Here is a 144,179-nt window from a genome sequence, read left to right on the forward strand (position 1 = left end):
TCTGACTCCTGTTAATATATATAATGTGGCCCAAACTCGTATGAAAATTATTTTTAAATCGCATTTTTCAACATGGAAAATCGGACTGTTGTTTTAACATTGTTATGATTTGGAAGGATTATTTGTATAGGTGTTATTCTTATTAACCGATCTCAGTTTGTGGTGAAAGTTTATAAGCCAGTTAACAACTACGTTGCATGAGCAATTGCTTTTGTATCATGGTCATGTTACTGGACTGCGAACCACAAGGTTCCAGGTTCTACCCTCACTCATACCAATCCGCCACATTGGTGACCCGGACGTGATTTCAACAGACTGCGAACCACAAGGTCCCAGGTTCTCATACTAATCCGTCACTCATACCAATCCGCCACAAGTTAAAAAAGCACCCCTCGTATCTACTTTCTTTGCTTTCACATCCCGAATTAATTTCATAACTGAGCTATTTATAAGATTAGCATATGCAATCGCAAACTACGAGGCAAGGTTAAAATATTAAATTAGGCTCAATCGGTCTGATATATTATTTTGATATTTATTCACATCTGAAAATTCAATGAATTTTATGTAAAGTTGAAAGATGATTAGTAATTAAGTGATACAAAGATAAACTCCCTTATTTTAATAAGAAATATAGCAAATTCTTGTTATACAAAATTCTATTGCGTAGTCAAGAAAAAAAAAATTCAGCTATTAATCCCGAATTTCCTTTCTTTCTTTATTTTTTTGTCTAGCATATGAATTTGATCTGAACTAAAATGTTGTGTTTTTATTAAATTTTAATAATTATTAGATTGCATTATATTTCCTAATTAAGTTTAAAATATCGTGAACTTGAAAACGATTTTTTATCAAACACAAAAATTCTTCATAAAATGAAATGCAGAAAGATATTTTGGCCACGTTTTTGAAAACAAATTTCGCCAAACCGACGAGAATGTAGCTCAGAAGTTTGTTCTACATTCAAATAGGTGATAAACATTTAATTTGATTAAAAAAACATTTATGCAAAAAAACCAGACGGATATTAGAAAATATTCTTTGAAAACATCACTCGTTCCCGATTGGATAATATGTGATGCAGATTTCATTATGCTTTATCATCTTTGAAAACCATTTGCTGAATTTGAGAGAAGTTTCTGGAAACTATGACGTCAAAATTCTGATTAACATATTGTCTGCGCATTACACTTTGCTTTCGCATTTTTAATCATTTTGTTATGTTGTGGTGGTGGGAGAAATGTCGCAGATATTCTGTTCGTTTCGTGTATTCCGATTCAATTTCAAATTTGGAAATGCTATGCAATTTTTTTCTGTTCAAGTTTTTTTGATCTCCCAAGGAATGCAAGAAATAGGTCTTTAATTATCAATTGAAACAATCAAGAGACATCAAGATTAATTTAATCTTCTGTGGATTTGCTAAAATATTGGACAAAGAAAAGAAAAAATGGCATCTTCGAACTTCTAAATTACCGGCCATCTTGACGTTCTCTTGCATGCGTATTTGGTAAGTTTTAACATTTTTCTTGTCTTAGTTCTTTGATGGTTGCTATAACGCTTCTTAATTTTGCGATTTTTTTAATAAGTATCGGATACAGAAGTGTTTGATGTATTGATTATTTAATAATTTTTATAACTGAATGCAATTTTTATTGCTAGATGTAATTTAAGACTAAAAATGTGTAATTAATAGGTATTGGAGAAAATTGAAGTTATTCTTGCATGGACAGTAAAGAACGACTGTACGTCTTTCAAGGAAAGACATTAAGTTTATTGTGTTTAAAACCCATGTTTGATTACTTTGATTATTAAAAATTAAATGTAACAAAATTAATTTAAATGTAGTAATTTTATAATCATTGGAAATAATCGGAATTTGAAATGAAATGTTTATCGTTAGGGAAGAAAATTATCCAATTTTATTCATGCATTTATTTTATTGTATTTATATGCATGACATTAGTAATTAATTTTAAAATCTTGACATGATGTGCTGATTATTTGCGATTTATATAAAATTAATGTACCAAGAATCGTGTTAAGCTCTTTTAAAATTTCTCACTTATGTTTTGAAAAATAAAAATATGGAATTTTTTTTAAATGGTACTCTTTGAATCTTCAAAGATAGTGAAATGTATTGTCATTTATTTTTCATTAAATTGTCACATAATTTTCAGTTAATTTATCAATTGTGAAAAATCCTGAAGTCGTGATGTGTGGTTTTACTTTGTCACCTTTTCTGATACGCATTATACTTTCATATTCGAGAGCATGCTATGATTAAAACGGATTGCTCTTGTTATTGACGATAATCATTAAATTTCATTTAATGCAAATTTTCGTATCCGAGTACATCAGATGAAAAATAAAACGAGTACAATTCAATAATGAGTGAATGGCTGTTTTTATCAATTATTTTCAGATGTGATTTCTTGGTTATCGTTTTTCTTATTTTATAAAAATGAGTTAAATTTTTTGCTGTTTAGTTTTTAAAAAAAAATATATGCCATCGGGATACAATTACACTTTTAAGGTTTGTGTAATTTGTCCTACGAAATTAAAATAACCTGAAAATTGTGCGTCAGACTATTGTTATTTTTTTGGAAAAAAAAAGCACTCGGATGATTCGCATTGGAGTTTCTCTTACGGCAAATATTAGTGCATTTAATATTTATACTCGTATATTAGTGTGTTAAATGATAAAATATGATATATTTTATTAAAAATTAAATTTTGGCGTTGTGAAATGCATTTTGGTCTCTGACGGCACATTTGAATGGAATTCGCGAATTTCTTTTTCGTAATGTTTTTTTTCTTTTATATAATAATTCAAAATATTTTGTTTATCATTCGTTTTATTGTTCAATTAGTCATACTTATTTTATTTCTTAGTATTTGTTGCCAGATCTCAATATCCTATGATTTTTTTTTTTAGTTTTTGCCTGTGTAATGTCAGTGTATAAAAATATACAGACCAATTAATCTGTATATGTATTTGAACTTGATGAATTATACATTTTCTTTTTCTGTCCCCCCCCGCCCTTATTGTATTTTGGAATGGAATTGAAATTGAGTTTTATAGCACCTTTAGAATACCAAAAACATATTTGTTTAGATTGTTATGTAAGTATATTGAATTGAAAAATTTGCAGTGAGATGGAATACCAAAAAGTAGTAGGTAGGCTAAGTAGTTTAATTTAGAACATTATGAAATTATTCACTAAAGATTTGTAATTCATTAGAATTTCTCAAAATACATTTCTGTAGATTTCAGTACAATCGGCTGGATGAATCATTTTTCTGTTGGTTAATAAAAATGAATAATTAAAGTGTAATGATATGAAAGATAATCAGTATGTCTAAAGCAATCGCTTGCATATATATATGTGCAAATGTAGCATATAATTATATGTCAATTACAATTCAAAGGTTTCTAAGAATTTCCACCAAAAAAGATAACATATTCGTGATGAATAAACTATATATTTGCATAACAAACTTTACTCGTGTCATCGGTATACAGCTAAAATAATTGTAGAAGGGAAAAGGCCATCTCTATTACAGTATAAAATGTTCTTGTAAATTTGTAACATTTTTTGCATGCCGACAATTTATTGATATTTGCTGTTTTACCTTATACAGATATTTTATGACAAGAACATCTCATTTTTCTTCTCTGTTAATGGGATCACTTTTAGTCAAATATCTGTAGGTCGCAAAATTGAAAAATATTAAGGGTTAGAATACCATTTTTCGTGGCTATATAAACCAACGACCATTAACTGCAAAATCTATTGCATACAACGTCTCTTACGAAAAATTATTTTATTGGATAGTGATGTAAATTTTACAACTTAAGTAGATAGTCGTTTTAGTAATTTACTTTTATTTCGATTTACAAGTTACAAAAATGACTTGAAACTTACTTAGCTTTTAGAATCAACTTCTACTATTGATTGATATGAATGAATCAAATGCATGTTTATACTTGACCTCTTTAAATGACCAGATTTTTAAAACAATCTGTAATGAAATGATTCATATGAAACTGAATGACTTTATTTTAAAGTTTTTATTCAGAATCTTAAAAGGATGTTGTACGCGAGTTTTACGTTGTCACTAGAAATGATATTTGAACCTTTAATATTCTTGCAATTTTGCGACATGGGATGTAGTGAAGAATAGTGTGCCCCTGAGTTTGTCGCCCATATGACAACCCATTGGAAAGCTCTTCTCGCAACCCTAATGCTGTTTTTATTACTTTTTGCAATGGTTGAGTTGTACATGAACTACAACTATATTTTGAAAAATGTCAAATTAAAAATATTAAAGAAATATCGATTAACGATTTTAATTTTGTTTTTTATTATAATTAAAAGTTTATTAAAGTTAAGCTTATAATTAAGTTATATTCTTTTATTATTGTGAATACGAATAGAAAATATTTATTCTTTTGCAATTTTTAATTGTCAGTATGCGCTTTAAAAAATCGTCTGAATTCCTATTTTATGAAATCGTCTGCATTCTCACTTTAAAAGACAGCTGCAATGGAATACTTCGCAATTCTAGTAATTCTTTTGGTGTTCTAACGGTTGGTTCCCTTCATAATTTATGATGGCAATTGTGCAAGAATGGATGTCAAGTAAATGGGATGGAAGACAGTATTTCGAACCTGCAGAATGCATGAAGGGGAGCGATATATATATATAATTAAGATTTGATGAAGTTCGGAAAGGATGCTTGTTTGAAATTTTATATGGAGAATGGTTTGATATCGAACAGGCAGAATGGATGAAGGGTGAGTGGAATATATTTTTACGAGTTGATGAAGTTGGGAAAAGGATGTTTGTTTGAAATTTTGTAAGGAGAATGTTCCGATTGCTTTTTTCTCCATTCTTTTCTTTTGGTTATGTACTGTTCCTGTTATCCTCACAGTCCTTATGTTCAATGGGCTAGTGAAGCTTACTAGGTTCCCGATCCCGCTGCTAGCGGAAGCCGTAGGATGTTTTTTAAGTTAAAATTTTGCCCGATGCCTTCTACAGATCTGTGGAAGGCACCGGGCAGTCTGGAAAAGATACTTATCAGTAAAAAGTCCTAATTATATGGCGGGAAATGGTAACCATAACTGTTCCGCGGAAGTATTTGTTTATTTTGTTCGCCATATTTATTGGCGACTTGGTATTGTTGGGGCAGCAAGGGACACACTAAAATTCACTTTTACAGCGACTTGTTTTCTGGAGCAAATTATTCAAATTTTTTTTACAATATTTGTTTTTGAAAGTAATTTCTCAGTGGACTTCTAAAAAGCTTCGTTTTAGTGGAGTAGTGCATCGAAATATGTCAAGTAGAATTTAGATGTAGATGAAATGAGACATGTAAACAGCCCCACGAATTTGATTAAATAAAGGCATTTGTTGTATAAGCAGATTTTATTAATTCATAAATATTATAGGTAAAATTACTTCGTTTCGAATTAAAATTTAAAAATAAAAGCTCAATAACTTGATTTTATTTATTGCATTACAACTTTCTTTTTGTCCTACATTTGAATATTACCCCTTATTCGCATACATTATAAGTAAGCAATTTATTGAAATGTCGCATTTAAAGCATTAAGTTTAATGAATTCCCTTTCTCAATTTTCATTATACACAGAGTATGATTGCCTATTTACCAATGCAATTGAGATTAAATACTTCAGTAAATAACTGCGTTTTTTTAACCCTTAAATGGGGAAGTGCGGTCTGTGAGACCGCTAGCGATGGATTTTCTGTCACCCCTATTCTATTTTTAGCTCAGTTGAATGTATTGACCCTGTAGCTTCCTGTTTTATGACCTTGAATACACGTACACTTTTTGAACCGATTTCAGCAGATGCTTTTTAAAATAATTCAGTTATTTATTTCTTCGAGCGTGGTCTCTAAGACCGCATCTCCCTGTTAGTGTCCCAGTGATAAACAAGGCTTAGCAGTTGGCGCTAAAACTTGGGCCCCGAAATATCATCCAGTTTACTGATCTTATTATGAAGCAGTACTCCAGACACTTTTAAATGAAGAATAAAGTGATTTTAGTGATAAGGATAATTGTACAGAAGAGTTTTTCGATAAAAGTTTGCATTGAACTGATTTTGATATGTATGTTCAAACATAATTAAATTTTCTAGTGGTAATGTATTTTCAAAATTTATAAAATATACCAAGAGATATATATACAGAATTTATAGGTTGATTTTTATACTAGTTCTTAACCTGTATATTTAAAATGCCCTAGAAAACCGTGTTATGAAAGTCATACAAGCCGATAAAAAAAAGGGCCAATTTTACCCATTGTCATTTTTATTTTTCATATAATTGTTGAATTTTGCATTATATTGTCTTCTTCCATATACTGTAAAAATAAATATAATTTAAAAAGTGAAAAGTTATATGCTTTTTCAAGAATATTATTTATTGTAACATGTAATTTGAGAAGAAAATGTATGTTCCAACGCATTTGCTGTTTTTGATAATATATTTCGGAAAATTTCTAAAATATGTCTTTATATCAAGAAAAATATCTGCAAAATATATTGGCAGTTTTTCATACTAATACATTCATTAAAAAATTTAATTTTAGTGTAAATGAAATGCGGTCTCATAGACCGCACCTCCCCAGTTAAGTCCTAAAATTTCACCTCCCCAGTTAAGGGTTGAAATCAAATTTCGATTCATTCGGTAAATTTTTTTAATCATTACTATCAGCTGAAATATTCTGTTTGTACATTTTCTTAAAAACTTTGAAGATTTCCAAAATAGATGTTTAATGTAAAAGACCAAATGGTTGAAATTATTTAGAATAATAGTCTGCAGTTGCCTCATTTATTTAGTCTTTTCTGTAATCTCTTCCAGCAGCTGCATTGGCAAAAGTAATACCAACGCCTACTAATCGTAACATTTCTTGACGGGAAGTTTGGCTTGAATCTCATGAATAATAATAGGCAAAACTTCTGCAAATGGAACCCCTTTTTTTTTCATCTGCACCTGTCGAATTGTTTTTAAAAGAAGTCGGCCTGAGATAAATAGCGATGGGATCTGCCGATTATTAGTTTCATAAAATTATATTTACTTTATACAAACCTCTCTCAGATGAATCAAAATAGGGGACGATTAAGTCATAAAAATACAAACGAAACTATGTATTAAAAAGAGTATTTATGCATTACTTTTGCCCAATCCAGAATTCTGTATTCTGTAAGTATACGGGATGTTATGACTAGATATTGCTTAGGGGCGTCATACAGAAGTCAAGGTTGAACTTTACCCTGATAATTTTTCAGTCTAGCTAGGAATTGTTTTGCCTTTCATATGTTATGCAATTTCATTGGAGTGGCTGGCACTTGAAGCTTGCTGACTGCCTGCTATGTTCTTCCACTTTTTTTTATTCGGAACAGCAGATTTTAATCTTTATCTGAAGAGCAGTGTGAAATCTTTGACGTTTATTTCGCTTTCAAGTCGCGAGCGTTCATATTCGTACTTAAAATGGATACATTCGTATAAAATTCTCCGATATTGTGTTTTATTCGTCTTAGCATGTATTGTCACAGTATGTAACAATTGATGTGCATTATTTTAGACCAGATTTCTGTAAGTATATGGATAATTCTTGGATCAAGTAACGTTATTCAGAGATGAGGTTTGGGCTAAATCCGAAAAATAATTTTTAAAAAATTCTCCGAAATCCTCTGTGCAAAGAGAAGACTGAAATTTTATCGAAAATAGAAAATCGCCTGTAAGCGATTGCATTAGGTAATTTATTCTTTTAAAAATTAATTATATTTTTCAATATTTTGTTTAATTTTTGTCAATATTTTGTTTAACTTAATTTTTTTTAAAACAGAAGGACGTTTTTGGAAAGTTTTTAAGTATTTATGGAAGTATTTATATAAAATGTTAAAAAAAATCACAATACATCTGTGTCAATTTAAATAACCTACATTTTTGAAAATAAAAATCTGTTATTTGAAAAAAAACTACTTTTAAGTATAGAAAAAAAACAAAATTAGATGCATCATTAAACGCATAATATATATAGTTTTTGATTTTTTTTTTTTGTAACGCGCTGTTAACCACTTTTGATTTTATGTTAGCGTGAAATTTATCATTTTTAAAAACTTAGACATGCAGCTAACCTGTACCCTGTTTGTCATGCTTTACTTTATTTCTTTTATAGGTTGACATTTTTTTGTTCTTTTTCAGTTATTTTATAATAACTACCAAACTTTCTTTTTTTTTAATTCCGGTTTATGGTAAAGGAATTTGATAAAATATCACACTGAAATTTACCATCGTTTTAAATGTTACATTAAAGTAAATGCAAAAGGTAAGAAAAGGACTGCAATTGAAACTTAATGAAAATAGAATAGTTTTGTAAAAGTAGATTAATCAATTTATGGATGATTTTTAAGTATGTGACTGGAAGACTGCAGGTTCGAAATGCTATTCCAACCAATATCCACTATTTAGTGGTAGAATTCCGGATTAGGCAGCAATCTAGGCCGGTGGACTGAGATGAGATTTAGCCCCTTGGCGTACGAATTTATTTAACTAATTAGATGAGGCATATCCTTCTTCGGACAGTAATTATTTTAATTCCTATAATAATATAAGAAACTTTGCATAAGCATTTTTAGGCGATTTTTGTATTTTAAATCTATGGATTTAAAATTCAGTAATTCGACGCGAAAATAAGATGCGTCATTGAAGGGGTTTATTAAAACGATTTTATTTGCCTAGCTGCTAAATTAGTTAAATATTACGAATTCTTTAGAACATAAATGACAATTATTAATTCCTTCACAAATAGAATTGCTGTGTTTTCTATTTGCTTCATTGTGCTCAATTTGTTTTTCTAATATTCGAAAAGAACTGGGCATCTGCTTGAATAACGTTTATTTGCAAATGTTTTCATAATTAAAATAAACATAAAATTATATTTTCATAGAATGTGAAGCAAAAATAAGTGTTAAAATGTTAAACTAAATTGATCATTTGTTTTTGTCTAAAACTATGAAACGAGAAGCCTAAATATGCCCACTGCATGTTGTTAAAAATGTCTTAATCCATAGCAATTTGTATCCATTTTTCTTCGTTATTTTTTCTTCAGTATTGTATTGAAAGTAGCTGCCACTTCTTAAATGTCTTTAGTTTTATTAATGTGTTTTATTTTTATTTTTATAAATGTTTTTTTAATACTTATACCCAGTCACTGCATTTGTGTTTTTTATTAATAAAATTTATTCTTTCAGGCAAGTGGTATCATTTTGACTCGTCATTTTGTCGACTCATCATTTCATCCATTCATCTCTTCATCAATGTAAGTTTCATTCAAATTTCAATTTTTTTTTGTGAAGGATTGGCCAAATATATAAGTGCACTTGACTAATAAAAAAAAAATTATTTCAAGTAGTTACTATATAAAAAAACATTTACTAGTATCTACAGAAATGAGAAGGTGGTATCGGTTTTGTTTTTGGGGAATTTTCTTACGCAAGAGTCTGCTGAAATTGTTGTCTAATTGCACTAAAAAGCTTTGGATAGGAGGATAACATGTTGGAGGTCCAATTCCGACAGAAAGTTATTTGTAAATTTAGAAATATGGCCTTATAAAAGGCCTTATATGGTGTATTCTATTATTAAATATAAAATTGTCTTGTTTATGTAGCGTGCAAAATTTTTAATTGATTTTCTAGGGTCATAATTATGTGGTCCAATTGCAATAATCATCGGATGATTTAACAATGAATTAAGAATGCAATAGATTAATTGGCTTATGTGCTTGAAATTTTCACATATTCTGTAATATGTGGCGGTGATTTCTCTCCTTAAACCGCATTAATACTAGACCTTGGGACAGGTTAGAAATGCCATGTGTGTTTAATGTCTTTATTCCCAGGATTCGTTTAAGGGCGTTTTATGCTTCGTCGTAAAATGAAGAAACCCGAGTATGCATTTTAGATGGCTTTTATTTAAATTTTTTAAACTAAACTTTGACACAGAATTACAAGGTCATATACCAAATTTAATTTATATAGATTGCGTTTTTGAGTTCTTGCGTGAGAATGAATGTACCAAAAGACGGTCAAGCATTCAACAGGGTTCAGTCGAAATCCAGTACGGATCTGCACTGTAAGGGCGCCAATCATGTATCAGATTCGATACATGGAACTCTCTAAATTCTATAATTGTTTCTTTGTACTCAAACTTCCGTTAACGGATTTTGAATAGAAATTGATGTAAATTAATAAACTTGATTTACAAACTTCACGCGATTTTTTTTTTTTTTTTTTTTTTTTTTTTCATCTGGCTCTAAGTATTTTTGAGTTATACGAGTTCAAAAAGGATTTCATCGGACTAGAAGGATGAAATGTGGGGGATTCGTCAGAATTTCGAGCATGAACTTTTTAATGATTGCAATAAATTCTCTTTGCTTACTTCTTATTCAAGAATGTAAAAAAATGATTGGTACGATTTTTGTTGCTGTTAACTACATAATATTTTTAAAATTCGATAATTTGTGGAATTTTTTAAATCAATTTGATATTTGGTTCCAATTTATAAGCATTTAGTGATTACTTGGCTTGAAACCATTTCTACTATTTATGAAAGTCGTTGTCAGACAATATCAAAGTATCTGACTCCGAAACGGAGAATAACATTATTTTGGATTACAATAGATTAAACTGACACATGGAAAAATTGACGGATTTTGTTAGAACCTAAAGACGAAATAAAAGCATAAGCAAAAATATATACGCATATTTTTAAATTTTGCTTCCTGGTAAAACTTGTAACAATTTTCCTCTTGTTTAATGCAAATCATTGTGTCCCATTTTTCAAAATTCTTTCTGAATTTATTATTAAATGGAATTTCGGAGAATATGAAATAAATGGCGGATGATCCATCTAAATATTCAAAACATTGTTACTTCTGTTTTAATTATGAAAATTTTATTGTTTTTTTACATTATCATATAAATATTAAATATAATTTATATTTGCTTATTTAATAGTTTTAATTCTTTTCCTATTGTTTCTATATTTATTTTAGCCAAGATTCTTAGATGATATTTTACTGAAAACAATAGGTTTTTGTTTATTAGTGTACTTTGTAATTTTGTATTTCTAAAATTTTTGATTAGACGATTCAAAAATGTCATTAGATCACTAGTTTCAAATGATAATATTTATTCTAGACTGTTCTCTATCACTTTCTGTAATTATGCGTTATTTTAAGATAGAATAATCAATTTAAATCTAATCTTCGACAAATTTATTTTCAAAAGTTTAAGGAGACATAATGACGCAACATAGTTTTTTACATAACTTGATCGTTTCTTAGTATGATTTTAGTCTCGCAAAATTTCGGTACTAGTTATAATGTACCAATTATTTTCAATTGTCCTGTTGTAAATATGCTTTTATTTGACAGTGAATTTTAATCATGAAGTGTGAATAATTACAAAATTTTATGTAAAAGAACATTGATGAAGGTAAGTAGTTGCATACTGTGTAAGCTTCCTAGACTGTATGAAAGCAGTTTATACCGTCATGTGAGTATTTTGAATTACAGCTTTAATTGTGGATATATGCCTTTTGCATTTCTATGGCCATTGTGATAAATAAGCGTCCTTCAGATTAGAATTCCCTTAGTTTAAAAAAAAATACTATCTACTAAAGTAAAAATACTATCTACCAAACCCAGTCCTCTAAAATACATTATATTTATTATTTTTCTTTATATTGTTGAATTCTCGGATTGCCTTTCATCTGGCGCATTTTTTTCCCCTTAACCGTCATTGGTGATAAAGCAAATTCATGCTATTTAAGCATTTATATTCTTTACCAAGACATTCATAGATTTCACACATATTTTCTTTTGTGAAGTCGGGTATTTCTCGGTATTCTGTTTAATTTCGGTTCGAATTGATTAAGTTTCCTTCGAGTCTCGGTCTTTTGATATTGGGTTGAATAATAGTGCATTATTAAAATTGGTATATTTTGGAATAATTTATTTCTATTTTTTGAATAGAGGTTAAACTATTGCATTAGACTGTAAGCTGATCAATTAGAAACGTTCTTTTTTTTTTTTACGAATTTGATAGAAATTCCATGAACTATTAAAATATATTGATAGTGTATCAAATACAAATAGTCAATTCTTATCCGTTTCCTTACGTTCACATAAATCTTGGATAAATTTACTAAAACTGAGCCTCCGCTTAAATAATACAAACGTCAAGACCGCGCAGTCGTGGTTTACTATAAATAATTAAAAATAAGGATACCTTCACAAAGCTGCTAAAATAAAAATGTAAGCTAAAATAAAGCATTAATATTCTAAGCTAAAAATATGAGATAAAGGTAATTTATTGAGTTAGAACGCCCATGCGTAGGGATACAAAAGCTTAAATTCGTCACTGGAATAATGAGTCATATTAAAAAGTTTCAGATATTAAATTTTAAAATTAATTTATATGTGAAGATCATATATAAAGGACATCGTTAAAATCACATTTTCTAAACACTAATGAATGAGTGAATTTGCTGTTTGAGGAATCTCCTGTTAATAATAAAAAGATCACATAAAAATAAACTAGTTTCTACTTAAAAATAAGATGCATTTTGCGTAAAATTTTTTTAATATTCATTTACAGTGATTATTAAACTGGAGAAACTTGAAAAGAGGATTTTCTAAATTAACTTTAAAAAAAACAATTACGCCTGGTCATTTTTGGATAATGAGCACTATTTTATAATAAAAGGACAATTCAGGGTTCTTATTAAATATAGGAACAAATAATAGATGCATATACAATCTTGAGATAGAATTCAGGACAATCATAGGCGTCTTCTCTCTAAATTGTCCCAATTTATATTTTTCAAAAATATCTTTCGAGCAATAAACAACTCGGTTATCGGCAATAGGTACGAATTCTGTTTTTCGGTCATTTCTTTGAGGACTTTTTTAATTGCTGTGATTGAATTGCTGCTTACTTTTTTTTCTATTTAAATAACCTAGAAAGTCCATTAAGGAACTATTTTATCATTGAAGGTTCAAGAGTTTTAGTTGGTAATAATTTTGCTGTTGAGCTTACCAAGATCCCAAGCGTTTTTCCTAGTTTTTGTTTAGCCTCTTTCGTGAAAATTGAGCTAATTTGATCAGAAATGTAATAGAATGAAGTCGTACATTTTTATCGATATTTAATTGCTCTATGCCATCAGCAAAGATGAAACATCCAAAAATTTCTTTAAACGCATATATACTTGTATCAATATAAACCATTCACTTGAGTACTTTTTCAGTTGTATTTAACGATGAATTGCTGCTGAATGTTAGCTGGAAAAAATATTTTGCCGTTTGAATTGTTTTATGTTTGTTTAAAATGACCAATGGAATACTAAAATGAAAACTGTTTATCCTATCGTATTCTTCAATATTTTTTTTCAAAAAGAGTTATATACAATATTTTTAATTGTTATTAATCCTATTCAGTTATTGTCTCTTTCCTTTGCATATGCAGGAAAAATTTAGTCCTCAATTCGTAAATGAGTATTCATTATTGTCAAATTCATAGTTACACTCAGTTATATTCATTGATTTTTCATAAAAGTTGGCTTTATTAAAATAATTACAAGGTGATATGTATCAATCTACAAAGATAGTAAAATCATTAATTTAAAGCACTTTCTAGGCTGTATGTTTAGCCGAAGTTTCAAGATCAAAACGTTTACCATACTTTCGCATCAGGAATAGATAGTTGCGGTTTAAAAGACTGCGTATACGGATTTGATGCTTTTCAAAATATTTAGCTCTTAAATTAGGTGAAAACTACAATGTTACCTCGTTTAAGGAAAAAATTCTTTTGGATGATAGTTTGGATCAAATTTGCTTTGTTTTGCAATAATTGCATCTAAATTGTGCAATAACTAATATTTTCAAATATTTTTCATATTTAGAAAATTAAGATTAAGAACTTTTAAAAAAATAGTCCTTTTTAGAAAAATTTCCGTTAATATTTAATTTTGCTGTACATTTTTTTAAAATTCTTATAAAATCTTTATTAAAATTAGATTTGATTTTGGAAGCCGAGAATTTATTTTTTTTGTAAAATTTCAATCGGTCAAAATTCGAATGCTCCATTTTTATTCTTAAAACTTTTTACTGCTACGATTTTTGACATTTTAGTGGAGACGATTTCGAAAAATTGAAATTGAGAACTTTAAAGGTTTAAACACAAATTTTATAAAACCGGTTTATATAAAATGTTTTTCTCTATAATAAACAAGCATGTTTAAATCGGAAAGTAGCAATTTAATAATTGTTACTATATCAATATAATTAGTAATTGTTAAGCAAAAATTAAAAACTTTTTATTTGATAACATTTTTCTAGTCGACGAATTTACAAAGTCATTCTCCTTTATATTAAATTTATTCTTTTAAAAGCAGTGAAATAATTGTAAGCTATTAAAAAAAATAACGAAAGTCTTGAAACAGGTCGGCTGTTTTCAGAAAGACATGGAATAAAAAAAAACACTGCAAAAATTTTAATCGCAATATTTTTTGCTTTAAACAGTGCTGTAATGTAAAGAGCTATTCCAAATATTGACTTTGAAATTTTTAGTTGTATCCGCAGTGTCTTTAATTTTGGTTTAAATTAACGAATTTGACTCTCAGATTTTGAAATCTCTTATAAATTGATTTATTTGAAACATCCGATTTATCGTCTTTGTCTTGACATTTCACATAAAATTTTTTCATTGAAAATCTTTTAATTGATATTTCATTAATTAAAAGAACATTTTCAAACCTTTTCGAAATTTAAGTAATAAAGGAATTGTGTTGATACCTTAAAAATGCTAGCTGTTTTTGTTTTGTAAAATTATCCCAAATAAGGAGCGACGATAACACCTACCAAAACAATTGCATCACTGACTAAATATTTTTTCGAATTTTTCGAAGACTTAATCAAAAGTTTAGAAATGGTTTGAAAATTTTCATTCCAACGGTTTTTAGGATATCAAGTTCCATACAGATGACCTTAACAATTTAAAAATTTTAATCTGTAAATAATATTTTGAATTATAAATATATCAGCGCTTGCTTTTAATTTTTGGACCCTGTTTTCTTCAAAAAACGAACGAATGAATGTATCTTAATCTGCGTTGCCTTTTAAATGACTGAATCCTTTCTCTTTTGTTAAAATGAAAAAAGAAATTTAAATGTAAAAATTTCATGTTTAAATCTCTATTACTGAAAATAATAGTCGAGTTTGAGAACTGTTTAAAATTCTTTTCAACATATTCTTTTTGAAAAATGTAGATCCGTTTTGCATAAGCTTTAAGAAATCTCTTATTTTCCTTGTTTGTAAAATTTTGCAAGTTTCAAAAGTTATCCTTTTGATAGGAGTGCAGGCTAAGAAAATGCCATGCATTAGTTATTTCAAAGAAGTTGCGAGTTTTTTTAGTAAACCGAATTAAAACAGTAGAATTAATCATTTTCTCAAGTGCCACTTGTGCCTGAATGATATTTTGAGCTTATAAAATAAAATTTATAAACAGCAAATAAATCATTTGTAGATGTTAAACTTCGTTAAAAAATATTCAAATTTTCCAAGGCTTACTCACTTAAACTAAAATTTTTAACTCTGTAATCTAAATAGAATACTAAGAAATCTCAACTATTATCATCTAATGTAAACGGTATATAATTTTTTGCTGGCAATTTTATCGTTAAATTATTTGTATAAGCTATGAAAGGGGGGAAATAAACATGATTTAAAGAAATGACTGAGATGTCTCTCTATACGTAGAAGGAAAATATCACAATAATATGTTAATAAATATGGGAAAATTCGCAAAAATAAAGAACTTGATTCGCTAGTGAAGAAATAATTTGATTTCAAAAATGTTTTGCATGGCTTAATCGAATGAATCCTTAAATGAATGAAGAACGGTTAATTAACCCTCTTATCAAAACGACTCTTATTGTAGGATTTTGTTACGACAGTAAAGTCAGAAATTAATTAATGTAAATCTGAAGTTATATTTTTGTGCATGATGAAAATCCTACTCAGAATTATCAGCTAACATTTAGGGAATGTAGCTTCAAAATAAGCAGTAATTCAGCAGAAAATAACAAAAATGCACAAATGAGGGGAAAAAAACCTATCGTAAATTTACACACACTCAAAAACAACAAAGTCTACCCAAATTAATTGAATAATTATTATACTACATTTGTATAATTAGTAATTGTACAAGCAGACCTAAAGTTTTTCGATTTAAGACTAGTTGATCAGAAACAGGGAAAAGATTGTAAATGTCTATCCACGGGAAATGATTGTATAAAAAAATTTCCGAAAATGATTTGCTCCATTTCTGTAGCTTTAGTATTCGCATTTTTTCCCAGTGGCCATCGGAATGCAAAAGGTTTATTTTGTAATAGTGTCAATACATTTATTTGTAGTGGAATCTCATTTAAAAAGATATGTAATGCAGTTTGTATTTTTAACGCAGTTATTTAACTACGCATGAGTAAGTAAAAGGAAATTCTTTCTCTAATCGGTGTGACGCTCCTACCCGTGTCGCTCTGTTGTTGTTCTCGTTCCGTTGGAGCGATTCATTCGACGCGACAGTCCTCGAGAAGGAACAAATCGATTTCTAAGTGTTGGTCAAGCATGAACTTCTGTTTCTGCAACGCGTTTTATCTAGTGGGAAGGGCTGAAAATTTGAGATGACACAAAGGTAGAACGAATTTGAATCTCGTATTTTTACAAGACGTTGGGCTACAGTCTTGGATCAGAATTTGGAACCATTTTTAACTCATTCACTGCTAGATATGTTAAGAATGTTTTTCTAATGTCCAGTCACCTGAGAATTATCGAAAATAATGCATTCTGCGGAACCCTCACTTGACTTGAATTTCGCCTTGGTTGAATTGAAAATGTGAACTTTTCTCATTTAATTTCATTGGGAGGATAAATTTGCTTTCTATTGGGGGGAAAAATTAGCCTGTAAAGTGTTGATCCTTTAATGAATTTCATGTTATAGTTACGCTGCATGTAAATTTTTTGATCGTTTAAAATATTTATATTAAAAAAAATTGATATTTAAAATATTTTTAAATTATTTTGTATTGAAAAATGAATACGATGCCTTATTAACAAATAGCCGTGAATTTAACTCGCGGTTTAGGATCAAACGTCTTCTCTCCAACACTCAAAATTTAGGAAGGAATCGAATGAATATAACAGCTTAATGTAATTATTTTTCTTATACAATTGATACATAATACTCTATTTTATTTTGAATTTTATAATATTAATGTATATATGCAATACGCAAAGTAGCATCTCTTAAAGTAACTTTAGAGTTGCTTAGGAAGAGACGTGTTATTCTTTCTGCAACTGTTTATAGAGATCTTGTTTCTTATATCACCAGCGTATTTTTTTCTTCTTTTCCTATTCAGTTTAAAAATAAAGCAAATCTAACTGAACAGAACTCGGGTTTGAACAATTGAACATGGCAGGGATTTGAATTTAAAAACAGATATATATATATGTTAATTTTTCTCTGCTGTTTTTTTGTCTACGACGTTTAGCAGCGGTATTGGTAGTTCTAGTAATAAATTTATCTGAATTCATGTAATTAAAGGAATAACTATTTGAAAAAGTATTCGAATATCTTAATTAAAAACTGAGAATTCAAAAGCACAATTTGAAGAAATTTATGGGAATTATTATTGGAAAAAATTAACTCTAGAGAGGAAACTCTCTCTCGAACTCACAAGAAAGGTTTGCGATGGTTTTGAGAAACCCACAAAAGCTGACGAATTTTCGATTCTTATGATCCCAGTGTTATTCATGTATATATTTAGTACTTAAATAATATTGACTATTTCAAAATAAAAAAAAAAATACCATACAGTCGCAGGAAGATCTAAAAGTGTTATGTAAACAAAATTACCTTGCAACACTATTATCATAGGATGCAACGTCTTTGGTAAATGTATCAATCGTAAAAAGGTTTCACTTCATAAATTTTTTATTGTGCATTCATTCTCATGCTCGACACCCACTTTTAAATCATGTGATTAATGTAAACAAAAAATAATACAATGGGAATAAACTCAACGGAAGCCACAGCGATGTGGCAATTTGCGTGAAGATGTCTAATTTGAAGACGCATTTCTTGCATAGCAACCATGATCGACTGGAAAGGTAATGTTAAGGAGGCACATCGGTCCTTAAAGAAAAGGAAGAAAACAACGCAATTTTGTTTCTGGTAATTTTCTGGATGAAAAAATATTGAAATACAAATATTTATTGCATCTGAGAAAACGAAATATAGACTGAAATAATGGTTCGTTCAATGCATTCCTTCTGCTTTATATACATGAGAAACTAAAGACACGTTGAAACTGAAGTTTGACGAGTACAATTATGAAGCATAAAACAGCAAAACCTTTTACCTATCCTTTTTTCGGAAGATCTTATTTTCCCATTTAGGAAAACACATTGCTCAATCATTCTGAAGTTTGGTTCAGTACATCGTTTGGTTCAGTTATAAAAATAAAAAGAATAATTAAGATTATTTTTTTTCGACACTCTATGAACCTTTTGTATGTGTACTTTTGGTTCGTGAAAAGCAGAAGTAAAAACTTTGCTAAATCCAACAGTAGCAGTGAATGAGTTAAAATTGGAATTTCTTTTACAGTTTCATGCGAGTTGTTCATTCCTAAGAAACATCTGGTATTTGAAAATTTTACCTCAATTCTTACCCCAGCTCTCTGTAGCATCCAAAAAATTATTCCAAAGCTGATGAATTCTTTCTTTGAATGACGTACATTTCTTACATAAGAATTGAAAAAATGTAATCTTTCCATTACATCAGTTCATTGCAACTGATGTCATCAGTTCATTCACTGATGTTTAAACATTCAGATACAAGATTTTGAAGATGTATTACATCGCTTAGAATAAATTTACATCTAAAAATCAAAAGTTAGCACATTTAATAATTAAGTTAATAGTTTCTTATTAAAATAGTTAACAAGATCCAATTATTGAAGCCAAGAGAAATGATGGATTTATTTGGCGAAAATAGGCAGTTGTGTGGTGCAAATTTTTTAAATGTATATCGAATTATAAATCTGTCCAGTTTAAATCTTAGATGAGTTCCGTACAGGCAGCAACTGACATGAGATGAAGTTCTTAAGAATATTTGGATCTAAAAGAATATGTCGTAAACCGTAAAAAATTGTGATGAAGAGAAATTATGGCTATAGTACAATAAAATTCTGTCTGAACATTCACTATGTAATATTATGCTGAATATTGTCACAGTGAAGGCCTGTTTACGAATTCAAACTGAAAGAAAACCAAATTTAGAACTAATTTTAAAGACCAAAACGAAACAAAATCATAAATAACCAATCTGCTAATAAAAAAAATCAATGATTTTGAAAGAAAATTTGAAAAATACCTGGCAAGTTAAAAATGTAAATACAAAAAAATCGAACACTGAATCGTAAGTCTTTGATGTTCTTTGCAAAAGCAAAAAAAAGTAGCAAAACTTTTTTCAAAAATTCCGATTATGTCGTCCCTGTAGCGTTTTAAAAGCCTAAAGACTCGTTTGATTCAGGGATGATAGGTGTATTCTGATCAAGACTGTAGTTCATACACACTGTTTGCTTTAGTGACTGTACAACTGACATTTGATTTCTGTTTTTTGTACTGAAAAATTTCTGGCCAGCTCTGGTAGTTTTTCATTTAATCAAGTATTTTGGGGAATAATTTTACTAAAACCAATGATTGATGCCGATGCATGCGCTCTTCTGGAAATGCTAATTCAAACAATGGAGTTCATTCGGACTCTTTATGAAACCGAATTCCCAAGTATTCTTCTATCTTGGTTTGAATTATTTTGCTTAAATAGAAAATACATTATTAATCCAGTTGGTTAGTTTTTATTCGAAGAATTTCGATTAATATTTTTGTTGCAAATCCCTAAAGTTGCTTTTTCCGAATTTGAAGGTAGCGTATGTTTTTCGACAAAATATTAAGTCTCGCCATTGGCTTCTGTAGATGATATAGAAGTTTACAATAGATGGCATATTCATTTCCTTTATTTAATATTAGAATTGTACACGCTGCCTGCAATATTTAAGTTTTGTCCTTGAAGATGAAATTTTTCATAAAATGTGAGTTTAAGACTCGAAAGACTTTGAAGACTACATAAAAGTTTGGTTTTGTTTCTCTTTCTGGTTCAAAAAGAAATTTGAATAAGATAATACTAATATTATGTAGTTTCCATATTTCTAACTTCGGGGAAGTATTTCAGATGACCTTTAAAAGTATAGAAAGTCATAATAAGCGATTTTAAAGTACCATTGACAGCTTATAAGAATTTCATCATTTTTTGAATTTCATTCTTATCGGGAATGCTGAATATTTCTTCTCTTTCAACATACATCATTTGGACTTCAAACGAAATGTAGTGGGTCTCATTTAACCCTAAAATTATGACAAATAATGGAATATATATAATTAAATACTGAAATCTATACAATTAACATTGTAGAGAATAGTTGGAAATTATACTTTACTTAATTATAAAGTAAATCAGGATTTTTCAGCTCGCATATTGGAAGTAAATACAGTGACAGGTATTAATATTTTTAAATCGTATTGATATTAAAACATTGAAACATTTTAAAGAAAATAAATTTGTCCTAAATATTTGCTTGCCATCACATATCAACAAGCTTTAAGCAAGTTTGGTATCGTGAAGAAAAGTTCAGTAGAAATAAAAGAAACTTGAAATATTTTAAATTCATGATGAAATGGAGTATATGCACAACGGGTGAATGGTTGAAAAGTAGAGACACGCATATGTTTCTGATTATTTAAATAAGTAGTAAAATGTAGTAAAACCTCTTCCCTGCGATTTTTTTAAATGAAGTAAAAATTTATTCGAAGTTCTTCAACGGAAGTTTTTCTTATAAGGTAAAAAGAAACTCGTTTCTTGTGATGCGGTTATTTTCGGATTCTTTACATGCTCGCTTGCTAACACGGGAGATGTTAGCAAACAATCCTTCGTGATGTTTCAATATAATCCACTAGTTTACTTTCAATTGGATGGATTTGAGACACTATTTAAGCAGTTCTCATTTTCAATATAAAAATACTAAATTATTTGTTGAGTGTTCATAAATTGAACAGATTGAGCTAATGAATCCAAACATTGTCAAATAATCAGTTAAGCATCGATCGATATTTTTAGGTGCTTTGTTTTAAATTGTGGCATATTTTGTACTGTATTTCTTATCGAAAATTTTTATTTTTGCCATGTTATCCAGCCTCTTGATTAATTGGCAACTTGCATGTTTCAGTAATTATGAATTTCAAAGGAAAGTAACTTCGTAAGATTTTTCAATATTATGAATTATCGCTGTAATTTATAATATTTTAAACATAGATAATTTGATAGAAATTTTCTTATTCGACTTGTTGTCATCTCCTTTCTACAATATAGTCTTGAGCTCAAAAGTAGGTTTCTGGTTATGCCTTTATGGGCCACGGTGGCCTTGTGATAAGGTGTCAACTTCGGAACCGGATGGTTTCAGGTTCAAGACCCGATTCCATCGAAGAACAGTCGTGTAAGCGGGTCTGGCGCACGTTAAATCCGTCCTCCAGCTGTTGAGGTTTGGAGAGAGAGGGGGAGGGGGTGCCACCTCAGGTTCGGCCTCGTCATCTGACCGTAATTCAAAATTACCAGAACCGTAACAAAATAGCCCTAAAGTTGCTTTTAAACATAACGTTAATGTAACTAAAATTGTTTATGCTTTTCTTAGAAGAGGAAGATAGATTTTGGTTGTTTAGAGGGATATTTTTTAAATGGGTTGAAAATATTGATTTTTTTTTATTTTTAATGTAATACTCTTTGCGTGTTAGGAGAAAAGTGTATCTTTGGGGGGGGGATGGAAATCGAGCTATTCATAGGAAAGCTTTTTTTTGTCTTCATTGGCTATAAATAGTTTAATTTTTACAGAAAAATATTTCTAGTCTTGCATAATATAGCTTTTCTTTTGGAAAAAAAGACTAAGGAGAAACCTGAAATTCAGTTTACCCCTGTATTTAAGTTGAGGATGAGACGCTTTGTTTCTGTAAAGTTCATCTAATAAACGTACCGTTTCAACATTCCTCTTATCTATAGAGATTTAATGTAGGTATATTTTATTATATAAAAATTTAAGAAGATAAAAAATGTCTGAACGTTAAAAGTTTTTATAGCCTTTGGCATGTATCTTCTCGACAAGTGGAATATATTCTTTGAAATAATTTCAAACTTACCGAATGAACAATTTGATTCATAGGAATGCATGAATACATATCGATTTACGCCCGAATCAAACGATTTATTGCTTTATCTTCAAATCTTGATAGTGGTTAAGAGTGTTGCATACAAATATTACTAAAAATAGTGGAGTGTCTTTAGCAAAATTTGAGATCACATTTTCCCTCTTATTTCTCAAGTTTAACTAGAAAGTGCTGTTTGCGATTTAGATTTTCTTTCGATATCTGTACTTGGAAAAAATTCTCACTAATTAACTCAAAGAATGTTTCTTTAACAAATTCGAAATACTGTCTAAAAAATTTGAAAAATTAAATTAAAATGAATTTGAAACATTTTTTTTTTTATTTAACAACAACAAAAAAAAAAATGGAAATTTGTTATATTTACAAATAGCGTTTAAAATTAAAAACAACTTCTTGAAATAATTAAAGGCCTGCCGAGAGAACAAAATATTTCATACAAAAATGTAAAAGATGCAACTTAAAAAAAAAATCCTTAGCGTATTCGTCATTTATCCAAAGAAAATTCGTTTAGAATTTCTAGATATCTTAAATGTACTAAAAAGTGAATATTAAATTATTGATAAATAATTTGTATTAAATATTGGTTTGCTGGTATTCTTTTAAGATGATTTTAAACGATGTTTCATTTCCAAATCTGTAAATTGTCATTCGGTATAAATTAACAAGACAAAAAATAATCTAATCCATGTATTATTTTTAAAAATTAATGTTGTAAAAGAATCGGCTTAAAAAGTTGATTCAAGTTTGATTTCTCTTCAAGAATTTAAAAATCAGTGCCTGAAAATTAGACGAATTATTTTGAAAGCCTATTTCGTTATTCTTTTTATTATATCATTAACAATCTCTTCTTTAGTATTTAAATAGTTACTTAATTTTAATTTACGATGATAAAGGAAGTGCATTCGATAGTGACAATTGAAATGTAATTTTCTCCATGTTAAGGATTGTTACATTTTCATGTTTAATAAATGCGAAGACTTTTACTCTATTCAAGATGTACTTGCAATTCATGTATAGTTTCCTATAATGTATTTCTAAATAAAATTCGACAAAAACATTTAAAAAATAATTTGGAAATATAAAGTAATATTTTGAGGGGAAAACATCGATTAAAAAGCTGAATAGATTTTCTAGAAAAGAATACCAAAATGCTTGCATATGCCTATCCAATAAATAAAAATTATGGGAAAATAGTGCCTTTCAAATGAAACAATCTTCTCCAGCTGAAAACAAAACGATTTCAAACGCTTATTACGACAGGAAAAACCCTTAACAAAATCCAGTTTTGAGATAGGTTTTCAGAAAAGAACACTGAAATAATAAGACATTTTTAGTGTAATGAAAAAGAAATTCGTGTAAGAATTATTTCAGATTCCAACAATTTAGACACTTAACTGAATATCTTTATTCTTTATATTCCATGTCGGAAACTTTTTAGATTTTAACCTGTAGCATAAATGTTCTATATTTCGTGTTTCCGAACTTTCTTGAAAGCAGTCAATGCATTTGATAAAATGTGTAGTTTTATTAGCACGATTTTACTTCAAAGAAGGCTGGTGAACTGATTGGGATAGGTTGTGGTTCGGTTGATAGTTAGACATGCAACTCCACTTGACTACAAATGCTTTCATAAATTTTTTATTAATTTCGAACCGGCAATTTTTGTCGGTCAAGAGTGAATCATCTGCCTACGAATCATAATTATATAAGAAACAATTCACTTTTCACTTCAATTCACTTTTGAATATTATTTTTAATTTTCATCGAGTTTCAGAAAGTCTTCTGATGAATGTGTTTATCAACAGTATCCCGAAGGGGCAAATATGTGTTCATATTTTATTTGACTATTGAAACTTATCAAATCTTTTTAAATGCAGGTGTATCACATTGGCTTTTGGATATTTACTTTGATTATTTGAAAAGGTCTCAGTCTTTATTATCACAAAATATAATGTTATCGCTCCGCATAAAAATTTTTGAAAAGTAAATAAAAATTTAAATAAGTCTTCTTTGCATAAATTCTTCCAATCTTGTAAAGACTGAAATAGTTACTTTCAACGTTTTCTAGAAATTAGTTCCCTTGTATTGTATAAAAATTCCTTTGGATTTCTTGTGAAGATTTTTTAAATCTCTTTATTAACATCTTTGTTTTCATTATTTTTCGTAAGATTTTCAATATGCATGTTTTCTTAGTGATCATTGATTATAGTAATCGCTGTATCTTCATCAATATGAAGAAAATCGGACAGTTCTGTATCATCTTAACAGATGCCCTGCTTTTCAATTGCTACTAATTAATAATGCAATCTATTTATTTTGTTTAAAACAATAGTAGGTAAAAAGTTTCAAAACCTTATATAAGTAAATACAAATTAGATACTCAAGAAAATAAAATACATTAATTTATATTAAATATTTAATTATAAATTATGTAAATTAGAAATTTTATTGGACTCGATCGTTACTGATGGAGTTTCCAAATGGCAATGTATTATTCTCACTTTCCTCCAAAAATAAGTGGTATGAGATGAATTTATAGGGTACCTTTTAGCAAATACATATCTGCTAAAATTCTATTTAATATACTGCATTCTTGTTTTCTGCTTTGCGCAAGTTGTATTTTAAATCTTGATGCTGTTTTGCATCATAACTTGAGACGTACCTAAATAAAAAAGAACACTTTTTGTGTTTGATTTATTGAATTTGTTGTGAATGAATATCCAATGTCATTAAAGAGAGGTGAATCAGTCTATATTTCTTTTTCGAAATTTGTTACTGAATCTGATTTTACTCATTTTTGTGCAACATTTTATTCGGGAAGAACTAGTATTTTAAAGCTAAGATAGATCATTGACTTCGTTAATTGTTTAAAGAATTTTTTCTCATGCTTAAATAAACTCCTGTATTCCGCTTGTAGTCGTAAAGCAAAATTTATAACTTCGTGTTCTGCAGATTATCTTACTATTTCGTCGAACTTATTTCTTGAAAATAGATGCATAAGTTTAAATTATTTTTAGTTCACCGTACTTTAAACAGTTTTGTAGTGAACTGTATCTTGAATTTAATTTTCTCAAGATCAAGGCGTTTGAATAATTCGGTCACTACCGTTTTCACACTCTCAGAGAGTTGCAAGTTACTCAGTCTTATGTTCCATTTTTAATTTGTTTCCAAAGGAAAATATTTGTCATTAATACTAGCCAGCAAGAAATTTAAAAATGTTTTCTATGCAAGATGAAATACTTTAGCTGCAAATAAATGCCTGCTTTCAAATTTTAAGACCAGAAAGGCTAATAATTATGGCAAAATATGCTATATAGCGATCCTGAATTTTGAAATATGAATGTGGCTTTGCAACATAAAGCAATGAAAAATATTCTAGTGAAAATTCCCACCCCCTATCAATTAATAAGCATCCAATAAGAATACACTAAAAGGATTTCTTATTTGTCATTGGACGGATAATTTCTCATACAATAAACTGGTAACTGAATAAAGATTGCCAAAAAAATATAATTTTAGCAAGGAATCCTTATATTTTTAAATATAATTAGTATTATTTGTTTTTAAAATTTACGTTCTTTATAAAATAGACGGTTGCTCATTTATATAAAATATATTCAACTGTTGTTCTTTTAACTCCGCAGCTGATTTAACAGTGGGAGTAAAAAAATGGCATTTAATTCAAATAAAATTGGATCAGTTTGCAAAAGTTCGGTTAAAATCTTCCAACCTTCTGATAAATTGAAGATAATGTGAAGGATATTTTTAAAATTATTAATATCTCTCCTATCAACGTGTACATTTTTGTCATTTAATTATTTACCATAATCTTTTAAAAGCAAACATATAACTTTATTTTCAGTAAAAAAATGCGATGAAACGCATTTTGCATCTTTATCATTCTCATTTAAAATTGAGTTAAAAATTGCTAGTTAAATTGCATTTAAAAAAAAATCTTTTTAAAACAAAAATCACCTAATTGTATAGCATGATTCCAAAATTTTAAGTTATGTGTGTATATAATATGTATGTATATGTACGTATGTTTATAATATATATATTAATGATATATCAAGTATCGCAACATTTTTCTCGAATTTTACTGAAGAGTATTGATATTATGTCTGTATGATTATTTTTTGAAAAAACTGAGACTTCAAATTGTAATATTTTAGATTCTGAAAATGTCTAATTTTTGCGCCAGTGCATAGATAGAAAATTTTATTATTTTATCTTTTGCATGAGCGAACTGAGACTATCTATGAAATTTAAAAAAAAAATTAATTAATGAAAAATTTCGTATAAAGTTCAATTTTAAATGATTTTTATAAATTTTTAAATAATTTGAATTAGAGATCGCTCCCTGTTTAAAAACAGAGTGCTCACATGAAGTTAAAAACGAGCGCTTGAAAATAATAATAATAAAATAATAATAAAGCGCGCGCTTGAAATTAAAAAAAATAATAATAAAGCGCGCGCTTGAAATTAAAAAAAATAATAATAAAGCGCGCGCTTGAAATTAAAAAAAATAATAATAAAGCGCGCGCTTGAAATTAAAAAAAATAATAATAAAGCGCGCGCTTGAAATTAAAAAAAAAGAATAAAAAATAAAGCGCGCGCTTGAAATTTAAAAAATAAATAAATAATAAAGCGCGCGCTTGAAATTTAAAAAATAATAAAGCGCGCGCTTGAAATTTAAAAAATAATAAATAATAAAGCGCGCGCTTGAAATTAAAAAAAAAATAATAATAAATAATAAAGCGCGCGCTTGAAATTAAAAAAAAAAAAATCGCTTGAAATTTTAAAAGGGCAAGATGTACTATGTAATGTTATGTAAGTTACATGTATTCAAAGTTCGCTATAAATCCGAAAATATTCTTTTAATTTATTTCAAATACTGAATTTTGTATATATTTTATATTTATTCTGTGTTAAAACTACGCTAGTAATTTGGTCAGATGTAAATATAAAGCTATTTTTCCATTAATTAACACAGCATTTGGTAGAACACTTGCCTTAACTTTAAAAATTTGATAATGAAATATATACTGTTTTTCGAAAACTGCAACATCATTTTAAAATGTTCAAATGACTCATGAAGTTCTGTGTGCCTATACAGTCACTGGTAGTTCTATGTACCTGTGCCAAGACATTTTCAAACTTTCATTGATGCTAGATCTGTTTGCAACTTGTGAATAACAATCGCTCATCTGCATAACATCGTATGTACTCTCACGTGAAAGCTTATGTTGGAACCTATGCATCGAGACTTACTATTTTCCACAAGAAAATTAAAACGACTCCCTTTCAAGGACCTGGATAACCTCATCAACCTATATATAAACTTAATGCTATAGTAATAAGTCTCGCTAGATGACACAACATTTCCAATCGGTCCAAGATTCTTGTTCCAGTGCTAAAAAAAAAAAAAAAAATGGTGCAGTTACTGTTTAGGTGTGTTCATCCTTAGGAAAATCTGCAGTCAAAAGCAAGACAAATTTTTATGGACTAGCTTCTTAGCGCTAATTACGAGGATTCCTGTAAAATTGAAGTTTCGGAAGTCGTGGAGGCCTTTGCATGATACGGGATACCTTTTGGTTAAATGAATCTACTTGCGTAATTATCAAATTACAACCATTTTATAGACAATCTCCCGTGTCCACCAAAAACCATAAGCTGGCAACTTCAAAAATTTTCCAAGAAAAAGTTCTTGGATTCAGAAAGGCAAAGAGATGCAGTTAATCTCATATTTGAGAAAAGGCGTCCGGTAAGCTGTACTGAATCATTCCGTGACTTCGATGAAACATGTCTTTGCTGACCAAGTCGAAGCATATAGTCTGTCTTCAAATGATAATCTGCTAACGATGAGGTCAAAATGTGCAAACCAAATACTTTTGACTAATAAAATACACTGATGGCAGCTCTGAGACTCTGGGAATAGTTGGACCTAAGCACCTGGCACATCCGCTGATATAGAATGGACTTCACACTTTGGCTGACTGTTATACCATATCCGATGACCTTCTCCGCTTGACCCAAGATCCGCTTCCTCCACCATTCTGATACATATGGGGTTAAAGAGAGCGAGCATAGAATGACTGGAAAGATCGAGGTGCGAGACTATTCAAAATCATATGCCCTAAGATACTACGTAATCTACAGCAAAAAATATCTCCTAAATCAACTCTGGGAATTTCTGAAAAACTTTGTTACCTTCAATAAAAAAAAAAAAAAAAAAAAAAAAAGTCGAGTAGAAAATTGAACAAATATCATTCTCTTGCATTCTGTGTATTCGTTGCTATGCCGTTTGAAAAGAAAATTTAAAAGTTCGATTATCTACTGAACGTCTCTCATGCAATCTAAAAACTTGGTACAAACGAACTTTTCTCGGAACTTTAAAATTGGACGAATGGATTTCCCACAAGATGAACAGCTTCTCTTGAACACGTGGTAACCTTTCTCTTCTGCAATATCCAGCAGTTGTCATTGAAGACTGTAATGTGATCAGAAGATGCAGAACTGATTAATATGAAATTTCCAAACAGTGAATGAAAATGACTTGTTATTCAGTATCTATTGTACAATTTCTCTATGGTGATGCAGTTTTCAAAGAGGCAGTTTTTCCACAAAATAAATGGCGTATATTAAATATAATGTTTATAAGAAGAATTAAATTCAAAAAGTATTCATGAAAAGAAATTACCTAAATGGATTTAAAATTTATTCACTTTCTTGGTAAACTTCGATATCTTAAAATATTCAGTCTCTCTAAGTATTGGCGCAAAATTTATTTAACAAGCTATCTAAAGCAATCCCGATATTTTACCAGGTAAATTTCAGTGTACTCTTCTTAATAGCTCTGATTCTTAAATGTATAGAAATGCTGTAATTTTATTTAAACTTCCTTGGCTGTCGGAGAATGTACATCATATTGTTTTAGAAATAGAAAGAAAAAAAAATCCGACTCTATATATAAAAAAAATCCGTCTTAAGATTCTTATTAGTCTAAACTATTTACAAATTGTTTAAACGAATTGTGATTGCATTTTGATGTCTCAGTCCATAATTCATATATAGTAATGCATAAACCTATTGCTTATAATTTTATTTAATTTATTGAAATGAACTGCAAGAGTTTTTCCGGAAAATGGATTATGGGTCATTTTCTGAGCTAATTGCCACAGTAAAATTTCGGAAACTTCTCGTACATTTCCTTCAAAAAATACCACTGTGTCTGGATTTATAAAATGCTTTATTTCTATCATAGTCCTGTTTCCATATTTGTATTTTTTTAAATTATTAAAGTATTTACAAGAAAATATCAATTTTGTATGTCAATTGGAAAAACGAATCCCATTTTGGGACTCGTAACATTTCAAATGGTTGTAAATGGAACTGTAAGATTTATAACTGCTCTGCGTTTAAAAATGAAAGATGAAAAAAAATAACTACTAGTATTTAGCCAAATTAATGTAACTAGGACAGTTTAATTTTTTTACTGGACTAAATAAATTTTGTTTCAATTATTTTATTCAGATATTTATTTTTATTGCTGAAGATTTTAAAAAATGGAAATAAGGAGTGGCGAGAACAGAAAAAAAAATCTCCCTTTCCGAATAAAAGGAAAAAAAACAATGATAAATACAGAGCATTTCTTTAAGTTTCATTAACTTTTAATAAAAATTATTTTGATGGCTTTTTACATTTTTGAATATATGAACTGTATTTGGAATACTGCAAAATTATGAATATGTTAATATATATTTTCCATATATAAATTGTAAATTTGTAACTTTTTAAAAACTTTGACTGCCACAAATTTTCATTACATCCCAAAAGATTGCACGTTACAAATTGAAGTAATAGTGCTTATTAGCAAATAATAATAATAATAATGAAAACTGAAGTTTATTTTGTAAATAACCAACTATAATAATGTTAGAAGTTGAAGGTTTCAGTCATAGTTAAGTGTAGCCTTTCTGTGCATTATGTTTAAATATATAATTGAAATTATTCATACCAATAATATTTCTTGGTTATAAATTCTTGTATTAATAATAGTTTTAATATATGGTATGTACTTCCAATAATATAATTATGAGAATTAAATGTACTACTTCAGTGTATTGTCTCGAATTCCAGTGTAATGGCAGTCAATTTTTACATTGTGTAAAAAATTTTGGAATCCCACTAGTGATTATTTTCAAAATATATATATAATGGAATAAATATTATTATATTAATGAGGCTATTTGTATTCGATTTTAAGTAATTTCTTCTAAACATGATAAAAGATAAATTTTCATAGTTGCTTAATATTCCTTATATTCTTGAAAATCCAAAAATTTATGGAGATGAGCAATGAAAAGATGCACAAATCTGAGTCAAAAGTAAATTGGGTTGAAAAGTATTTCCGATAAATTTTAAAATTAAATCGAATTTTAGAAATTTTAAAGCTAATGAATAACTTAATAAAGTACTTAATTTTTACGGAATTTCCATTGTAGAGATACGACTACCTATTTGAGCAACCTGAAATTTTTGTATGCTAAATTTTAACTTTCGTATGCACCACTAACGTATATACGAAAGTTTTACTTTATTCTATAATACAAGTTATGCTGAACTAGATTACAAATATTCCCTATTGTAACGTATTTCGTATATTAACCACTAACTGTAAATAAGATGCAGGTCTTGCATCACGAGTGCTGAAATATTCTGATGATTAGGTATATGCCAAATGTGGCATTACACCTGTAAAAAGCTCATAATTAGAATAAATAAATCGAATTTAAATAGCTATCAAAGCTGAAATATAAAAAAATCACTTTTCTGCAGCAATTTCGTCTTGTATTGGTTAGTCACCTTGTGAGATTTATCTGGAATTACTTTATGGTCACAACTGAGGAACTTTTTTCGTTGGTAAAAACGCTTATTGTTGATTTGGGATTGGTTGAAATTTATTTATAGCAACTTCTTTTATTCATAAGATCATCAAATATCTTACGAATGCATGTATACATTGCAGATGTTTGATAATTTAATATTCATTTCCATTTAAGACCCTTCACTTCCTTTGATTACAAATTCTATACAGTAAGATGAGCGAATGCATTTCGCCGAAATATGCTGAATTAAAATGAAGTGATTTGCTGTTACAAATCTTGTTAAAATGAACGGAATTGTTACGAAATAAACTTTTATTTTTCAAAATATAATAATATATAATAATTGTATTTAAACCTACTTTCTATAAAATTGACTTATTTACGTTTACAGCATATACAACGGTTATACTATTAGTATGTTACATTATGAATATTATTTTGACGAAGACTCATTTGATTAAATAAATGCATAATTATGGTTCCTCACTTAATTTCCTAAATCATTTGACGGCGTGTGTAAAGAAAATGGTACTCATTTGCTTAAAATATATGCTGTTGAATAATTCAGTTAAAATCTTTGTTAAATTTTAAATAAAGATTTTTTTTGTCAATGTCTGGTTCTTTTAATATTAAGAATTGCTGACATTAAACTGTTGATAATATCTTTTAACAGCAGATTTTAATTTTTTTTAAATTAAAAAAAATGCATGTGCTTTCTTAAAGATTACCATTTAGAAATTTAATTAGAAAGTTGCAAAGTAAACAGGTTTTTAAAAACTATTTAAAACCTAAATGTCTCTACGAAGAAAATGATTCCAAAGTTTTTGTTAAGCTTATTAATATTGAATGTTGTAATATTTATATAGGCATCTGGAATGTCACTAAAGAATTCATTGATATTATGTCTGTATAAATATTCTGAAGAAACTGAGATGTCAAAATGCAGTACGTTAGATTTTGAGAATAGAACTTTTTGCGTTAGTGCCTAGGTTGCAAATTTGGAAATTGGTTTCTTTATCATTTATGTCAATGAATTGAGCGTTTCTGTGAAGTTTTGAATATATATATTATATAATTTGCTTGTTAAACTCGAAGTAATCTGTAAAGGCGTAAACTGGAAAATCGATTTCGATCGATTTTCGGTATCTTGAAATTTTTTAATTTCAAGATACCGAAAAACTTTTAATCGGTATCTTGAAATTAAAAAAGATACTTAAATTCAAATAAAAGTTTAAAAATCGAGTAAAACTGTATGCAAACTTAAAAAAAAACTCAGCTGGAAATAAAAAAAAAACTCAGCTGGAAATAAATAAAAAACTCAGCTGGAAATAAATAAAAAACTCAGCTGGAAATAAAAAAAAAAATCAGCTGGAAACTAAAAAAAAAAAAAATCAGCTGGAAATTAAAAAAAAAAATCAGCTGGAAATTAAAAAAAAAAATCAGCTGGAAATTAAAAAAAAAAAAATCAGCTGGAAATAAAAAAAAAAAAAAAAAAATCAGCTGGAAATAAAAAAAAAAAAAAACAGCCGGAAATTAAAATGGCTGTTAATTGAAATAAAGCTGGATGAAAAATTAAAATTATATATAATTTAAAGTTAAAAAATAGCTCGAAATTAAAAGAAAAGGCTTGAAACTGAATAGTTTAAAATCGAATGAAACTTGGAAGCCTTAAAATAGCCTGTTTTGAAATTTTAAAGTGCGAATTTAAAAAGAAAGCAAAGTAATATTACTTCAGAAAATGTTGCTGAGCTGTTTCATAATTTTTTTCTTAACTTTATCTTAAAATACCTCACAGAAACGCTCATTTTGGTTGCTTGTATACATGCATTTATTTTATTCTGAAATGCAAATAGAAAATAATTAATATATATATTTGTATGCTTTAATATATATTTGCAGTGCCTTTGAGTCATAAAAATATCGTATGCAATATTGTATTGTACGTATTAAAAATTCTAAATAGAATATATATATATCACTATTTTTAAAGTGTTATACGTATCGTTAGATATTCAGCTATGAATGCAGAAACCATATCTGTAAATATTTCGTTTCATATTTGAAGTACTGTCGTTAATATGTTAAAAAGTGTTTTGAATTATATTTGTAAACCTTTAAATAATATTTTGAGTTCTGTATTTAAAAATAACATGAGTTATTTATGAGATGCATGTATAAAAAGCATTTCTTTATTGACTTTGTTAGAATGTCTTCCAAAATTTTAAACTTGCATATAGTTAGTTATGTATGAAATGTACTGTTTTTCAAAAACTGTAGCCTCATAAATTATTTGAGCATTTCAAAAGTATGAAATTTACAGCACTGTTACTGCTGATGGATATTATTTACTTTGCCAAAATGCCTTTTCATTGCAATTTATTAGATATTTGTAGCTTGTGAACAGTATTAGATTTACATTGTATGCACTGTCACTTGAAAACAACATCTGGAACTTTGCATCCTTTGAACTTGTTTGTCATCAAACTCCCAATGCTGGGATCTTTATTGGATAGCCTTATATATGTGTAACTGATCAAAAATAACTTTCAAAGTTTTAAGCAGTCAGTCCAATGTTCGTGTTCCAAGTACAAAAAAAAAAAGTGTTTACAAAACTGCCATTTTTCTGATAACGCCATATCTGTTGGTATCCAGCAGTGTCCTTACTTTCGAATCTGCAGAAATATGTAGGAAACTTCTGTGGTGCAGAAGTCTTTTTAATCGCTTAAGCTCATGGCAAGTACTGGACATCTTTTGGATAAATGAATTCAGCCATGCAAGCTCAAGGAATTACTAATCTGCATAGACAAACTTGCCATCCAGGACCATATTCCAGCCTGCTTATCAGTCTTGCTTGTTCTTCATCGAGTACAATTTATATGGGCTCCACACAGGGATATGTCATTTTCATATTAAGGATCCAACATTGTCTGCATTAAATGTATCAAATAGTTTCCACTGAGGAAGTCCGATAAAACTGTCTATTTGCCAACCCACTAAAGTAAATAATTTGTCTTCAAACCATTCTGACAGTGATATGGTCAGTATGTGCAGACAAAGATTTCCATCTACAGTTTTTGGCAATTATAGTTCGGGATATCAGTGGTGTCGACTTCATTGGATCAGAAGTCTTCTCCATTCAAAGAAATGGACGAAATAGCCTATTTGCCAGCCAAATTAAAGCGAACAGTCTGTCTTCAAATGATTGACTGCCAATGATATGATCTGTGTGTGCAAACTAAACATTTGATCTACAGCGTGTGCCTACCTACTAAGCCAGTGCCCGCCTTGAGAATAGTTAAACTTAAAGCCTGATATTCCAGCTGGGCAAAGAATGGCCTTCACTCTTGAATTGACTATACTGGATTTGCCCAATGTACTTCGTCGCCAATAATTACCTTTCCTCATCATAATGGTGCCTGCGAACTTAAGGGAAGAGCGCTGCATAACTGGCTTGATCGAAGTGCGAGACTGTTCTAATGCGTATGTTCTATGAAACAATATTCAATAGCAGGAAAAGTTGGACACATAAACACTGCTAACATTTAAAAAAAAACCGAATTGAAGACTATCTTCCTGCATTCAGTATATTCATCTGCCATGTGTTTTGAAGGTGATTTCGAAAATTTATCAAGCACCTTTGAAACCAATTAAAAACTAATACGAATGAACTTTAATTAGAACTCTTATGTGGAAATCGATTCATTCAATTTGATAAACAGCCAGCTCAAAAAAAAAAAACTTTTGGTTTTGTGTTGGTATTTATAAATTGATGCTGCAGATGGAAATGTGTTTAGAAGATGGTGATGAATAAAATAATTGAAATGTATAACAAATCATGTTGTATGTTTATATGATGCTGCAGTTTTCAAAAATAGTATTTTTCACAAATGAATGTCAAAGTATTGAATACAATATTTATAATCTAATTAGTTGGAAAAAAAACTTTATAATTGTTTATTCGAAAAGAGTAAACTCACTAAATAAGATTAAATTATATATTTGTTCAACAATGCAATACTAATGCTCACATACTTTTTAAATATGCAATACTAAGTACTGGCGCAAAATTTAATAGTATTTATACTTTCATATTTGGTAAATGAAATATCGTAAATAAATCTGTGAATGTTACCTAATAATTTTGATCTTTCAATTTTTTTTATTAACGGATAAAATAAAGTTCCAATTTTATTTCAATTTACATAAAATGGAGGTCAGTAAATAAAAAAAACTGCATTCGAGGATTGCTGCATTAATTAAAATTTGTCTATACAAATTAAAAATTCGATTTCACTAAATATTCTCTTCTGTATTGCTCACAAGTTGTGTAATGATGGCGTTTTGACATCTCAGTTTGCTATATTTTGTTTTATTCCATAAATTTAGTGAAATTTGAATATAATTCATTGAAATAGATTGCACGGGCCGATCTGTCCAGAACGTAGCTCTTCCAAGCAATTTTCTGGGCAAGCTCGGATACCATTGAAATTTCGAAAACCTTTTATGAATATCAGTTATGAAATCCTCTGTATAACCTGAAATTTATAGAATGCCTCCTTTCTGTCGTGGCTCCTATAATGTCCAAGTTTGTATTTTGTTAAACTCTTAAGAAATATTAAAAAAAAAATGTTTTAATATCCGGTGTGAAATTTCTCAAATCGTGCATATACCAAATCTAAAACTGGATCCCATTCAGAGATTGGTAATGTTTTAAATGGTTGCTTTTAGAGCTGTTTGATCTATACTTCTCCTAAGCCTTTAAAATGAAAAATATCTATTATTTTTATGCAATTAATGAATATTGTATATTTCACTGCTGTTCTTGTCTCTTGAAATAAAAAAAACCAGAAGGAAGGAGGGAAAAGAAGAAGAAAAAAAAATCCCTGCTCTCCAAAGAGACACTTGAAAATAATGTAGAAATTTTTATGAAATCTCATTACAAATGCTTTTGTGCAAATGATATGTATGTACTTAATTGTGAAATTTTTAAATTTAAAATTTGAATTTTCAACATGTATGAAATTATAAATGTGTAAATGTGCGTTTTGCATATTGAAATTTTACTTTTATAATTTAAAAATCTGATTAAAAGAAGAATTTTTTAAGATTCAGAGAAAACACGTAGTGTAACAAAGTGCCTGTTAAAATCATTTTTTACCAATGAATTGGAAGAAATTTTAAGAAATTGAATTCTTAACACTTGTTAGAACTTCAGAAATGTTTCTTGCTATAATTAAGATGTCATAATCTGTACTTTGTGCTTAAAAATTGAAATCAAATTACATTTACCAACATTATTTCATGGTAATAATTCATTATAATAATTTATCATGAATAATTTATAATTGATTATGCGTATTGTATTTCATTCTCTTGTATATTATATACAAGGAATATTCTAATATTGCTTTGTTTGAATTTTAGTGCATTTTTATTGGAAAAAATTTTGGAATCGTATGTCAGTGGTTCTTTAAAAATAATCCTTAAACAATTAGGCGGATAGAGATAAGCAAATTTGACATTATGCTCTATTTGAGTACATTTAAATTGTATTTAAAATTTTCTAAGAAGCTTGATAAAAAGCACATTTTAAACTGTTTTATATTATGCATTTAAGAGATTCATTCGCACTTCTATGAAGATAAGTAGATAGTTAGTTTTTGTGAGTTGAAAAATGCATATATTAAAGATTGAATTGAGAAATACTTTTTATCAATTTTTATTTAAATACCAATGTTTTTTGTTACAATATTAAACTTTTTAAAGTAGTTAGTCTTCGTAACTTTAGTCTGTCATTACGACAGAGCATTTGAGCAACCTGTACTCTTTCTATACTAAAGTATGATTTTTGTTTTAATGTAGTATTATAAGGCATACTAAATAAATTATTTATTTAGTATATAGACTTGTAAAGGCATCTGTTTGTATTTTCTCTGAAATGCTGTAAACGTAAATTAATATTTCACAAACTTCATCTTATATTGAGGTTTTGCCGTGTGTGATGACGATACAGTAATTCCGTATATAACTAAGAAAGCCTTTTTGTCCGAAGAAATGTTTCTAATTTTTTGATATTGTTTTCAGTTATTTCTGAGATTTTTTTCCCTTCCTAAGAGCATGAAATATCCTGTGAATACAGGAATATGAACTGATCGTGCATCCACAAAATTTAAATTCCTCTTAAGACTTTCCGTTTCCATTTATTGCTTATTCAGTTCACTACAAGACTGGGCAAATATATTTAACTGAAATTTGCAAAAAATAAGGTCACTTCGAATTAAAGTTTTTATAAAAGTTTGTAAAAGAAAGATTAATAACCATTTAATACCGCCTTACGCCCCTTGATTTTACTAATGCTTCGTGTTATGTTTCTCAGTGCATTAAAGGTGCCCCCAAACCCTTCATTTAAAATTGCCCCCAAACCCTTCATTTAAAATTGCCTTGTTTAAAACTAGTTTCATTTGTCTAAAGCTACGAATTTTGTTCAGTCCATTAGAAACCGAAGTAAAGTTAGTTTTTCATGGGAAGTTGTAGAACATTGAAAATAATTTTGAATTTTGAGGGAAGTGAGAATAATCCATCAATTAAAATTATGCATAGTTCTGAATCATCAACAAAAATATTCTTAAAAAAAATTTGATTCATTTTCTACAAAAGTTTATCAAAATGAAATGCTGGCCTTTCGTTTGATAGGTCACGAATTCGACATTTAGCTTGATATATAACACTAAAATAAAGCCCTTTATTATGGTCTCTTCTTTATTTAAGTGTTATAATAGATTATTAATACATGGTCAATAAATAATACTGTTCTGAATTTTTTTTATTTTCAAATTAGAAATTTAATATATGCTTCTATTTTTATAAGATTCTGATTCTTTGCAATATGTCTGTATCATATTAATAATGTCGGGCATTTTTTTAATATTTAATTTCTGGTGGAAATATCTCATTCACTTTAATAAATTTTTAGACTTCTGGTGAAAAGAAACCTGAAAACTTTAACCAGTTTCTTTATTTTGTGAAAGACAGCGACGTTCTAGTGGTAGGATTTCGCCATCGGAGCGGGAACGTTTCAATTTCGAGATTGGATTCAACCGAAGAGCCGTAGTATTAGTTGGTCTAGTACTCGCTAAATCTTTAGTTTCTCCCATTGGCGCTGGCAGAGATTCCAGCTCGCGTCTCATCCTTTTCATCTGACTGCAGTTCACAATTTCTATATCTTCTTAATGGGAAATTAAACTAAATTTCATTCTCTAAAGAAGTAATTAAAAATAGAAATTATTACCACAATGTGAAAAAAAAAATGATCGACTGGTTAGTGATTCATAGGCAGATGATTAGCATTACATTTTGATTAGACCACATCACGTTACTTGGATAATTATTTTTATTTGAACTTGAGAAAATTTTCTTCTTTAGTTGAATTATCCATTGATCTTACCTTAAATATTTTTATACAATGAATGAAATTTCATACGGTTTTTTTTGAATCTGCGCATGTTGAAATGCGGTTAAATCGAAACATCAGAAATGGAATATGAAGATTGAAAATTTAATTTTCTCAAATACTTATCTTTTTGGCTGAACGATAATTTTAAAATGACAAGTTCTTTTTTCCTTTCGTAAATATCATATGCAGCATTTGCAATCATAAAACAAAACACTATTTCTAAATATTTCATGGTTTTTTACTGTATGCTAAGAAAGAATTTAGATTTCAACTCTTTTAGAGTTCTGAACTATCTCAGCAGTTATCTTCTGAACAGTCGGGATTACTGTTCAGAAATTTTTTTAGTTCATTTAAAATTTAATCCAATAATTAATTTACAGTTAGATTCGCGAAATTAAATCTACTGGGGAAAATATTTTCTGCATAATTTCCCTCTAACTCGGGAGGTTAAACATCACTAAGAGTTTCGGAGCAGTTATGAATAAAACTCGCTTTTTTCATATGAAAGTGAAATGAATAGTTTCATAGCAAGTGAATAATATGCATGCAACTCTTTCCTAAACGATAATATTTTGTATACCATGCACATCTCAAACTCTATTTTAATTTTTCTTTTTATGATATAGTTTTTCGGAAAAGTAATACCCCTTATACTATTTTTATCACATTTCGGTGAAGCTATATTTTTTAAGATTTTTACATCCTGATCAGCAGCAACGCAGAATGCTTATTCTGGTAATGGTAGCCAAACGTACAGATATGAGCAACGCGGTGCAATAATGTAATCATTAATATATACCCCATGATTTTATCATTATGTTACATAGTATATACTTTCTGATATGGAGTTATAATAGAAGTGTCGCGCATTTATTTCGTGTTGAAATAAAGAAAATACTTGTATTTAATTTTGAAAGGATTTTAACGTCAAGAGTTAAAAATTTAGATGTCTGTGTTTCAGATCTGCGCCACAAAGCTATAAACCCCAGAGGGTAGAAAAGGCAACATTCCATTTTTTTAGAGTACTATAAGTACTATTTTTGATACTATTAAAACAGAATTTATTTGCCATATCGATATTTTTAATTTTATCGATGCAGTAATTACATAATAACTCGAAAGAAGAATAAATTATCTAATAAACAATAAATGTATCCCGCCACATAACTCGCCGATTAACATGTTGATCTTGAAATTAAAATGAATTTTTAAAAAAATCATTTGATTGTAATATTTACTATTCAATATTGCACAATCAAAACTGCTAAGAAATCAAATTATTTTAAATTGGAGATATTGAAATGATTCTTTGTCTCATTTCAATGCATTGAATTCTTTCCTAATCATATTTTGTTTGGCTTATTGTTCATAGAAAAATGTAATAATTAATGTCTAGAAAGTCGTAAAAACGCTGATAAATATATAATATATGAAGAAGTAACGTCTTTTTTTTCTTAGAAAATATTAGCAGTGAGAGAAGAGATTATAGCAATGTCCCTTTACAATGTTGTGAGTTCGGCGCGCAGATAGGTATTAAAGGCGTGTAGAAGGAATGGTTACTATCCTTGACGAAGTGCTTCAAGAAGAGCTAATCATATACAAAAGAATTTTGAAGTTTCTCTTATATGAGAATAGATGGAACTTTTCACTAGACAGTTCTGAACCAAATTGACCCAAATGACAATATTCTGTTAATAAATATGAGAATCTTTCGAAAAGAAACGCCACTGTTCGAAAAGAAACTATTCCTTTGCACACTAAAAACGGCGAATCAAATTGCATTGAAGCTTGATATTTTGATATGGATGTTCGCTTTTATTCAAATTACCTGCACGTTTAATGTCAAGTTTCTTCAAGGTTATAAATCTTTTACTCCTTCCTTGTCTGTTAAAATGGCACTTCGAATAATTTATCAAAACAGAAATGCAGGCCATGCAACTCAATAGTGTCAATTCTGAAGAGCTCCTTGAAAATAAGCAAAGCTCATTCGATTTTAATTTTACAAATACAATTCGATTTCGACGTATTCTACAAAAGTTATCCTCTTTATTAATTATTGACTTTATATATTACTAAAAAGAATAAGAAAAATATATCTTTACGTTAATTTATAAAGAAATCTGAATTGAATGAGCTGTACTAATTTTATATTTCCTTTTTATAAAGTGAAGCATATTTATCTAGTCAAGCAATTAGTCTTAAGTTAGATGCGGAATTACATAAAAATTTCATTATATTTCGGTGATCGTACCATGTTTAGACAAAAAGTTTGAGTATATCTCTATTTTTATTTGTTCTAAGATATTCTTCATTGCAAGATCATCAGTTGCAGTGCGGCTTGACACAAAATAATAATAAAAAAGAAGTTTTGAAAGTTCTAAGCGTTTAAGAACATTGAAATTATATTAAAAACTAATTTTACAAGTATTCTAAGGCATTTTAAAATATTTAGGATTACGAATATCAATGTCAAGAAAATTTTGTGAAATTCAAGATTTAGAGAGTCAATGCAATAAAATGAACACAAATTTAAGCGAGCCACTGTCTCTGAATTTAAGTTCGGTAGAAAAGTAAATAAGCGACTGTAAATTGTCATTGCATTCTTTCGCTCTTGTAGTAAATTACGAAGAAAGATTCCTAGGCTTCCTTTTTATAATGTTGCTGTCTGGGATTTCTGTTCAAGCAGTGTAAAGAATAATATGAAATTAGATTCGATTTAGATCTTCAGTAATTATTCTTTATAACTGTTCTTTATCCTGGATGACATGTATTAATAACGTCCGGTTTCCAATTCGCTATACAGGAATTAAATTAAAGGAATTTAAAAAAAAAAAAAATCAGTCTTAGTTGCGCAATTTTTAGCGTTTAGCGCGTATCCTTAATTATGGAAAAAATTTTAATCGTACTTTGTACTATGTTAAGAATAATGCTAATATTCTCTTTCGAAATTGAGACGCTGGCATTTATTTTTTAAATAAATACTTCGTTACAATTTTCATAACTCACTGTAGTATCGTTATACTTCGTAACATTTCGCAGTCTGTCTTAGCATCGAAGAGGAGTTTGCAATCAGTGTAAAGAAAATAATGAGAGTTATTGCGTATTAGAAAATGCCGTTATTTTTACAGCAGTCGGTTTGTTTGGTTCTATTAGGAATTGACAAATGAAAAATCGCCAAATATTGGAATAAAAATGAGTCGAGCTGAACTTCGTTGAATAGAGAATATCTTTCACAAAGGCGAGTTTAAATAACACGCAAATGCCGTTTGAAGTCGGAGTCCTGTAGAAAATTTCATTAAATGGAAGCGGGTTGTATATAGACTCTAATAAAGTACTTTTGAGCTCAAGATTTATGGTTTCTGCATTTTTCCTTAAAAAAAAATCAACTTCTTTCTTAAATTCTTTTTACTTTTAAAAATGTCGAAGCTATATTTTTTTCACTTTGCCTTGCTTTTAAGAAGTGCTTTCTTTTTGAGAGAGCAACCAACTCTTCCTTATTTTGTAGTTCAAGTGCTTTCCTCCTTTTGATGAATTTCTGTTCAATTAAGCTCAACAGCAAAGCATTTGGAGCAAGTAAATGTTTTTAAGATGTAATGGTTTAAATCTTTGATCTGCAGTTCTCCTGATTGTCGATTTTTATTCCATCATTAATATATTTGAAAGAAATGCAACACTTAATTTTTCCCACTTGAAAAGACTTAATAGCTCTTTCCCGATGTTACATTTGCTTCGATCGCATTTGCATACATTTTCTCGAAATTACAAATGCTCAGATAATTTAATTGTATTCAAATTATTAAAAATCCAAAATTATAAAGCAGTGAACTTTTTTTCTCAAGTTAAATCAATGTTTCTTCATTCACTGAAGTAAAACTGTTATAACGTTGCCAGTTTTGAATGTTGCTTTCTTTTTTATTTCACTTTTGAAAAGAATGTATGCCATCATTTAAGTCCTCAGATATATGAATTTTTGTAAAATTTCGTTTTTAAGTAAATAGTTTAAAGAATTTTCCTGCGATGAATCTTAAATTTTTCATGCGAAAACCCATTCGGGTAGAGGCCAGTGATTTAATTATTCCATTTTCTTTCATCTCCTTAATCCTCTGAATACAGACATTTCAGAAAGATTTTTTTCGTTTCAAACAGAATTAATTTGGTGATGCGCGGAATAGTATTCAAAAGACAACAGATATTGCAAAGTTTTATTGACGAAATAATTTGCCATTTTAACCGAACCTATTCAAAACGAATTATGTCAAGGAGTAGAAAAATATTTCTTTCGCGTTTGCCTGAAAAACGCGTAAATCTGGTTTCATGCCTACATCATAAAGTTTTTTTTTTCACAAATAAAAGCTCTCCATTTCTATTGAATATCAAATATTTTTCCTGGAATATAAAATTTTGATAACTTTAAAAAGAATATAGAAATTTATGAAATATTACAAGCTAAAACCCATTCTAATAATAATTAATATAGTTTTAGAATTTTATCTAGTGTACTGCAGATGTGATTTAAAGAGACGCTTCAGAACTTCAATTTTTTAGAGACATGAAATGACGCCAGTCTTTAAAACTAAATTGTGTGACAGATGAGGCATAATTTTCTGTATTTTTATCCATGTATCATATAATCGAACTTAAACCTTAAATCCAAATACGAGTTGGATTTTTCTTTGTCTGAATGTTCCAAAGGATTTCTTTAGCGTTTTCATGTTTGGACTTTTAATCATGCTACAAAAATTAAATTTTATTTCATTTTATGAGTAATTTTCAACGAATGAATTTGTAATAAATACTGTCGATCAAACCTTTAAATGTTATAATATTTTTAATAAGTGCAGTTTCTACTTACCATTGTATCTGTCATTGTTTTATGTATACCTATTTCGAACAGAAAATGTCTTTTGACATATTTGCTTTAAATAAAATACGGTGCACACCTTGTTGCTTAATGTTTCATTTTGTGTATCCAGTTTGATTAGATACATGTTTGAAAAGATGGCTTTACAGAAGAGCATGTTGTTTCATGCTCCTCTTCTGGATATCACCATCTGTTCTATCAATAGTAGCTTCAATATCTTGTTTTTCATTGCTTCCGTCAGTGTCCTCTTCAAGATCTATCAACAATCTCATTCTATTCTGCCATTCTACTTGTATTTAAACTTTCCTCCTTTTTATTAGTGAGTGACAAGTAATGTTCATAATAGACATCGAATTCATCGACATTTTTGAAAGAATTATTCAATTCTTCACTTCCAGATTGTGAGCTTTCATCCATTTCAGAATGTTCTTAATTTTTATTTTTTACAATAACTTCTCCCTTCGTGAAATGCGAAACATCCGGAGAATCGGAACTAAAAAGAATAAGGCAGTAATTTAAAATATATGACAAAAATATACGATTACCAGTATTATTTCTACTATTTGCATATCTGCAATACTAATTTCAATGTGTTTTGTGTTTTTACAAATTTTCACGAGTGAAAACACAATTCATGGAGTACAATTCAGATAGCGAACTCGCTACCAAAATTAGAGGAAAAAATCTAAATCTTTGCATTTTTTAGAATTAATCACTACAATGTTCTAGCTTAAAATGCAACTTTGCGGGCGGAGATGCAAAGATAAAAATTATACAGCAATTTCTGTATTGTCCATTGCAACTTAAACAGGGATTTTCCAATCTAATTATATTTAATGGTGCTACAAAATGGTGTTATTTTTTTCAGTTTTAGTGTATGACCTATCACAAAAGAGAATTAACAGATCAAATGCTAACCCCTCGTCCCCAATTTTATTGTTATCAATTCATCGTTTGTCCATCTAATGAAACCGTAACTTTACATACAAAATCATGGTGGAATCCTTAAAGTACCAAAAGATACATGCTAGAAATAGTTACAACTTTAGCACAATTTTAGATGTCAGCAGGATGATCTGGAGGAAATTATTGCTGAATTATTTAACAAATCAAAAAAATTAATTGTGGAGAAATGGCTAAACTTTGAAAACAGTTTTAAGTAAAAATTTGAAAAGTATCTTTGTAATCTCTTAGATAAAAAAATGTTAAATGCATCTTTCTCAACGATTTAGCTTAGGATTCCGATATTTACTGAAGAAATTATAACCACTGTTCAAATAATACCCAACTTTTATTCATAAGTGAATTAACTGATTATTTTTCATGCTTGGTGGAAAGATTCATATCGTATGAGTAAGAATCTTGACAAAGTATGGATATTGGTTTAGACCAAACACTTATAAAATGGGGGTGGGAGATAAATGGCTGCGTTATCGTGATAGATGTATTGATTGACGCTGACCCTATATGAAAAGAGAATTTTTAGATCAAATGCTAATTTTTTGTATCCAAGTTTTCTGATACCGACTCATCGATTCTGCATCAATGGAAACCAAACTGGATCAGTAACGATCTCAGACCTGAATATTGGAGTCCTACTAGAACTAGCTTCTCTCTCCACTAATGTGAGACTGAAGATGTTTGCATCATTAGTTTATCTACGTATAAACCATCGCTTCGTCGCCGAACATCTGTAAAATTTTGCAGATTGTTTCTATTTGGGAATCGCCAAACATCCCGCAAAATTTAATATCCTTCAATACCGTCAGCGGCATTGTTAAGTTTCATATAGAGAGGGGAGGTTGCGTAAAAGTCAAAGTTATAAATTGTTGAAAATGTATTTTCATAACTTAAACGCACTCAACTCCAGAATTTTTTTTTAAGAAGTTGAAACTGTTCCCCTCCCCAATGCTGAAATATATAGAAGTGCCCACACCAAAATCCAACGCCGAATTTACAACTGTTTAAAAATTTAAATCTTTGCACTTCGGTCCAATGTCTTCGGACCGTGGTGGCCTGGTGGTAAGGTCTCGGTTTCGGAACCGGAGGGTTTCAGGTTCGAGATCCGATGTCGCCGAAGAACAGTTGTATGAGGGAGTCTGGTACAGATTAAATTCGTCGAAGCCAAAGTCCTCTCACTGGTGTGGTGTGGAAGTTTGGCGAGTAAGGTGCCAGCTCAAGTGTCGCTTTCGTCATATGATCGCGGTTCAACATTACGATGTCCGTTTCAAAATAGCCCTGGTGTTGCTTTAGAACGGGACCTGAATATAACTAAACTAAAATTGAATGCCTTCTTTCAATCACTATTCAAGACAGTGTATCATTTAGGCATCTTATTTTTATTTTAATTATTAGCAATACCTACAGGGTAGTAAAATGATGTAGATAAATTTTTCTGAAAAACTCAACTCAAAATAATTTTTTTTGAATAACTTACAAGTCCCTGCATTTAGTGAATAATAATGCATCAAATTACTTTTCCGGGGGCATAGGGTTAAAACTTCTCTTCCTATTTGGAACCCTCTCTGCTTGACATTTGGTGTGCCTCCCCATTGATCTCCTTTTGCACTTGTCTCTCGCTACTATAATCATGCCGCTGATGGGTGTTCATTTTTGACAATTACTAAAGCAAGATGTTATCTGAACGAATAATTACAAATAAATCGTTGTCATCAAAAATACGGTTTCAAATCCTTTCCGCCTTTGTGCAATATCCGTTTTCACCCCTTTCCACCAATAAAACGTGTTGCAGGAACAAAAGTTCTTGCTTGGTCAACACTGCGAGATCGGTTTGTTCCTTCTCGAGGACTGTCTCGTCGTATGAATCGCTCCAACGAAATGAGAACAATACCAGAGCGACACCGGTACAATCGTCACATTGATTAGAGGAAGAATTCCTTTTACTTACGCATGTACAGTTCAATAACTGTGTTAAAAATTCACATTTGCATGTTTATATTTAATCATGCGATTTCATATTAAATCTCTGTATTACAATTTTGATATTTAATGAGTTAATTGATTTCTTTTGAAGGTAAGTAATGCTTACAGGTGAATTTATTGGTACATTTTGCTTTAATATTTAAATTTCTACGGCTTGAGGTAAGTATTGAAATCTGCATGTGTTTCTCTTAATCATAATATCATAAAAATTCAAAAATCATGAGGTAATCATAAAATTCTTTGAGAGTAATTGTGTTTAAGAAACTTTAAATTTGAAAGTTTTCGCATTTATTTTAAAAGTTGAAGACTGATAAAGAAAATTCATTAATGCCAGGCTAATCTATTGCATTAGATTAATAAGTAGGTAACAAGGAGTGCCAGTGATGTAAGAGCGCCTAAAAATTCACTGTATTGATTCTGAAATTGATTGTACAAATAAATATTGTAGAATATTTTATGTAATCGTATTTTTTACTTATTATTATTTATTACTTATAAAATATTTTATGTAGGTGTATTATTTTATGTATTCGTAGAATGTTTATGTAATTGTATACTTATTATATATATTTAGCTAATATGGAATTTGTTTTAATGATACTTTTTCATACTATAATTTAAAAGGCATACTTCTGAATCGTGTAAGTTTATTAGTGTTAAGTAAAATGCCAGGTGTTTGTTTTATTATATTCTAAGTATTAAAAATATTGTTCAATATTATTATTAAATAATTTATAGAATACTTTCTGAAATATAGCAAACAAAATTTATATCTTAGATAGAGAAGAAAATAATTTGTCATTTTAATTTGAAAAGAACGATTTGAAAGATATACAAGCCTTGATCAAGATTCTTTCTTTCTCTACTCTGTTATTATGGGTTTTTTTTCATTCATTTCTCATTACGATCTTGATCGGTGCCCAAAATTGTTAAGACGGCCTGAATTAATATTCTCAAATAGAAAATATGTATTGGAATAATATATAATAATGCTTTAAAATCTAATGTAAATCTTAATTTCCAAATTTTTATCTTAATTTAACTTCATTCTAAAATCTCTTATTTCCTAATCCAATTCTTACTTTTTATTCAATTAATGCTACACGCACTCTGTATAAATGCTTCTGCATTTTCTCACGCTCTGAGGGAAGGATTAAAAATCCTTAATCCTTAGCATATTCTTTTAAAGATACCTAAATTTCCCTATCATAAATCGACACGTGTCGAAGAAATCCCTATTAAATTGTCATTGTAAAAACCACTGAAGGAAACATTTCGCTATCTTTTGCTCTTCTGCTCTTGGGCCGTGATGTAGATTGATGCATTTTTTACCATTTATTCTCGTACATAAATTGCGCCTCCCGGGATGGAATAAATCGAAGTTCAAGATTTTATTCTTCTATTCGGACTAGCATCTGATAAAATATGTTTGCACTGTTAAAAATACTTTATATAATATAGTGGGAAATTAGTATTATAATAATATACATTTAGATTCGTTCATTAAAATGTTCCAAATACAATAGTCGGTCCATTTCAAGGAAATGGGCTTCTGGCATTGCTTTTATATTTTGGAATGTTTTCATCTCATGGCTTCGAAATAGCGTGGTCATCAGCTCTGTCACTTAACAATCGGGATGTCAGGGTTCAGTCCTTGATACACAATGTTAAAGAATCTTAAGAAACTTATCAAGTGAAGTAAAATTATTTATAAATTAATTTTAATATTTATGAAAAATAAATGCTCATTCTCCTAACACTTTAAATATTAAATTTTAATCGGAATTAAACTAAAATAATTAAATATCTTGAACGGTGGTAAATAATGTAAATAAATATCTCAAAATTGTTAAGTTTTAAATTTTAATACATTCTAATAATTTATAATGCTCAGAATTTACTAAATACAAACAATACAAACTTGAATAATCGAAATGAAATAGTAAAAAGCGAGTTTTATGGATTGCGTAGACAGGTGGTTTGAAAAAGGCAAAGAAAGTGAAGCATTTTCATAAACATTTTAACATTTAGATGGCATATGAAGATTAAAAATCTCAAACAAAAATTCAAACGAAGAACTGTTATCTGAACGTATTGGTAGAATTCCGGATTAAAAAAATAGGCCACCTTAATTGTACTTTGCTCTAGTTGTCCAATTCCTATTCTTTGAGCAAACGTGCAAGTTCCTTGGATTGGAATGTCACCTTGGATTCTCGTCAAAGACTATACAGAATAATTTATATATATAATACAGAAAGGAGTCAAATTTCACACATTTACATTCCTTAATATCTCGTGTATGGCGAGGATTAGCCAGAGATTTTTGCCATAAAACACAAACTCATAAGACCAGAGGCATTAACTGCGTTATTGAAATTTCTACCGTGGGTTAAATGAAAATATAATTTTACGTTATAACGTCATAATTATTAGACATAATACAAAAATTTTCACATCCTTTTGCAATTCAAAACATTAATTATTTAGTGACATAAAATTTACTTCTATACAACTATTTCTCTACTTTAAGCAGTTATCAGTATTAATTTACACACAACTTAGAACACTGCCTTTTTTCTTTAAAATAATAAGCCTAATTAAGGGTACTCGGTACCCTGTGGATTTCGGGTAGTCGATAAATATATCGATTTTTCCAATTTTGAGTGAAAAATGGCCTTTGAACCTTTATTAATTTAAAAATTTCAAAATCGTTGGGCAAGTATTTAGTGAGGTATGGAATTATTTTGTCTAACGCGATATCCTGTGCCACGACCACTTTGAGTGTTTACGTCAAAAATATTTCATGTGCAAGTAACTAAGCCGCTTAATTTTTTACATGAAATAAAAAGCAGGACAGTTGTTTCATACAGTAACGGTTAAATCATTGTTTATAGTCTTAATGCTCTCTTTTCGATTGAATTTCTTGCTGGTTATAATAATCTTCAAAATTCCGAACTTTTATTTGAATTTTAATCAAATGGTCTAGAGTTTTCGCAGTGTATTAAGATATTTGATAAACAGAACTGCAGATAATTTAATAAATATTTTGACGAAAAAATTTTTATCTAATAAAAAAAGTGAATTTTTTTCTAATAATCCCTATATACGATAATGGTCCTTAAAAAAATATAATATATATACTAACGAAATTGATATCTTAGGACTTAAAATTGTCACATTATTGCTCTGAGGAAAAAAACTTTTTTTTCCTTTTCCTTTTTTTTTTTATTGTGTTGAAAATTTTAAAGCTGTTTATCTTAATTTGCTTTCTTCTAAAATTCTATCTGTTGCAAAATGTTAAGTCAATCACATTTTATTGCAATTGCAGGAATTTTTTCTGCTCGCTGTTAAATGCATGCTTAATAGAATTAGGGATATGTTTGTAAAAAATTTGATTAGAATTTTTTTTTCCCGAAAAATTTCAGAATATTTTGAGCAATTTTTCTTATCTCCAAAACTAATATAGATATTAAAAATCTCCTCCCTAATTCTGTTAAATACATTGTGAGGCCCCTTTGAAAAAAATTTGGGGAAAAATATTGAAAATCGTAGAAGTATTTTTTAAAAAAGGGTAAATATTTTTTTAATTCAAAATATTTAAATTTGTAACTTTTGAATCTGGAAATTATTTTAGAAATTTTAATATCTGCACAATTAACATCAATTACAACATTTGAAAAGTATGTTGAAAATTCTGGAAAGAATTTTGGGGGTATTGAGTCCTTTTAACAGTTTATAAATCGCATCTCTCATACGTACTTTTTGCCAATGTTTAAAATTATTTTTTCTTCTGCCTTTTGGTTTCTTCGAAAATGCAGTCTATCTTTAAATACTGTTGTTCAAAATTGTCCGAATTTTTCTTTTATTGTTTGCATCATTTTTTTCCATATTTTAGTGTTTTGAAAATTTTAATGTCCTATTTGACATATTCCTTTACATGATTGTTTTTTTTTAAATTTAGCCCAATGAATAAGAACTTCACTCGATAAATTTTTGTTATATTGCGTCTCATTAACTTTATATTTAATTGCAACGGTTTCACATTTCTTACACAGGTCTTCCATTTTAGAAACATGTAACGGACAACTTTTTCCAGCTTTAACAAACTACAAAGTTCCGGCCTCTTTTTAATTTGGTGATATTTTCGGTTGAGGCATTTTCCCTCGCTGTTAACCAATATCAGAGTTCAAGATTCAAACACTGGAATGTGAATATTTAATTAAAAGAATTGAATACCATTCTTCCTAAATCAATATAGGTGTGAATGTAAATAAAGGAATTTCCGCGAAATCAGAATATTCCCACAAAAATATTTATGAATAAACGCAGTTATTTAAAAATAAAAACATTAATTTCATGTTTCGTGTTGGCATTCCGCTGAGTGCACGTTGGCCCTTGCTCCATAAAATTGTTTACTTATTTGAATTTTGTAATTATCGGAATTCTATTTAAGTTGCATTTAATATTTAGAGATTTGTATGTATTGTTACGCGTCTTAACTTCTAAATTAGAAAGGTCTTTTCTTTTTACATTGAAATACGTATTTAAGAGTTCTACAGTGGGAAGTCCAAGGAAGCTTTACATAAGACAAATGAAAGACTCAGTGTAAATGTTTATCCAAAATCTTTAATATTAATTGCTAATGAAATTAATATTGAGGACTCTGAAACGTCTTAAAGGATTGAGTATGCGATTTTAAAAGTTTTACGACGTGAAATTATACATATTATGTACGTGCAAACAGAACCCATAAACATAGCTGGAGCAGTGGTTGCTAAGGCTACTTTAACATATCATAGATGGTTGAAATATCTGAGTATGGGCACTGTTTGAGTATCAGAATCAGATGATTGGAATTACTTTAAATTGTTATCATCAATTTAAATTATACTTATTTAATTTATTAGTGTAAATTTAAACGTAAATTAAAATTTTAAGTTGTTAATTTGGAAAAGTCATTCAAGAATGAAATCTATTTTCCGGTTACTAACGATTACCGACCGCGATGTTTGGTAGCTGAAAGAGTCGACAGTCTTAATCTAAGGTGTTGTGTGTCCAAACGATTAAACCAATTTTCATCAAATTTAACACATTTGTTCCTCAAAACAGGAGAAAAAATGCTATATTTTTTAAAGTACAGAAGTTAATTAAATATTCAATTAGAAATTAACTGAAATTTTACCTTTTTATGCAATAATTTCGAATTAAACTTTAAAAAAATACCGTAATATTTTTTATAAATTAAAAAGTTAACTATTTTAATGAGATCAATTATATTTTTGCACACTATTTCTCTCAGTTGAAATTTTTTTAAAAAATTATTTTAGCATTTTAATTTTTAAAATTTCAATGCATATCATTTCATCTTGTTTTCAATTGTTTGCATGTAGTGATTTAGCAATACAAACGTGAGTCAGACATTCAAGAAAAATAATTTGCAATCTTGTAAGTAAATGAAACAGATGCACACTGATAGCAACAGCTGCAGGCTATTTAGGTTTTGACCTTTTTTTTTTCTACAGAATTTCAGAAGAATTAACAGTAAATTGCAGCATGAAATGTTACTTTTTTAACCTCACAAATATCATTATTTTTGCATAGATTTTCTTTCAATTATTTAGAAACTTTATCGCAGAGAATTTTGGCATAAGAATATTTGTAGATACATTTCTGGGCAACTTATTAAATTATTATACCACTAGTTTTAAGAATTCTTTTATTTTGTACTCACATGTAGTCATTTTTAATGGAATTTAAATACTTTAACGTTGCCAAAACGTAAACGTACTTCACTCTCTCAATCAGAGGCATGAAAAGTAAAGCTTTCGTCAGTAATTGAAAAAGCTAATAAACGGTCAATTTCAGCTTCTAGCGATGAGGAAAAACCAAAATTGAGTGTCTTGTCTATAATAACTTCCGAGAAAATTATACCAGAAAATATTTTTACTTGCATTTAAAAATTCAAACTTTACTTTTTTTCAACCATGTCAATTTTATTTTTAATTTTTTGATCGATACTGATTTTTAAGAACATTTAGCGGAGGCTATGGATATTTAGAGGTACTTCTTTGCCACTAAATATAAAGGCTTTTCTATACATTTTTTAATGTCTCACGTTAATACATAACTGTTTATAATGTTTCTTGTTTGTTTTAAAGTAGTGATTTAACGATAACTGAAAAAGAACAAAAGTGCACTGGTCAAATTCAAGCGAATAAATGCAAAAATATATCTTTATGAGCAAAAGAAATATTTTTTTTTTTATCTTTGATAAACAAGAATACGCACAAAGAGCTGTTGCCAGATTACATCAGCTATCATTTAAGAGAACCTGAAAAGTAGAGGGAATTATTAATTGGCATCAGGAAAACTACTGACATATTTTCAAGTTTTGTAATGAATGAAAATTATTCAATACTCTCACTGTTCTTTAAACTTTTTTTTTATATTTGAGCATTCATCAATAACATTTGCAGGAAAAATATAATAAATATTTCAAACTGATGAGATAATTACCTATTGATGGTTTTTAAATCTCTGCTCTATAGATATTTTAAGGAAACGTTTCAGAAAAAAAATTTGTGATATTAAATCTTTCTATTTGCAGTAATAATACGCGAAAAACTATATCTGTAATGATAAAAAAATATTTTTTAGAAAGCCAATTTTTATGTTAAAAAATCATGAGGGTTTTATACTCAGGCAGCGTTGTGTATTTATCTTGTTTACTCGTATATAAGCAGTCAAAAGTTTGAAGACTGCGTTTTCTCTGCATGGGCTAGCTATTGCGCTTTACATTCGATGAAATGTTATAGTTTTACTACTATTCTGAATCTGTCATTTTTTAAATTGAGCTTTTCCTCTATCCCAAACGATTGTGTGTTTTTCAATATGTTAGGATGAATATCTGGGGTTTTTTTAAACATTTAAAAATTGTTTTAATTTTGATTATTTCTTTAGTATTGACGGCAATTAAAATATTAACTAAAGCTTGAATTCATATCAGTATTACTTGCTAAGAATAATCTATATTTCTTAACCGAATTGAAAGTGCTGCTCGATGGATTGTGATTATCAGTTGAATTAACGTTTTGAGAGTTCAATTTAAGTGACGTCTGTGATGCCAATATCTTTGAACAGCGTCAATTTCCGATGACAGTTTTGTTGTAAGGATAGCGAGGCTGTTATTGGAAATTGTAAAGATTTTTGATTAAATCATTTAGCAACTGAATGAATTTAATTTCCTTTTCCCATTAACTTGCAACCTTATTAATAGAAGACAAAGAAATCCGCTACCGCTAAGATCTATTTTTAATGTCGGGAATAGATGTTTCAAAGAAAAATTTGTGCCTTTCGTAAGATTTGCTAAATTACTCCTGAATTCTTGTTGTGTAATAATTGAAGAAATTAATAATTTGATATAAAAATAAATTATCAGTAGAAACTACGCAATATGAAGCATTTTGCATTTAAATTATTGTTTATCGTGACTAATAAAACATTTAGTATATTTTTGATGGAAAATTATTCCGAGATCAAAGTTTCGTGTATTTATCAGTGTATTTCAACTAGAAAGTAGTATAAGAAATCATTTGTGATAACTCCTATCTTTATTGAAAAAAAAAAATTAAGGTTTGAGACTACTGTAAAACAAATTTTTTAATATATTTGAAAATAATTTAACGGAATAAATTCTTAATCTTAAGACCTAAAGCTTTCGTTTCAAATAAACATTGTAATCGAATATATGTTATTAGATGTTTTCATTTTCTTACTCATCGAATTCTAGTTTTCATATACCGTCTGGAGTTCTACGTATGAATAAAATATCATATTCAAACAAAATTTATTAAAATATCATATTAATCATAGTTAATACTTCGAACGTTTGTTTTAAAAGTAGACATCAAATTTTTCATCTTGAAGTAAAGCAACGCACTTTTATGAAAGCGCTATTGTTCATTCATTTTTTGCAATTTTAATAATCTCGCCATTCTTTTATTGTTCATTTCTGTCCATCTAATTTGGATCATTTTTAAAGAAAATCGTCCTTTTCAAGACTTCAGCATAATTGAATATTTTAATTCCGATAGAATTTGGAAACGCTGCTAGTTAATAAAAAGGCATTGTCTCATCTATACTCGTATAAATCTCAATGTGTGTGTGTGTGTGTGTTGGCGCTCTACTGGCCAGACCGTTCGACCTATAGCTACCAAATTTGCCACATGCATACCATGGAGGTCGGGAATATGCCACTGGTGTCCCTTTTTTGAATTTTTAATTATAATTTTAATTATTAATTAAAAACTAACTTTCCCGCCAAAAAAATCTTTTCATTTCTCCACCGCCAAATGAGTAAAGCTTCAATTTTTTTTCTCACGCTAAAAAGGATAGGCTTAAGAAATTTTCGGCACATTATTTCAAAGAATTCCGTTTATTTTTTAAGTGATTGATGCATTTAAAACTAAACATTGTTAATTAATCGATCTGTTCATGATGAATCTGAGAAAATTTTGTTGAAAAACTTCTTCAGATATTATATAAATTGAGTAAAATATTCTTTAGTGCCCATAAGGTTTAAATACTCAGCGACTCTGTTTTCAGTACTCGTATTTAAAAAAAATGCTTCGTTTCAGTAAAAAAAAATATATTTATTGCAATTTAATCATTTCCACTTTAATTTAAAGGGATTTAAATTCTACAGGAGCTAACCGAAAATTAGAGATACATAATACGTTATGGTTGAAGGCCTTCATAATATTATGAGTAAATTATATGGTTATTAAAATTTGAAGTTTTAAAATATTTTAATGAAGAAGCAATTAAAATGGGAGTTCCATAAAATATTTAATCATTAAAATTTTAACGTGCATTAAGATTGACGAACAGGCTGGTCGACAAAGGCGGCTAGCTATGAATAAAGGAAAATGTGAGGCGAGTAAATGGAATTTTCAAAATGAAAAAATTTAACTTAGGTTGTTGAATTCTTTATTTAAAGTGAAAGAAATAATTCTGAATATTTATTAGGACATTTTAGTAGACAAGTAGACAAAGTTTAAAACTTTTTATAGTATAAGAATTGTGATTGAAAAGTTAATATAAATATTCTTAAACAAGTTTTTATTTAATCCGTTTTTCTGAAAACTTTTCTTGTTTCAAAATCGGTTGTAAACTATTTTAAATAAAATATTTAAATCTATTTCTTGGTATTAATAAGCATCCAGTGAGAAAATTAAGAATGATTTCCTAAATCTATCGATTATGAAACCATTGATAAATAATTTTAACTTTTTCCAAATATAATTAAAATAAAGCAATATTAATTACTAGAGAAACGATTAAATTCTATGAAATAATCACTTCTCGATTACATGCTTCGCTATAATTGAGAAAAATAGAAGAATGGTGATAGTGAAACAAAAAACAATTTTCCAAAACCAAACTCCACTTTTTTGGGAGTATATTTTCTTCGAAATTAATTTAAATCGTGAGAATAGGATCCTAAATTCCAATAAGTTCATTGATGTTCTTTAAAAATATTTGGTGATTATTGGAAAATAATAATTTTAATTTCAAAGATTTGAGCATAAAAAATGGTTTTTAATATTTAAAATTCTGAGCAATTTACATGTAATCACTACAGGAAACGGCAATTTTTTTAGAAATTGTAGAAAGTCCCTTTTAAATAGGAATCTTTGGTGAATGGAAACCATATTAGTTCAATTTTTTGCATCTGTAAAAAAACTAACTAAAAAGTTTTATTGTAGTAGATTCTACTTAAACAGTATATTTTGCTACAGTTTGTTTAAATTTAATATTTATCCACATCCTTAAAATTTTTCTTTAACACTGACGTTTATAAAATATCATCAGTTTGAATTCGGTGGACTAACAAAGTTTTAACGTAAATATGCTTTAACTAAACTAGCGATAATACTGTTCCCTGGATATTTTCGAATACTTCAATACGATACATGTTATGCTTAATTTCGTAGAATAGGGAGATAATTGAATAACTGAAAGTTGTTACATAATTGAATTTTTATCGTTTGACTTACGATTGATTATATGTGAAAATAATTGAAATTGACATAAACGCATGCCAGGGATTTTGAATTGAGAATTTTCTACAACTATCTTATGTTTTCCTTTCATGTATTAATGCATTTCATTATTTTTATATAACATAACTCGTTGAGGTTTATGGCCTATTTAATATTGTCTAACTAATGAAATTTTGAAGTGAATAGAGAAGTGACATTTTGGATATCTTGCAGTTGAGGTGGTACGATAAGTCGCGATGATAAATAAAAGAAATCTTCTTTGGGTGGATAATTTCTTCTGTCCTAGAAGAGATATTCGAAACCTATGTAGTTGAAACTTAGAAAATCATTCTGAATGAAATATCTTGTGTAATATCTTACAAGGGTTTTTTTGTACCTGCTTCTCTTATGCGATTGTGGCTTTTTTGCTTTGGTGTTGGATGAATAAAGTTGCCTATCGAGAATGATTCCTAAATATTTAAAAGTGTGACTTATTTGGCTTTTCCATTTGATGGTTAGACCTTATATCAGTTTCCAAATCGGATGGTCAATAGATTTTGAAATAGAAGTGTTTAATTGGTTCTTATTTGTCTAATTTTAAAAAAACATTTAGTGCTTGTTTAATATAGATTTTGAGACTATCTGTAGTTCTGGGACATACGTAAATAACGAAGTCGTTCGCAAAAGCCTTTTTTTTTTCTATGAATCCTTAGAAGGATAAAAGAGTATAGTTAGGTTGCTTATTCTTTTGAGTTCTGTTCTATATTTGCATAAGTAGTAGGTTTTGTCGTTCTTGTTTGATTTTTGTCACTATTTTTTCTGGCCCGTTTTTCTTCTCTATTTAAGACATTTAATTGCTTTTATGAACGCTTGATGGCTGTTTTCTCCGGGGAGGTGATCTTCGTTAATATCTGCTATTTAAGTTCTACAAAATCCTAAAAAAATTTGGATTTTGTAGAAAATTTTGGATTTTGTTATTTTGGTCGATAACGCAATGAATTACAATTAGAATTTTTCCGTAGTTGTATTGTTTAAAACTTTCATAGCCCTTTGTGGTAATAATTAAACTTACAAATATGACCGAGTATATTTTCCTCAGTGGAAAAGAAACCTATTGAATCATTTTAATTTTCTATTCAAGGAATAAGTTTCTTACTCCTTCCGTTATATTATTAGAATAAAGAGTGAAAACCACTGTTAAAATTGCTCCCCATCATATGCAAACATCTGAAGAGCCATGATTTTCGAATATTTATAAAAAAAACAACTAAGAAATAGGAGAAAATAGTAGAGGAACGGGACAAATTTAATGGAAATTATGGGGTGTGTTTATGCAAATATTATTCCAGTTTTATAGTATTAAATTGCTGAATATCGTGAGGTAGCAAGAAAATTTAATGTATGCAAATGGTTGTGAAAAAGGGAGTGGAAGAAGAGAGCGGAAGTTTCTTAAATTATGAGTTCCTTAAAGAAGTAATTTTTTCCCAGAACAGCCTTTTATTTAGCTTGCGAATGGCATGACGTAGAAATTATTTACCTTCATTCCTTTGCCGAAACCAATTATCAGTGAGTAAATAGGGAATATCGTTAAGGAAATGGAGATAATTGAAAAAGAATGATTAAAAAACCTAGAATAAGAATTAGATTTATAGCAATTAAATATTGAATCGAAATATTTAACACTATGCAAAGGAAATTATTTGAACATTTGGGCAAACTTATTTTTTTCCCTTTCTAATCTGCTATCATTTGTTTTATTTTCCGATTCTGTTATTTAATAGTCAAAGGCTGAATACTGAATAAATAAATAAAAATTCAAATTATGGAAGAAAGAATTAATCCATATTTAATGTAGAATTGTAAGAAAAACTTTTTTCAGGAATACGAACTTGAAGAAAACAAAGAGTTAAATATTATGCTGCAGAGGAAGATCTTTGAAAATCCGGAAAGACAACCTAAGAACGTTGTGGGTTAATGCATGAAATGTTCGGTGATATTTCTAATTAAAGCCACCTGTTATGAAAGACGAGTGGCAAATTAATGATGAACGATAGTAAAAATAATTCAAATCGCCGTTAAAAAATATCGTTAATTGATTGTTTAACAGAAATATTATGTAGTCTCATTTTATCCCTTATTTTAGGCGAGACACCCCTACCTTCTCGAAATAAGGAAGTATAATACAGTGTCCTAAATGTTAGAATGATGAATTCGTTGACCCATATTTCATATCTAGACCAAAAATATTCGTAAAAAAAATGTTTACACGCTTTTACCCGAATTTCTTGGGGAGATTTTCCGAATCATTCTTGAGATTCGGCCTTACAAATTATGTTGCTCTAGGTTTGACCATAGAAAATTGAATTATCTTCATGAACTTCTAAGCTCATTTTAAACTCGAAATTTTTATGAATCGTTACCTTTGAAACATCTTTAAATCAGAAAAAATACATTTTTGGAATTATTTATGGCTGTGAACCTAATTAAAAAATGTTTTGAGCTAGGTGGATGAAGTTTGTCTTGTGCATTTAGCATTAACATTTATTATTCGTATTAAATTTTGTCGAAATATGTTTAGTTCTGTCTGTTCGATTGTTCGAATATAAGGTAAAACACCAACTAGAACGAAAGAGCTGGACGGATAAAATGTTGTACATAAATTTAGTATTTCAGTATAGATATCTATTGTAAATTTGTACCAAATTCATCAAGGTTCGGTCGTTTATGGATCTATACTTAGGTTCTTTTACCAGAGCGATAAATCAAAAAGGTAACGACTTATGATATTTATTTGATTTAGTTATGTAGGTGTCAAATTTTGTTTTCAATCTTGTTGGGGGGGGGGGGTTCAAAATACATACACGGTTTTTCACTATATTACAAACGGAAGAAAATAAACCATTTATGTGTGTTACTTCTAAAATTAAATTTGAGCAGAGCTGGAGCTCCCGGTACTTCTCTCACTTTTTTTAATAGACTGTATTCGAAAACGCTTAGGGAAAGCCTTCTCTCTGGTTTATTCTCAAAACTATAATATACTGATTAATCCATTTCGTAACATGCGCTGATGCCATCACTATCAAACGATCTTTCTTTCGGTCTCTCTTTTGTCTCCGTCTTTCAGTCTGTCTCGGCCAAATGGTGCGTTTGTAATGATATGGCTTAAATCGTATTTTTCTCATGATTTTCTGTTAGATCCGGTCGCGAAATTATATATGGGATCGGCAAGAAAGTGATACAAATTATTCGTGATCATTTCATTGAGCAGAAAACTGATCCTGACTTGTAAAAAGTTGCTTTCTTGTGCGCACTATTTATATGCATTTTCATAACAATTTGAAGTATTCGATATGAACTTACGAAATTCCAAATTTTTTTTCTTATAACTTGCTTAATTATGCAAAATTTAAGGAATTTAATTTAATGTACTATTATATTAAATTAAAAGTAAATGATTCGAATATTTAAAAATGTGTTTTTATTAAATTAAGAGTTTAAATGCAGATATGCGAAGCATAGCAGAGCACTTTTCTGATCATTTCAAAATCCGGGTGAATAAGGCAATTTTTATAAAATGTTCAATGGAAAAATTCTGGATTCAAAATTCTGAAAATTAATGGCATTGCAGCGAACTTATTTTTTAAAAAAATCTGCCCAAAGCAAGCATAATGAAGGCATATTTGGTACAAATTGATATATTTTAAGCTTTAATCTCCAAATAAATTATACTGAATTGTATGAGATTAAAACTATGCTGTACCTTTCCATGTTCATAAATATATAATTGATATTGCAATAAATTAAGCATCTGTAAACGAAGTTTAACGGAGTATTATTCAAACTATTTGTTGAAACATTTCAATTGTATATGAGGATTGCAATTCTGAATGGGATTCGAACTCTCAGTAGGTCAAGCCATTGCCTCAACATCCATTCTATTCCCGATATGTGAAATGAGTTGGAATATTATTCTACGTGAACAAAAATATCCCACATATTTCATAAGGCTTGACTTTTTATTTTATTTAATTTTTACAAGAATGGTATATATTTCTTCAGAAATATTTCAAGAACTGATATTTTGTTACCAGCTGTCATTATAGCAATTGACTTCATTTTATATTAGTGATTAACGCATATGCAGGAAAAGTGAAGCGTGAAAGTGTGCAGATACTTTAAATTTTTTAATGTAATAATTTCCAAGTAGGTATACAATTCTAATAATTGTACTATTGTGAATCTGTGAGTGACTACGGGCGCATGATTATTCCGACATAGTGTGCCCTTAAAGAAAAGAAAAGAGGGAGGGGTCGAACCAGACTGTTCAGGTTTCGAGAATTCGCTGTTTTTGAAGCTAGAAATCAGTCAAAAAAATTACAATCAGTCACGACAAATATTGTTCATACGGCTTAACTCTGTGGTAACAGCCTAGCTGTAACAAAATGCATGTTTGAGCCTTATATAATTACACAACATTAAAAGGATTAAAACGAAATTTAGTATACTTATTCCTAAGAGGACTTCTGGTTCTATTAAAAGGTTTCTACGGTCCTCTAAAGGGGGTACTAAAACATTTTTCTACCCTTATAAGGGTGTAAGGTAGTGATTTAATGATGATCAAAATAGAACATAAGGGCAGTGCTCCAATTCATACGAAGAATTTCAAAAGTAAACATTTCGTGAAAATATAAAATTAATTTTTTATCGTTGATAAACAGAAATACGCACTAATAGTTATTGCTAAACCTCGTGAACCATATTTCAAGAGAACTTCAGAAACGCAGGGGATTAACAATTTAGTATAAGAAAAAATTTATTTATTTTCAAGTTCTTTATGAATGAAAATTATTTAATGCCATAAAAATGATCTTTAAACCTTTTTTATATTTCAGCATTCATGAGTAAAATGTGCAGGACTAATATAATAAATATTTCAAACTAATGGGAAAACCACCTATTGATGGTTTTTAAATCATCTGCGCTATAGATATTTTAAGGAAACGTTTCAGAAAAAAGAATTTTGTGATATTATTACTGCAAATAGAAAAATTCAATACGCAAAAAGCTAGAACTGTAATGACAATTTTTTGTAGAAAGCCAGTTTTTACGTTAAAAAATCATGAGTGTTTTATACTCAGGCAGCGCTGTGTATTTATCTTGTTAACAAATATATAAGGAGTCAAAAGTTAGAAAACTGCGTTTTCTCTGCATTGGCAAGCTATTGCGCTTCAATATGTACATTCGATTAAATGTTAGATGGTTTTACTGCTTAACTGAATCTCTCCCAAAGTCATTTTTTAACCTTATTTTTCTCTCTAGCTCAAACGATTTTTCAGTTCGTTAGGATGGATATCTTGAATATATTTAAAACATCTAAAAATTGTTTCAATTTTGATTATTTCTTAGTGTTGGAGGCAATTAAAATATTCACTAAAGCATGAATTCATATCAGTTTTACTTACTAAGAATAATCTATAATTTTAAACCGAATTGAAAGTGCTGCTCGATTGATTAGTGATTATCAGTTGAATTCAAGTTTTGAGAGTTCAATTTAAGTGACGACTGTCATGTTAATATCTTAATGATCTGTGTCAAAATTTCAGTTGACAACCCTATTGTAATGATTGCGAAGCTAGTATTAGAAATTTTTACCTTCTGAATCAATCACTTTGTAAGTGAATGAATTTAATTTCTTTTCCCGTTCACTTGTAATCGTATTAATAGAAAACATAAAGGAATCCAAAACCTCTAAGATTTATTATTTTAAAATAAAATGTCGGAAATAGATATTCAATGAAAAATCCGTTCATTTAGTAAAAGTTGATAAATTACTCCTAAATTCTTGTTATGTAATGATTTAAGAAATTAATAATTTGATAAAATAAACTTAACAAAGAAATTACGCAAAATAAAACATTTTGCATTTAAATAATATCTGTTTTAAGCAATTATTTAAATAATTGCCTAAAACAGTTAACATGTTTTTGATGGAAAAATGCATTTCTCCGAAACCAAAGTTTCGTGGTATTTATATCTGTGTATTTCAACTTAAAGGTAATATAAGAAATCATTTGGGATAACTTCTATTTTTATTGAAAAAAATTAATCAACATTTTAAACTACTTAAAACATTCCTTAATATTTTTGATTTAAAAACAAAGCTTTCAATTTAAATAAACATTGTAATCGAATAAATGTTATTAGAAAGTTATTGGATGTTTTCATTTTCGTAATGTTCGAATTGTAGTCTTCATAATCCGCCTTAAATTCTACTTAGAATAAAATATCGCATTTAGTATTTGGATTGTTTGTTTTGAAAGTAGGCTTTCAATTTTTTCATCTGGAAGTAAAGCAAAGCACACTTTTATAAAAGCGCTATTGCGCACTTATTGTTTGCCATTTTGATACTCTCTCCATTCTTTCATTGTTCATTTCTACCTATCTGATTTGGACCATTTTTAAAAAGAGAAGCCTTTTGAAGACTTCAACATATTTTTTTGATTACTTTCAATTCTGATAGAATTTGGCAACGCTACGAGTTAACAAAAGCGTATATTGTTTTATTATAAATGATGGAAAATGTGAGACACGTAAATCAAATTTTCAAAATGAAACTTTTTAAATTTGGTTAAATTCTTTTAGTAGAACATTTTAGTTTCAACTATACAAAATTTAAAGCTGCTTTTCATGGTGTATTTCTGTTTCATATCACAAGAACAGTGATTGAAAAGTTAGTATGTTTTTAAATACATTTTTTTTTTTAACTTTGCTTCTTTCGAAATCGGTTTTAAATTTTTTATTTAAATAGTTTGCAACAATTTTTTAGTATAATTAAGCATACGGTCAAAACAATTAAGAATTGTTCTCTAAATATATCAATTATAAAACAATGAATAAATGATAACTCTTTTTTTTTTTCAAATATACCTAAATTAAACTTTTATTAATTACTAGAAAAATAATAAAACTTAATTAAATTGCTACTCATATTACGTTATAATTGGGAATAATCTGATTAATATTATGATTAAATCTAATAATGTTCATGTTTTTGGATCCGTAAACCCGCTTTTCTCAGTTTACTTTTTCTTAAGTCTTGTCTGTAACAAAATACTAAAAGTAGTGTTTTGTTTAAATTACTTGAAATTTTTACCCTTACATCAACTTACTAGATTGAGCCGATTTATAAAATTATTGATTAAAAAAACAGTAAGAATAGTGACAGTGAAAAAACAGATTTAAAAATTTTTACGGGAATTATTTTCTCCAAAATTTAGATATCGAGAATAGGATCCCAAATACCAATAAGTTCATTGTGTGAGAATTCTTTAAAAATAATTGGTGACCAGATATTGAAAGTTAAAAAATAATTTTTAATGTCTGATAATAAAAAATCATATTAAATGTCGGATATTTTTTAAACAGTTAAGGTTATACTTAACATACTATACATTTAGTCGCAGCAAAGAAGGAATATTTTCTAATTAACGTCAGTGTTAGAGAAAATTTTTAGATTTAATATTTATCCACATTCTTAATATGCTGTTACAAAATCTACTTAAAATAAGTCAACCGATATAAAACAACGAATCAAAAATTCAACTGATTTAATTTCCATTCACCAAAGCTCCTTATTTAAAAATATCAGTTTGAATTCTGTGAAATATCGAAATTTTAGCTTACTTGTGCTTTAACAGAAAACCAGCGTTCCTTGGACATTTTCAAATACTTCAACAATATGACACATGTTTTAACTTCAGAACAGTGAAAATAATTGAAAAGTTTAAAGTTACTTTGCACAGTTATGTAGCTAAATTGCTATAGTTTCGCATACGATTGATCATGCGTAAAAATAATTGAAATTAACATAAGCGCGTGCCCGAAATTTTGTGAAACTTCTAAAAACATCTTATTTTTATCATTAATGTATTATTCTATTTAATTTTTTATCAGTCATACATTATTCTACTTCATTTTTGACATTCATACGTTATTCTATTTCAAAATTTAGATTTAACATAACTGAGATTTATGGCTTATTTAATATTATCTGAAGGATAATTATTCATCGATAACACGTAATTTCGCTGCGAAAGAACCAATTATATTTATCATGCTACAATTAATTGTTTTAAAAACAGTATGAAACTGAAATTTTGGAATTAGTCTTGAATGTCAACAAACAACGCTAGTAAAATCTTTAGCTATTACTGGTAAAAACGCAATTCTGATAGTTAAAAATATTCTAATTCTTCTAATTTAATGATTTAAAGATGTATATATTTATAGAATATCCTCTCCCTCTAAATAAATTTAATCCGCTCTTGTATATTTTAAATACAAGTACTTTTAAACATGTGTCGAATTTTTTGCTCAATATCATATATTCTACTTTTACTAAAGTCTATGGGTATATAGGTCTGTTTTAATAAGAACACATTTCTTTCATAAATATATTTGCATTTTTTTTTTGAAAATTAAAATATATTTGTAACGTTATCTAAACTGTAATATCCCATCGTACAGTATCAAAACGAATTTTTTTTAATAAACCATTATCGTATTCATCAACCATTGTAACAGCCTTATTGCATTTCATGACGCTTTGCAAGATGTTATATTCCACAGTACATGCCATCATATTGCTTTCAAATTAGAGGAGCACAGACTCCTCTAATGCGTTATCTTCAACAGCTCTTATACTTTTAATATGCTGCAGTTTTCGCGATAATCTGGTTAGTTCATTTCTTTTGAATTTCAATGAATGAGAAGTTGCGAAATGTTTGAAAATTTGTTATAACGTCCATTCCACATAAATTGTCTTTTGTAATTCACAACGAAATAGCCTGTTAATATCATTGCACGTTGAGGTACTGTAGAAATAGTTTTAAATACCGACTTATTTATATCTTGTAATACAATATATAAGCGAAATCCACATGCTTTGTTATGAATACATAATTATTAATAATCCCCGTTCCTAGATTGTAGAACACTCCTGGTCATTTGAGATAAGTGAAACGATATGAAACATTTTTTCCCCAATTTTCAGATTAGATAATAAGAGAAGGCTCTGAAATTATATGAAATAAAATTTCGAACCCTTTTTTTACCGTATAAGAGTCCCGAAACTTTTAACAGCGAAATCGTTAATAAACTAGCAATCATCTCCTTTTTTTAAGGGTTCCGACTTAGTATATGCGGAAGAATATCTTAATCTAATAATTTTGATCTTTGATATTGTAGTTGGGATTTTATACGAAGTATTTAGTATAGCATCAAAGGGAGAGAAGAAATCAGGGAATATGTATACAAATAAAAAAATTTCATTCACTGTTTCAATAAGCTTTTTAGAATAAAGTGACATGGAAGGGTGATTATATATCTTCTTTATACTCAGATTAAACTTTCGAAATACGTAGGAAATAGGCTATGCCCTGTTACAAATAAAATTAGTTCCTAGACTATTAACTAGAAATTGGCGATACCTTGTGTGTTGGATATCCTCTGGCCACTAGTTTCCCATTTTTGCTATTCTTTGTCCGGATTCTTTAGACATACAACAATTTCTTCAAGTAGCTCGCTGCATTTAGTTGTGAACTTGGTTTCCTTCAATCATGGCTCGATACACTAATTCGTCCGTATTTTTCTTCTGAAATGTCTACGCTTTGATCCTGTTTAACATTATATGTCTATATTGGAAGAAATCTGGCTAAGTAGATCAGAATTTGAATCGGATAATCTTGCCCTCTTCGTGTGTTGCCAAGAGCAAACTATAAAGGATGGAGTTTATCTATCCGCTTATATAGATTTGTTAACCTACAAAACCACGAAGAAATTATTTGCTCTTCTTTCCATTTTGAAATCGTGTATATATTAAGACCTGCAGAGATTGTAATTTTGGTAAACAGGTTAATTATGTTACCGATATCATGTTTAGCCAGTTCTAATCTGAGATAGGAATTTTGGCCTCGCACTGTTCTGTGAGAAATGATTTTCTGCAAGGAAGTGCTATCTTCCTTCCAGTCTAGTATTCGAATGTAACAAATATTTTGTTCTGTCTTCCGTAGAGGTAAAATTTTGGATATCGTCTGGATAGTTGAGGCGGTACGATAGGTCCCGATAATTGAATAGCAGAAATGTTCTTTGAATGGCTGGTAATCTCCTCTATACCGGGGGATATTCGAAACCTATTCAATTGAAACTTGGAGAATCATCCTCTCTGCCTCAGTGAAATGTAATATTTATCAAGGTTTTTTTTTTTTTTTTTTGTTCCTGCTATTCTCTTACGCAAGTGAGTGTGGATTTTATAACTTGGCGCCTGATGAATAAAGCTGCCCATCGAGAATGATCCTTAAATATTTAATGGGGTGATCATTTTTGACTTTCCCATTTGTTGGTTTGACCTTACATCAATTTCTCAATCAGATGGTAAATAGATATGGAAATAAAAATGTTTAATTGGTTCTTATTTGTCCGATTTCTAAAATTTTTGGTTCTTGTTGAATATGTTTTGAGACCGTCTGTTGTTCTGGAACATATTAAATAACGTTCGCAAAAGACTTTTTCTATGGATCCTTATTAGAATAACAGAGTATAATTAGATTCCTTTTTCCTTTGAGTTCTTTACTATATTTGCAGAAGTAGTAGGTTTTGTCGTAATGAATATGCATATTCCAATGATATAACGGAAAGAATAGCAATAAAGAGTGAAGACCACTGTTAAAATTGTTCCCCATCATAAGCAAACATCTGAAGAACCATGAATTTCGAATATTTAAAAAAAGACTTGACGAAGAAATAGGAGAAAAAACGGTAGAGGTACGAGAAAAATATATGGAAATTATAGGATGGATTTATGGAAATATTTCCAGTTTTAAAGAATTAAGTTGCTGAATATGCATACTTTAATGTGAAGTAACAAGAAAATCTAATGTATGCAAAAAGTTGGGAGAAAGGGAATAGAAGAAGAGAGAAATTTTCTTAAATTACGAGTTCGTTAAAGAAATTATTTTTCCCAAAACAGGCCTTTTTATTTAGCTTGTGAATGGAATGACGTAGAAATGATTAACCTTGATTCCTTTGCCGAAATCAGTTATCGATGCTAGTAAATAAGGAATATCGTTAAGGAAATGAAGATAATTGAAAAAGAATGATTAAAGAAACATAGAAGAACAATTAGATTTATAGCAATTAAATATTGAATCTAAATATTTAAAACTATCAAAGGAAATTATTTGAATATCTGAGCAAACTTATTTTTATTTCCTTTCTAATCTGCTATTATTTTATTTTACGATTCTGTTATGTAATAGTCAAAGGCTGAACATTGCAATTCAATAAAAGATGTTTCAGGTTTTTTGAATAAGAATAAACAAAAATATGAGGATTGTTATCAAATTTCATATTCAAGTGGCGGATGAGGGATAACATATGAGGGATGAGACATATCAAATAAATATTTGGGAAATAAATAAATAAATAAAAATTCAAATTTTCGAAGAAAGGATTAAGCCATATTTAATGTAGAATTGTGAGACAATTTTTTTCGGGAATACGAACTTTAAGTAAACAAAGAGTTAAATATTATGCTGCAGAGGAAGATCTTTGAAAATCGCGAAAGACAAACTAAGAACGTTGTGGTTTAATGCATGAAATGTTCAGTGATATTTCTAATTAAAGCCACCTGTTATGAGGGATGGGAGTGGTAAATTAATTCGATTTATAATAATAAAAGTAATTTAAATCATCGTAAAGAAGATCGTTATGTGATTGTTTAAAATAATATTATGTAGTCCCATTTTGTCACTAATGTTAAGCGAATCGCCCTTGCCCTTCTTGAAATATGGAAGTATTATATAGTGTCCTAAACGCTAGTATGATGAATTCGTTGACCTATATTTCATATCTGGACCAAACATATTCGGAAAGAAATGTTTACACGTTTTTTACCCGAATTTCTGAGAGATTTTCCGACTCTCTTGCAATTGGGCCATATGAATTATGTTGTACTAGATTTGCCATAGATAATTGGATTATTTTCATGAACTTGTTAACTTATTTTGAACTTTTTTGTCAAGAAATGCATATTGAAAGAGAAAGTGATGCAATTGTCAAATTTTGAAATTTTGATGAATCGACAGCATTTTAAACATCTTTAAATCAGAAAAAGCACATTTTTTTTTACTTATGGATGTGAACCTAATAAAAATGTTTTGAGGTAGGTTGATGAAGTTTGGCTTGTACATTTAGCATTACATTTATTGATTCGTACTAAATTTTTAATAAATATGTTTTTGTTTGTTCGATTGTTCGAATATAAGGTAAAACACTAAGTAAAACAAAAGAGCTAGATCAGAGGGTCCCAAACTTTTTTTCTCGTGGACCACTTTCAAAGTTTTACTATTTTTGGTAGACCCCCTGCTGCTACATTTCTACTGTATTCCCAAAACTCCTAAAAATATCACCTTAAATTGGGGGTGTTAAGAAGAAAAAAAGTAGCACAATTTCTTGTGTCCTATTTATTAAAATACTTGTGGTTATACAAAATTACTTTTCATATTTTTACATACTTTTAGCCATACTTTTAATGAGACGGATGTACTTGATGAATTGACAGCAAATAATCAATATTTGGCTTCAGTTTCGTAAGAAGTAATCTCAAATCTCCCCGTTCTGTGATGTTCAATCTGCTCCTTTTTTTTTTTTTTTTTTTTTTTTTTTTTTTTGTTAACAGGTTGGTAACGGCACTAAAACTTCTTTCGACAAGACATGACGAGGGAAACGCTATCAAAAATTTTCTCGCAATTTCCCACAGCCCAGGATATTTTTCGGGGATTTCTGCTTGCAGCCAAAATGTTTGATAGACTTTTTTAAATTTCACTTTCAGTTCCTCGTTGGTGCTGAGCTCAAGTAGCGCCTCTTGTAATACCACATTCGCCTCTTCGTCTCATCAAATGGGGTTAGGATCCATGGTGGTATTTCCATCGTCAGAATATCTTCAAATCTTTTTTTGAAGTCATCGTGCAGGGTATTTAAATGTTGAGCGTATGTATGAATATCCTCATCAAGACATTCTATCTGTGACAAGTGCGGAAACTGGAAGAATTCGCGCCGACTAATATTCTGCTTCATTAATTTCAATTTACCAAGAAAAGCCGAAATTACACCCTTTGTTTTTATTAAATTAAGGCTGTTCCCTTGTAACTGCAAGTTAACGTCATTGAATTTTATGAACAAATCTGTTAAGTACGCAATGTCCGCTTTATATTTGATCAGATTTTCTTTTAAATCTGGTGTTTAGTTTCCCGACACTTTATCACTGATTCGAAAAGTGAGTAAAATCTCGATAAGCATGTACCTTTCGACAATCAGCGTACTTCAGTATGCAAGAGTAGTCGTTGAAAATTTTCATCGCACAATAGTGCAAATAAATAAGTATTCAAAGCATTGCTTCTTATTTTCTTATTATTTTTGGTGGACTGCCACTTACAACTTGTGAACCCCTGTTTTCTTTTCACGTCTATGTGGACCTCCGTGTGGTCTCCTATGGACCCCTGGGGGTCCACCTGGACCACTTTGGGAAAATATGAGCTAGATGAATAAAATGTTGTACATAAATTTAGTATTTAAGTATAGATCTCTATTGTGAATTTGTACTAAATTTCTTCAAGGTTCGGTAGTTTATTGATCTATACTTACGTACGTACACCAGTGCGATAAATCAAAAAGGCAACGACTTATATGATATTTATTAATTTAGTTATATAGGTGTCAAATTTTGCTTTCAAACTTGTGGAGAGAAAAAAGTTCAAAATGCATACACGGTTTTTCACTATATTACGAACTGAAAAATAAAACATTTCTATGGTATTACTTCTAATATGAAAAAATTGAGACCTGGAACTCTCGGTTGTTCTCTGTCACTTTTTTTAATAGACTGTATTCGAAAACGCTTGGGGAAAGCCTTCTTTCTAGTTTATTCTCAAAACAATAATAAACTGAATAATCCAATTTGTGACATGTGCTAATGCCACCACTGTCAAATGATCTTTCTTTTGATCTTCCTTTGTCTCTGTGTTTCAGTCTATCTCTGCCAAATGTTGCGACTGTAATGATACGCGTTAGATAAAAAAAATTGAAGTATTCAATATGAACTTTCGAAATTCCAAAATTTTCGGTTTCTTTTGTATAGCATGTTTAAGCGTGCAAAATTTAAGGATTCTTTTTAATTTAATGTACTATTATATTAAATTAAAAGTAAATGATTCGAATATTTAAAAATGTGTTTGTATTAAATGAATAGTTTAATTGCACATATGCGAAGCATAACAGAGTACTTTTCTTATAGTTTCAAAATCGGGGTGAATAAGGCAATTTCTATAAAACGTTCAATTGAAAGATTCTGAATCAATATTCTGAAAATGACTGGCATTGTAGCGAACTAATTTTTTTTTTTTTAAATTCTGCCCGAAGCAAGCATAATAAAGGCGTATTTGTTAAAAATTGATATATTTTAAGCTTTAATCTCCAAATAAATTGTACTGAATTGTATGAGATTATGAATATTGAAAGATAATGCATATTTTTAAATATATAATTTTTATTGCAATAAATGAAGCATCAGTAAACGAAGTTAAAAATTTAACGGTGTATTATTCAAATTATTTTTTGAAATATTTCAATTGTGTCTGCGGATTGAAATTCTGAATGAGATTTGAACTCTGAGCAGGTTAATGCAATGCCTCAACATCCATTCGATTCCCGATATGTGAAATGAATTGGAATATCAAATTCTATGTAGACAAAAAATTATCCCTCATATTTAACAAGGCTTGACTTTTCATTTTTACAAGAATGGCATGCATTCTTTTATATTAGTAATGAACGCATCGGCAGGAAAAGTGAAGCGTCAAAGTGTGCTGAAACTTTTAATTGTTTAATGTAATGATTTGCAATTAGATAAACAATTCTAATATTTGTACTATTGTGAATATGTGAGTGAACCGGAGAGTGACTGTTGGTACATGATTTTTCCGCCATGGTGTGCCCCTAGAGAGGAGAAGGGGAAAGAATGGGTCGGACCGGACTTAAGACTGTGTTCAGGTTTCGAGAATTGGCTGCTTGTGAAGCTGGATAGTGAGTGGCATAACAATCAGTCACGACAAATAATGCTTATACGGCTTAGCTCTATGGTAACAGCCTGGCTGTAACAAGATGTATGTTTGAATCGCAACACCACTATAAGGATTAAAACGAAATTTAGTATACGTATTCCTTAGCAGCTGAGAGGACTTTTTATTCTGTCAAAAGGTTTCTACGACCCTCTAAAGGGGAGGAGGTGATATAAGGGTAAAAAAATTTTAATTTTCCCACCATAAATGTTGAAGAAGTCTTTGTAGAAAATTTTCTAAAATCTTAAAATTTAAGCTTTATAGTGACATAAATTTCCTTTCTAAAAGACCATTTCTCTAATCAGATTTTTTTTAAATGTTGCACATTTTATATTGCCTTTATTTTCATTTGAAGTATTAAGTTTTATTACGTTTATCAATCGCGCGGTTTTCTAGTGTTGTCGGTAATTCGTCGGTAATTTTTTTTTCATTTGCTTTTGTTATACAGCTGTTTTAGTTGGATTTTTTATCGTGTATTTTTGAAACGACGTATTAAATGTAAATACATAGACAGAGTAAATATACGACCTACAATGTGTTTTGCTTTAATAGACGCCGGTGTATCCGCAGATACAGTTCATAGTAACGTAATAAATTTTACTGTTAATTATGATGCCTATTTTACATTCGTATGTGCTTAATTTATAAGTGTTCAAGAATTTTCAGCGCATTTCAAACCTTAATTTAAATCTGTATTTCTCAAGATCCTTTAATTCCTTTTATTTCATTATGATCTATTTTGGGTTCCAGAAAAGTACTTGATTTTTTTTGTTGGGTTCTGTAAAAGTCCTTAAAAATGTAGTCGAAATGTGTTTTTATAAGAAAGAAGAGAAAACCAGTTTGAGACTTGGTATTACCCGGACTGTTCCGCAAATGTAAAAGAATGGATACTGATGCAGTATCAGTGTCAATTTCTTGTCTCTTCTTTGTACTTTCGATTAATAAGGGGATAAGTGGGGGTTGAGGAGTGAATCCAGCTGTATTACCACAGCTTCCAAAGAATTTTCAAAAGACTTTGAAGCTGGAGATAATACTTGTTACTCCATTTAATTTTTTGAACGATTTTTGTTATAAGTTCTCGAAATTCGATGGAAGTATCCTATTCAAACTCTAAATAATATAAATTTATTGCAAAGTGTAATAAACCAATGCAAGAAAATATAATAGAAAATCTATTTTAATAGAATTTAACACCGTTTTTCGTATAATATGGCTCGCATTTTAATAGATTTAATGAATTTGAATTATCCAGGAATCTAAATTCTTTGATAAAAATTTTTTTCAAAAGTCGTATCTGAAATATTTGGGATTGATAATTAAGATTCTGATGATACTATTCCATTGAGAGGCTATAGTTGGTTTTTTTTCCGTTTAATCAAGGAATTTTCAGGTTAAAAACATTGAAAAAGAAACATGTATAGAAAAATGTTTGGTTTCTGTTGGTCTGAAAAACTGTTGGCAGAATACAGCCAAATCACGAAGGAATTGACATATTGGACAATTTGTACATATAATTTATTTATGAGCAAAAATTGTAATCTGAAATAAATAAAAAGAATTTGAAAATAGAATACATTACTGAGGAGATTAAGGTTTTAACATTTAGAATTGTTGGAAACTGAGTAGATGCAATCTACACTTCAGTAGTTTGTGAACAAATTTATTGTAAAGTCAGAAAATATGCGAAATTTTAAATCTATAATAGAATTTTAGAGGTTGACAATTTAACAGAACAGAATTTTTAAAAAGTCTTTTAATGTTTCAACTGTTTGCAGTTCGTTTGGTTAAACGTAACTGAAGATTTGTGGATTTTTATCTGTCCCATGTGCATTTCGGTTCGTTCTGCCAATAACTTGGAAAAATAAGGCTGCAGACTTTTTACAAATGATTTTTGTTTCATCTCGAGTGTGAATGTGCTAGCGAAGTGAATATACAATTTTAATTTGGGTGAAATTCCATCTAATAGTTGGTAACCAAAGTGTAGTTAACGGTAGTGGTGCTTGTATCGTAATTCAAAAGAAAGCTGCAGATTTTTGTTCGACTTTTTTTTAAATGATTGTTTCGTCTCAAGTGTAAATGAATTTCTGAATAGGTTTCCTTTAGATCTTTTAGTGAATGCAAGAGTTTTCTTAAAGTTAAAATACTAGCTTAACTAGTTAACTGCGGAATTTAAAGTCCCTCAAGTCAAGTCAAGCCAAGCCAAGCAATGACGCATATACATGTCGAAAGTAATGCAAAAATATGATTTTATTAGAAAAAAATTACATTTCGACCGTGCCAAAATGATTTGTATTGACGGTTATACACATCAAATGTATTTAACTAGTTCAATAAGATTTTTATTATGCGGAATCCTAATATATCATTGATATTGATTTGGTAAACTGTCCAAACCGTCTATATAAGCAAAAGCATGCAGTTTGTAAATTATGTCGGTATGTATTAATGAATACGATGCATTAACTTGTTGATCCGGGATCAAGGACGTCTCTTAGAGCAGCAGAGCTGCAGCATCCCCTTAAATAATTTTTACCGGTTGTGTTTTCTTTTATTTCATTTGCTTACTTTCAAGTCTAGGGGTTCGAGTTCTGTGCTTTTTTTTACATGCTTGAGACTTAAGATAAGCTAAGAAAATGGGAAGAAAGCAGTGAAAATATAAGACAGAAAATGAATCAACAAAAAGGCAAAATAAGGTGGAGGCAAAATAGAATGGATTGCCACAATTAATTTATTTATCAAAATAAAAAAAAAGCAATTCTTTATCCCTTAGAATTGAGGTATTAAAGCTGTAATCAGATCAGACCTAGCGTGGAGCGAGACCAATTGATCTCTCTATTTCCATCAAAAGTACCCATCTCTCCATTTCCATCAAAAGTTCGTCTTCGTTGTCTCGGTGTTTTTGCTTTTTCTCAATGGCTGTTCGGTTTCGATTCTTGTTGCCTCAACAGAAATATTTCTGATTTATTGAATGTTTATATCCTTTTGTATTAGAAGTCTGTCTAATAAAAAAAAACAGTATTTAGATAATTTTTTGAAATATTCATTTTTAAGGCCGTATTTGTTAAGTTTTAAAAAAAAAATTGAGACTTTTTGGTAACTTTGGTACTTTTTTTTGTATCAGTGCTAATCTAAGAAGCTAAAATCTCCCGTTTTGTCATCTCTACCTCCATATGTGGTTATATTGCCATTTTGATCAAAGTTTGTTGAAATTATATAATACAGAAAAGCGTAATTATATATAATTATACTAGATTATATATATATACTATATATAAAATTGTGCTAGATTATTTTTCTGGATTTAATATTAAAGTGAAAGAATATCTATAATGGAAACTTCAAATTTCTCTTAAGATTAAGTTTTTAAAAATATGAGCAGAAGATACGGGAGAAATCAGTTTTCATTAATTTTTTAAAGGCATAAGTGACCCCAGCATACTGGTAGTTGATTTTTATTTTACATAAAATAAATATAATCTATAAAATTAGTTCAAATTGAATTTTATCAATTCGAAAACCTTGCACAATTTGTGCTTCTTTATATAAAACAGAAAAGCATGATTCGTCAGGGAAAAAATAATTCTTCCTATATTTACTCTTTCCTCTTTCGTATTATTTTCAAAGTTTTCAGTTATGGATTAGAAATCTTTTCTAGAAGAATTTACTGGATGTCCTCAACGGTTAATTTAGAAATGGGTGCACGCTTCAATTGTAAAAATACTTGTCCTGAAGTAAACAATTTTTTTAAAACATAGTTTTAGCCAATATATGTACAGGTAAATAAGTTTCAAAAATATAATCTTTTAAATTTCCGTAAACTGCCCTATTAAATAAAATATTGCCATAATATTTTCAGTTCCAATTTTTGCAACTAAACTTGATATGGATATTGAAGCTTTGAATTTTATACTTTAATATATGGTAAATCAGTAAATTCTGCTTATTATTTAAGTAATAATAAGCAGAATTTTTACATCATTCTTATAAGCACATATTGTTTATTTTTTCGCGTTGTTATAGTAATTGAAAATATTTGTTAAATCGGATCACAACTTCACCATGTCTGGAATCTTTTAGAAGCCGTTAGTTGTGGGAAAATCCAAAAAATAAAACGATGAACTATTTAAAGATTATATTTTAGTATTTGCATATAATATGTATAAATGTCTGAAAATTACTTCTCGTGGGAGTACGGATACAAAGACTCGTTTATGAGCAAAATATAACTTGTCTGGCAGAAGTGAGATGAGAGATAACTTGCGATAGTCATATGGGAGGAAATCTAAATAAACCAAAAAGAATTGTGAGTAAGCTAGTGACATCACTTTCTAAATGAATAAACTTAGAAATGCGGAACATCTCTGTATAAAATTTATCTTCTCAAGAATTGGATTATTGAAGGGGAGATGGATTAGTTTCACAATCAGTCTTAGCCATCCAAATTGTTATTACGTAAATTAATCCATAATCTTTAGGATTAGACTCAATAACTTTGCCTGCTCGTTTTTTAATTCTAAGCAATATCTTTGATAACCACAGCGTTATTCAGTTGAATTTTTTACGTCTACATTGTACACTTTTTCCGCGATTGCACGAATGATATATAGGCAAGGCATTCCTGGATTCCCTGAAATCATGAAACCTTTTTCAGTAAGTCTTGCCAGCAAGAACTCGAAACATTGAAATGAATATAATCATTGAGAGGACTGATAAGAACCTATCCGATAAGGACGTTAGCAGAGGTGAGACAAAGTTATTGGAGTTGTCACTCAAAGCAATGAAAAATATAGGCTTGGTACAAGATTCTGTTTCTATGGTGAAGATGATGAATTTCTCAAAAATCAAATATATTTCACGATTATCGCGCATGAGATGGAACTTTATGGATTTTACAGCTGCTCTCCACTGGACAAATGTGTAAGAATGAATTTAGCAGATTTAGAAATTTTGTATTTGCAATACGGTTACTGCCACAAGCTTAAAGATAAAAGCCTTTTTTATTGAGGATTTCCAGATTTTTTTTTTCTTCAAATGAAGTAAACTTTTTATCGGCAATTGGCAAAGGCTTTGAGCGATGGATTTCAGAGTTGAAATTTTATAATAAAATATAAATTAACTGAGGTTATCTGTTGGTGGCTTTTTGTTAAGGGATTTAAAACCTGCATTATTTCACCTCTCATCGTCAATGATACGGAAATTGGATGCAATAAATTGAATAATATCCGGTTTACCAATGGTAGTTTTAACTAAGGACTGTGATAGCTTTCTTATCTTAAAGGAATTGTTTTTGTTTTTTTATCAGAAACTCAGAATATGTTTTAATATAATTGTTTCATTAGTTAAAAGGCAAGAAATATAATTGAATTTTTGAATATTAAAAACAGTTTCATTTTCTTGAATCATTGAAGCATATAGTTTTGAAGTCTAACTAGTGATTTTATTTGCTATTGAATGATTTAATATTTATTCTAAACTACTCAAAACTGCAATTGGCGGTATTATCGCCATTCATAGTACTCATTAATGCTTGCATATTAAAATAAGCAACAAATTTCTATAGATTTTAAGAATCTAATCCTACAATCAGACAAATTTTCTTTTCTGAACTCGACTCGTGTCTATATGCAAATGTTGAATCAAAACCAGACTACTCATTTTCTAATCTGTGAATTCTGCTCACATTTTTCCCACAGATTCAGACTAATCCAATGATATATGTTGTGAATTAATGCCAATCTGGCACGATGCCTTTTATTCTTAATAGTTTCTATATCTTTTGCCGTTTTTCGTGAAACCAAAGATAATTTTTTGGAATAAAATGCAACAATACTTAAGCGGATAACTTCCAGTCCTAGGTAATTTAGCCGGTGCTGTCGCAAGATATTGTGGCGCTTGTGGTCTTTTTAGCAAATATTTTCAATTTAATATGTTTATGAATGAAAAATTCCAATAAATTAAACGATGCCTGATGAAAAGATATTTTAATATTTACATATAATATAAGCATATTTCTGAAAACGCTATTTGTGCAGTGCAATTACAAATACTCGTTTAAGAAACAACTCGGAACCTGCGTTTTTTAAGAGTAGGGGGATAGATTGCATTACTTTCAGGTCATCTTGGCTTCTTTTTTCATTCAGAGTTTAAGGAGCACCAGCTTCGAGATAGGGTATCTTCTGTCAAGGAGCCGACTGTTAAAAACTATGTAATTCGTGGTTAGCATGGACTTTTACTATACCTGTGAATCTTCAACTGAACTGCAGGCTCTGATGAAACTGGAGGGGTAAGTGGAAAGGTGAATACTCAGTCACTGTGAGAGCTTAATCTTCAGGAATGTACGATTGAATTGAAAGTAATTTTTCTGAAATTTTGGAAGTTTCCAGGAATTTTTCATTGTTTCTGAACTGCTAATCACAACGGGTCTAGTAATTAACGATAGGTGTGAAGTTATGAGAACTCTTTCATTAATGCATTAATCCGATTTTTTTATTCTCATTATTTGTTAAATTGTGATTGCTTTTGAGACCTGAGAATCCATTTGGGGGGTGGGGTATGGATTTCTTTAAATACCTCCAATTAGTTTTTTTTTAAATATCTTTTGACATCAACTAAGCTATTTTCGTCTGAATATGAGTTGTTTAGCTTACCCAGTTTAAATTCTAAATGTGGTCTGTTACTTTTTGATATGGAAAATGAATAAAATTCTCTTCTATTTTCTTATCAGGAAGGTTGTATGCTATTTAGTGGATTGTTATGAGCGTTTATCTCACAAAACCAGATGGCCTTTCTCTTTGCTAATGTTCAGGTGTTTTTCCTTAATTTGTCGGTGATAGAATGTCTGCCTTGAATTTTATACAACGCGAATTGCATTTGCAATACTAATTGGTATGGTAAAACCTGACACGGTTAAAACACGTTCTAACTATAGTTGGAATTCTGTAGGTTTCGATTAGTGCTTTTGATACTGAGGTTTTGATATTGGGATAATCGTACATTTTCTTTTAATTTTCCAAGGATTGTATAATAGCATTCTTGTCAATAATTTCTAAGTCGAAAAAGTTCTTAGTATTTTAAATAATTGTAATCCCTTCATTCTCATTTCATCTTTACAATAGTTTGAAAGAAAGAATTTAGTAATTGTCAGCGATGTTTCTTCTGGGGTACCAGACAGTATGAATTCGTCTTTTCTTTATTTCCTGTTTTTCAGTCATCTTAATACTATCTTATGCGTTTTCATGTTTTATTCTGATGAATCATTTGTATAAATATATTCGGTGACCTGAAGATTCCGAAAAATATTTTGGTTCGTTATGTTATGGTCGTCTGAGACATTAAGTTTATTTCTGAGACTGAATTTTCTTTGATAGGAATTTCATCTAAAGCTAAATATATAAACTGTAAAAAAATAAATAAAAAAAAAATAAAACTAGTAATAAAAAAAATCCCCTGAAGATTGCGGCTTTAGTAAACATGACACTTAGGGCACGCCCATCGAAAAATAAATTCAATAAATCATGAAAATGAAATTACCTGTGCAATCACAAGAAATCACACAAGACATTAAAGTTTTCCAAATTATCATTTACCTCTTGACTTTATATTGGAAATATATTTCCTAGTAAAGTGACTTGTTTTAGTAAATTTCATTTATCTATTTCATATACAGTCTCTTATGTTTCCTTAGTATGGCGCTTAGATTTCCTTAGCATGGCCCTTTGTCCTATAATGAAGATAAGTAAACCTTCAAAATGCATTTAATTTAGATCGATTGGATCGAAATTTTGGTTGGTCTGCAATTCCTGTGAAACACCAGTTTCTGTGAATGCCAGTTCTCATCTTTGAAACAGATTGACATATTTAATTCTATAAATGCCTATTTCGAAATTGGATTGTTTTGAAATATAAAGCAATCAATTTTGAGGTTTGAATTTCTAGCAATGCAATAGTATATTTACTTTTGCATTTAATATAAGGGATTGACTTCAAAATTAAGAAAATTTAATCAAATAATGAATATTAAAAGCTTTCAGACTTGCTTTTATCAGCAAACTACGTAGTTGAAAGTAATATTTGTTAATTAAAAATATGAATCTTACCAAAAATTGTATAATGTACTTAAAATTCGGTATATTTAAACCTAATTTGTAGGTTTCTATCATTTTGAATAATGAAATTCATAAAGGGAAACTTTGCTTTTTTGTCCAATTAGAAATGAACGTGGTAACTAAACGAAATGAGTTATAATTTGATAGATGACTCACCTTGTAGTGCAGATTAATATCGGATTCTGAAGCAAATTCTTCAAGCAGATGGCCATCTGTCAGTCTGTATAATCGCATACATGTAACCGCGACAATCCAAATGCAAAACTGAGATAAATGAATTTGATTATGTCATTTTGCTACTTAAAATTGTTAATTTCTTTTTTGATCAGATGGAAAAATGGCATAACCGATTTTTTTTTTCTGTGCGCTGTTAAGTGCAAAACGCTTATGGGATTCTAAAAATAGAAGTCTTGAGTTCTCGTAATCTTGACGGTCTTGCCCAAGGTTTATAATTCTTATTGGGGGAGGGGAGGGGGGTTGATAACATCTTTAACGGCACTACAGTTTTTTAAAAATGCGGGCGTGTTATCGGATGTATAGTAGAAGAAAATACGGATGATGTTATAGTTATTAAGGCTTTATTTTGTGCAACTGCTCCCAACGGATTACAGCATTTGAATGTACAAGATCATATTTGTTATAGGTGGCGCTCTTGCATGCCATGACATTACAGCGGGTTAATGCATGAAATGCTCAGTGATATTTCTAATTAAAACCACCTGTTATGAGGGATGATTGGGGTAAATTTGTTTGTTTTTTGTGGCGACCTTGACGAGCCAGATGTTTCATTGCTTACATTAAATTGCTCCTCGCCGCCTGGAAGGAGCGTACTTCTGGGTTTGGTATCGAAATGGATCAAAGAATTATGGCCCGATTTTCGACAGCTTCGGCAGATGAATGTGGATTTGCAGGGTGGCTTATGCAATTTCAAACAGTTCTTACAAATGTTATATTTTTCTAAAAGTTCAATTTTTTTAGAAACGCTCAATTTTAAAAATTCAGGGCATCTATGAAAAGGATATCGAATTTTGCATAAAATACATGGTTTTGCATTACTTAGTTTATTCAAATTACGGAGAAAGTTTTTTAGCTTATTTATATTGCACCTTGAAATTCTTTGTGGAAATTGTTATTTGTAGGGGTTTACCCTATTTGATCGAGTACCATCGCGCTTGATTCTAAAAATTGCAAGAGCTCCTTCAATGAAGGTATTTGTTTTGATTGTATGGACATTTCTTGTCAAGTCTTTCTAATGTTATATTTACCAATAGAGCATTTAAGTTATTGCATTCTATATTCAAACTTTTTAAAGCTCTGACTTTTGTTTATTGTATCTGATATTTTGTAAGCCTTTTGCAGACTCAAAATTTAATTTTTCTAGTTGTTGATATTCACATTCAAAATATGCTACAATTGCTCGCTTATTTTCAAAGCGTTCTTTGAGACCAGCAAATAGTGACTCAAATGCATCGTCACTTGTTTCTATAAATTTAGCTTCACCACGGAGGGCAGCCTTTAAATAAAATAACTTTTGATCATTCGTTAATTCGGTATTATCGTTTATTAGACACATGAATTGATTTTTGAAATTATTGAATTCTTCCATTTCTTTTTTTCCCGTAAAATAGTGGTAAGGGAATTTCCGGAAGTTCCGATTTTAATTCAATATGATCGATATAAGCTTTCAAATTTGAATTTTGATCATTTTTATTATGCATTACATTTTCCTTAACTTTATAATTAGAGAATAAGCATTTCAAATTTACCACTATTTCGTTTCTTTCTTCTTTGATATCCAACAATTCTTGATCGCACTTCTGGATTAGTGTTTCTTCTTCGTTGATTTCTAAATAATCCTTGAATAAAATTTCTAATTCATTTATTACTGCCAGCTGATGGCAGCTGAATATAAATTTTTCTTCTTCAACCGTTGAACTACTTTTAACAAACCTCTTAATACTTGTTAATTAGGCTTTTATTCTTCCACGGATGCTATTTAACTCTTTGGCTGTTTCAGCTTTATTTTTATCCATATTTTCGCTAATCCGTCTCGCTAGGGCCAGAATGGAGAGGTTCAACAATGACGGACCTTTTTAGAATTTTAAAGATTTTGTTTCTCCTCTTTCGGGAGTTCCTTTGAGCTTTGCCTTTCGGCGTTGCTGCTACATCTATCAATTTAGAAATCTGATTGTTTTTCACATATACCGCTTGAGGGCGTTATAAGTGAGAGGCGGAGCAATATGCTTACGTAACAATGATCTGATTTAACACATATTTTCATAGTTATATTAATATATATTGGGGAATAATTCAATGCCCTGTAATGTGTAGGAAAAATCAGAAGTAAATTGCTTGATTTCAAGATTACATTGTGCATAAATATCAAAATATATTCTGAAAATATATTCTGAAAACAATATTTCTGAAAACACTGATTTGCAGGAGAGCAATTACGAAGACTCATTAAGAAGCAGTTCTGAACCTACGTTTTGTAAGAGTGCAATGGTAACTGCGGGTAGATAATTTACGTTAATTTCAGCTCATCTTTTTACACTTAGATGACGTTTAAAGAGTATCTACTTGCGGAAAAAGTATCTCTTGTGAGGGCTGATTGTGGGAAGCTTTGCACTTCCAGATGGCATGGGCTTTTGCTATACTTGTGGTGGGAGAAATGAACTGGATTGTTAACTGAATTACAGGCTCTGATGAAGCAGGAGGGGTAAGAGAGCTTCATCTTCAGGAATAGAAGAGGGAGACGAAAATAATTTTTCTGAAATTGTAAGTTTTCGGGGATTTCCTATTGCTTCCGAGAGGCCAGTCGTAGCAGGTCTAGTAGTTAACGATAGGTATAAAGTTATAAGAACTATTCCATTAGTGAATTAACCCTCCAGCTGCTTATCCCGATATTTCCGCGGGTTAGCAATCAGTCCATTGTTGTTGTTGCATCCCGTTTAGTGTGTCTTTTTACGATTCGATTTTTATTATGTCATATTATTATCGTGTAATATATAGTATCAAGTCACTTTGTTTGAAAAATTTTTTAACTTATTTGCGAACAACGCATCTAAATATTGATTTTAAAAAATTACGTAATCAGAGTATCGATCAGTTTTTCTTTATTTGTTTTTCATTATGATTGCATTTCTTTAAATACTTCCAAATATTTTTTTATTATATTTGATATCCAGTAAACTCTTTTCGTCTGGTTACGAGTTTTTAGCTTTCTGTTAGATTTCCAACCTTGGTCTTTTGTTTTGTGATATTTTGATATGGAAATTAGCAAAATTCTCTCAAATTTTCTTGTTTATCAAGGAGGAAGTGTATTTTCTAGGGGAATGATAAGTTCGTTTATACCCACCACGAAACTAACTGGCTTTTCTTTTTACAAATGCTTTTCTGTTGTTTTTCTTGAATTTGTCAATGAATGGTGGAATGCCTGCTATTGAATTTGATGCAGCGGGAATTGCATTTGCAATGCCAATTATTATGGTAAAAACTGGCACTTTTAAAACACATTGCAGTTATAATTGAAGTTCTGTAGGTTTCGATTTGTACCTTTGTTACAGAAGTTGTGATATTGCAGATATTGAAATAATCATACATGTTTCTTTAATTTCTCAAAGAAATAAAAATTAAATAATAGCATTTCTGTTCTGTAATAGCTAAGCCCATAAATTCCAGGTATTTTAAAGAATTGTAATCTCTTCATTCTTTTTTCATCCTTATAATGGTTTGAACGAAAGCTTTTAATAATTTATACAGGTGTTTCTTCTTGGGGCGTCAGACAGTACGATTTCGTCTTTTATTTCCTGTAGTTCAGATATCTTAATTCCATCTTACGCATTCTCCTGGTTTATTCTGATAAATTATTTGTATAGATATTTTCGGTGACTTGAAAATTTTGATAAATATTTTGACGGGTGATGCTATGGCCATCTAGGACTTTTCTTTTATTTCTGGGACTGATTTTTCTTTGATAGGAATTTCGTCTAAAGCTAAATATGTAATTATAAGAAACTATAAAAAAAACTGGTAATAAAACATCTAAAGATTGCGGCTGTAGTAAACATACCTGACACGTGGGGTTCGCCCATCGAAAAACTAAATTCTTCAGTAAGCGTGTAAGTAATTTAAAGTAAAGCGTTTAATGAATTTACCATTGCAATCATATGTCATACAAGTCATTAAAGTATTACAAATTACCATTTACCTTTTGACTGTATATTGAAAATTAAAAAATTTTTCAAGTAAAATGACTACTTTTACTTCAATAAATTTTCTTTCTCTCTGTCTAATACAATGTCTTATATTTCCTAAATTCGGTGCTAAGAATTTTGTCCTGTAAATCCTTACAGGATACTTGCAGGATAATTGCACTTACAGGATAATTGCACTTTCACAATTGCATTTAATTTTGACCGATTTGATCGAAATTTAAGTGATCTGTAATGTCTGTGAAAGCCATATGCTAGTTTACATTTTTGAATCAGACTGACATATTTAATTCTATAAATTCCTCTTTCGGAATCGGGTTGGTCGAAATATGAAGTAATAAATTTTAATGTTCGAATTTTTAACAATTCAATAGAGTATTTACTTTTGCGTTCAATAATGCAATGACTTCTAAAATTAAGAAATTTGAATTAAATAATAAGAATCAAAAGGTTTTAAAGTTGCTTTTATAAGTTGAAAGCTACGTAGTTGAAAGTATATTTGTAAATCAAAATATGGATCTTAGCAAAAATTGTCAAAACGTAAGTATAGAAAAGATACAAGTCGATTAAAATTCTTATTCCATTTATAATGTACTTAAATGCGGTGTGAGATCTTTAAACCAAATTTGTAGATTTCTAACTAATTTTCAATCATGAAATTAATACAAAATAAGCTTGCTTGTTTGCCCAATTAGAAGCGAGCAATAGTAGCAAAACGTGAAGAATTATAATATCCTATTTTTTTCTTATTCTTATTTTCTTATTTCATGTTGCTGGATTGTACGAAATAAATTGTTGAGCATAATAGAAAATTTCGAAATACTTTTTATGTTAATCCACTTAATTAAACAACTTATTAATTTAAAAATAATCCTAGTTTTTGTAAAGAAGCGATAGTAAATACTCCAGTATACAGCTGTTACATTTTTACGTTCTCGTATATGATATATGCAAAGAAAATCGAACATGAGATTTCCTTCCCCTCACCCCTCCCTCCAACGTTGGAATGACGTCTACCTGGCGTCTCTCTGCTTGCCGGTCACTGAACACGATAACACAAAAGCGTTTTTAATGGTTTAAATTTTATGTGTGATCTTAATACGAATTTTTAAAAAATTCTACCGAACTTTGCTCCAAATCGACGCAGAAATTCTGGCTGGTTGTCTCTCTGAATGCAAAGGTGGTAATGTCACGGCTTCGGAACCGGAAGGTTTCAGGCCGATTCCACCGAAGAACCATCGTGTAAGTGGGTCTGGCGCACGTTAAATCCGTCAGAACCAAACGTTCTCCCACGGGAGTGGTGGAGAAGTTTGGAGAGAGTAGGTGTCGTCGTAATTTCTGTCTTCATCTCAGGTGTCGTCTTCTGACCGAGGTTCAAAATGACGAGGTCCGTTCCAAAATAGGCCTGGTATTGCTTTAAAACTGGACGTTAATGTATCTATAATATAGAGATTAATATATTATTAGATTAGAGAGCACGTGGATAAGAAAGGAACAGTCCCATTCTTCTTTGTTTTTGGCTACTGCAGTTTTGTATCTTTGTGTAAATGTTTTAATTTTACACCATAGTTCTCCCAAAAACGGCCTTTTATCGAAAGAAAAAATATCTATTTTTGTAATCTTAATTGCTAACTTTAAAAGTTGTTTCCTTTTATTATTATTTTTTTTACAAAACCTTTTTACCTTGCCTATAATAATTAAATGCCATGTTTCAAAATCTGATTTTAACCCTCCAGTTGCTTATCCCGTGATTCCAGAGGATTGACAGTCAGTCCATTTTCAATTGCGTCCCGTGCTTTTGGAAGTTTAGAGTGTTTATGTTACACGGTCTGTAATCTTAAAGATAAAGTATCAATTCCCTTTATTTAAAACTTAAATTATTTAAACTTATTTGCAATAGTAATAAATAGTAATTTTAAAAAATTACGCAGTCAGAGGGTTAAAAGTAATATGACTATTTCTGATTCAAAATCCAGCAGTGAAACACTATTTTCAGTCTTGTAATTATTGTAGGGCTATATGAAACTGAAATCTAAAATTATTTGAATTCAGTATCTTTTTTATTTCTTTTTGAGAATATGTTTGATGCTAGGACTAAGCAATATTTTTTGTAAAATCACTTTTCACTATTTGCAAAATCACTTTTCGTGAAAGCATATTTTTAAGTGTCTAGTGTTCTGTATTTTTGTAATTATGAATACGAGAAAATATTTTTAAAAAGATATTTTTGGGCAAAATTCGTTTTTATGTGTATTCCACCTGTCGCTTAAAACTGGAATGTTTAACATGGGATGACAAACTACGTTCGTCTTTTTTCTATTTGAAATGTATGTAAACTAGACTTAAATTTTCCTATGTATCAGAGTGATTAACAAATATAGTTATACTTGTGAGGCAAAAGATTAAACGTGAAATAATTTGTATTTAATTTTTTATAGATTAAGGCTTTTTGAACCTTTGCACTCTGATGGCTCTTCTCTGGCACAAATCAAACCGTTGCATCATTTTGACGTTTCATATATACAGAGGTTAAAAATGTTTCCGTACGCAGTTATGACTATTAATGAAAGTTTAATTTTTGACACTAAGTATTTTGTTATGAAAATGAAAATTTGAAAATTGGTTTAACACAATTTTATTTATCATTTATGAATTTTATAAAGGAAAAACTACGGAGAAAATTAAATACGTAAATTGAAAGAATCAGAAAATGCCACTAATAAGGAACAAAAAAAGTTTCCGTACGGTATTTGCATAGTACATTTAAGGTCTTTTTCGTGCTGACCAACTTGCATTTAATAATCGGTAGGCCTTCCTTTGAGCTTTATCATTCTCTCAAACGTTGTGACTTCACCTCCACAAGTTTTTTGTTGTTGTTGTTGTGTCTGGAGAAATACTGTTCCAAATGTCTTGAATGGCTTTGAGTTCAACCTTGTTCTTTGTGTCATATTCTTTTAGTTCATGACTGATTTTTTCCCATAAATGTTCTATAGGCCTTAAATCTTGAGACTAGGGAGAGCTATGAAGCTGTTGTTTAATATTATGCGAGACATTACTGTTGACATATCTTAGAGGTGTGCTCAGGATCGTTGTCCTGCTGTAAAGTAAAGTTAGTTCCAAAGGACAATTTTCTGCAACGGTGAAAACATTTTGTTTTAAAATGTCAAGATATATGTATCTATCCATATTTATCACTAGAAAACAAATGTCTGACACCAGCAGCACTCATACACCCCCATACCATGTTCCCGCCATCACCATGCTTAACAGTTCCACATAAATTCCTAATTAACATATATTGCTTTGATTCCTCCGGACCATAACTCGACCATCTGACCTACGGATATGGAATTTTGATTCATTTTTAAAATTACAGGTTCCCAAAAATAAGAGGCTTACTTATATGCTTCTTTGTAAATTCGAGACACTTTTCTGTTGCAGGGACTTATAACAGGCTTCTTACTGGCCGCATGCCCATTACAATCCTTTTTTAATGACATTTCTCACCATTTGAGGTGCGACTTTGATATTGTAATCAATAATTAAATCAGTTGCATTAATCGGTGGGATTATATTGCCCCTTGCACATATTTCTATTATGCAAGCAATTTAACTACACAGGTCTTTCCAGATCGATCTCTATCTTTAAATGTTTACAGCTCACGGTATTTTTTTAATAATATACTGCAATGTAGATTTTGGTTTGTTAATGATTTCACTAATTTTTTCATAAATAATCCATCTTTTAATAACCGAATCACTAACTCTCGAATAGATTTCTGAACTTCCATTTTAAGACGATCTTCTACAAATTGGAATTAAACAACTGTTGCTATGTCGTATTCTTCACTCTAAGAAACCATCAAATTTCGAATATTTACTGCTAGCCAGTTATAGAATACGTCAGGAAGAATTATTATATTGCGTGCGGAAACTTTTTTTCCATGTTACTTCATCAGTTATCTTAAAACTTGCACACAGAAAAACTTGCTGCGTTTTGTAAAAATATAAATTTATTATGAAACTCCCTCTTAATATTTACCATATATAAGTAATTTACAAAGATAAAAAACAAGGTTTAGAAATAATGCTAATTTATTTTTATTTTTGTCTTCCGTACGGAAACTTTTACCTGCTATAGATATTTTTCACTTTTGATTGCTTGAATATTCAAGAGTAGTAAAATGATGTAGAATTAATTTTTCGTGGATATTCTATCAAAACAATTGTGTTTATTTTTCGCAAAGGTAAACATTAGATATATATTTATGCATGTAGTTACTTTTCCAAATGCAAAGGGTTAATTTGTCAAATTTCATTTAAGAATTATAATAAATTCGCACTTTTATTGTTACAGTGTGGTAAGGAATGCGATGCTGTATTCAAGTGTTATTACAGGTCAAATGTTTCCACAATATTCAATAAAATTGGATTAAAAGTTGGAACGAACTGGGGAATGCATTTCTTGCATAGGTTTTATTACCTTCTGAGCTATGGCTAGTGCTTAAATTAAGTATTATGGCATAAATATTTAGAAGAAAAGTTTTTATTCTATTGAAGATACACATTTCATATCTATATCATTAATACATATCTATATCTTTAATATTCAATCTAACGTTAAGTAAAATAGAAAATATCACTCTTATTTTGAAGTGTTTTGAATAAATTTAGTTTGTAAAATGTGTAACAAAATTTTGAATTCTATTTTAATGGGCATTTTTTTTATCTATAATATCTGAATGTTGGAGATATTTCTTCGAATCTCAATCGCAGTTTAATAAAATAAATGCCGATGAATAAATTCATAAAATCTGCTTGGAAATCTTTTATTTTCTCTCCTTTATAGTTTTATCTCACAAATATTGATGAAAATACAATATAAAATTTTAAAAGTAATCAATTTTTCAAGATTTTTAAAAATAGATTGTGTTAAAAATTAAGCTGTATATTTTAAAAGATCGCATTGTATTCTCTATAAAAAATACAGTTCATGTTTGGAATGAAAGAATATTATTTATTAATTTCTATTTAAAGGTTCCTTCTTCTAGTTCGAATAGTGGTAGCTCGATAGTGTTCGAAGTTCAATTCATCTTTTGTATATTTTTTTTTTTATTAATTGTAGCAACTATAATGCACGCGAACAGGAAAGAAATGCATCTTATTTCTACAGTTGAGGAAATAAACATATTTAAATATATATAAAAGTATAATTAAATATGCTAAATGTTTCTTAAATTATTAAAATTGGAGAAAGAATTAAATAAAAATTCTAGCTAATTTTTTGAAAGCCTTGCGCTAAGGTTTTTGTACTATAATTGGCTTCTGTCGTTTTGGGGAAAATCATTTTAACTTCCGTAAATATTTATTTCATTTTTTAAAATTTAAATATATTTTTTATTGTGTACTTATCACCGAAGAATAATTATGTGCTGTATGTGGTAACTCGAAACCGAAAGGACTCGGTGATTGTTTCTATTTAAAATAATTTTATTCACTATGAGCAAACAACTTGATCTGATAGAATTTTCACAAATCTACTTTATTCTATGAACTCGCTAGCTGTCGGTTTACCGTAATAATGCGATTAAAAATTGTGTATCCATTGCATTGCTATATGATGAATTATATTTAGGCTTATTGATTTGAAAGCATTTATCGTAGTTGTGAAAGGAATTAAACTTCACAGGAAAATAACTTTGCCATAGGATATCAATTATAATTAAAACAGAAGTTGTGTAAGTAATTAACATTGAATTTTTCTGGTAGTCCAAATGTAAGTCGAACTCTCTAAATTTTTGAAGTCTGGTTCAAACTGATTATAAACTTTCTCCATTTAAATAAGTATCAGTCGGTGAACACGCTTATTTTCCCACAAAGGCAGATAAATCCGTTGTGCGGTTTCTGTCTCTATATTTATTAATGATATGAAAGTTTAGTTTGTTTATGGCTTGCTTCTTGTCGACAGCACCCGCTACTGAAATATCATTGTAGAATTCTCGTTCATGAGACGTATTCCTGTTTTATGAGGTAAATATTTAAGAAAGTAATTAACAAAAATCTAAACCATACTCGCATAGCACATAGATAGATCGCGAGCTGGTATTTGGCCAATCCTTATCGTGTTGTGACTTTCACTTCTTGTTAAGTGTTAATTTCAGACGTTGAAATTATTAACTTTGGTTAACACAGATGATTCGCATGTCAAAATAATCTAATGCGGTCTTTTAGTCCATTATTTGTCGTTTTAATATATTTTTGATACCTTTTATATGCATTGTTATTAATATTTTTCTTCCTTTATCCATACAATTGGAGTTACCATTCAGCGAGAGTGAAGAACATTCAGCTGGGCTGAAGAAACTTTTGCTGGTCATACCGGACAGGAGTGCAGGTCTGAAACTCCTCTCAATGAAGGACCTTTTACAAGTGACTGAATTGATAGTGTATTAATCAAGGACACCTGTTGACATTTGAAAGGACAATCTGCTGAATTTGTTACTGATCCATGAACAATGGACATTTTTTTTTCAGAAGACTTAAACACACTTTCTTCTCCACTTTCTTGGACTTTTTCCTTTGCTTGTTCTTCGGAATGAGACTATGTTGAAATATCTTTTGTGTTGGATTTCTTCATTCTTTAAATCATTAGGACTTATCACAGATATAGACATTGGACTTTCACAATATGCAAGAATATCTTTTTGTAAAAACATGCAAGAGCTTCCACATTATTTTGTAATTTAAATTTAACTATTATCTATTTTTAGTAAGTGACGAAAGAAAAAAAAAATATAACTTCATCTTTCTCCTACAAAAGAAAAGGGGATATAGACAGCCGCCAAAAGGCACCCATAAACCCGCATCGCTCGCATCCAGACGCCGTTTTATGAGCTGGCATGCGACTGCTGTGTGGTCAGTAGGTCTGTGTTGTGTTCTTTTATTTGCGCTAAAGCTCCTTCAATTATGGAAATCTGGTATTATTCTAAATTTGTAGTTGTAGTTTCTACTTCCTGTTTCAAGCGAATTATCTTCTTCCCATTTAAAGAAATTAGTTTGTTGACTTTTAAGACAAATTTGCCATCTTATATAGGGAGTATATATATAATATATATAGGTTTTATCTTAAGTTTAGAAAAATTTAAATAATTATCAAAATCAAGCCTTATATTCTTATTTTAAATTGTCATTTAAATGAGATTGGAGTAGAGGGATTTTATTTAAACATAATAATTGAATTTAAACAGTATAAATTCTAATTATTATCCCTGAAGAACAGAAGTGAAATGCGATTAATATTTTCACTTCGCTATTTGAGCATTGTTGTATTTAATATTTATACCAGGTACTTTCGGATAGTTTTTTTATTTCACAAAATTCCTAGTTTGAACGAAAATGGAAATATGATATGTACAGTTTTTGATTCGCTATCAACAAACTTATTTCATATCATCGATATCATAACTGTATTCTAAAAACTATCGTCAGTAAAGGTAGCTTAGACAGGCATTTGCGCTGATGTTGGTAATTTACATATGTTAAGTGAAAAAATGTTATAGAAACCATCTCTAAAAAACTAACCCCAAACTCTTAATAATGGTGCATTTGTTTTTTATATTCGCCTTCTTGCCAAACGCTTGAAATCAAAATTGCAGTTAAAATTAAAACGTAGAAAAATTAAATATATTTAAAAGGTTGCATTTTTGAATTAGCACTTTTACATGCTTCTGAAAGTACAAACCGGTTGACGTTTAATCTCTCTCGTGGAAATTCAAAATTTTATCTGCGCCAAAGCGACTAGAGTTATGCATCTTTGATATTAATGCTTAATTGGGCGTGTCGTTTAAAATAAGACTCTCCTCTTGCAAATCAAATCATTGAAATCTCTCTTTTTCAAAAAAACGTAATTTGTTTTCTGTAAATTTTTTTAATTGAGCTCTCCAAAGTCGCAATGAAGTAGTATGAAAGGCCCAAATGCTTAGTCTTATTAAAATCATACAAATAATGTGAGCTCCCCGCGCTGATAAAATCAGGCCTTTTTTTGTTAGTTTAAATGGTCGTTTAAAATGGATTTAAGTAATAGATTTATATTTAAATATCGTAAAGCGAGTTTAATTGTTCTTTATCCCTTTTAAAGCATGTTCTCTGGTGTACGACGAATTCTTTATTCACATCCCTGTATTGTTTTAATATTTGATGACCGAAACTTTACGCGTATGTCGTCAAGTTTGCTCCCATAAAATGAGAAATATGACTCCTTGATCTCGAATAGGATCGTTTCCAGATTTTAATTTTGTTATTTTGCGAAAATTCCCGGTAAAGTTTTAAAAGCAATAATGCACAAAGATCTCTACATTTCGGGCAACGTTACTTTAAATGACAGTCGAAAAAATAATGTTTTTGAATGTTGACGAATTTTCGAGTCGTTATCAACCTTGTAGCCTGCTCAGTAAATATCAGAAAATCCGGAACTGTATGCTAAAAGCAGTCGCCTTTTAAATTATTAGAATAACTGGAACTGGGTAGGAATAAGATGCGTGACAAGCATCAAACAAGTGTGAAAAAATGAAATTTCAACTTTTAATTAGTTACTATTCAATTATATAATATCCCGTGAATTAGAGGCAGTTTCTTTAATTCAGCGATTTAAATTTTAACTAGTTTGTTAAATTGAAAAAATAATTACGATATCATCGAAAATATTGGTAAAACTAATCGCTTCCTTCGCTCGTGGCAAGGGAGACATAAATAAAAGAAGCTTCGCTAAAAACAGTGATCAATAATAAAAATAATATTCATTAAGATGTTTAAAGTTATATATTATAATATTATAGCAACTTATCTTTCGATTCTTGACTTAAGAAATGAAATGGTAACTTTTTCTCTCAGTTAGGCGTCATCTATACCAACAAGAAAGGAGCGGAGCGTTTGGCACATAAACTTGTAAGATTTAACTGGTTTGATCATCAACTGTAGGTTGTAGTAAGGTTAAGTTTAATAATTTATTAAAAAGGACGGAAACAATGTAATAAAATAATCTGAAAATATTTGAATTTTCAAATATATTCCATATATCCTAAATGACCGACGGTATAGTAACGGAATGTGGTCTCTTGTAGTAAAAATCATTAGAAGGAGAATTTTTTTAGAAAAAGTTCGGGTTTGATAAATTTCAAATATTCTCATTAGGAAAATAACGGCTATGGGAATAAGAAAACGATTAACATTTAGATATGATAAAGGGTCAAGATTGGATTTCAGTATTCAATTTATTGCAATTCAAGTAAATGCGTTTCGAATGCTCAAAACATAAAATTCTGGGAAAACTCGTAGCTAAACTTTTTTATTCGAGTCATTTTTGGAGGTTTGCACTTTTTCTCTTTGCTGGTACATCGTTTACTTATTCGAAGCTTGGTTGTGCTTTTCTTTTTAATTAATCTGTTTAAGGTCATTTTATAAATAGTTCAAAATATACCATCTATAAAATCACTTGGCAGTAATCGCAGATCTTTTAGAATAATATGGCAATTGATTGTAAGTAAATTTTTAAAAAATTACTGCACTACTTGAGCACGAACTTGATTTAAGGGTCGTGTGTATATGTAATATAAAACTTTTTTTTAAATTCTCGAATTCTAAACTTCAATTAAAGGCAGGAAGAATAGTCGAAATTGTGATTTCTTACTGCCCTAAGGTTAAAAGTTAAATGAAATTATACTTTATTATAAATTCTGTTATACGCGCTCCCGCTGGAATGTTAAGAATCGGCAGAAATTCGAAATTGTGTGCATTACTTTTCCTTATCGCGCGAAATTAATATACGTTCCAAGTAAAACTGCAATGTGGGGAAAAAAAGGAATAATTTAGAACTTTAATTTAAATTGTAACACATTCTTGAATTTCTGTTGGAGCCGATTCGTCTTTCAGTTGACATCCAGTTTGCTAACCAGGCTTCCGTATTTATGTGGATTTTTCTGCGATAAGCTGGTAATTCAATTAATTAAAAACTTGGAGAATTGAATAATTTCTCTTTATGGACAGTTTGAATGACCATTAAAACTGCATTTAGATAATTTAATTTAAAGTTAGATGTAATGGAGGTTCGAAGTTAATATTCAATACGAGGTTTGAGTCATCCGTTCATAGCGTAGAATTCGCTCTTTGGAGTTCTGCATTTTCTCTTTTATTACCATCTAAATGCTAAATAACCTGAAGTGATAAAATGGAAAATGTCTTCCATTACTTCCAGCTGAATTTTCCTCGATCATTTATTCGTTAATTGATTCAGAGTCGATAACAACAGAGGCTAGGTATATATCATGTAAAAAGGTAATTTCTGATGTTGCATTAATTTTTATGTTCTGTCTTGATCGGTAGGGGGGGGAGGGATCGATTTAATTTTCAGTACCGTATTCACTTCGAATTTTGGAATATTTATATGTGTGTAACTATTTTGCAACTTCAAAAGCTAAAATGTTAAGATAAAATTATCATTTGGTCAGGTTCCTACATATCAATTTACGTTCATTTAATTATAAGAATATATATACGTATATTTGAAATTTTAACTTTGATTTATTTTACCACGAGAGTTGTATTATGGACATGGAAAATGTGATAGAAATTCGTCTATCTACATCGCGACATAAGAGCAAAATTTTTCTGTTCATTGATTTTACTATGAGATTTTGGTAGGGATTTCTTGGACACGAGCAGACTTGGAAAGGAGTGTTTTGAAAAGAATTTTAATATTTTTATCCCTTCGTTGTTATGGAATCGGCAGTTTTACTTCGAATGTGTTATAATTCAATAAACAAAACAAAAAGTAAGAATTAAATCAGGATGCAAGAGAATGTTTCGGAAGAAAAATAAGATGGGCTGAATGAAAATAAAATTAGGAAATCATGTTTCAACTAGATATCATTACATACATACATACATACATATATATATATATATATATATATATATATATATATATATATATATATATATATATATATATATATATATATATATATATATATATATATATATATATATATATATAAGTCTCTTGTAAAGCTTAGAATAGAAATTTCCATGGATTAAAATAAAAATAATCCCGAAATCGGTATGAGCGCCATTATTTATAATTTTATGCATTTATGAAAAGAATTTTGTGTTCTTATGAATAACAATATATTAATATAGTGATTTCTAAATTATTATCTCCAATGTTAAAAGAAATTTGATCTGAAAAACAAAATTTTATATATTTATTCCATTTAAAAAGCAAAATTGCATTGCATTTCATTACATGGTAAGCTTTATAAGAACACAAATTTTGTGTTTTGCTTCCATAAATTGTAATCAATAATTCATTCTCTTTGTTCTCCATTGTAGAAAAATACTAAAACTTGAGAGGATTTGTTGGTGAGTAGAAAACACTTCCTCAGTGTAGCTTCATACATTCATAAAAGCAAGCAGGCTTGCAAATGAATAAGTAATCAAAACTTTCTTTCTTAAATCTTCTGATGGGATCTTCTTTTAATAACATTATTCCGATCGAAAGACTACGAAACGTATTGTTTGATAGATACCCCCCCCCACACACACATAGAATCTAATTTTTTTTTAAATCAAAAAAATAAATGGGAACGTTGATTTGCATCTTTTAAGTATTGTTCTGTTTCATCAATCTCGTAGTTAAATTTGTATCTCTCTTCCTTGGCGTTGATTTAATTTTAGTTTGTTCACAAAAGTGTTTGGAAATAACATCGCATCTTAATTGCCTTCATAAACTTTCAAATTGCCAAAAAGGCATTTATATCCAGATAAGAACTATGTGATTGTTTTGAAATTGCTTACTTAAAGGGGTCTTTTAATATTAAGCTTTAAAGTTTTGAAAATCTGGGAATGCAGTGATATTTGCAATTGCCATTATCATCTATTCAAAATCTTTTATCATTGAATAATAAATTGCTCAAGTTGCAAAAAATATGCCTTATAAATTTTTAATGCATATTTATTTGAAAATGCAAATAACAAAATCAAAACATAGGACCTTAGCTTTATTATAATTACTGAAAGGAATAAACGTAAAACTAAACACAGATATTTGCTATTTAGGAGCAGACGATTGTTTCGTAGTGAAAAGGATTTTAACCGGACACGTGTTCTGTCTAAAATTGTTTGCTTACTGCCGTCGAGCTCGCACCTGTTGTGCACTTCTTGTATTTGCTTTTATGTTGATCGTTCTGTATGAAATTTATCACATTCAGGGTTGGTGTTCAAGAGTAGAGGGTTGAGGATCATGTCTAGCAGGGTGGAGATCGGAAAGAAGGCTCGAGATATAGAGCCTTGGGAACTAAGGCAAATGCTGCAGGTAAATGAATCAATTAATTACTATACTTTCTGGACTGAGGAATATTTCATGAGTGTTTTCCAATTGATTAAAAATTTTCAAATTTATTCTTTAAAAATATATCTTTTCTGTTTGAGGTGGAATGACTCGAATTAAAAGTTTTATCTGAAAATTTCCGTTTCGGAAATACGGAAGCTATCGGTGGAGAGGAATTTTAGGCAATAGTCATTTTTCAGATTCTTTACAAATCTTGTTAGTAGTTTTGGTGCTTTCAACAAACTGGATGGCATGCAAGTAGCATAAGTTCAATTTTGTTTACATAATATTCCCTTATAATGATCAATAAATATGTAAAATAATATCCTGCACTATAAATTCCTTTTAAATATCATTAAATATTTCAACAATGCGCTAGTTTCTCAAGGCCTTTTTATATTAATAAAAAATACACTGAATTATTCCTGATGTTTTTCTGAAATCTTTGTTTCTATGCTCTTTTTATGGTTCGAAACTTTCAATGTACCGAGATGTTTCATATTCTTTTGAAAAAACTAATTCCGGCCAGCGGTCTTATTTGCAGAATATGCATACATTAGTGATTCTAAAACTTTTTAAAATTCTTTTGCAACTTCTTTTTACTTGCATTTGCTCCATGAATGCGAATGGCATCGAGTCAAACTGGAGAGTATTTACGTGGTTGGCTTCTCATTGGTATAAAAGAGATAAATCCAGATTTGTTGTTTGCGTTTATTTTTTTAATTCTCATCTACTGAATGTCAATAAATGGGTGCCATTACTGTTCGCTTCCACTGTCTCCTGTTCCATTATAATGCATTGAAGGAATGCTGTCTCTTCTAGTTCGGATCTTAGTTTAGTTATATTAACGTCCCGTTGTAAAGCAGCACTAGGGTTACTTTGGGTCGGACCTCGTCATTTTGAACCGCGGTCAGATGACGAGGAGATAGATAGAGAGAGATATTCTGTCAATTTCATTTATTGAATGAAAAATTGATTTTTTTTTTCATTTGAATATTCTTAATATATACATTGCTTTATTAGGATCCGAGTAGTGATATTTTGGATGATGTCGACGCCAAGCTCCAGAAAGGCCATAATAGAATAATCGTGGAACTTGAATTAAAACATAAAAAACCTCAAAACGATTTTATAAATAAGCCATCGTTACCCAAGTAAGCATTTTTATTATTTTTAGTTTTTTTTTATGGCTCTTAAAACAGAAAATTATTTTTATATTTATTCAACACAATTTTATCTCCAAGAAAATCAAAACTTTTTATACATCTGAATTTTGAAAAAATTTTCAAAACACATGTAAGAAATAAGTTAATTCTTAAAAAAGCGGAGATGTATTTTAAAATGTAATTAGAAATTGGAGCATTTTTTGCTACATTATTTCGTTATAATGTAATATTATGTATGTTTTAGTGACTTATAATATCAATGGAGCGTTTAGATACTTTCTTTTTGATTTAATATCTTGTAATATGCCGGATTTTTATAGTTCATTAATAGTGAAGAAAAATGCCTCTAAAATGCAAAGAACGAAATAGACAATGTTAATCTAGAAATCTCCCATTAATAAATAAATTTTACATTTATCATATTTTGTTTGCATTTTTATTTCTATTTATATCGCTTTTCCTTGTGAATTTTTATGTCCTTCGTGCTTTTCCTCTCAATATCTTTTTAGTATACAAAGTGTCTCAAAAACGTTTTAGTATTAGTATTATAGTTCCGTGTCTTCAGCGAACTCCACTCTATCAAGGGTCAGGCGAAAGCAATAACAGTCCTTATCATTGCAAGCCAAACTTCACGCTGTAATTTTCTGACTCGATAGATTTAATGTGGGTATATTTATAATGATGCACCTAATTGATGCAATTTAGTGAATTTTAAGGAATATTTACTATTATTTTTAGTTTAAGGATGCAAGAAATGTAGAGATATTTTCTGGCAAAACTTTAAAGAAATTATTGATAACGACAACTAACAACTATGAATGTCTATAATTGTATTCTATTTCTATCTTTTCATGAAATATTTTATCTCTGATTAATTTCAGCTTAAGGTAAATCTTTAAAATCTGATCAAACTTAAATTTTAAAACTTTAATAGACATTTAATATATAATTAAATGCCTTGCTGTCAGATTCATAATGTAAATAGTATTAAAAGTCAATTTTTCTTAACATTTTCTGCATTAAATTTTTTAGTAAAAACAATACATGATTTCAATTAGCATATTTTTGGCAAAATAAATGAGTTACAGGATGACAACAAAATTATTTAAAAATTCAATACATATTAATTCTACAGCATCAAATCTTTCAATCACAGATAAGGTTTTTTCCTATGTCTCAAAACAGTAATTATATCTCTTATTAATATACTATATGTGAAATACACTATTGTTCTCTTTTGCCTTATTTGACGAGGATTATAATACTGTAAAGGGAATCGGTATCATTTCAAAACCAACTAAGTACCTCAAACATTCAAATCCGTCATACAAACAGAATACTGCAATATTTTTAAAGCTGTTGCATGTTTGGTAAAATCCAATGAATATAATGTAGCTTGATTTTAAAATATATTTTAATATTTACCACATATTTACATTTTCTTTTAGAGGCATTTACAGGTCATAACATGCAGTTAAAGTCGTAAAAATGCGGATATAAAGTATACAAAAGGTTAAAAGAATAAATATAAGTTGTATTACACAAATGTGATTTAAAAACATAAAAAGTTCTAAAATTCCAACGATAAGTGATTCTCTGAGAGGCGAAATTAATTAATTAAAAGTAAGAAACCAAGCAGTGAACTAGTACCGCTATATGAAGGTCTTAATTAGGAAACAAAACGATAAATTAGTAGCGCCATCTGTAGGCATTGTCTCTTCATAGAAATGCCGAGCAAAAAGCATTAAATCGAAAATTAATTCTTCAAGAAATTTCATTAGTGAGACATAAAGCACGATATGGTTTCATGAAAGAAATTAGCCATTTCTATAGAACTGGAATGAGTCGTGAACTCTATTTTAAACAGCTAATATCAAAAATTGATTAAATAAGTTTAAAAATCTGGTTCTGTTGATGACTTTCCAACAAGTGGCAGGTTAAAAGAAGTAATACATTTCTGTATCTCGTTTATTATTTTTTAGCGCATTTCTGCAAAATGAATTCGTATTGCACCAAGGGAAACATGTCAGGCATCTAGGACAGAAACGTTTCAAGGAGACCTGAATTGTATGCCTATACAGAACAAACTTTTCAGACTTTTCAAACATTGTTCCTGAGACAAGAATTTGAAATTGAGATTCTCGGTGGAATAAGTGACGACAATAATCACTTAAATTGGATTTGTTCTTATAAATCATCCTTTCATGGCGTCGGAAGGGGTAAAAATGCAAGTCGAGTGTGAGAATTAGAGAATCCATAGGTAGTTCCATAGATAAAAGTATATAGCGCTAAGAAATTTATTGCGTAACGAAAGATATGAGGCAGAGTTTCACTTTTACACTAGCAATAAAAATTATGTTGCAATTAACTGACAATCAGCCTATAAAATTATTAATAATTTACAAAAAATAGTTGTTTGTTTAAATATATTTTTTTGCTGAATGAATTTTCATAACCAGAGAACGACGCCATATTCAGCCTGTAGTTTTCCATCCACATTTATTCATCTAAAATATTTTTCAGATATTCTGAAGCTCTGAGGGAATTACGAAGAAAAGAATTTGTTTTAAGAAATTCAACTTTAACGTAAGTCATAAGATTATTACTTTAATTTAAATATATTTTTCTCCATTCAGATAACCATGAAAATGATGTTTTATTTTAGATGCCATGCCATTAAATATTTTTGCTAAAGTATCATTAATTCTGATAACTTTTAAGTTTAATAAATACTATTGTTTCAAAATATTTAAAATTACGAGGAAAACCAAAGAATAGTTCCTTGACTACAACCACTTAATATATATAATTTCAAATGAAAGCTCACGATTCCTAGATTTGTTTATAAGTCACCAGCCATCTTGTCTTAGTTGAATATTGAACTCGATGTGATTAACCATGGTTCAAATCTTTTTGATGGTGGCTTGATTCAATGTTTCATTTTAAATGTTGTTTATTACTAATTTATGTTTCTAAAGAATAATAGATCTTTCTTTACATTTCTGAATAATTATTCTCAAATATTCTTCGAATACATAGAAGAATTTTGAAATGCCCTACAAGTTGTGGACAGTTTTTCTATTCTTGTATGTTACGATATGCTCCAGAATAATAAGTTTTATTTTATCTTTAAATTGTATTCTGTATTCCTTTGCAATTTTTTTCCCATTTTTTACTGAATTCGAGGTCATTTCGAAGCTAATTAACTGCGATAATTGAAAATATTTGCGATGTTTTTTATTTAACGTGAGTGTCAATAGAGATTTTAAAAAAATTGTGAATATCGCTCAGTTATCCTAACTTCATAACAGAGTAAAGAAGACTGAGTCAGGTTTCAAAACAGGGACTTTTTTCTTTTACGAAATTCCTGCAAAATCATAATATATATTTTATGGATGCATGCAGTTTCGTTGTGTTTATATTATTTTCTTAATTCTCATTTATAGTACACGATAAAACATATGCTATTTTACAAATACGAAAATGTCTGCAGAAATAGTTTCAAAAACGAATTTTTATTCAATTTAAATTTGATTTATTTCATGTTCAGAAGGACTGACGATTGTTATTCCATTTTAACATGCATTTGATATGCTGGAAATTAGAAAATTTTTATACCTGCGTACTTTCGATAAAAAAGCAATATTCTAATATTTCAAAACTTAATTTATTATTTTATCAATCAATTTAACTAAATTTGACTAGAATTTAAATGTGTGTTAAAATTCGGAGTATGTGGCTTGATAAATTTAATTTTGCGTTGTAAATAATTTCAGAAAAATAATTACCGTATTACACGATAATTTTAATTATAAATTAAAGATTAATTGAAAGAGTAGAAAAATTAAAATTAAAGTTATTCTGAGTTTAAGCATATTAATAAAAGTAGCTTCAATGAATAGTTTCATTAGATTTATTTTGAATTCGGCGATATCTAAAATGGCAAATTTTTAGAGAATCTTAGTGTCGTTTAATTTTTAATAAAAATGTCTATATATGCACTTGCGCATACGAAGAAATAAAATTGCAAGCATGTTGATACCACCTGAAATTTAAACATGGTTTTTTCAAAGTATGCAATTTTAAATAATTTTGATTTCGAATAAAATGTATCAAGAAATTCTTAAGAATCTCTAACTGATTTTATGCTTAAATGTCAAAAATTAAAAATATTAAGCATTTAAAAAAAGTTTTTATTATTATTATTATTGATTTTCCGTTTCTATTCAAAATCAGTAAACAATGTGATCTGAATCATGCCGCAGAATATAGAAATGCGCCAGTTGATCATTTATGATATGCACAAATTTAAACTGGATCACTGATCAATTTATAATAAAGGTTTTTACTTTTAAATATCATATAAAGCCTAATGATGATAATCCGCATGTAAAAATTTTAATATTGTTATAAACCTAATTCAATTTTGAAAGGTATTCACTGATTAACAATTTAAAGAAAACTATACAGCATGATATCCATATTTTCCTCCCTTTTGTTCAGGGCAAATTATCATTTGCATTATTTTATTCGTTCATTGACAATATTTTTTCTATTATTAATTGGACGATAAATTCTTATAAATTGAATTTTAATCGTTTTTTTTTTTCTTCTTTTTTATTACTCTGCTTCCATTTATTTAAAATATTTGGAATAATCCCTTTTTTATTTTTACTGATTTGATGAAAATTTCTATTCGCTCATATTTCTTCACTCTTTATGACATATACTTTATTTTATGTCTTCATATATGTGATGGATTTTTACACTTTTGTGACGCAAATTTTTATGTGAATTTTATTATGATATTTGGATAATCTAAACATTTTAACTGTACAGAGTTGACGAAATAAATTCACTGAACGCAGATTTTATTGTTGATTATTTATATTTAAGCACAATAATATACATAATTAACTTTTTATAAAACATATTACATTAATACAATGTCATATGTTCTATATCATTTTTTTTATTTCTTTCTCGAATTATTTTCTAAAATCACATAACCACATTTTTTTATGTTCTCTTTGGATAAACATTTGAAATTTTTAATTGAAATAGTGTGTTCATGTTTTGCCTTCTTCTCAGTCTAGCTTTTGAGGAATACTATTTATTATAACTGCATTATAACTATTTTCTGTGCTATTCCACTTCAAGAAGATATTTGTGTTCCAGTCAGGTGCAGTTTTTATAATTATAATTAAATTTAATCTTATTTTAAAAATATGTTAGTAAATCGTTTATAGTTAAACATATTTCCACCTTTAAAATTACATATTTTGCTCCTTTTTATTCATTTGATCATGGTTCAAAATTGAGAAATCTGTTCCAAATAATATCTTGTAGTAGCATTATGCGAACAAAACTAAATTGAACTATTTTTTAATTTTTCATTTGTTCTTTTATTTGCTAAAAATTGAGAAATCTGTTCCAAATAATTTCTTATAGTAACATTATTCGAACAAAGCTAAATTGAACTATGTTTTAATTTTTCATTTGTTTTTTTATATAAACCTTTACTCCCATTGAGGCTTTTAGGTCGACCCAACTACCTTAATACAAAAATATATTTTAAAAATAGTTGATACTTAAAAATTATTTACGCAACATGATCGAATATATCCCTTAGTTTTTTAAGTCCATAATCCAATTCAAATAAAGTTTTTTTTTAATTTAAATAATGATTTTATGAATAATTGTTGCATTCTATTCGTTATTTTATTTTATTGTGATTTAAATTTTAGGTTAACAAGAGATTTAGCATTGGTTTCATGGTCATTTGGTCAGTTTCACATTGTTACTGCCGTATGGATTGGCATCAACTTATCGATTGTTTTCTTTTTACATCCTGTCTTTCGATTCTGGGCTTCTTCTAGAGCATTTGCGAAGAAGAAGGGTAAGTATTAAGTATTTTTGGGTATTTTAAATAAATATGCCATTGAAATAATGAATAGTCCAGAAAAATATGGGATAAAGTAGAAATGAAATGATTTGTGTTGTCTCAAGTGAAAGATATGATGATAGTAAGATAATATTCATATGATTCAAGTGATACTATTCATCCTCTTTATAAAAAGTTAATTTGTATTTTCGTTATTATTTTATATTTTTAAGCTTTCTAAAAAGAAATATTTTCCAAAATGTTCAAAAACATTTTGAAATAAACATATTTAATTTTGAAGTCAGTGTTGCTTTGCTAGATCTTTGATCATTTTTCAAAGCATGTTACATTTAAAAGGAAAAAATCAGCATATTTTATGACTTTCAAATTCAAAGTTTAGTGTTAAGTTGCAAATGGAAAAACTGATTGTTATATAGTTCCTTAGAAAATATATAATTTAATTATTTTGTGATTAAGATCTTATATTTAAAATTTCTATAACGAAAGAGAACGTTGTGCACAAAAGACAAAGGCTTCATATGATGATAGAATTTTTCATATGCTTGTGAAACTGGTAGAATCGAGAGCTGAATGTGTTTTCTGCTCGGAACATTTAGACATAATTTTTATGAAATATGAAATTTAAATTTCCAGATACTTTGGTGTCATATTTTTAATATTAAAACGCACTAATTTCTTTGAACTGTGATTTACATTTTATATTTTGCTTTTGGAAGTAATTTTTAACTAATCAAATAAGACTTTAGAGAACCTTAAGATATTTATTTTTAGTTATGAGATTCAGGTCTTTAAAATGATCTCAAATACCATAACTAAAACTTATTCCTTCCAGTTAGTCTCGCTTTGTGTATAAAGAAATGCAAAAGACCATGTTAGCACTACAAAATTCAGACTCAGACTTCAAGTACATCTTTCCAAAAATGATCATTTGAATAAATCATTTTTAGGACTTGATTCAGCAAATATACTTATGCTACTTCATTCATCTTTACAGGATTTGTATGCCAAGATGCGCTGTATTTCTCTCTAAAGCTTTCCCTATTTTATTTGAATTTTTTTTAATTCCCTAAAATTCTAATTGGATTTTTTTTAATCCTTTAAATTCTACTTGGATTTTTTAGTGTATTTTTTTGTTGTTGTTGTTGTTATGTGTGAACTTTCCATGACAAAAATAAATTTTTCTTTGAAATTATAAAAATAAATAAATAAACTCTGGAAAAACTAACTAAATTACATTCCAATATTTCCTTCATACCGAATCGTCGTTTATGGCCAAGAGTTCAGTTTAAAGATTGATTGTTGTTGTTTTTCTGTAGTTTATTTGGCGCAAGAGTCAAATTTGGCTTAAAGATTGAAAAGGTTGCTGGATAAAGATTCGATTGAACGCTGGTCTGTTGTATGGCAAATCCATTGAGCATCCTCCTGCTAGAGTTGGACGGAGGTTTGAAGAGGATATGGTGGTTCACTTTTCACCTGCATTTTTTAATCGCGTTCTAAATTGAAAGTTGAATCCTAAAAGAGCTCCAATATAGTTTCAAAACGGGTCGTTATTTTGAAAAAAGCTGAAAATCTCAGTTATTGGTTATGTACTCATGCAATTTGATAACGCTTTTATTGAAATTATTTAAAAGTTGAATGCAAAAACATAACAGTGCAGATTTTTTTTAATATTTTGTTTTTAATGAATGAATAGAATAAACAGTTTTTTGCTACCCTACCGGTTTTAATTCCTGGTGGAATTAAACCGATAGGGTAGCATAGTAATCTTAGGGAATTTCTCATTTTTAAATCTGTATTTAACCATAAATTTATTCTAGTTTTCAATTAAATCTACGTTTTATTTTTTACTTCTATTGCTATTGCTTCAAAAAAGAAAAGAGCATCTCATATTCTTAAGAGAATTTAATTGATTTTTGTTTTTTAAATTAATATTTTTATTAATTTTAAATAAGCGTATACAGAATTAAAGAACGTAAATTCTGTATTTAATGCATGATACGTCGTTAAAGGATTCAGTTAAAATAGCAATTCATTTAAAAGATTTAAAAAAGAACGCCTGAATGTGACTTTAAATTTCTCAGTTGTCATGTGAATGGAAATGACCATATCCTCCCTCCTAAAAAATGTGTCATCTAATTCAGAGTATAACCTCTTGAATTATGAATTTCTTTTAAGACCAAAAATGAATAAGCTTTGAGGATGTCGTAATTAGGGTTACGTGCAGTTGTGGTTGACTCCAATTATTGCAACATGTTAGAAAAATAATTTTATTTACTTTTAAACTTAAGAAATGAAACAAATAATTTTGATTCACTACAAGCTTCACCGAGGCGAGTGCGCGAACATTCCGAAGAAAACGGAGAGAATAGCTTTTTAGAAGCATCGTGCGTGTCAATACCCGGATGATGTGCAGCGCGCCATTACGTCACACACAGCCTCGACGGAGACTGTAGTTTACAGATTCATATGGAAAGATGATAGGCATTCGCTACAAGATCCTTGGAGGAATAATGTATGAAATGCGTGCCCCATAACACTAGATTTGAGACTGAATAGCCATTGGATATTTTACGTATCACCAATGTAGCGCATATCTAAATTTCTTAAACTCATTATTTGATATAAAGGAAATAACTCGCAATTTCTTCGCAAAGAAGATATCAAGTTTACACCAGTACTATAATTTACTCATCCTTTATTCAATCCTGAAAGGTGTTTTATAATTCTGCTTTTCAGTACCAAAGGAATGAAATTTAAAAAAGACGATTTTCCAGTTACAACAATTTTATATACAAAATCTGATTTTACATCAAGTCATAACTAGGTAAATTTATTAAGAATACACTTTTTATAATTTATTCTGGTTAATATGAATATAAATCCTCAAACAACGAATTAAAGTTTTTCCATTTTTATTTTTCATTTTTCTGGAAAATTGGTATAAAGTGGCTTACGTTTAAATTAAAGAATTAATTTTAAATTAAATTAAAGAACGTTTCTGAATTAAAGAATTTATGATCGCTCAATATTTAGAGCTCTGTATGTATAACGATGGATACTTTAATCTCTTTATAGATTTTGTGATTCAATATTTTGCACTTTATTCACTTCGTATGAAGCAAAAACAATGGATAAACATGAGTAGATATGAAATTAATGGATATTTTAATCTCTTTATAGGCCTTTATGATTTGATGTTTTGCATTTTATTCGTTTTGTATGAAGCGGCTTTGCTGATAATTCCACCAAAAATAATCATAGACTGCAATATACCACCCGCATCATCTTGCGCGTTAGTAATGGAACAGGTCGGTATTGTATTCTTTTTTATAAACCAAGTATACATAAATAAGAGTTAATAGAGTATACAAGTTAAAAGTTAAATAAGAATTTAATGTTGTCTTTATTTCTCTTACATTTACGTTATGTTATAATTAATACTTCTCTCATTCGGTGAAACATCAGAAATCTATTAATTAATAAATTGCAAAACCATTTAGGGATGATATTCTAAATATATAAAAGATCTGGTTTATCTTTATGTTCGTTTTAATCGTCGCTTTGCAATCTTGGATCGTTTTATATTGTATATCGAGATGAAATATGGGTCACAGATGGATTATCCCAAATGGAATTTTTTTTAAAGCTATTTTAAAATTCGAATTAATTTTTATTAACTTGATTCTAAATGATAAATTAGAATTAATAGTTGGGAAATTTTAGGAATCATCATAATTTTGTTTGCAATTGGAGAGCTATAATTTTTGTATCATTCTAGAGTTCAGTACCTTTCTAATTATCGTAACTTGAAGTTTGTAACTGAAAATTGATCTGTGCAACTTTTCTAATTTTAGTGTGTTTTCTATTTATTTATTTTACTGAATAAACTTTTTTTTCCAAGTTGACCTACGGGACTTAATTATTAATTAAACACCAGGCTTATGCATTAGCATTTCGCGCAATATTTGAGTTCCACGTGTTGCCATTCAATAAAAATAACAATTGAGAGTAAATGAATTATTATTGCATACGAGTTCTTTTCATATTTTTATGTGGTTTTAAAGAATTCTTTTTTCGCTTCTGTATTATTTAGCTCAGTGGTATCTTGATATGATACTTGATAGTAATTGAATTATGCCTTCGGAGGCCTTATTTATTTTTATTTCGCTGATAGTGTACATAATAGGCAATATAATGTGGTAACTAAACTACAAGTGTTCAATATTCAATTGTAAGGGTCATTAATTATTACATGGAACCAGTTTAAATATCAAGATCAGAAAAAAAATCATTTATGTATATAGTTTGTAGATTATAAATTTCTTTTTCAAGTTAATTATTTATGGTTATAAGAAAGTAGTTTTTTTTACAAATCTGAAATCCAGTAAAAATCGCTTATCTAGTAAAATGGTTAAAAGTTTAACAGATAATGGATTCAGGTACCATATATCTGCTATAGTTATAAATAAATTTGTTGAAATTAAACAGAGGAATAAAACGTTAGGTTTAGTAGATAGTTGAACTTAAGATTGAAACAACAATAGTGAGATTGAATCAAGTAATAGTACTGAATTATTGCTTTCTAAAGGAGCTCAGAACTAAAATTTATGGAAATTCCAAGCAAAAGTAATTTTACAGAGCGAAGAATTATTTTAGAATATTTAAAAAAACTGCTCCAGCAATAAATGACGATTTAGAGGAAGACATAAAACAGCTAACTGAATGCAAGAAAAGTTATTTAAATTCATAAGATATCACAGCTAGCTGGAATGAAAATGGACCTGTAATATTGCTAAAGTAATATGTTTTTTGTATCAGCACAAATCCAAAGTGAGTATGTGTATGTTACAAAAAGATTTTTAATGCTACTTGCGATGGAAAACAAATGCCGGAATGTATTTCCAGTTTAAAAGAAATTAGAACTTAAAACTAAAGCAATCTACGGGACATATACGTGACCATATGCTCATCACTGAAGTTTTCGATGATTTGCTTCCAGATTATCAGTATTTCCTTAGTGTCTGTGAATATGTACCTCCTGATAAACAAGGTATTAATGACTTTATTAATAGATTATCAATTGATAGATAAAAAAAGATTGAAAATGCACAGACTCAATAAGGAAATGCTTTCATAAGTAAGAAGTTATAGAAAAAGAAGCAATATGAGCAAAATGAATGCAAGCTGTAATATCTATCAAAAAGTGCTTTTCAAAGACTTTGATTTAAAGTTATGTTTTATATGTAGGAAGCAAATTATAGAGCCAAAACTTTTGACAAAGGCCAATTCTCGCCTACAAGCAAAGAATAATTTAACCAAAAGAAAAAATATAAGATTTCATCAGTATTGTTTAGCTGTTGAAAAATGAAAGTAAAAGAAGTTGGCATTTCATTTTTATTGGTCTAAATTCTGTGGTTAGTCAGCACATGATATATGACAAAGCATTGATTTATAAAGGAATGCTAAGTCTTATAAAAATAAAGATTGTATTGGAAATACAATAGATGCTTTTGGCAGAGATAATTTTCAAAACAGAGCATTTGATGAAAGGGATTGTATTCCAGTGAGTTGAAAAATGTTTTATATTTTCTTAATTTAAAACGAATTCTCATTTTCGTTAGCTCAATAAAAGAGAAAGTCTGTGCAATTGAATTAGATAAAAAATTTGCAGAATCATGAACGACGAAAAAAAAATTCTTGGAAATAGAGTGGAAAAGTTATGCAAATTAATCCAAAACAAGTCTTTTTGGAACATATAGTGATAGATTATTCGTAGTCATCACAGTTTTTTAATACAAGCTAATAATATCATCTGCCTTTTTATAATGCATTTATTCATTCAAAAATGTTTTAGAAATCTAAGGAAAACGAACTTTATTTTCCTTATGCTCTCTAAATTTTTAATTCTCGTAATGTTTATTGACGTCCAATTAAAAATGGTTTATATCCCTTGATGTATAGTAAGAAATATTCAACATTTTGGAACTATCCGATGAAGATAAGCCAATAATGACGACGTAAAATATAGAGCAACATAGACTACAGCGTTGATAGCAGATATTGATTGATAAGACAGATCTATTTCTTATTATAACATACTGATGCCTGGATAAAAAGCATTTTGTCAAGTAAAAATATAGTTAAGACAATTATGATTTTCAAATTATTTGATCTTTCATAGTTTTGAAATATCTTTTTTATATTTTATCTGCAAATTTCATTTTCATCGTTTCATTCATTGTCATTGATATTAAATTGGAAAGGAAAAATATTAGCATTTTTTGTATCAATTTTTACTTATATATATTTTATTTCGCTTTATATCTATATTAACATATGTTTTGTATTTCTTCCATTTCAGTCTAGACTTTTTATGAAGAGTTATGCATTTGTTCGAGAAAACATTACCAGAGTTTTAAAGTATAAGCTCCATGAAGGTATTGTGAAATCTCAATTGATTCGTATTTTTCGTGATTCAATCCTGCTAAAGCCATAAAATTATACAATGCCGTTAAAAATTAAGAAAATTTTCGTTTCTGGTGTTTATCGTTAGAATGACAATTTTAATAAAGTTAGATTGCATATACGATATAAGAAAATAGCTATACGACTGTAATTCATGTATAAATTATCGTGTGCAACCATCATTAACATCAAAAGATTTAAAAGAAAATCAGAATAAAGTACAGACTGGCAAAAAATGTGGCCCTCTCCTAATCCACAGGTCTCGCATTATTAATTCAAATTTCAGTTTTTATAACATAAGGTTTGGTTAGATTTAGTTTGAATAAGTTATATTGACGCTTTCTTTTAATGCATCACGAGGTCCTCTTGTGTACACAGCCGGCCACCCCGCCAACCACTGTACGAAGGAGTATTGACAGGAGCATCACGAGGGTTATTTGGGATGCAGAATACTTAAAAGATTTGGTACTTACCTGCTCCAAATGTCACCATAGTATTCGGAGGATGTTCGGTCCTCGAGGTCAGATTCAACGTAACCAAGTCCACTTGCATCTGGAATTCTTTGCCACGAATCCAGATCTTAAACCTTTCCCCAAGCCAGCGCAGTCTAATCCAAGATTGATAATCCAGTTTCTAATATGTCAGTTGCTGCCGGAAATATGCTTGAAATGCTCAGGATCTCTAGCAGAATCAATTCATTCAAAGCAATATAAATCTTCTGATATTGTTGATGCTTGCCTTTAAGAGTACCTATCATAAAGAATTGAATCACCAATGTCTATTTTGATTTCACTTTTTAATCAGTCATTTCTACTTTATGTATGTGTAACACTAGCTACACATTTCTACCTGCGTTTTTCGATAAAAATCTGCTTAGAACACCAATAGCTGATATTTAATGTCAAATCTTGATAAAATATTTCACTTACTACAGGTTACAAGGATGACGATGATTCATTCAGTTGCTTTCCCAGTGCGCAAATCTTAATTGCGTTCGAATATTGCACTATTTAGTATTTCAGTAGCAAAAATGTGTCCCACTGAAAATTTTAATACTACAAATAAGATGATTATAGGAATTCCCAAGACTTTTAATCCTATTGTGATATCTCGGCTTTGAGAAGAAAAGATTATAAATATGAGACTCGATTTTTCTGAATATTCCCTGTGTGTGTTGGCTAGCTTTATGTAAAACTCGCCGTCGATATTCAAGACATTCTCGAATTAAAGTGTGGAGTGTGGCTCTGATGTTTTCCTAATCATCTAATTACGATTCAAAACAATGAGATCCTTTCTCAGTGTAGTCATTGCACATAATGTTCTTTTGATAGAATCTGCAAAAGCACTTATTTTAAACACCTACAGAAAATAAATTCAACTTAATCAAACTAAACGTTAAAGTTTCTTTAGTGTAAATCCGCTCTTATCATGCGCAGTATGAATATGACAGTTAATTTTTTTTTTTTACTTATTTAAAATATTGATAGCGATTTATTAAAAAGCCTTCCATTAATAAACAATAAATAAATCTAGAATCGAACAATGGTATTGTGATAATACTTTAAGCATCTTTACTTTATGAAATTAGTTCGTTAATTAAAATTGGTATTACTGAAAAATCAACTTTTCGAAATTAAGAGTATTGTAAAAGTGGTTTTTTGGCTATAGCATGCGCCAAAGCTGCCTAGGAAAAAAAAACAAATTTATTAATCAATTTTTATTTAAAAATAGAATTAAAAGTTTGATAAACCTCTTTCTGAGTACTACCGAAAAACATACTAGATCTGATTTTTGAGGGTCAAATAATTTGCCTTATCATGAGTTTTGAATAATTTTTAAATTTGCATGCTGCACCAAATAATATACAGAGAATATGCAACCAACAATCACTATCAGGTTAAAAGTAATTAAATCTTTAGTACTGCGTATGAATCGTAACAAGTAATTATGCCTAATGTTAGAAAAGCTTTCCAGTTTTTTTTAATTTTATCATTTTTTAATGTTTTATATACGTTAAGAAGTTAAAATAATCATGCCTAAAAGTAATTATTAAAGAAATTTCGCAATTTTGGTAGCTTTTAATGATCTCTACTTTTTTCTTTACTTTTTATAAGTACTGTTATTTGTACTGTTTTTTTTTCATATTAAAAAATTAAAAAGCTACGTTTAAGATTTTGTTTCAGATGATGATGAGGAATCAAACTCACCTCCTTGTCCAGAAGTAGGAAAACTGATATATTTTTTATTTGCACCGACATTAATTTACAGGGATAGCTATCCAAGGTAAAAGAAGGAAAAATTCTTGCATTCGTTCTTTCATTTATGATATTTTACGAATTTGCAGCTACGAATTTTGCAAGTCAGTTATGCATATGTTTATATATATATATATCATCAATAAAATTAGACAAATTCTTGAAAAATGCTTTAATATATTTCTGTCGCTTTAAAATATCATCTCTATAATAGAAAAAAAAATTACATTCGTTAATTTACGTGCAATGTACTGCGACTTACAAGATAATAACCACACACCTCTGTTTTCCAAATTTCATCATGGAATAAAAAAACTGATTTTTATTTTTTGCAAACATGAGTGATTGTGGGGGATTCTTTTTTTTTCCCCTTTTCCTATTTAGTATGAACATGAGACCTACATGCTATGTCTATGTAATAAAAATCATACCATATTCGCTACTAATTGCGAAAAATTCAATTATTTCCTCCAGTTTTAATATTTGGAAAACAGAAATAAAGGACGATATTACTTGCTATGCAATGGTATGTTGTTTACAAACAATATATATGAATTTGTGAGAATTTTTCTGTTGCATAGATGAGATTTTAAAATAGCATGAACACATTCATTCATTTTCCTTTATTCAATATAAGAAATAAAAATACACGAAATCGTAGTAGAAATAGTATTAAAAAATCCTTTCCTTAATTTGATAAATGTTTTAAAATTCTAAATATTTTAATTATTCATAAATTCATTCGATACTGAAATAAAATTCATCTGCATATCAAATGAGATGTTAAAACTTTAACTATTGAGTCAAGTTCATCAGTGGTGAATAGTTCTTTTAGGAAGCATCGATGTAAATTGATTTCTTTTTTTTAAAAAAAAACAAACTTAGATTTAAAATAAATTTAAGTAAAAAAATTATTTCAGAAGCGATCTTGTGTGAATGTACTAAAAAAGGAATTTTCTTATTTTAATTATTTTATAATTCATTAACACAAACATCAGTGAATTTTGAGACAAATTTTTTTCTCAAATTCACTATGAGATAGTGATACTATTGCAGAAAAAAAAATGCAGTATGATAATTATATTCTGAAATATTTAAATATTGCATAATTTACTAATTTACAAGTATACTTAATTTGAAAACTCTATAGTGCGTTAAAAATTGATTATAAAGTTCCATTTTTATTTCCTCACGTAGAAAAAGTATTGCAATCGTTAAAAAAAATTTTACTCTAGATTTAAATGAATATATGTTAAACTTAAATTCTTGAGTTTGGAAAACACATTTTTGACATTACGTCTGTCTGTGACAAATATAACTCAAAAAAGCTTTGAGCTAAAGGGTTGAAATTTAGTATATAGTGTTTGCACAAAATTTGTGCATTTTTTCGAACGGATTTTTTTTTCAAAATACGTTCGAAGAATTCTAGTTCGACTAATACAATTAAAAAATATCTGGCCATCTGTCAACTTTTCTGTAAAATCCGTTCTGAGGAAGTCTGTCTGTACGGCTGTTAGAGCACAAGCTAACACGATAACTACAAAACGAAGAGAGATGTATAAAACTCAGTACATAAATTTAGCAACTGTATTGTAATTACGTATCTAGTTTAGAGAGAAATTCAACAAGAGGTTGACTACTTATTGGTTTGTATTTTCAGAAACAAATAAACGCGATAAACTTAAAAACGCAGTGACTTAAAAATATCAAATTTAGCATGGGATTTTGTAACTACAAAAAGCAGTTTTAAGCAAAGTTTTGTTTGAATCAGTTGAGAAAAACGTATCAAAAATACTAATTCGATTTTCGGATACTTTTTACACAAGTCAGAGATGGGTCGCCAAAAAAACTCGCCAAGAATGACACGATGCATTCAGTAAAAATGGTAAATTCACGACAAAGTTGAATATATCATAATTAAAATAGGTCAATACCATGCAGGGTGCTCTCTGGGTTAACAGCTTTATTAGGGACTGTGAGTGAAAATTTTTGAAAGACTACTCCCTCTGGTTAAAAATATGGAAAAGTCACGTTAAATAAAAGTTTGTAAAAGTGTTTCACTTTTTCTTTTATTTTCAGAACATCTGGTATTCGCTGGGGTTTCGTTGCCTGGAATCTTTTGCAATCATTTCTTATTGTATTGGGTGACTATATTGTCTACATTTGTTTTTTAGCGAATAGCTTCAACAAGTCGGGCATTGAACCCATACCCATCACTCATTTTGTGGGTTTGTTGGCTATTGCAATCTTCGCAGGTAATATGATCTCGTTCTTAACGTTTTATCGCATATTACACTGTTTGCAGAATGCTTTTGCTGAAATGCTGAGGTTTGGCGACAGGTTGTTTTATGACGTAAGTATCTTTCTAGTTGCGTGCTGATTTCATATGTTTATAAATGTTCAGAATAACTGCTGATGGAGTGACCTTTTCTAAGATTTTTTGTTATGTAGATTTTAAACACGTTTTTTTTTCTTTTTTTTTTTTTTGCTTTATGTGAGTGATAAATGTAATTTTCAAAATTCTTTAAAAAAAATCAATCTCACTTGTTAGATGAGTCTGGTATTTCTCATGCCTTTGTTTGAATTTCAGTATTCAGTTTTATCATGATTAGTTTTGTTAATGTAACGAGATTTTCTGCTTTCATAACCAGGAAGTCCCACGGGGGAGCACCTCGTAATTGAAAGTGAGAAGCGTTTGGCATGGTGGTTGGTTCTCGCCACCCTTGTAGGTATACAAAATGTTGGGGTGGCTAGTTCCCATCGATGATGGGACGTGCTTCTTAGGGAAGGGTTGTACCGTAGCCGGTGATGGCCCTTAGGAAACAACCCCAGTTCCCGGCAGTGTTGCTGTCACGGCAGTCCAATCATTCTTTTCCGTATGCCTTCGAACGGGTCAGAGTAATTAGTCTATGATTCACCACCAAAAAAGTAATATAGCTGAAAACAATTAGTTACTTGCTTCCTTTTTGAGTTTATTCTAATGCAGTAAATGAAACAAACAAACAAAAAAAAGAACCATCTTACTGGAAGCTTCATAGAATTTTTGAGGATGAACAAAAAAATTCTTACTTACATTAGCTGTCCTAGTTTTAAACATCGATATTGTATAAGATTAAATACCGTTTTCTATAGATACATCCTAATATTAGCGAACAATTTAAAATTTTCATTGCTAGAAATCAAATACAGATATTGATTGTATATTTCTTTCCCATAAAATTCTGAATAACTTGATTGATTTCCTTAAATATTAAACTCCATTTTTTTGTTGTGGTGGTTAGAACTTCTAAAAAACAAGATTACTTTATTAAATTTAAGCGAATTTTTTTATTAAATTTAATTGCAAGGACTATTTTTATACATACAAATTTTATAATTTCATTTATAATTGTTATATGTAGATATCTTTTCTTTTCCAATATTTTTTTGATATATTTACAATAAATGTTTACAATTTTTAAAATTATAATAGATTGGAGTGTTCATTTAATTGACAATTACCCGCCTTCGGCGATTAGATGTTTCGTTCAGTATGTTGGTTGTATTTAACTTCAATTAAATATCTTATAATAATTATATTTATGATTTTCTCAAAAATAATTTGTTAACTTCAAATTGTGAGAGATATTAAAGCTTTCTTTAATACCCCTCCAAGGTTTTTTGTATGTTGTATAAGTGAAATTTTCTAATAAAGTCTCAAGGCTTCCTCGCTGAAAACAGAGCTGTTAGTGTAATGGACCTTCTAATGTACATCGTATTTCACAGTGATATCCTAGTCATTTCGGTTTATTTCTCATGTGAATCCCATCTCTACTATTGATATGTATGAATGTGGGCGCGCTCTAAATGACCTCGAGTTACTAAATTTTGCTCAGATTTTGAGAAGTATGAATGGGCATTTCAGAGTGATTTCTATGAAATTTTAATTTAAATTTAAATTAATTAAAATAATTTAGATTTTTGAGGTAACTTCTGAAAAAATATTTATATTTTTATATGAAAATGAATGAAATTATTTATATGAAAAATATTTTTTTTGCATCGTTTTAATAATCAGACAATTATCTTTTTCATCTTTTCAATGATTCAGAATTTAATTCCTGTAAGATTTTTAGACCTATATATATATATAATTAGGTTTTAAATGTATTTTGGAGAATATTTCACAATAATATTTTCATTGCTGTGAATGAAACGGAAATCGGTTTCATTGTTTCTTCCAATACGTAATCGCATGATTTTCGTTCATTGTTTCATGCTAGAGAAGAAGGATTCTAATTAATAGCTGAGTAGTTTATAGACGAATAAAAAATGAAAATCGCGTTATTTAGAAGGTGAATGAACTGGACATAATAGAGCTCTGACGTCATGGAGCTGAACTCCATTAAAAAGGTTCTCATACATGATGAACAGAACTTATGTAAGACTATTAAAACTACACTGTTTGAAATCTAGATTCTAGTATTGTGCAATTTTTCCTGGAATTGAAAGTGATATCTTCAAAGTTTGGCTCGGAACATTTCTATGAAGTTAAATCTTATGAATGCACGTTTGCTTTAGGAGAACGTTTCTTATTGAGGCAGTAAACTACAAGCGTGTATGCCTGTGAAAAAGAACTTGCTTTTTCAAATTAAATTTTGTTTTCTTTGATGCTTGTCTTTATCTATTTTACTCTGCTACTAATAACTGAAAGAACTGAAAAAATAATGTATTTCTGAAAGTCACTTGCACCCAGAAAAGATGATACCTCGTGTATTTTTATTTAAAGGATTGGTGGAACTGTACTTCCTATACAAAATTTTACCGATCTTTGAATATACTTGTACATGATTGGCTGTACTCCTACATCTATTGTGATATGTACGCTGTAAGTAACAAATTTATTTGCATATTTAAATGAACCACATAATGCAAAAATGCTATAAGTTCTCTGTTTCGAGAACAGCGTTAGTTCATTTGGAAGACAAGTTGAATGATGCGTTTGTGTTTGTATTTTAGGGAAAATATCCATCTAAATTTAATATGCACCACACTGATGGTATTTAAATATTTATATCAAAGAAAAGAAAAGAAATCTTTAATAAGCGTTTTAAGAATTCAGTGTTAAGTTTTAAGCTGAAATTCACATATATTATTCTATTTATAAACTTAACAAAAATCTTAGATATTATAAGTTAAAAAAGAATTGAAGTGGATATTTCTATCCAAATTCATAATTAAAAAAAAGCCTATTAATAAAAAATTTAGTGAAGAAACAATAGTAAATATTAATTTCTTTCTACATAAAATATAACGCTGTATAATTTTTAGATTGTATTAAATCTTTAATATAATCTAATTAATTGTATTAAATCGTTTTTAAAAGCATCAGAATATTTTGCTTTTTAAAGGTATTTGATTATTTCTCGCTGCTTCTCTTTTGTTTAGATTTTGAAAAGCAGAACTGTTGCTATGTTGTCAGTTTTTATGCTATCTGCAATTGTTCACGAATATATCGTAGCCATTTCTCTCAGATTTATATTCCCTCCTTTATTCACATTATTTTACATAGCTGGTAGTAAGTATCCTTTCATGAATTACTTTTTAATTATTCTAAATAAAAACATATTTAAAGCACGTTTATATCTGTGTACTGTACTGCTTAAAGCACGTTTTATTATAAGAACATCAGAATACAAGATATAATAACCGTAACCGATTATATGTCATATACATAATTTTTTAAATCATTAATGAATACCTAGAAATTTTCTTCATATTAATTTGCAATTTCTTTTTCTTATAATTTTAATTTTGCTTCAGTTTCTTTATAGTATTGTTTTCACTACTGATCTGAGTATAAGTAGGACAATGAAAATTGACTTTGAAAAATAAAAAATAAAGTTCAAAAGTTGACTGATTCGGCCCTGAAAGGCCCTCTATTCGTCATAAAGTGCTAATTAAAAATCCTGACATGTTGTCGAGGTACTCTTTGTTCCTTATCCGTTGTGGCACCTTCCCGATAAGGTGGGAAAAATCGATTTTTAGCTGTCTTTAGACTAAAAACCGTAAAAAAGTAAAAATGAAATCGGTTTTTAATAGTCCCTATGCTAAAAAAAAATTGAAATCTGTTTTTAACTGTATCTAACCAGAAACTGTAAAAAAAAAAGAAAGCAAAAATGAAATCGATTTTTAACTGTTTCTAAATCAAAACTGGTAAAACCTTCAAGAAAAGGAAGTTTGGGGATGATTTGCTTGAGAAATTTTCAGTATACTGTCCACCGTTTCCTCCTGCCAGCTGAAGGAGCAAAACTGCATGTTTCACAACATATCGGAGTGTTTCAGTGGTGATAATATAAATGTGTTGCATAATGCATGTTTGCAATTCACCTAAGACCGCATTCGGACGTCTGTACACAACATTTATAGGTAACTCCACAGGGTTCAAGTATGTTGATCGTAACGGCCAAGCTGTTGGAAAATGGCGACTGATAATTTTGTCATTTCCAAAGTGAAGAATCAAGATCTGCTTTGCTGTGTTGAAATGTCCTGGGGAGTGCTACCCAGCATAAAAATTGTGATGTCCACATCCACTCTGTTGCAGTGTTGAAATGAGTTGTTGCGCAAAAGAGATTCATAACGTATCCTATTGACTGTACCGGTTATAGGATTCAAAATATCAATCTGTTCAAAAATTAAGCAATCAATAATAAAGGTTGCCGTAAACTCTCACCACACGGTGCCCTTTTGAAAATGAAGAGGTAATGGTTGCATTTGGAACACATTCTCTCTTACCAGTGTTTTGGAATTGTGAATGTCGACAGAACTTTGGAGAATTAAATGGGCTTTTTTGTCTACAAAATGATTTATGGCTATGCATTGTCCATTTCCTTTGAAGCAAAAAAAAAAAAAAAAAAAAAAAAAAAAAAAAAAAAAAAAAAAGAACCGGCTTCAGTAATAGCTCCTCGTTTTGACAGATCAATAGGAAGTAACTCCTGAAAATGTGTAATTTTGAATGGGTAGTATTGCAAGAATGACAAAATCATGCACACAGATATGTCTGAAGTCTGGAAAATTCCCTATATACTGCGCATTACCAGAGCAGTACTTGGCACTTTCTATAGTGGTGTAGCCACATCCTCCCCTGATGTCGAAGCAATTGCTTTCCTCTCTATGCCACATTTCACTTCAAATGAGCCCGTCTCTTCAGCTTTATCAATCATCTTCTTCAGACCGAATGCTGTTATTTTACCGGAACCGCTTCTAAAATCCCGTAACGTCCGGGATTACTTGAAGGTAATTTTCGCATAGTCACCATTCTTGTAAAAATATTCATAGTAGAGACACGACTATCTTCTGAAACGCAGAAACTGCTTGTTCCTTATTTTTATCACAAGAATAATGTGAGCTGCGCATATCATGTCTCTGAATTTGCACCTTTAAATTAACACATCTTTTAAAGCAACAGATTTCAACATACTGTGAAGAATACAGCCCCATATATCGGTAAACTTTTGAATTTTTTCATTCATAAAACGAATTTTTCAATATGAAATATTGTGTCATTCTGACCAGTAGTTCTTTATTAACAGCCTTTTGAAAGTGCAATTTTAATTATAATCAACCGATACATTGCTCTACTATTTAAGAAATATTAGCTCCAGTATGCTTTATTTAAGCTCATATTATTAAATACTCTTTTTTATAGGCATAAGAATTATTTAGCCTCTCTTTTAACCCTTATTATATGAATAATCATAATTTATTAAATTTTGGCATGTTATATCTAAATCAAAGTTACATAAATATCTAGTTTTAATTTATTCAAATTTTTCCAATTTTTGTATTCTTTTGTAACTGTCTCGATCTTAATTTTTTTTTAAATTTGCACCAAACTATTAATAAAAATCCAACATTTTTTTTTCAGTTATATTCATTTTTATGACTCGAAGAAGAACCTCAAACTTCTGGAACTTTTTCCTTTGGTTTACTTTGTTGCTAGGATATGGACTTTTACTAGTTTTCTACTCTTTGGAAATGTCTGCCAGGATCAACTGCCCGAGGATTTTAGTAGGTTTTTCCTCCTTTAATTTAGTTTTACTTCCTACACACGAAGTATAGAAAGAGAAAATATTATACACGTCAAAAAATTGCAAGTCGAGACTTCGTTGAAACTCAACGTTTCAGAACTGCCTGAATCCGAAAAACACGTTTCTGGAAGTATACTTGTCTGTCTGTGAACACGATAACTAAAAAATGGTTTGAGCTAGCCGAGCGAAATTTGTTGTATGGTTTTTACAACAAATTTGAAGATTTCTGTCAAAGTTTGAACAAGATCATTTCAAACGAAGGTCTGTCCCTTCAATTGTTCCAGTATATCTTAACACGATAAATATCAAACAAAAAAGCTGGATGGATAAAATTTGGTACCCAAATTTAAAATTTAAAGTGTAGACCTGCATTTAATTTAGAACCAAATCCGTGCAGGGCTTAACCATCTTTCACAAGCTTTTCTTTACTTTTTTCTACACTTTAACGTGATGACTAAAAGATTTTAAATATGATATGTGATTTTGAAACTATCATTGAAGTTTTATGTCAAATTTCATTTTTAATTGGACGGGAAAAAAGTATATACATTCGATTTTCTGGTACTTTGTACTAACCAAATCCTGGCGATTAATCGCCAAAAATCGCATGCTCTTTCGTAATCATTGTCTAATATCTATTCTCTATCTTTCCAATTGCATTTAAACAGAATTCAAAATCCCAAAAATCTGAAGGACTGAAATTTGATTTATGGGTTTATTATCATAATCACAAATCTATATAACATTTTTTAGATTAAATCTATCAAAGAATGAAAAGCTTGTTGGTGTATCCGTTTGCTCGTATGTGAATTCGAAAATTTATAAATGCTTTAAGCTAATTTGCGATCAAACTTGCAAATCTGTATAAATTAAAGAATCTAATTGCTCTACTGGAAGTTGACTTGCAAAAGAAGTGCTCGATTCTTTTCTTTACGAGACGGAACTAAGCACAGAACGCAATATATTAGATTGTTGAGATGATACTTCCGTTATTTGAAAGTTGGGGTATAACGCATCCACATCTCAGACCTCAATGTTAATGACAAGGATGCATCTCAGACCTCAATGCATCCTTGTAACTTTTTTCCTTTATAAATAAATATCTAGAAAAAATGGAGTTTTTTTTATCACTTAGCATGATTATTTTCACTATCACTCAATGTCTTTCTATCACTTTCAATTTATCACTTAGCATTTTATCTTGTAATAAAATTATGTTGTTTTGGTTTGGGGTGTTTGAAGCCTCGAAATGCACGGGCAGAAAATCGGCGATTTATTGCTTTGAGGCACCAGTTTTTTGCTTTTAGGGTTGTTAGAAAATGATAAAGAAGATTGTCACATTTGGTGACTTATAGCCAACAAAAGGTATAAAATAGCACGAATGTTTGCCATGCACCCGATTCTCCGGTCTGGCCAATAAAGTTGAGGGACGTTGGAAGTTATCGTCCGGAAAAGCGCACAGAAGAAACGGGAAATGAACGCGGAACAGTGAGAGAAGTATCGAAAGCTATATAATATATGTTTTTTTTGTTGTTTTTCTTAGTTTTCAATTTTCCTGGCTAGCAAAAATTTTTGGAGCTCGAACGATTTTGAGAGTTAAAAAAAAGTCGTTTTCTAAATATCGACGTATATGCGTAATCTGATATTTACGTAATTGTTTAAAACCGGTTTAAACTGGCTTTGCAAGAAAAAAATCTGGCCTCGCGAAAAAATTTTTATTGATTTTAAGATTTATTTATTGATTTTAATATGGTCAAAAACCATCGCTTTCCTAAATGTTGGTGATTGCGAGATATGAGTCATGTGAGAACATGTTTTTCTATCGGATCGATACCACTTAATTTAAAACAAATAATGTTATCATATGATTACTTGAAATTTGCGATAGCAGATTTCAATTTTTTTTTTTTTCCCCCTTCTTTTCTTTCTACGAGTTCTTTTAAAAATGGATCACATATAATTTTTTTTAAAATATATATTATGATGAAATTCATTTCAGATTTAGAAATAATTATATTTAAAAAAAAATCATGCTCGCATTGACAGTAGGTTCGTAGTAATATACTAATTAGCATAAACTTTCTGCTTTAGATGCGTAAAAAATTTTGAGTTGTATTAAATATATTTCTGATTTCCAAAGATTCCAAACTAAAATGATGGATATAATAAGATTAATTGTGATAGATTACTTTATACAATATCATGTTCCTCAATAATGAATAATTTATTATTTTTAATTTCCTTTACAGGATTCTTGGCTAGACTATGCAGTTCCTCGGTTTCTCCATTGCAATGTGATATCTTTCCCAGTTTAGCGTAAAAGTTTAGTTAAAAAGCTTTTTAGTAAAAATATAACAATCTAACTCGACCTGTATTCTAAATAAATAGAATTCCGGACAATCCACTGAAAATTTAATTTTAGATATATGTTTAACATGTATTTGGAAATAGAGTGCCTCTAATTTTGGGAGACTTATTTAAGTAATATTGTAAATTATAAATTTTCGAATATGTCCAAACTTATTTGAATATCATTAAGAGTGTATCTCACTTTCTTTAATTATAAACAAACTTTTAAATCGATGAAATTAAGTATGTCTTACTACTGTAGATGTAGAATTCTAGAAACTTTTACAGAAATGGAAGCTTTCAGGTTTACTAAATCTTTTTTAAAATATTTTAAATCAGTTATATCTGATTAATAATTATTAAAGAAAGATAATTCAACTAAAAAATACATTTTCTTTAGAACCGATTTTTTGCTATTGGATAAAAACTTATTTGTCACTTTTTTTTACAATATGATGAATTTCTAAGAAAAAAAATCTTTATTCTAAAATGTACCGCTGTTGTGATATTAATTTTCTGAAAATCTTGAAATTAAAATATATTTTCTTTGAACTCACTTTCCTCTCTTTCTAGGATATATGGATTATTTTCTTGAGAATATTTTTTCACTGTATTATGCTTAGTCTCTGTTAATACTAGGCAGATTTGTCTGATTTGTATGTGGAAATTTATTTATGTGTTCAGTTGAGTTTTTGAGAAAAAACTTTTATTTTTAAAAATTGTGGTTTGTGTTAAATGGTTTTATTCTGATTATTCACAAAGCTTATTGAAAATGGAATAATTTTCCTGTTCGCAGTACCAAGTTTCCTTCTTTTTTTCTTTTTTTGCTTTTTATTAGATTTAAATTATTTTGCAAAAAATTAACATGTATCATTATCTATACTTATATAAAGCTCAATGTGTGTGCGTGCGTGCGTGCGTGCGTGTGCGTGCGTGTGCGTGTGTGTGCGTGTGTGTGTGTGTGGGTGGGTGGGTGGGTGCTCTACAGGCCAGACCATTTCACCTACACCTACCAAATTTGGTACATGTATACCTTGGAGGTCGGGAATGTGCACCTGGGGTTCCTTTTTTTGAATTTTTAATTAGAATTTTAACTTTTAATTAAAAACTAACTTTCCCGCCAAACAAATTATTTCTTTCCCCACCGCCAAATGAGTAAGGCTTCAACATTTTTTCCCAACAGCAATGAGGCTTAGGCGTAACATTTTCCTGCCGATTAATTCAAACGATTCTATTCATTTTCTTAATGTTTTATGCATTTAAGATTAAAGATTATTAATTAATCGATCTTTCAGATTCATTCTGAAGTACTTTTGAATTAAAATAACTCCGATTAAAGGAAATTAAAATTTTCTAATCGGCATAGCGTTACCCCAACTGGCGTAGAAATTTCAAGCATTTGCGTTACCATAATTGGCGTTGAAAATTCACGCATGCGTATTGTGTTCTGATTGTCGACAATGGATACGGACTTCGTTTTGAAGGTTTAATATGTTTTCGACAGATTATTTCAAAGGATTCTGTTTATTTTCTTAGTGTTTGATGCATTTAAAACTAAACAATGTTAATTAATCGATCTGTTCATGATGAATCTCAGAAAATTTTGTAGAAACCTTCTTAAGATATTACATAAATTAAGAAAGATATTCTTAATTTTGCATAAGGTTTAGCTTAAATGCAAAGCGACTGTGTATTCAGTACTCATATTTTAAAAGAAAAAAAATTCATTGTTTCAGTAAAAAATTTCCTTATTTAAATTGCAATTTAACCATTTCCACTTTAATTTAAAGCATAAATTCTACGGGGGCTAAAAGAACATTAGGAAGATACATATTACGTTATAGTTGAAGTCTTTATAATATTATGAATGAATTATATGACTATCAAAATTTGTAACTTTAAAATATTTCCATGAAGAAACTATTAAAATACGAGTTACATAAAATATTTAACTATTAAAATTTTAACGAGCATTAATATTGGTGAACCGGTTGGTCGCCAAGTTTTTTCCCCCACTCTAATGAGGCTAGGGTTAACATTTTTCGGTTACAACATTTCTGTATTTTCCGTAAATTTATGCTTTAATTTTATTTTAGAAGTATAATATTTGGAATAGTTCATAGTAAGTGTGGGAATAATGGACAAAAATTACTAAAATAAATTTAAAAAAAAAAGAAAAGAAAAATATATTTAAAAAGTTCTCATTTTCGAGACTCAAACTGAAGACCAGCAAAACTAAGTGGCTCGTGCTGCCTATATGGCCACGAAGCTTCGTACCTGCAGCGCGTCTGAATGGTCTAAGACTCTCATTAGGATTATCCACTAAAAGTTTTAACATGGTGTCATTCTGGTCTAAAAGCACAATGTTTTGAATAGGAATGAATTCTGCGCATGTGCGTGAACTCGACTCCTAAAATTTCTCTTGAATATAGAAATATTTTGACATAAAATTTTATTTTAGTAGTATAAGATTTGGAAAAGTTCGTAGTAAGTGTGGGAATAAAGGATAAAAATATCTAAAAAAAATGTAAAAAAAAGAAAAGAAAAATATATTTAAAAAGTTCTCAGTTTCGAGACTCGAACTGAAGACCAGAAAAACTAGATGGCTCGTGCTGCCGATCTGGCCACGTAGCTTCGTACCCGCAGTGCGTCTGAATGGTCTAAGACTCTCATTATGATTATCCACTAAAAGTGTTAACGTGGTGTCATTCTGGTCTAAAAGCACAAAGTTTTGAATAGGAATGAATTCTGCGCATATGCGTGAACTCGACTCCTAAAATTTCTCTTGAATATAGAAATATTTTGACATAAAATTTTATTTTAGTAGTATAAGATTTGGAAAAGTTCGTAGTAAGTGTGGGAATAAAAGATAAAAATATCTAAAATAAAATTTAAAAAAAAGAAAAGAAAAATATATTGAAAAAGTTCTCAGTTTCGAGACTCGAACTGAAGACCAGCAAAACTAGGTGGCTCCTGCTGCCGATCTGGCCACGAAGTTTCGGACATGTATAGCGTCTGAATGGTCTAAGACTCTCATTATGATTATCCACTAAAAGTTTTAACATGGTGTCAATCTAGTCTAAAAGCACAATGTTTTGAATAGGAATGAATTCTGCGCATGTGCTTGAACTTGACTCTTAAAATTTCTCTTGAATATAGAAATATTTTGACAATAAATTTTATTTTAGTAGAATAAGATTTGGAAAAGTTCGTAGTATGTGTGGGAATAAAGGATAAAAATATCTAAAATAAATGTAAAAAAAAGAAAAGAAAAACATATTAAAAAAGTTCTCAGTTTCGAGACTCGAACTGAAGACCAGCAAAACTAGATGGCTGGTGCTGCTGATCTGGCCACGACGCTTCGTACACACATAGCGTCTGAATGGTCTAAGACTCTCATTATTATTATAAACTAAAAGTTTTAACATGGTGTCAATCTGGTCTAAAAGCACAATGTTTTGAATAGGAATGAATTCTGCGCATGTGCGTGAACTCGACTCCTAAAATTTCTCTTGAATATAGAAATATTTTGACATAAAATTTTATTTTAGTAGTATAAGATTTGGAAAAGTTCGTAGTAAGCGTGGGAATAAAGGATAAAAATATCTCAAAAAAATGTAAAAAAAAGAAAAGAAAAACATATTAAAAAAGTTCTCAGTTTCGAGACTCGAACTGAAGACCAGCAAAACTAGATGGCTCGTGCTGCCGATCTGGCCACGAAGTTTCGGACATGTATAGCGTCTGAATGGTCTAAGACTCTCATTATGATTATCGACTAAAAGTTTTAACATGGTGTTAATCTAGTCTAAAAGCACAATTTTTTGAATAGGAATGAATTCTGCGCATGTGCTTGAACTTGACTCTTAAAATTTCTCTTGAATATAGAAATATTTTGACAATACATTTTATTTTAGTAGTTCAACATTTGGAAAAGTTCGTAGTAAGTGTGGGAATAAATTATAAAAATATCTAAAAAAAATGTAAAAAAAAAGAAAAGAAAAATATATTTAAAAAGTTCTCAGTTTCGAGACTCGAACTGAAGACCAGCAAAACTAGATGGCTCGTGCTGCCGATCTGGCCACGAAGCTTCGTACCCGCAGTGCGTCTGAATGGTCTAAGACTCTCATTATTATTATCCACTAAAAGTGTTAACGTGGTGTCATTCTGGTCTAAAAGCACAATGTTTTGAATAGGAATGAATTCTGTGCATGTGCGTGAACTCGACTCCTAAAATTTCTCTTGAATATAGAAATATTTTGACATAAAATTTTATTTTAGTAGTATAAGATTTGGAAAACTTCGTAGTAAGTGTGGGAATAAAGGATAAAAATATCTAAAAAAAATGTAAAAAATAGAAAAGAAAAATATATTTAAAAAGTTCTCAGTTTCGAGACTCGAACTGAAGACCAGCAAAACTAGGTGGCTCCTGCTGCCGATCTGGCCACGAAGTTTCGGACATGTATAGCGTCTGAATGGTCTAAGACTCTCATTATGATTATCCACTAAAAGTTTTAACATGGTGTCAATCTAGTCTAAAAGCACAATGTTTTGAATAGACTCTTAATATACTTTATAGTCTTTAATAGATAATACTAATAGTCTTACTAATAATTACTTACTAATAATACTTAATAGTCTTTAATAGATAATAATTTAATAATAATACTTTATAGTCTTTAATAGACTTGAACTTGACTCTTAAAATTTCTCTTGAATATAGAAATATTTTGACAATAAATTTTATTTTAGTAGAATAAGATTTGGAAAAGTTCGTAGTATGTGTGGGAATAAAGGATAAAAATATCTAAAATAAATGTAAAAAAAAGAAAAGAAAAACATATTAAAAAAGTTCTCAGTTTCGAGACTCGAACTGAAGACCAGCAAAACTAGATGGCTCGTGCTGCTGATCTGGCCACGAAGCTTCGTACACACATAGCGTCTGAATGGTCTAAGACTCTCATTATTATTATAAACTAAAAGTTTTAACATGGTGTCAATCTGGTCTAAAAGCACAATGTTTTGAATAGGAATGAATTCTGCGCATGTGCGTGAACTCGACTCCTAAAATTTCTCTTGAATATAGAAATATTTTGACATAAAATTTTATTTTAGTAGTATAAGATTTGGAAAAGTTCGTAGTAAGCGTGGGAATAAAGGATAAAAATATCTCAAAAAAATGTAAAAAAAAGAAAAGAAAAATATATTTTAAAAGTTCTCAGTTTCGAGACTCGAACTGAAGACCAGCTAAACTAGATGGCTCGTGCTGCCGATCTGGCCACGAAGTTTCGGACATGTATAGCGTCTGAATGGTCTAAGACTCTCATTATGATTATCCACTAAAAGTTTTAACATGGTGTCAATCTAGTCTAAAAGCACAATGTTTTGAATAGGAATGAATTCTGCGCATGTGCTTGAACTAGACTCTTAAAATTTCTCTTGAATATAGAAATATTTTGACATAAAATTTTATTTTAGTAGTATAAGATTTGGAAAAGTTCGTAGTAAGCGTGGGAATAAAGGATAAAAATATCTCAAAAAAATGTAAAAAAAAGAAAAGAAAAATATATTTAAAAAGTTCTCAGTTTCGAGACTCGAACTGAAGACCAGCAAAACTAGATGGCTCGTGCTGCCGATCTGCCCACGAAGTTTCGTACCCGCAGCGCGTCTGAATGGTCTAAGAGTCTCATTATGATTATTAACTAAAAGTTTTAACGTGGTGTCATTCTGGTCTAAAAGCACAATGTTTTGAATAGGAATGAATTCTGCGCATGTGCGCGAACTCGGCTCCTAAAATTTCTCTTGAATATAGAAATATTTTGACATAAAATTTTATTTTAGTAGTATAAGATTTGGAAAAGTTCGTAGTAAGTGTGGGAATAAAGGATAAAAATATCAAAAATAAAACTTAAAAAAAAGAAAAGAAAAATATATTGAAAAAAATCTCAGTTTCGAGACTCGAACTGAAGACCAGCTAAACTAGATGGCTCGTGCTGCCGATCTGGCCACGAAGTTTCGGACATGTATAGCGTCTGAATGGTCTAAGACTCTCATTATGATTATCCACTAAAAGTTTTAACATGGTGTCAATCTAGTCTAAAAGCACAATGTTTTGAATAGGAATGAATTCTGCGCATGTGCGTGAACTCGACTCCTAAAATTTCTCTTGAATAAAGAAATATTTTGACATAAAATTTTATTTTAGTAGTATAAGATTTGTAAAAGTTCGTAGTAAGTGTGGGAATAAAGGATAAAAATATCTAAAAAAAATGTAAAAAAAAGAAAAGAAAAATATATTTAAAAAGTTCTCAGTTTCGAGACTCGAACTGAAGACCAGCAAAACTAGATGGCTCGTGCTGCCGATCTGCCCACGAAGCTTCGTGCCCGCAGCGCGTCTAAATGGTCTAAGACTCTCATTATGATTATCAACTAAAAGTTTTAACGTGGTGTCAATCTGGTCTAAAAGCACAATGTTTTGAATAGGAATGAATTCTGCGCATGTGCGCGAACTCGGCTCCTAAAATTTCTCTTGAATATAGAAATATTTTGACATAAAATTTTATTTTAGTAGTATAAGATTTGGAAAAGTTCGTAGTAAGTGTGGGAATAAAGGATAAAAATATTTTAATAAAATGTAAAAAAAAGAAAAGAAAAATTTATTTAAAAAGTTCTCAGTTTCGAGACTCGAACTGAAGAGCAGCAAAACTAGATGGCTCCTGCTGCCGATCTGGCCACGAAGCTTCGTACCCGCAGTGCGTCTGAATGGTCTAAGACTCTCATTATTATTATCCACTAAAAGTGTTAACGTGGTGTCATTCTGGTCTAAAAGCACAATGTTTTGAATAGGAATGAATTCTGCGCATGTGCGTGAACTCGACTCCTAAAATTTCTCTTGAATATAGAAATATTTTGACATAAAATTTTATTTTAGTAGTATAAGATTTGGAAAAGTTCGTAGTAAGTGTGGGAATAAATTATAAAAATATTTAAAAAAAATGTAAAAGAAAGAAAAGAAAAATATTTTTAAAAAGTTCTCAGTTTCGAGACTCGAACTGAAGACCAGCAAAACTAGATGGCTCGTGCTGTCGATCTGGCCACGACGCTTCGTACCCGCAGTGCGTCTGAATGGTCTAAGACTCTCATTATTATTATCCACTAAAAGTGTTAACGTGGTGTCATTCTGGTCTAAAAGCACAATGTTTTGAATAGGAATGAATTCTGCGCATGTGCATGAACTTGACTCCTAAAATTTCTCTTGAATATAGAAATATTTTCACAATAAATTTTATATTAGTAATATAAGATTTGGAAAAGTTCGTAGTAAGTGTGGTAATAATGGATAAAAATATCTAAAACAAATTTTAAACAAAGAAAAGAAAAATATATTGAAAAAGTTCTCAATTTCGAGACTCGAACTGAAGACCAGCAAAACTAGATGGCTCGTGCTGCCGATCTGCCCACGAAGCTTCGTACCCGCAGTGCGTCTGAATGGTCTAAGACTCTCATTATTATTATCCACTAAAAGTGTTAACGTGGTGTCATTCTGGTCTAAAAGCACAATGTTTTGAATAGGAATGAATTCTGCGCATGTGCGTGAACTCGACTCCAAAAATTTCTCTTGAATATAGAAATATTTTGACATAAAATTTTATTTTAGTAGTATAAGATTTGGAAAAGTTCGTATTAAGTGTGGGAATAAAGGATAAAAATATCTAAAATAAAACTTAAAAAAAAGAAAAGAAAAATATATTGAAAAAGTTCTCAGTTTCGAGACTCGAACTGAAGATCAGAAAAACTAGATGGCTCGTGCTGCCGATCAGGCCACGAAGCTTCGTATCCGCAGTGCGTCTGAATGGTCTAATACTCTCATTATGATTATCCACAAAAAGTTTTAACGTGGTGTCATTCTGGTCTAAAAGCACAATGTTTTGAATAGGAAAGAATTCTGCGCATGTGCGTGAACTCGACTCCTAAAATTTCTCTTGAATATAGAAATATTTTGACATAAAATTTTATTTTAGTAGTATAAGATTTGGAAAAGTTCGTAATAAAAGTCGGAATAAAGGATAAAAATATCTAAAAAAATATAAAAAAAAGAAAAGAAAAATATATTTAAAAAGTTCTCAGTTTCGGGACTCGAACTTAAGACCAGCAAAACCAGATGGCTCGTGCTGCCGATCTGGCCACGAAGCTTCGTGCCCGCAGCGATTCTCAATGGTCTAAGACTCTCATTATGATTATCCACTAAAGGTTTTAACGTGGTGTCATTCTGGTCTAAAAGCACAATGTTTTGAATAGGAATGAATTCTGCGCATGTGCGTGAACTCGACTCCTAAAATTTCTCTTGAATATAGAAATATTTTGACATAAAATTTTATTTTAGTAGTATAAGATTTGGAAAAGTTCGTAGTAAGTGTGGGAATAAAGGATAAAAATATCAAAATTAAACTTAAAAAAAGAAAAGAAAAATATATTGAAAAAGTTCTCAGTTTCGTGACTCGAACTGAAGACCAGCAAAACTAGATGTCTCGTGCTGCCGATCTGGCCACGACGCTTCGTACCCGCAGCGAGTCTGAATGGTCTAAGACTCTTATTATGATTATCCACTAAAGGTTTTAACGTGGTCTCATTCTGGTCTAAAAGCACAATGTTTTGAATAGGAATGAATTCTGCGCATGTGCGTGAACTCGACTCCTAAAATTTCTCTTGAATATAGAAATATTTTGACATAAAATTTTATTTTAGTAGTATAAGATTTGGAAAAGTTCGTAGTAAGTGTGGGAATAAAGGATAAAAATATCTAAAAAAAATGTAAAAAAAAGAAAAGAAAAATATATTTAAAAAGTTCTCAGTTTCGAGACTCTAACTGAAGACCAGCAAAACTTGATGTCTCGTGCTGCCGATCTGGCCACGAAGCTTCGTACCCGCCGCGCGTCTGAATGGTCTAAGACTCTCATTATGATTATCCACTAAAAGTTTTAACGTGGTGTCATTCTGGTCTAAAAGCACAATGTTTTGAATAGGAAAGAATTCTGCGCATGTGCGTGAACTCGACTCCTAAAATTTCTCTTGAATATAGAAATATTTTGACATAAAATTTTATTTTAGTAGTATAAGATTTGGAAAAGTTCGTAATAAAAGTCGGAATAAAGGATAAAAATATCTAAAAAAATATAAAAAAAAGAAAAGAAAAATATATTTAAAAAGTTCTCAGTTTCGGGACTCGAACTTAAGACCAGCAAAACCAGATGGCTCGTGCTGCCGATCTGGCCACGAAGCTTCGTGCCCGCAGCGATTCTCAATGGTCTAAGACTCTCATTATGATTATCCACTAAAGGTTTTAACGTGGTGTCATTCTGGTCTAAAAGCACAATGTTTTGAATAGGAATGAATTCTGCGCATGTGCGTGAACTCGACTCCTAAAATTTCTCTTGAATATAGAAATATTTTGACATAAAATTTTATTTTAGTAGTATAAGATTTGGAAAAGTTCGTAGTAAGTGTGGGAATAAAGGATAAAAATATCAAAATTAAACTTAAAAAAAGAAAAGAAAAATATATTGAAAAAGTTCTCAGTTTCGTGACTCGAACTGAAGACCAGCAAAACTAGATGTCTCGTGCTGCCGATCTGGCCACGACGCTTCGTACCCGCAGCGAGTCTGAATGGTCTAAGACTCTCATTATGATTATCCACTAAAGGTTTTAACGTGGTCTCATTCTGGTCTAAAAGCACAATGTTTTGAATAGGAATGAATTCTGCGCATGTGCGTGAACTCGACTCCTAAAATTTCTCTTGAATATAGAAATATTTTGACATAAAATTTTATTTTAGTAGTATAAGATTTGGAAAAGTTCGTAGTAAGTGTGGGAATAAAGGATAAAAATATCTAAAAAAAATGTAAAAAAAAGAAAAGAAAAATATATTTAAAAAGTTCTCAGTTTCGAGACTCTAACTGAAGACCAGCAAAACTTGATGTCTCGTGCTGCCGATCTGGCCACGAAGCTTCGTACCCGCCGCGCGTCTGAATGGTCTAAGACTCTCATTATGATTATCCACTAAAAGTTTTAACGTGGTGTCATTCTGGTCTAAAAGCACAATGTTTTGAATAGGAATGAATTCTGCGCATGTGCGTGAACTCGACTCCTAAAATTTCTCTTGAATATAGAAATATTTTGACATAAAACTTTATTTTAATAGTATAAGGTTTGGAAAAGTTCGTAGTAAGTGTGGGAATAAAGGATAAAAATATCTAAAATAAAACTTAAAAAAAAGAAAAGAAAAATATATTGAAAAAGTTCTCAGTTTCGAGACTCGAACTGAAGATCAGAAAAACTAGATGGCTCGTGCTGCCGATCTGGCCACGAAGCTTCGTACCCGCCGCGAGTCTGAATGGTCTAAGACTCTCATTATGATTATCCACTAAAAGTTTTAACGTGGTGTCATTCTGGTCTAAAAGCACAATGTTTTGAATAGGAATGAATTCTGCGCATGTGCGTGAACTCGACACCTAAAATTTCTCTTGAATATAGAAATATTTTGACATAAAATTTTATTTTAGTAGTATAAGATTTGGAAAAGTTCGTAGTAAGTGTGGGAATAAAGGATAAAAATATCTAAAAAAATGTAATAGGAAGAAAAGAAAAATATATTTAAAAAGTTCAAAGTTTCGAGACTAGAACTGAAGACCAGCAAAACTAGATGTCTCGTGCTGCCGATCTAGCCACGAAGCTTCGTACCCGCAGCGCGTCTGAATGGTCTAAGACTCTCATTATGATTATCCACTAAAAGTGTTAACATTCTGGTCTAACTAAAAGCAGATTCTGGTCTAAAAGCACAATGTTTTGAATAGGAATAAATTCTGCGCATGTGCGTGAACTCGACTCCTAAAATTTCTCTTGAATATAGAAATATTTTGACATAAAATTTTATTTTAGTAGTATAAGATTTGGAAAAGTTCGTATTAAGTGTGGGAATAAAGGATAAAAATATCTAAAATAAAACTTAAAAAAAAGAAAAGAAAAATATATTGAAAAAGTTCTCAGTTTCGAGACTCGAACTGAAGATCAGAAAAACTAGATGGCTCGTGCTGCCGATCTGGCCACGAAGCTTCGTACCCGCAGTGCGTCTGAAAGGTCTAAGACTCTCATTATGATTATCCACTAAAAGTGTTAACGTGGTGTCATTCTGGTCTAAAAGCACAATGTATTGAATAGGAATGAATTCTGCGCATATGCGTGAACTCGACTCCTAAAATTTCTCTTGAATATAAAAATATTTTGACATAAAATTTTATTTTAGTAGTATAAGATTTGGAAATGTTCGTAATAAAAGTCGGAATAAAGGATAAAAATATCTAAAAAAATATAAAAAAAAGAAAAGAAAAATATATTTAAAAAGTTCTCAGTTTCGAGACTCGAACTGAAGACCAGCAAAACTAGATGGCTCGTGCAGCCGATCTGACCACGAAGCTTCGTACCCGCAGCGCGTCTGAATGGTCTAAGACTCTCATTATGATTATCCACTAAAAGTTTTAACGTGTTGTCATTCTGGTCTAAAAGCACAATGTTTTGAATAGGAATGAATTCTGCGCATGTGCGTGAACTCGACTCCTAAAATTTCTCTTGAATATAGAAATATTTTGACATATAATTTTATTTTAGTAGTATAAGATTTGGAAAAGTTCGTAATAAAAGTCGGAATAAAGGATAAAAATATCTAAAAAAATATAAAAAAAAGAAAAGAAAAATATATTTAAAAAGTTCTCAGTTTCGGGACTCGAACTTAAGACCAGCAAAACCAGATGGCTCTTGCTGCCGATCTGGCCACGAAGCTTCGTACCCGCAGCGATTCTCAATGGTCTAAGACTCTCATTATGATTATCCACTAAAGGTTTTAACGTGGTGTCATTCTGGTCTAAAAGCACAATGTTTTGAATAGGAATGAATTCTGCGCATGTGCGTGAACTCGACTCCTAAAATTTCTCTTGAATATAGAAATATTTTGACATAAAATTTTATTTTAGTAGTATAAGATTTGGAAAAGTTCGTAGTAAGTGTGGGAATAAAGGATAAAAATATCAAAATTAAACTTAAAAAAAGAAAAGAAAAATATATTGAAAAAGTTCTCAGTTTCGTGACTCGAACTGAAGACCAGCAAAACTAGATGTCTCGTGCTGCCGATCTGGCCACGACGCTTCGTACCCGCAGCGAGTCTGAATGGTCTAAGACTCTCATTATGATTATCCACTAAAGGTTTTAACGTGGTCTCATTCTGGTCTAAAAGCACAATGTTTTGAATAGGAATGAATTCTGCGCATGTGCGTGAACTCGACTCCTAAAATTTCTCTTGAATATAGAAATATTTTGACATAAAATTTTATTTTAGTAGTATAAGATTTGGAAAAGTTCGTAGTAAGTGTGGGAATAAAGGATAAAAATATCTAAAAAAAATGTAAAAAAAAGAAAAGAAAAATATATTTAAAAAGTTCTCAGTTTCGAGACTCTAACTGAAGACCAGCAAAACTTGATGTCTCGTGCTGCCGATCTGGCCACGAAGCTTCGTACCCGCCGCGCGTCTGAATGGTCTAAGACTCTCATTATGATTATCCACTAAAAGTTTTAACGTGGTGTCATTCTGGTCTAAAAGCACAATGTTTTGAATAGGAATGAATTCTGCGCATGTGCGTGAACTCGACTCCTAAAATTTCTCTTGAATATAGAAATATTTTGACATAAAACTTTATTTTAGTAGTATAAGATTTGGAAAAGTTCGTAGTAAGTGTGGGAATAAAGGATAAAAATATCTAAAAAAAATGTAAAAAAAAGAAAAGAAAAATATATTTAAAAAGTTCTCAGTTTCGAGACTCGAACTGAAGACCAGCAAAACTAGATGGCTCGTGCAGCCGATCTGACCACGAAGCTTCGTACCCGCAGCGCGTCTGAATGGTCTAAGACTCTCATTATGATTATCCACTAAAAGTGTTAACATTCTGGTCTAACTAAAAGCACATTCTGGTCTAAAAGCACAATGTTTTGAATAGGAATGAATTCTACGCATGTGCGTGAACTCGACTCCTAAAATTTCTCTTGAATATAGAAATATTTTGACATAAAATTTTATTTTAGTAGTATAAGATTTGGAAAAGTTCGTATTAAGTGTGGGAATAAAGGATACAAATATCTAAAATAAAACTTAAAAAAAAGAAAAGAAAAATATATTGAAAAAGTTCTCAGTTTCGAGACTCGAACTGAAGATCAGAAAAACTAGATGGCTCGTGCTGCCGATCTGGCCACGAAGCTTCGTACCCGCCGCGAGTCTGAAGGGTCTAAGACTCTCATTATGATTATCCACTAAAAGTTTTAACGTGGTGTCATTCTGGTCTAAAAGCACAATGTTTTGAATAGGAATGAATTCTGCGCATGTGCGTGAACTCGACACCTAAAATTTCTCTTGAATATAGAAATATTTTGACATAAAATTTTATTTTAGTAGTATAAGATTTGGAAAAGTTCGTAGTAAGTGTGGGAATAAAGGATAAAAATATCTAAAAAAAATGTAATAGAAAGAAAAGAAAAATATATTTAAAAAGTTCAAAGTTTCGAGACTAGAACTGAAGACCAGCAAAACTAGATGTCTCGTGCTGCCGATCTAGCCACGAAGCTTCGTACCCGCAGTGCGTCTGAAAGGTCTAAGACTCTCATTATGATTATCCACTAAAAGTGTTAACGTGGTGTCATTCTGGTCTAAAAGCACAATGTATTGAATAGGAATGAATTCTGCGCATATGCGTGAACTCGACTCCTAAAATTTCTCTTGAATATAAAAATATTTTGACATAAAATTTTATTTTAGTAATATAAGATTTGGAAATGTTCGTAGTAAGTGTGGGAATAAAGGATAAAAATATCTAAAAAAATGTAAAAAAAAAAAAGAAAAGAAAAATATATTGAAAAAGTTCTCAGTTTCGAGACTCGAACTGAAGATCAGAAAAACTAGATGGCTCGTGCTGCCGATCTGACTACGAAGCTTCGTACCCGCAGCGCGTCTGAATGGTCTAAGACTCTCATTATGATTATCCACTAAAAGTTTTTACGTGTTGTCATTCTGGTCTACAAGCACAATGTTTTGAATAGGAATGAATTCTGCGCATGTGCGTGAACTCGACTCCTAAAATTTCTCTTGAATATAGAAATATTTTGACATAAAATTTTATTTTAGTAGTATAAGATTTGGAAAAATTCGTAGTAAGTGTGGGAATAAAGGATAAAAATATTTTAAAAAAATGTAAAAAAAAGAAAAGAAAAATATATTTAAAAAGTTCTCAGTTTCGAGACTCGAACTGAAGACCAGCAAAACTAGATGGCTCGTGCTGCCGATCTGGCCACGAAACTTCGTACCCGCAGCGATTCTGAATGGTCTAAGACTCTCATTATGATTATCCACAAAAAGTTTTAACATGGTGTCATTCTGGTCTTAAAGCACAATGTTTTGAATAGGAATGAATTCTGCGCATGTGCGTGAACTCGACTCCTAAAATTTCTCTTAAATATAGAAATATTTTGACATAAAATTTTATTTTAGTAGTATAAGATTTGGAAAAGTTCGTAATAAAAGTCGGAATAAAGGATAAAAATATCTAAAAAAATATAAAAAAAAGAAAAGAAAAATATATTTAAAAAGTTCTCAGTTTCGGGACTCGAACGGAAGACCAGCAAAACCAGACGGCTCGTGCTGCCGATCTGGCCACGAAGCTACGTACCTGCAGCGATTCTCAATGGTCTAAGACTCTCATTATGATTATCGACAAAAAGTTTTAACATGGTGTCATTCTGGTCTAAAAGCACAATGTTTTGAATAGGAAAGAATTCTGCGCATGTGCGTGAACTCGACTCCTAAAATTTCTCTTGAATATAGAAATATTTTGACATAAAATTTTATTTTAGTAGTATAAGATTTGGAAAAGTTCGTAGTAAGTGTGGGAATAAAGGATAAAAATATCAAAATTAAACTTAAAAAAAGAAAAGAAAAATATATTGAAAAAGTTCTCAGTTTCGTGACTCGAACTGAAGACCAGCAAAACTAGATGTCTCGTGCTGCCGATCTGGCCACGACGCTTCGTACCCGCAGCGAGTCTGAATGGTCTAAGACTCTCATTATGATTATCCACTAAAAGTTTTAACGTGGTCTCATTCTGGTCTAAAAGCACAATGTTTTGAATAGGAATGAATTCTGCGCATGTGCGTGAACTCGACTCCTAAAATTTCTCTTGAATATAGAAATATTTTGACATAAAATTTTATTTTAGTAGTATAAGATTTGGAAAAGTTCGTAGTAAGTGTGGGAATAAAGGATAAAAATATCTAAAAAAAATGTAAAAAAAAGAAAAGAAAAATATATTTAAAAAGTTCTCAGTTTCGAGACTCGAACTGAAGACCAGCAAAACTAGATGTCTTGTGCTGCCGATCTGGCCACGACGCTTCGTACCCGCAGTGCGTCTAAATGGTCTAAGACTCTCATTATTATTATCCACTAAAAGTGTTAACGTGGTGTCATTCTGGTCTAAAAGCACAATGTTTTGAATAGGAATGAATTCTGCGCATGTGCGTGAACTCGACTCCTAAAATTTCTCTTGAATATAGAAATATTTTGACATAAAATTTTATTTTAGTAGTATAAGATTTGGAAAACTTCGTAGTAAGTGTGGGAATAAAGGATAAAAATATCTAAAAAAAATGTAAAAATAAGAAAAGAAAAATATATTTAAAAAGTTCTCAGTTTCGAGACTCGAACTGAAGACCAGCAAAACTAGATGGCTCGTGCTGCCGATCTGGCCACGAAACTTCGTACCCGCAGCGATTCTGAATGGTCTAAGACTCTCATTATGATTATCCACAAAAAGTTTTAACATGGTGTCATTCTGGTCTTAAAGCACAATGTTTTGAATAGGAATGAATTCTGCGCATGTGCGTGAACTCGACTCCTAAAATTTCTCTTGAATATAGAAATATTTTGACATAAAATTTTATTTTAGTAGTATAAGATTTGGAAAAGTTCGTAATAAAAGTCGGAATAAAGGATAAAAATATCTAAAAAAATGTAAAAAAAAGAAAAGAAAAATATATTTAAAAAGTTCTCAGTTTCGGGACTCGAACGGAAGACCAGCAAAACCAGACGGCTCGTGCTGCCGATCTGACCACGAAGCTTCGTACCCGCAGCGATTCTCAATGGTCTAAGACTCTCATTATGATTATCGACAAAAAGTTTTAACATGGTGTCATTCTGGTCTAAAAGCACAATGTTTTGAATAGGAAAGAATTCTGCGCATGTGCGTGAACTCGACTCCTAAAATTTCTCTTGAATATAGAAATATTTTGACATAAAATTTTATTTTAGTAGTATAAGATTTGGAAAAGTTCGTAGTAAGTGTGGGAATAAAGGATAAAAATATCAAAATTAAACTTAAAAAAAGAAAAGAAAAATATATTGAAAAAGTTCTCAGTTTCGTGACTCGAACTGAAGACCAGCAAAACTAGATGTCTCGTGCTGCCGATCTGGCCACGACGCTTCGTGCCCGCAGCGAGTCTGAATGGTCTAAGACTCTCATTATGATTATCCACTAAAAGTTTTAACGTGGTCTCATTCTGGTCTAAAAGCACAATGTTTTGAATAGGAATGAATTATGCGCATGTGCGTGAACTCGACTCCTAAAATTTCTCTTGAATATAGAAATATTTTGACATAAAATTTTATTTTAGTAGTATAAGATTTGGAAAAGTTCGTAGTAAGTGTGGGAATAAAGGATAAAAATATCTAAAAAAAATGTAAAAAAAGAAAAGAAAAATATATTTAAAAAGTTCTCAGTTTCGAGACTCTAACTGAAGACCAGCAAAACTTGATGTCTCGTGCTGCCGATCTGGCCACGAAGCTTCGTACCCGCCGCGCGTCTGAATGGTCTAAGACTCTCATTATGATTATCCACTAAAAGTTTTAACGTGGTGTCATTCTGGTCTAAAAGCACAATGTTTTGAATAGGAATGAATTCTGCGCATGTGCGTGAACTCGACTCCTAAAATTTCTCTTGAATATAGAAATATTTTGACATAAAACTTTATTTTCGTAGTATAAGATTTGGAAAAGTTCGTAGTAAGTGTGGGAATAAAGGATAAAAATATCTAAAAAAATGTAAAAAAAAGAAAAGAAAAATATATTTAAAAAGTTCTCAGTTTCGAGACTCGAACTGAAGACCAGCAAAACTAGATGGCTCGTGCAGCCGATCTGACCACGTAGCTTCGTACCCGCAGCGCGTCTGAATGGTCTAAGACTCTCATTACGATTATCCACTAAAAGTGTTAACGTGGTGTCATTCTGGTCTAAAAGCACAATGTTTTGAATAGGAATGAATTCTGCGCATGTGCGTGAACTCGACTCCTAAAATTTCTCTTGAATATAGAAATATTTTGACATAAAATTTTATTTTAGTAGTATAAGATTTGGAAAACTTCGTAGTAAGTGTGGGAATAAAGGATAAAAATATCTAAAAAAAAATGTAAAAATAAGAAAAGAAAAATATATTTAAAAAGTTCTCAGTTTCGAGACTCGAACTGAAGACCAGCAAAACTAGATGGCTCGTGCTGCCGATCTGGCCACGAAGCTTCGTACCCGCAGCGATTCTGAATGGTCTAAGACTCTCATTATGATTATCCACAAAAAATTTTAACATGGTGTCATTCTGGTCTAAAAGCACAATGTTTTGAATAGGAAAGAATTCTGCGCATGTGCGTGAACTCGACTCTTAAAATTTCTCTTGAATATAGAAATATTTTGACATAAAATTTTATTTTAGTAGTATAAGATTTGGAAAAGTTCGTAGTAAGTGCGGGAATAAAGGATAAAAATATCTAAAAAAAATGTAAAAAAAAGAAAAGAAAAATATATTGAAAAAGTTCTCAGTTTCGAGACTCGAACTGAAGACCAGCAAAACTAGATGGCTCGTGCTGCCGATCTGGCCACGAAGCTTCGTACCCGCAGCGCGCCTGAATGGTCTAAGACTCTCATTATGATTATCCACTAAAAGTTTTAACGTGGTGTCATTCTGGTCTAAAATCACAATGTTTTGAATACGACTGAATTCTGCGCATGTCCATGAACTCGACTCTTAAAATTTCTCTTGAATATAGAAATATTTTGACATAAAATTTTATTTCAGTAGTATAAGATTTGGAAAAGTTCGTAGTAAGTGTGGGAATAAAGGATAAAAATATCTAAAAAAAATGTAAAAAAAAGAAAAGAAAAATATATTGAAAAAGTTCTCAGTTTCGAGACTCGAACTGAAGACCAGCAAAACTAGATGGCTCGTGCTGCCGATCCGGCCACGAAGCTTCGTACCCGCAGCGCGTCTGAATGGTCTAAGACTCTCATTATGATTATCCACTAAAAGTTTTAACGTGCTGTCATTCTGTTCTAAAAGCACAATGTTTTGAATATGAATGAATTCTGCGCATGTGCGTGAACTCGACTCTTAAAATTTCTCTTGAATATAGAAATATTTTGACATAAAATTTTATTTTAGTAGTATAAGATTTGGAAAAGTTCGTAGTAAGTGCGGGAATAAAGGATAAAAATATCTAAAAAAAATGTAAAAAAAAGAAAAGAAAAATATATTGAAAAAGTTCTCAGTTTCGAGACTCGAACTGAAGACCAGCAAAACTAGATGGCTCGTGCTGCCGATCTGGCCACGAAGCTTCGTACCCGCATCGCGGCTGAATGGTCTAAGACTCTCATTATGATTATCCACTAAAAGTTTTAACGTGGTGTCATTCTGGTCTAAAATCACAATGTTTTGAATACGACTGAATTCTGCGCATGTGCATGAACTCGACTCCTAAAATTTCTCTTGAATATAGAAATATTTTGACATAAAATTTTATTTTACTAGTATAAGATTTGGAAAAGTTCGTAGTAAGTGTGGGAATAAAGGATAAAAATATCTAAAAAAGATGTAAAAAAAAGAAAAGAAAAATATATTGAAAAAGTTCTCAGTTTCGAGACTCGAACTGAAGACCAGCAAAAGTAGATGGCTCGTGCTGCCGATCTGGCCACGAAGCTTCGCACCCGCAGCGCGTCTGAATGGTCTAAGACTCGCATTATGATTATCCACTAAAAGTTTTAACGTGGTGTCATTCTGGTCTAAAAGCACAATGTTTTGAATAGGAATGAATTCTGCGCATGTGCGTGAACTCGACTCCTAAAATTTCTCTTGAATATAGAAATATTTTGACATAAAACTTTATTTTCGTAGTATAAGATTTGGAAAAGTTCGTAGTAAGTGTGGGAATAAAGGATAAAAATATCTAAAAAAATGTAAAAAAAGAAAAGAAAAATATATTTAAAAAGTTCTCAGTTTCGAGACTCGAACTGAAGACCAGCAAAACTAAATGGCTCGTGCAGCCGATCTGACCACGAAGCTTCGTACCCGCAGCGCGACTGAATGGTCTAAGACTCTCATTATGATTATCCACTAAAAGTGTTAATATTCTGGTCTAACTAAAAGCACATTCTATTCTAAAAGCACAATGTTTTGAATAGGAATGAATTCTGCGCATGTGCGTGAACTCGACTCCTAAAATTTCTCTTGAATATAGAAATATTTTGACATAAAATTTTATTTTAGTAGTATAAGATTTGGAAAAGTTCGTATTAAGTGTGGGAATAAAGGATAAAAATATCTAAAATAAAACTTAAAAAAAAGAAAAGAAAAATATTTTGAAAAAGTTCTCAGTTTCGAGACTCGAACTGAAGATCAGAAAAACTAGATGGCTCGTGCTGCCGATCTGGCCACAAAGCTTCGTACCCGCAGTGCGTCTGAAAGGTCTAAGACTCTCATTATGATTATCCACTAAAAGTGTTAACGTGGTGTCATTCTGGTCTAAAAGCACAATGTATTGAATAGGAATGAATTCTGCGCATATGCGTGAACTCGACTCCTAAAATTTCTCTTGAATATAAAAATATTTTGACATAAAATTTTATTTTAGTAGTATAAGATTTGGAAAAGTTCGTAGTAAGTGTGGGAATAAAGGATAAAAATATCTAAAAAAAATGTTAAAAAAAAAAGAAAAGAAAAATATATTTAAAAAGTTCTCAGTTTCGAGACTCGAACTGAAGACCAGCAAAACTAGATGGCTCGTGCAGCCGATCTGACCACGAAGCTTCGTACCCGCAGCGCGTCTGAATGGTCTAAGACTCTCATTATGATTATCCACTAAAAGTTTTAACGTGGTGTCATTCTGGTCTAAAAGCACAATGTTTTGAATAGGAATGAATTCTGCGCATGTGCGTGAACTCGACTCCTAAAATTTCTCTTGAATATAGAAATATTTTGACATAAAATTTTATTTTAGTAGTATAAGATTTGGAAAAGTTCGTAGTAAGTGTGGGAATAAAGGATAAAAATATCTAAAAAAAATGTAAAAAAAAGAAAAGAAAAATATATTTAAAAAGTTCTCAGTTTCGAGACTCGAACTGAAGACCAGCAAAACTAGATGGCTCGTGCTGCCGATCCGGCCACGAAGCTTCGTACCCGCAGCGCGTCTGAATGGTCTAAGACTCTCATTATGATTATCCACTAAAAGTTTTAACGTGCTGTCATTCTGTTCTAAAAGCACAATGTTTTGAATATGAATGAATTCTGCGCATGTGCGTGAACTCGACTCTTAAAATTTCTCTTGAATATAGAAATATTTTGACATAAAATTTTATTTTAGTAGTATAAGATTTGGAAAAGTTCGTAGTAAGTGCGGGAATAAAGGATAAAAATATCTAAAAAAAATGTAAAAAAAAGAAAAGAAAAATATATTGAAAAAGTTCTCAGTTTCGAGACTCGAACTGAAGACCAGCAAAACTAGATGGCTCGTGCTGCCGATCTGGCCACGAAGCTTCGTGCCCGCAGCGATTCTCAATGGTCTAAGACTCTCATTATGATTATCCACTAAAGGTTTTAACGTGGTGTCATTCTGGTCTAAAAGCACAATGTTTTGAATTGGAATGAATTCTGCGCATGTGCGTGAACTCGACTCCTAAAATTTCTCTTGAATATAGAAATATTTTGACATAAAATTTTATTTTACTAGTATAAGATTTGGAAAAGTTCGTAGTAAGTGTGGGAATAAAGGATAAAAATATCTAAAAAAAATGTAAAAAAAAGAAAAGAAAAATATATTGAAAAAGTTCTCAGTTTCGAGACTCGAACTGAAGACCAGCAAAACTAGATGGCTCGTGCTGCCGATCTGGCCACGAAGCTTCGTGCCCGCAGCGATTCTCAATGGTCTAAGACTCTCATTATGATTATCCACTAAAGGTTTTAACGTGGTGTCATTCTGGTCTAAAATCACAATGTTTTGAATACGACTGAATTCTGCGCATGTGCATGAACTCGTCTCCTAAAATTTCTCTTGAATATAGAAATATTTTGACATAAAATTTTATTTTAC

At 29.9% G+C, this 144,179-nt stretch overlaps 2 protein-coding genes and 1 long non-coding RNA gene across 3 annotated transcripts; all 3 read left to right on the forward strand.

Annotated features, from left to right (window-relative positions):
• Nucleotides 1–1,237: 1,237 nt before the first annotated feature.
• Nucleotides 1,238–90,585, forward strand: LOC129971366 (uncharacterized). The gene is made up of 3 exons (XR_008784793.1): nucleotides 1,238–1,507; nucleotides 9,284–9,351; nucleotides 90,421–90,585. It is a non-coding gene; the product is annotated as an uncharacterized LOC129971366 (long non-coding RNA).
• An 11,123-nt stretch (nucleotides 90,586–101,708) lies between these two features.
• Nucleotides 101,709–115,042, forward strand: LOC129961926 (sterol O-acyltransferase 1-like). Its single transcript, XM_056075567.1, has 7 exons — nucleotides 101,709–101,722; nucleotides 103,398–103,549; nucleotides 106,736–106,863; nucleotides 109,917–109,992; nucleotides 112,204–112,303; nucleotides 114,355–114,530; nucleotides 114,927–115,042. The coding sequence occupies exons 1-7, from the start codon at nucleotides 101,709–101,711 to the stop codon at nucleotides 115,040–115,042; spliced, it is 762 nt and encodes a 253-aa protein (XP_055931542.1).
• Nucleotides 115,043–116,804: 1,762 nt separating this feature from the next.
• On the forward strand, nucleotides 116,805–123,083 carry LOC129978143 (sterol O-acyltransferase 1-like). The gene is made up of 4 exons (XM_056090611.1): nucleotides 116,805–117,142; nucleotides 117,703–117,832; nucleotides 120,182–120,324; nucleotides 122,594–123,083. Exons 1-4 carry the CDS (start codon nucleotides 117,134–117,136, stop codon nucleotides 122,657–122,659), a joined length of 348 nt encoding a protein of 115 aa, XP_055946586.1. The 5' UTR covers nucleotides 116,805–117,133; the 3' UTR covers nucleotides 122,660–123,083.
• Nucleotides 123,084–144,179: the final 21,096 nt, after the last annotated feature.

The sequence above is a fragment of the Argiope bruennichi genome, chromosome 1 (genome assembly GCF_947563725.1).
Source record: "Argiope bruennichi chromosome 1, qqArgBrue1.1, whole genome shotgun sequence".
Lineage (NCBI taxonomy): Eukaryota > Metazoa > Arthropoda > Arachnida > Araneae > Araneidae > Argiope > Argiope bruennichi.

Coding starts and splice junctions, on each gene's coding strand:
- LOC129961926 (XM_056075567.1), top strand. Junction 106,864..109,916: donor GCGCGTTAGTAATGGAACAG/GTCGGTATTGTA, acceptor CTTCCATTTCAG/TCTAGACTTTTTATGAAGAG. Junction 112,304..114,354: donor TACAGGGATAGCTATCCAAG/GTAAAAGAAGGA, acceptor TTTTATTTTCAG/AACATCTGGTATTCGCTGGG.
- LOC129978143 (XM_056090611.1), top strand. Junction 117,833..120,181: donor ATTATTTTACATAGCTGGTA/GTAAGTATCCTT, acceptor TTTTTTTTTCAG/TTATATTCATTTTTATGACT. Junction 120,325..122,593: donor TCAACTGCCCGAGGATTTTA/GTAGGTTTTTCC, acceptor TTTCCTTTACAG/GATTCTTGGCTAGACTATGC.